Source organism: Hypanus sabinus, chromosome 29 (assembly GCF_030144855.1).
Source record: "Hypanus sabinus isolate sHypSab1 chromosome 29, sHypSab1.hap1, whole genome shotgun sequence".
NCBI lineage: Eukaryota > Metazoa > Chordata > Chondrichthyes > Myliobatiformes > Dasyatidae > Hypanus > Hypanus sabinus.
The window spans coordinates 17271089-17415267 of record NC_082734.1 but is presented as its reverse complement, the minus strand read 5'-3'; the positions used below and the strand labels follow the sequence as shown (position 1 = coordinate 17415267).

General features: G+C 44.5%; 2 protein-coding genes across 4 annotated transcripts in view; both read left to right on the top strand.

Moving 5' to 3' along the window:
* Window positions 1-37149: 37149 nt before the first annotated feature.
* On the top strand, window positions 37150-102926 carry tcf20 (transcription factor 20). 3 transcript variants are annotated; one of them, XM_059953821.1, is made up of 8 exons: window positions 37150-37340; window positions 55678-55799; window positions 64017-64178; window positions 73227-78262; window positions 97429-97522; window positions 99770-99819; window positions 101901-101987; window positions 102319-102926. In XM_059953821.1, the coding sequence occupies exons 3-7, from the start codon at window positions 64166-64168 to the stop codon at window positions 101946-101948; spliced, it is 5241 nt and encodes a 1746-aa protein (XP_059809804.1). In that variant the 5' UTR covers window positions 37150-37340; window positions 55678-55799; window positions 64017-64165; the 3' UTR covers window positions 101949-101987; window positions 102319-102926. The 3 variants fall into 3 exon arrangements, with proteins under 3 accessions (XP_059809804.1, XP_059809805.1, XP_059809806.1); XM_059953822.1 differs by lacking the exon at window positions 55678-55799; XM_059953823.1 differs by lacking the exons at window positions 37150-37340; window positions 55678-55799 and adding an exon at window positions 58112-58206.
* Window positions 102927-121563: 18637 nt separating this feature from the next.
* The window catches only part of LOC132382766 (uncharacterized), a 28081-nt gene continuing 5465 nt past the window's right edge, over window positions 121564-144179 (top strand). The window contains exons 1-5 of the mRNA XM_059953222.1: window positions 121564-121687; window positions 128666-128992; window positions 133215-133324; window positions 138453-138512; window positions 140783-140851. Coding sequence (XP_059809205.1) covers window positions 121636-121687; window positions 128666-128992; window positions 133215-133324; window positions 138453-138512; window positions 140783-140851 — 618 coding nt within the window. The 5' untranslated portion in view covers window positions 121564-121635. The remainder of the gene's footprint in view (window positions 121688-128665; window positions 128993-133214; window positions 133325-138452; window positions 138513-140782; window positions 140852-144179) is intronic.

Here is a 144179-nt window from a genome sequence, read left to right as displayed (position 1 = left end):
CCATTCGTATTGTAATTGGTCTATCGTTGCAACATGTACCAAGATACGATGAAAAGCAGGCTGTTCATACAGATCAAGTTAGAGTGCATCCAATCAGAATAATATAAAACAGTAACTATGCAGAATAAAGTGTAACAGCTACAGAGAGAGGGCATTGCTGGTAGATGGTAAAGTGTGAGATCGTGATGAGGTCAATTGTGAGGTCAAGAGTCCATTCAGGAGTCTGGTGACCAGAGGGATAGAAGCAGTCCTGGAGCCTGGCAGAAGGAGAACTTCCTGTCAGTGTGTGGAAGTTTGGAATTCTCTGCCCCAGAGAGTCATCAAATCTGTTTGAGGCTCGAGGAGATGTTTAGAGTGATGGGGAGTTGGTGGGATCGGAGATCACGGTTGTATTGTAATGAGACGGTGGTGAGAGAGTGACTGCCTCCTGCTCACAAGCCTCTTGGTCTTCCCTGGACCTCAGACAAAGATGATGGACTGGGCCCGGGCAGGTTGCGTTCAAGAGTGGTGTGAGGTGACCAGGGCACTGGCCCACTCCTGCGGAGAGGCAGGAGCTGTCAGCAGCTTCTTCTCTGCAGCGAAGGGGAGTTTGGTAGGGTTAAGAAGGTGGCTGTTCGAGCACAGAGGTTGAAGAGCAAGACACAAGAGAAGCAAGCCGATCACCTTCTCTCAGAATGCCAGTGTGGTTTGGGGATGAGCTGTTCACTCCTCATCCCAGGTTCCTGATGTTGGGGGGGGGGGGGGGGGTCCAGTCTTTTTATCTTCTCTGACCCCTCCCAGATAGACCACAGTGAAGGCCTCACCTGGGATGGCCCATGCAGCTTTCTCAAGCACAAGGCTGTCTCTCTGATCCAGTTGTGTGCCAGACCGTCAGCTGGGCTGGGAGGAAGGGAGAATGCACGACACAAAGCGTTTATTGAGCCGGCTGCAATCAGAGTATAAATAGCTGGGAGCAGAAACAGCGTGGTTCAGAGATAGACACGGCCCAGATTTACATCCCTGTGGAACTGGACTAGATCAGCGCAGCAATTATTCACTGTTACGTGCTCCAGTTCAAGGCAAAACAAAGAGACAGGGCATCAAGGGGGGGAGAACAGGCCTTGGAGCCAATTGGCTGGGTTCCGTGATGCTTCCCAGAGATATGTAGGGACAGACCGATCCTCACCACTACTGTACCCATGAATTCTGAATCCCAGACCCATTGCCACCACTACTGTACCCATGAATTCTGAATCCCAGACCCATCGCCACCAGTACTGTACCCATGATTTCTGAATCCCAGACCCATTGCCACCACTACTGTACCCATGATTTCTGAATCCCAGACCCATTGCCACCACTACTGTAGCCATGAATTCTGAATCTCAGACCCATTGCCACCACTACTGTACCCATGATTTCTGAATCCCAGACCCATTGCCACCACTACTGTACCCATGAATTCTGAATCCCAGACCGAGCCTCACCACTACTGTAGCCATGAATTCTGAATCCCAGACCGAGCCTCACCACTACTGTAGCCATGAATTCTGAATCCCAGACCGATCCTCACCACTACTGTAGCCATGAATTCTGAATCCCAGACCCATCGCCACCACTACTGTAGCCATGAATTCTGAATCCCAGACCAAGCCTCACCACTACTGTAGCCATGAATTCTGAATCCCAGACCGATCCTCACCACTACTGTAGCCATGAATTCTGAATCCCAGACCCATCACCACCAGTACTGTGGCCATGAATTCTGAATCCCAGACCCATTGCCTCCACTACTGTAGCCATGAATTCTGAATCCCAGACCCATCACCACCAGTACTGTGGCCATGAATTCTGAATCCCAGACCCATTGCCTCCACTACTGTAGCCATGAATTCTGAATCCCAGACCCATCGCCTCCACTACTGTAGCCATGAATTCTGAATCCCAGACCCATCACCACCAGTACTGTACCCTAGTCTTATACAGACATGGGCCCATCACTACCAGTCCTGTATCCCAGTGTTATACAGTGATAGACATGTCCCTACCAGAACTGTACCCCGGTGTTATACAGTTACAGTTCCATACATGCTAGTACTGTACCCGTTGTCCAACAGTTAGAGATCCTCCCACGCTGATACGGTTAAGCACAGAACACCTCCCAAACCCGTGACCTTGATCTCTAGAAACCTCGGGCACACAGGAACACCATCTCTTAGAGCAGCGGTCCCAACCAGGGGACTGCGGACCCCTCAGCTAATGGTTGGTGTCCAAGGCGTAAAAAAGGTCGGGGACCCCTGACTTAGAGTTTCCCGCCCATGTGGCCCACCATCCCGACTTAGAAACAACTGTGCAGAACTCGCCGACTTCATCAACTCCACTACCTACTTCCATCTCATCATCAAATTGACTTGGACACTACTCTCCCCTTTCCTGATCTCTCTGTCTCCATCTAAGGAGAGGGAGTACTCAGTGACACTTACTACAAACCCACGGCTCCAAGCACCCCCTGGACTCCTCCTCCTCCCACCCTGGCTCTTGTAAGGTTGCCATTCTCATAAAGCAGATGAAAGGTCTCAGCCCGAAACATCGGATGTCCATTTCCCCCACAGGTGCTTCTGACCCACTGAGTTCCTCCAGCAGTTTGCCTTTTATTTTAGTTTAGATCTGTGGAATTCTCTGCCCAATGAAGTAGTGGGGGTTACCTCAGTAAATACATTTAAGACAAGGTCGGATAGATCTTTGCATAGTAGGGGAATTGAGGGTTACGGGGAAAAGGCAGGTAGGTGGAGATGAGTCCATGGCCGGATCAGCCATGATCTTATCGAATGGTGGAGCAGACTCAACAGGCCAGATGGCCGACTCCTGCTCCTATATCTTATGTTCTTCAACCTGTCCTCATGGTCGAAGGGTTAAATTCCAGGAAGCCTCTCCCAGCAACGCTGTGGGAGCACCTTCACGAGAAGAGGTGTCCGAAGGTAGCTCGCCATCCCCTTCTGATTGTTAAGGATGGACAATAAACACTGGCCATCCCACTGATACCAGCTTCCAAAATATAGACAACCAAAGTAGGAAACGATCCAACAGAGTTATATATGTCCCAGCAGGTCAATATGAGTTTATTGTGATGTGCATATGTACAGGTACAATGGAAGATTTCCTTGTATCAGCTTCACAGGCTGATGGGTACAGATAACACACAGACTTCAATCAGACAAGACAGTGAAGAAAAAGATTGTGCATGACAAGGCAGTAATGCAAAATTACAACTAGAGACACGTCTGTAATAGTGCGAGAGGTGGTCCAAAGCGTTCTGTTGCTGAGGTAGGTTTTGGGCGGTCCAAGATCCTGATGGCTTTGTAGACAGCTGTCCCTGAACCTGGCGGACACACACAAAATGCTGGAGGAGCTCAGTGGGCCGGGCAACCTCTGTGGAAAAGAGTAAACTGTCAACGTTTTGGGCTGAGACCCTTCATCAGGACTGGAGAAAAAAAGATGAGGAGTAACATTAAAAGGTGGGGGAGGGGAGCGAGAAACACAAGGTGAAAGGTGAAACCAGGAGGGGGAGGGGTGAAGTAAAGAGATGGGAAGTTGATTGGTGAAAGAGATACACGGCTGGAGATGGGGGAATCTAACAGGAGAGGCCATGGAAGAAAGAAAAGGGGATGGATAGGCAAGGAGATAAGGTGAGAGAGGGAAAGGGGAGTGGGAATGGTGAAGTGGGGAGGGGGGATTTACCAGAAATTTGAGAAATCAATGTCCATGCCATCGGGTTGGTGGCTACCCAGACAGAACACAAGGTGTTGTTCCTCCAACCTGGGTGTGGCCTCATTGTGGCAGTAGAAGAGGCCATGGAAAGACACATCAAATGGAAATTGGAATTAAAATGAGTGGCCATTGGGAGATCCCGCTTCTTCTGGCAGACAGAACTTCTGTACCTCCTGCCTGATGGTACCAACGAGAAGAGTCCACGAGACGGATAGAGGGAATTCTTCAGCAGGAAGAGTCCATGAGCTGGATGATGGGAATTCTTCAGAAAGAAGAGTCCACAAGCTGGATAGAGGGAATTCTTCAGCCAAAAGAGTCCTTGACCTGGATAGAGGGAATTCTTCAGCAAGAAGAGTCCACGAGCTGGATAGAGGGAATTCTTCAGCGAGAAGAGTCCATGACCCGGATAGAGGGAACTCTTGATGATAGATGTCACCTTTTGGCCACCGTGCCCTCTGTAAGTTCTATTATGGGGGTGTTGCGTCCATGATTGGACGTCCATCACCAGGTGTTCTTGTACAACAGTCAATGAAAGCAAGCATGCAGGTACAGCAGGCAGTGAAGAAAGCTAATGGCATGCTGGCCTTTATAACAAGAGGAATTGAGTATTGGAGTAAAGAGGTCCTTCTGCAGCTGTGCAGGGCCCTGGTGAGACCCCACCTGGAGTATTGTGTGCAGTTTTGGTCTCCAAATTTGGGGAAGGACATTCTTGCTACTGAGGAGGTGTAGCGTAGGTTCACAAGGTTAATTCCCAGAATGGAGGAACTGTCATATGTTGAAAGATTGGAGTGACTGGGCTTGTATACACTGGAATTTAGAAGGATGAGAGGAGATCTGATTGAAACATATAAGATTATTAAGGGATTGGACACGCTGGAGGCAGGAAGCATGTTCCCGCTGATGGGTGAGTCCAGGATCAGAGGCCACAGTTTAAGAATAAGGGGTAGGCCATTTAGAACAGAGATGCGGAAAAACTTTTTCACCCAGAGAGTGGTGGATATGTGGAATGCTCTGCCCCAGAAGGCAGCAGAGGACAAGTCTCTGGATGCATTCAAGAGAGAGTTAGATAGAGCTCTTACAGATAGCAGGGTCAAGGGATATGGGGAGAGGGCAGGAACGGGGTACTGATTGTGTATGATCAGCCATGATCACAGTGAATAGTGGTGCTGGCTAGAAGGGCTGAATGGCCTACTCCTGCACCTACTGTCTATTGTCTGTTGTCTATTGATGGATCAGGCTGTGTCCACCACTCTCTGCATTCTTGTGCATTTGAATTGCCACACCAGGCTGTGATTCCATCAGTTAGGACACTTACTGCAGTAGATCTTGATGCACCATCAATAACTCTAGGAGACTGGAAGTGAACGATAGGCTTTTATTAACAGTGAAAGGGGAGCACGACCATGTCAAAGACTGTGGGAGGAGCAGTGCCCCAATCGCCTTTATACAGGGGTCTGTGGGAGGAGCCACAGGAGCAGTCAGCAGAGGGGCGTGTCCAGACAGGTATACGTAGTTTACCACAGATCTGTAGGGATTTGTTAGCATATTTGGTGATATGCCAAATCTCCTTCAGCTTCTAAGAAAGTGCCTAGAGGCACTGACCCGCCTTCTCTGTGAGGGTAAGGAAATTAAATTGAAGACAGCAGAAATCCACTGGGAGACATAAAACTGGACTGTAAAACCTTCCACAGATACTTACAAAGCAAAGTGTTGGTTAGCACAACGCTTTACAGTACCGGCAACCCAGGCTCAATTCTCGCTGCTGTCTGTGAGGAGTTTGTACGTTCTTCCCGTGACCGCGTAGGTTTCCTCCCACGGTCCAAAGACCTCCCGGTTGGTAGATTAATTGGTCATTGTAAATTGTCCCATGATTAGGCTGGGGTTTAATGGGGGATTGCTGGATGACCTAGTCTGTGCTGGATTTCAATCAATCAATCAATAGATAGACAGAGATATAGTTAGGTAAATAATAAATAAATAGATTGTGTGTGTGTGTGTATAAAAAACTAAATGGATAACTAGGTAGATAAATAAATAAATAAACATAGAGAGATAGATAAGCAGATAGATGCCTGTCCCCTAAAGCCCTCACTAATTTTTATAGATGCACCGTAGAAAGCATTCTTCCAGGGTGCATCACAACCTGGTATGGAAGTTGTCCTGTCCAAGACTGGGAGAAGCTTCAGAAGATCGTGAACCTAGCCCAGCACATCACCCAAACCAATCTTCCATCCTTGGACTCACTTTACACCACACGCTGTCGGAGCAGTGCTGCCAGGATAATCAAGGACACGACCCACCCAGCCAACACACTTTTTGTCCCTCTTCCCTCCAGGAGAAGGTTCAGGAGCATGAAGATTCGTACGGCCAGATTTGGGAACAGCTTCTTTCCTACTGTGATAAGACTGCTGAATGGATCCTGACCCGGATCTGGGCCGTACCTTCCAAATATCCGGACCTGACTTGCACTACCTTACTTTCCCTTTTCTATTTTCTAATTATGATTTATAATTTAAATTTTTATTATATTTACTTCGATTTGTACTCTAGGGAGCACAATGCGTAGAATCAAATATCACTGTGATTGTACTCTCTAGTATCAATTGTTTGGCGACAATAAAGTAAAGTAAAGATAAATAAACAGATAGATAAATAAATAAATTGATGAATGAACAAATGGAAAAAAATTAAAACAGGCCCCTTACTGGTGGAAGCAGGAATTAGTTTGGGACACAAGGAACTGGCAGAAACATAAACATACTGTATACTCAATGCAAAACACAGAAGTGCTGGAGGAACTCAGCAGGCCGGGCAGCGTCTGTGGAGGGAGATGGACAGTTAACATCCATTTGCCCTTTTTGTTGCTGCAGATTTCCAGCATCAACCACCTCGGTGTCAGTCGACATGGAAGAGGCAGGGCAAACTCTGGGGAAATAGTGGGGAACAAAGGGTATGACAGAAGAGAATAAATCAGAGACATGAATAACAGTGAGAAAAGCTACGATAGAAAGTAATGGGACAAAAAAAAAACAGTAACCCCCCCCCCCCCCACAGAATGTGATGGCCTACACTTAATAATGATAATAACTGTTATGATTAGTGGTTACAGGAATTTAGAAAATTATACATTAAAATATAGAAGATACAATTATTCGCAGAGGTGTGGGTAGTGAAGAAGGTTGCCAAAGGACCCAGCAGATTATATATTAACTGGAAACTTGGGCAGAAGTTAATCTGGTCAAATGGCAGGTCAGGTGCAAGAGGAAACTATACCATAAATGGCAGTATTCTTTGAAGAATTGACGTACAGAGGGATCTTGGGGTGTCGGTCTATAGCTCCCTGAAAGAGGCAAGTCAAAATAGACAGGGTGGTAAAGAAGGCCTACAGTACGCTTGCCTTCGATGGTCAGGGCACTGAGTATAAAACTTGGTAAGTTATGTGGCAACTGTGTAAAAGTTTAGTGAGGCCACGTTTGGAGTGTTGTGTGGACTCCTGGCTGACACACTATGGGGAGGATGTGGTGGCTTTGGGTGGGGTACAGAAGAGGCACACCAGGATGGTTTCTGGAATGGAGTGTAGAGAGGTTAGACAAGCCCAAGTTGTTTTCTGGAGGGTGTCAGAGGCTGAGGAGTGACCTGATAGAAGTATGCAAAATTATGAGAATCCTAGATAGGGTAGGTGCCCAGTCTTTCCTCCACAGGATGAGAATGGCAAATACTAAAGATAGATTTAGGGTTAACGGGGGAGTTTAAAGGAGATGTGAGGAGTAAGTCTCTTTCACACAGATTTGTGGATTCCTGGAACATGCTTCCAGGGGAATCGTTAATGAGAGTAACCTTACTCTACTTGGACGGACTCCCTTTCGTGGCCTTCTGTTCTGAATGCTACTTCTTGTTTTTATTATTTGCGCGATTCGTTTCTTTTCTCTCTGCGCATTTGGTGTTTGATGGTCTTTTTTTAATGAGTTATTTTGGGTTTCTTTGTCTCGGGTCTGGCTGTAAGGAGATTAAACTCAAGGTTGTATAATGAATACGTACTTGGATAGTTAATGTACTTTGAAATTTGAACTTTGTCTGGTCAAGACTTCTCCAGAAGAGGGAATACTTCTCTCTACCTGAATCAGGTGTGTTATCACAGTCTTAGACCATGTGAAATTTGTTGTTTCGTAGCAGCAGGCCAGAGCAAAGACATAAAATTTCCAAAAGTTACAAAATAAATAAATAACATCTCAATAATCCCCTTGAATGTATCAACTTTTTTTTTTGCCCTGTAAGGAGTAAGTGGGGTGTAACTCTGTGTGTGTGTGTGTGTGTGTGTGTGTGTGTGTGTGTGTGTGTGTGTGTGTGTGTGTGTGTGTGTGTGTGTGTGTGTGTGTGTGTGTGTGTGTGTGTGTGTGTGGAGTTACACTTCCCATTCCCACACAGATATGTCTGTCCATGCCTCCTCACCAGCCACATTCAGACCAGGCGCAAATCAGAGGAACAGCACCTCATACTCTCTTAGTGTCTCCAACCTGACTGCATCAACATCGATTTCTCAACTTTCGGTAACCACTCAACCATTACCCTCTGTTCAACCCTGCCCTCCCTCACCTACTTCTTTTTCCCTTTATCCCTTCTGTTTCCTCTCCTGCACCCTCCCAACTAGCCTATCACTCACATCTCCTCCTCCTGGAGCACCACCCCCTTCCTTTGACTGTTGTCCTCTTCCATCAAATTGCTTCACCTGCAGCCCTTTGCCCCTTCCGCCCACAACCTCCTAGCTTCTTACATTCCTCCAACTCCCTACCTTCCCCCTCGACTAGTCTCCTCCCTCTCCTGTGCCCCCATCCCTTTCCGGCTCCTGCCTCTTTCTTTGCAGTTCTGATGAAGAGTCCCAGTCTGAAACGTCAATGGTCCATTTCTCCAGCTGAGTTCCTCCAGCATTTTGCAAGGTGAATTTGAGTGCAGGGAAAATTCAACATTTATGGAAAGAAGTGCAGTCATGCGACTGGTTGGGAGCAGGCAACCAATGTTTTAAAAACAGCTTCTTCCTCTCCACTGTCAGCTTTCTGAACGGTTCCTCAAACCATGAGCACAACATGACTATTCCTCTTTAGAACAATTGCTTTTGTAATATATGGTAATTTTTACGTCTTACAGTGTACTTTTTTTCCATGGAAGCTGCCTGGCCTGCTGAGTTCTTTCAGCATTTGTGTGTGTGTGTGTGTTGCTTGGATTTCCAGCACCTGCAGATTCTCTTATTTCTGATTTTCTCGCTGAGGTTGAGTGAGGCTAGAACTAGAGGTCATGGGCTAAGGGTGAAAGGTGAAATATTTAAGGGGAACTTCTTCACTCAGAGGGTGGTGAGAGTGGGGAACGAGCTGCAGCAGAAATGGTGGATGTGGGTTCCGTTGCGCGTGTGGCCTCATTACACAACAATGCTATTAGACGGGAGCTAAGGTTCATATTTCCTCACTGGCGGAAACTGAACTCAGCCACACATACAGATCAATACGTGCCTAATAACGCATTCAACAACGTGTTACCACAACATAAAGTAGTCCTTTATTATACTGTAGGCTATACGGTGCAGGTTCGATTTTAACAGCTGAGAGAAATTTGTTAAGTACATGAATGGGAGGGGTATGAGGGGCTATGGTCCATAGAACATAGAACATAGAATAGTACAGCACAGCACATTAAAGGCCCTTCGGCCCACAATGTTGTGCCGACCCTCAAACCCTGCCTCCCATATAAACCCCCCACCTCAAATTCCTCCATATGCGGGTCAATGTAATGGGGTAGAATAACAGTTCAGTATGCACTAGATGGACCAAAGAGCCTGTTTCTGGGCTGTAGCATCCATGACTTTATGTGTGGCAATAATTCCTTTAACATACTCAATCGCCAGAAGCTTGAGACCTGTCAATTCTCTCGATATTTATCTGCGTCGTCTTTACTAAAATCGAAGCGACCTTTTATCTTGAACTACCAATAGATCTTTAATTAAACAAGGGAGATAGGTGGAAGCAAAATGCAGACTGTGTCACCACACCTGCCCTTGTTCTTCGCACAAGGGCTTCAGGACCCTGCCGCTGAGCGCCCCCTACAGGCCACTTGGCCTATTACACCACGGCCCAGGAGCTGTCAGAGACTGCAGATGTATTCAGAATCTCAATCAGCTTCATTGTCACTGACACATGTTGTGAAATGTGTTGTTTTTCCGTAGCAGCAGTACAGTGTAAGACATAAAAATTACCATACGTTACAAAAACAATTTGTTCTAAACGCTGGAGAAGGTGTGATAATATGTTGGCTGATCACTTTCATATTTTCTGGGAGCGTCCAAAGATTTTGTCTTATTGGTTAGATGTGGTAGCAGATCAGCCCAGGTCAATAATCAGCCCAGAGATTAATTTTGACTTTATAACGTTATTTATTTGGGTAATGTACCAAATAGGTTCAAAAAGCATGAAAGATATTTGATACAAATACTACTAGCAGCCAGTAAGAAAGCGATGACCTGGAAATTGTTAAGCAAAGAGTCTCCTACAGTCCTGGAATGGTTAGAAATAGTTCAAGAAATTTATGGTATGAAACAATTGACTTTCTCTCTGAGACAAGCCACTAAAGAATTTGAAAGATGCTGGGAAAATTGGACATTTTATTTGAGCCTGAAGTGACTTCTTCACTGTACATTTATTTGGTTTGAAGAACTTTGTTTTATTTCTTCCTATGAGGGAACCTGCAGAATGGACTTTAAAGTCATGGATCTTAAGGTCCCCTGAGACTTTGAAGGACAATTATGGACCTAAGAGTTTGATTAACCTTGATACAGTAACATAACCCATTTCTCTATTCATTTTTTCTATTATAAGATACGGATTTTATTTCACCTATGATGACCCTGCCTGTCTGTTTGTTTTTATCCTGTTTGTTCTGTTATTGGCAAAACAATAAAAATAAAGTTTTAAAAAACCCATTGTTCTAAAGAGGAATAGTCAAGTTGTGGCCATGGTTTGAGGAACCATTCAAAAATCTTTATCATTTCCTGTCAGAGTCACCTCATGTACGGACACTCTTGCAATGGATAATGGCTGGGGTTACCCGTCTTGTGAAGACACAGCCCAGGAGAAGGCAATGGCAAACTATTTCTGTAAAAATATTTGCCAAGAACAATCATGCTCATGGAAAGACCACGATCGCCCATGTCATGGTTACGGATAAAGAAAAGAGGAAGAAAAGCAGCAAGGTTGGTCTTTCCCACAGGCAGATTAAATATAGATGGAAGACCATGATCATCCAACATGACACATAACAAATGAACCAACACACAGTACATCACCATACACGGTACGTCACCACACACGGTACATCACCATACACGATACATCACCATACACAGTACATCACCATACACAGGACGTCACCATACACAGTACATCACCATACACAGTCCGTCACCATACACAGTCCGTCACCACACACAGTACGTCACCATACACAGTACATCACCATACACAGTACGTCACCATACACAGTACATCACCATACACAGTACATCACCATACACAGTACATCACCATACACGGTACATCACCATACACAGTCCGTCACCATACACAGTCCGTCACCATACACAGTACGTCACCATACACAGTACATCACCATACACAGTACATCACCATACACGATACGTCACCATACACAGTACATCACCATACACAGGACGTCACCATACACAGTACGTCACCATACACAGTACATCACCATACACAGTACGTCACCATACACAGGACGTCACCATACACAGTACGTCACCATACACAGTACATCACCATACACAGTACATCACCATACACAGTCCGTCACCATACACAGTACGTCACCACACACGGTACATCACCATACACAGTATGTCACTATACACAGTCCGTCACCATACACAGTACGTCACCACACACGGTACGTCACCATACACAGTCCGTCACCATACACAGTCCGTCACCATACACAGTACGTCACCATACACAGTATGTCACTATACACAGTCCGTCACCATACACAGTACGTCACCATACACAGTACGTCACCACACACGGTACGTCACCATACACAGTCCGTCACCATACACAGGACGTCACCATACACAGTACATCACCATACACAGGACGTCACCATACACAGTACGTCACCACACACGGTACATCACCATACACAGTACATCACCATACACAGTATGTCACTATACACAGTCCGTCACCATACACAGTACGTCACCATACACAGTACGTCACCACACACGGTACGTCACCATACACAGTCCGTCACCATACACAGTCCGTCACCATACACAGTACGTCACCACACACGGTACGTCACCATACACAGTACATCACCATACACAGTACATCACCATACACAGGACGTCACCATACACAGTACGTCACCACACACAGGACGTCACCATACACAGTACATCACCATACACAGGACGTCACCATACACAGTACGTCACCACACACGGTACATCACCATACACAGTATGTCACCATACACAGTACATCACCATACACAGTACGTCACTATACACAGTACATCACCATACACAGTACGTCACTATACACAGTACGTCACCATACACAGTATGTCACCATACACAGTACGTCACTATACACAGTACGTCACCACACACAGTACGTCACCATACACAGTACATCACCATACACAGTACGTCACCATACACAGTATGTCACTATACACAGTCCGTCACCATACACAGTACGTCACCATACACAGTACGTCACCACACACGGTACGTCACCATACACAGTCCGTCACCATACACAGTCCGTCACCATACACAGTACGTCACCACACACGGTACGTCACCATACACAGTACATCACCATACACAGTACATCACCATACACAGGACGTCACCATACACAGTCCGTCACCATACACAGTACATCACCATACACAGTACATCACCATACACAGTACATCACCATACACAGTACGTCACCATACACAGTACACCACCATACACAGTACGTCACCATACACAGGACGTCACCATACACAGTACGTCACCATACACAGTCCGTCACCATACACAGTACATCACCATACACAGTACGTCACCATACACAGTACACCACCATACACAGGACGTCACCATACACAGTACATCACCACACACAGTACATCACCACACACGGTACATCACCATACACAGTCCGTCACCATACACAGGACGTCACCATACACAGTACATCACCACACACAGGACGTCACCATACACAGGACGTCACCATACACAGTACATCACCATACACAGTACATCACCATACACGATACGTCACCATACACAGTCCGTCACCACACACAGTACGTCACCACACACGGTACGTCACCATACACAGTACGTCACCATACACAGTACATCACCATACACAGTACGTCACCATACACAGTACGTCACCATACACAGTACATCACCATACACAGTACATCACCATACACAGTACGTCACCATACACGATACGTCACCATACACAGTCCGTCACCATACACAGTCCGTCACCACACACAGTACGTCACCATACACAGTACATCACCATACACAGTACGTCACCATACACAGGACGTCACCATACACAGTACGTCACCACACACGGTACATCACCATACACAGTATGTCACCATACACAGTACATCACCATACACAGTACGTCACTATACACAGTACATCACCATACACAGTACGTCACTATACACAGTACGTCACCATACACAGTATGTCACCATACACAGTACGTCACTATACACAGTACATCACCACACACAGTACGTCACCATACACAGTACATCACCATACACAGTACGTCACCATACACAGTATGTCACTATACACAGTCCGTCACCATACACAGTACGTCACCATACACAGTACGTCACCACACACGGTACGTCACCATACACAGTCCGTCACCATACACAGTCCGTCACCATACACAGTACGTCACCACACACGGTACGTCACCATACACAGTACATCACCATACACAGGACGTCACCATACACAGGACGTCACCATACACAGTACGTCACCACACACGGTACATCACCATACACAGTATGTCACCATACACAGTACATCACTATACACAGTACGTCACCATACACAGTACGTCACCATACACAGTACGTCACCATACACAGTACGTCACCACACACAGTACGTCACCACACACAGTACGTCACCATACACAGTACGTCACCATACACAGTACGTCACTATACACAGTCCGTCACCATACACAGTACGTCACCATACACAGTACGTCACCACACACGGTATGTCACCATACACAGTCCGTCACCATACACAGTCCGTCACCATACACAGTACGTCACCACACACGGTACGTCACCATACACAGTACATCACCATACACAGTACATCACCATACACAGGACGTCACCATACACAGTACATCACCACACACAGTACATCACCATACACAGTACGTCACCACACACAGGACGTCACCATACACAGTACGTCACCACACACGGTACGTCACCATACACGGTACGTCACCACACACAGTACATCACCATACACAGTACGTCACCATACACAGGACGTCACCATACACAGTACGTCACCACACACAGTACGTCACCATACACAGTACGTCACCACACACGGTACGTCACCATACACAGTACATCACCACACACAGTACATCACCATACACAGTACGTCACCATACACAGGACGTCACCATACACAGTACGTCACCACACACGGTACATCACCATACACGATACGTCACCATACACAGTACATCACCATACACAGTACGTCACCATACACAGTACACCACCATACACAGTACGTCACCATACACAGGACGTCACCATACACAGTACGTCACCATACACAGTCCGTCACCATACACAGTACATCACCATACACAGTACATCACCATACACAGTACATCACCATACACAGTACGTCACCATACACAGTACACCACCATACACAGTACGTCACCATACACAGGACGTCACCATACACAGTACGTCACCATACACAGTCCGTCACCATACACAGTACCTCACCATACACAGTACGTCACCATACACAGTACACCACCATACACAGGACGTCACCATACACAGTACATCACCATACACAGTACATCACCACACACGGTACATCACCATACACAGTCCGTCACCATACACAGGACGTCACCATACACAGTACATCACCACACACAGGACGTCACCATACACAGGACGTCACCATACACAGTACATCACCATACACAGTACATCACCATACACGATACGTCACCATACACAGTCCGTCACCATACACAGTACGTCACCACACACGGTACGTCACCATACACAGTACGTCACCATACACAGTACATCACCATACACAGTACGTCACCATACACAGTACGTCACCATACACAGTACATCACCATACACAGTACGTCACCATACACGATACGTCACCATACACAGTCCGTCACCACACACAGTCCGTCACCACACACAGTACGTCACCATACACAGTACATCACCATACACAGTACGTCACCATACACAGTACGTCACCATACACAGTACATCACCATACACAGTACATCACCATACACAGTATGTCACCATACACAGTACATCACCATACACGATACGTCACCATACACGATACGTCACCACACACAGTACGTCACCATACACAGTACGTCACCATACACAGTACGTCACCATACACAGTACGTCACCATACACAGTACACCACCATACACAGTCCGTCACCATACACAGGACGTCACCATACACAGTACGTCACCATACACAGTACGTCACCATACACAGTACACCACCATACACAGTCCGTCACCATATACAGGACGTCACCATACACGGTACATCACCATACACAGTACGTCACCATACACAGTACACCACCATACACAGTCCGTCACCATACACAGTACGTCACCATACACAGTATGTCACCATACACAGGACGTCACCATACACAGTACGTCACCATACACAGTACGTCACCATACACAGTACATCACCATACACAGTATGTCACTATACACAGTACATCACCATACACAGTACGTCACTATACACAGTACATCACCATACACAGTACGTCACCATACACAGTACGTCACTATACACAGTACATCACCATACACGGTATGTCACTATACACAGTACATCACCATACACAGTATGTCACTATACACAGTACATCACCATACACAGTATGTCACTATACACAGTACATCACCATACACAGTACATCACCATACACAGTATGTCACTATACACAGTACGTCACCATACACAGTACATCACCATACACGGTACGTCACCATATGCTTCCTTGAGATTCACTTTCCTTGCAGCCATTCACAGAAAAACTGAGAAATCCAAGAGAATCTATGAAAATCTAAATATAAGCAAGACTGACAAACAAGCAATGTGCAAAGGACAACAAATGGTGCAAGTAAAAAATATAAAACAGAGGATCTGAGTTGTAGAGTCGTTGGAAGTGGTCCTGTAAGGTTGTAGAGGTCGTTCAGAGTTGAGGTGAGTGAAGTCGTTAACACTGGTTCAAAAGCCTGATGGTTGAAGGGTGATAACTCTCCCTCAACCTGGTGATGAAGGACCTCAGGCTCCTGAACCCTCGATGCTGGAACATTAGCATCCAGTCAATGGCCCCACTACCTTTCCTATCTCACTGGCTGCAGATCAAATGCCCTGACACACCTGTCGTGACCTAATTGCCCCATAAATATACCGTAAAACTGCCCTAACAAGTGCACTGGCCCACACAATTATGAAATAACTACAGGAGATGCTCCTCCAGGAGGACCACATCCTTGCCGTAGGGTTTGGTGGCTTGCGTGCCTCAGTGGCCCGGAGTGTATGTTGGCTGGAGTCAGGGCTTTTTGATTACAGAGCGGCCACTACATTAGCAGTGAAACCTTACAGCGCGTTACATATTTATATTTGCATTTGCACAGTTTGTAGTCCATAGTTTACAGTTACTCTTCTTCTATAGCAAGTCTTCTATAGATTTGCTAAGAATGCCTGCAGAGAAAGAATCTGCAGTGACGTGGTGACGTGCATGCACTCTGATAAAAAATTTTACTTTCAATTTTGACTGTGTGTGTGATGAGCAGATGGAGAGGATGGGAGAGGGGAAAGAGCGAGGAGAGCGGGAGCTGATGGATCCGGAAGAGGGAAATGACAGAAGGGGAGCAATTACCAGAGGCTGGATAATGTGACGCTCATGACGACGGGTTGGAGACTGAGCTGTTTTTATTTCTCTTTTTAACGAGATACCCTTCCAGCCCTTTGAGCTGCGCCACCCAGCGATTCCTGATCCAATCACGGGACAATTTACAATGACCGGTTAGCTACCAACCGGTGCGTCTGTGGGCATTGGGAGGAAACCCTCGCAGTCATGGGGAGAACGGACAAACTCCTTACAGGCAAGGGCGGGATCTGAAACAGGGTCGCTTGTACTGTAAAGCGTTGTGCTAACCACTATGCTACCCAGTTGTTCTGACAATTAATGTTTAGCCCGGACCTACAAGTGGAGGAGGCCATGGACTGACATGTTAGTGCAGGAATGGGAGGTGGAATTAAAATGGCTGGCGACTGGTAAGAGCCAGATTACTGAGTCCACATCCCTCAGGTGCAAGTGTTGTGGAGGAGGCTGACACGGCAGCACCTGTCTTCTGTGTAGTGACAGGAAAGGGAGGTGACCTCTGTGAATTCAAGTGACCTTGCAAGGGCTTGGGGATGTGGTCAGTACGGAGAGGGGTGGGAGGTGGTCAGTGCGGAGAGGGGAGATGGTCAGTACAGAGACGGCCCAGTATCACATATCTCAGTTGAGATGACTCTGCCCTTGAAGGTTGCTCCCCTGACAGGCACAGAGGAGAGGCACACTGAATGGAATGGGAAGATCTGGAGGACTGGTTTCACGCCAGGAGCGAGGCTCCACACACTGGAGGGCAGTTGGGGGAACAAGAGAGTGTTCAGGGAAGCAGAGTGCAGTGCTTGCTCCCCAGGATCAGGATCCATCCCTCGGTGCTCAGTGACTGGCAGGGTGGACTCCCTCAGCAAAAAAACGGCAGAGGACGGAGCTCTGAAACAAGGGTGAAAGTGCTGGAAACACTCGGTAGATCAGGCAGTGTCCATGGAGATTGTATCAATGTCTCAAGTCGAAGACCCTTCGTCAGATGCCCTAATTCTGTTTCTCCCTCCGGAGAGACACGGATGCCTTCCCCAGTGGGAAAATCCTTCCGGTGATGCTGTTCGGGGAGGGCCAGTACAGTCCAGCTTAATGAGGGACCATTGGCTGCCGGTACTGGTGGTAGGCAGTCACTCGTGCTGGTTACACCACACACATCAAACCAAGTCCTCCGTACAGAGCTGGCAACCCCTCATGAGGGGCAAATTGGAGTCAAGTCAGAGGTGTGTGGGAAGAGCCCAAGGTGAGGAGGCCAAGAGTCACTTGACCACCATAGAGAGCCCAATCCAGACACAAGTGTACAACTGGTTATTCTGCATTGTGTTCCGCCTTAGAACATAGAAATCTACAGCACATTACAGGGCCTTCGGCCCACAATTTTGTACTGACAATGTAACCTTCTCTAGAAACTGCCTAGAATTTCCTTACTGCATAGCCCTCTATTATTCTAAGCTCCATGGACCCATCTAAGAGTCCCTTAAAGACCCTATTGTATCTGCCTCCACCATTGTCGCTGGCAGTGCGTTCCACCTACTCACCACTCTCTGTGTGAAAAACTCACTTCTGACATCCCCCTTGTACTTACTTCCAAGCTTAAAACCTTAAAACTATGCCCCCTCGTGTTAGCCATTTCAGCCCTGGGAAAAAGCCTCTGGCTATCAATGTCGCTCACCATCTTATACAAGGGGCGATTGATAAGTTCGTAGAAGGAGTCAATTTTAGAAAACCTAGCACATTTATTTTTCCTACAGCTGCACATTTAGTCCAGCGGTCGTGGCGCGTGCGGATCCCTTCTTTGTAGAAGTCGGCATCTTGGACCTCTTGAAGTGATCCACAGCGGCGGTGATTGATAAGTTCGTGGCCTGAGTTAGGAGGAGATGAAGTTAATAACTAACCTCAAACTTTCTGCATTTTCACTCAAAGAGTTGAACTGCACGTGCATATAACAAGAGCTGTATAACTCGTCTCCTTCTACCTTAGGCCACGAACCTATCAATCACCCCTGCTGTGGACCACCTGGAGGTCCAAGATGCTCTCATTACTTGCACGTGCAATTCAACTCTTTGAGTGAGAAAGTTTGAAGTTAATGACTCATCTCCTTGTACCTTGGGCCATGAATTTATCAATCGTCCCTGCTGTGGACCCCTTCTACAAAGAAGGGATCCGTATGCTCCACGACCGCTGGACTAAGTGTGTAAATGTAGGGGACCATGTTAAAAATGGCCCCTTCTACCCTAGGTCAAGAACTTATCAATCACGCTTGTTCTAGTTCAGTGCACTGTGAATGATACAGTCTGTGTGAACAGTAAGACAAAACTTTTCACTGTGTCTTGGTACATGTGATACTAATATTGCAATTTAATAAACTAATCAATTCCCACAGAAACACCTTGAGCGAACAGTTTGTTCGTTGAGGAGGGTGAGAAGAGCCGTCATGTTGCTGAGGGCTGCCCCGATGCGAGTTCCTGTTCTTCCCTGAATGGCCAGCCAGCCACGTCCTGCGATGGGGCGCCGGCTCTACACCACGCAGAGTCAGCTGACTCCTCCTGGTGGTCCTGGAAGGAATAGCAGTATGGAGGAACACAGGGATCTTGGGGTTCAAGTCCATAGATCCTTCGAAGTTGCTGTGCAAGCCGACAGGGTGGTTAAAAAAGCGTGTGGTGCGGTGGCCTCCGTTAGTCAGTGGATTGAGTCCGAGAGTTACGAGGTAACGCTGCACCTCTGGTTAGACTACACTCAGCCCTCTGGTGGCATACAGGCAACTGCACCGGTCTTTGGGGTGAGTGGTCTCAAGTTCAAATCCCGCCGTCTCCGTGCACGTTTTCCACCCGTGCAAGGTTGGGAATCGAGCTAACAACTCGGCCTTGTAAAAATCAGGCAGAAGTGCTAAATAAACGGAATGGATGCTGTCAAGGCTGGGGCACTGTGCACTAAACAAAACATTGAAATTGTAGGGAAACCCCAGAAAGGATTGTGTGAGAAATGTCAGGAAGGGGAGTCAGTAGAGCATGTAATTCTGAGTTGCAGGAAGTATGGGATACGGAGAGAGTTGATGAGAATTAATCTAAGGGAATTGGGGGTGGAGGAATTCACATTAAAAGGGTTACTGGGCATGGGGTGAGAGGGCATAGGTCAGGGTTCTTTTAGCTTTCTTAAGGGGCGCAGGGGTTTTTTAATAGGATATGATGGATAAGCAGGAATAGGGTACTAGGATGGCCAAAGAAGGAAAGATAAAGTGTAGATTAGGGTATGTGTGTATGTGAGAGAGAATGGGTGAAGGGATTTAGAATGTAAGTCTACCGTCTGATCCACACTCTGGAGCAGAAGGTGGCGGTAATGCGCCACTAAGCTGGGTGCCAACCGCTGTAAAACAAGAAGAAGAAGAAGGCATGGATGCTGCCTGACGTGCCACAAGGCGCAGAGAGAAACATCAAGGCTACACTTGGAATATTGTGTTCCGTTGTGGTCACCTCATTACAGGAAGGACATGGAAGCGTCATGGTCTTATCAGGATGCTGCCCGGATTAGACAATGTCTTTTGAGAAAAGTTTGAGTGGTATTTTTTCCGCTTTGGAGAGAAGGAAGGCGAGAGGCAACTTGATGAAGTTGTATAAGGTTGCCAGAGGAATAGGTAGAGAAGACAGCCAGCACCTTTTTCCCAGGGCAGCAATGGCCAATTTCAGAGGGTTTCCATTGAAAGTGAGTGGAGGAAAGATGAGGGTGGGTGTTATTTTAAGCAGAGTGGTGGGTGCATGGAGCTCACCGCTGGGCTGGTGGTAGAGATAGAACATTAGGGGTGTTTCAGACTCTGAGTTTGACACATGGAGGTAAAATAAAATGAAGACGTATAGGCTGAGTAGGAGGGAAAGGTTAGATTGATTGTGGACTAGGTTTATATCAGACAGCACAACATTGTGGGCTGAAGGGCCGGCACTGCGCTCTACCATTCTGTGTCCTCTGTTCTCTGTCCGACTGAGGCAGCTCAAGGAGAGTCGCAGCACGGAGCCTCCACTCCGGATGAGGTCAGTAGGCGCAGAAATGTGCACAGCGTGACTTTAGCGGGCGGGAAGAGGTCAGGCACACAGTCGGAGATCCAATTCCACTTGGAACTAATCATCAGTGTCCTTTCTGGCAAGAACAGAACTTGGGTTCTGTCGAAGCTGAACAGAATCAGAATCAGGTTTATTACCACGGACATATGTTGGAAAATGTGTTTTGTTCTGAGGGAGCAGTACAGTGCAATACATTAAAAAATGAACTAGATTCAAGATTCGAGAGTGTTTAATGTCATTTCCAGTACGCAAGTGTAAAGGAGAACAAAATAATTGTTACTCCGGATATGATGCAGCATAGAAAAAAAAGACAAAGAACAATAATAAAAAAACACAATAAATATAAATACATAAGATAGTTTATATACATAGATTGATAGTATGTGACACTAGGCATGGGAGTGTCTGCACATAAGATGATTCTGACAGGAAATGGTAAAGTTGTGGAGGGGTGGGTTAGTGACTGGAGGCGTTGATCAGCTTTACTCCTTGGGGAAAGTAACTGTTTTTGAGTTTGGTGGTCCTACACTTGATGCTACGTAGCCTCCTCCCTGATGGATGTGGGATAAACAGTCCATGAGCAGGGTGGCTTTGATTGTTCATGGTATTACTGGCCTTTTTCTGGCATTTTTCTGCATATATGTCTTTGTTTCAGTAAGAAATAGATTTTTTAAAATAAGTAAGTAGTGTACAAAGAGAGCAAAATAGTACGGTAGGAGTCAGCCTAATTACAGAGGAGAGGAAGCTCTTCCTAAAACACGGAGTGTGCATGTCTACGGGTTCCCTTGATGGTAGCAATGAGGAGAGGGCATGTCCCGGATGGATTCTGCCTCCTTGGGGCATACTTTTTGAAGATGTGTGGCCAGCGCCCATGATGGAGTTGGCTGATCTCCGTAGCTCTCTTTTTTGATCCTGTGCATCGGAGCCTCCTCGCCAAGCGTTGATGTAAACCTGTCAGAGTGCCTCCACAGTGCATCTGCAGACTGTCCTTGGAGGTGGCATACCAAATCTCCTCAGCTGGTGCTGTGTGGATCCGTGATCCAGTTTCCATCTGAGACTGAGAGAAGGGAAGACTTTTGGACCACGGGGTTTGGGGGGGGGGGGGAAGGGGAGGTAAGGGCTACTGGGCCGGGAGATGAGGTCAAAGGGCAGTCACAGCATAACAGACCAGTAGGGAAAAATGTCATTCTCCTGCTCCTATTTCCTGCATTCCAATGTAGGGGACTTTCTGGAGTGAACCCTCAGATTCTTGGACTGAACCCCCATCACCGATTTGGTGCCCAATATTAGATTCCAATTGAATTTCCTAATCTTCTGAAGAGGAGCAACACAGCCCCTTAAACCTCACTACAATGTAACAGAACAAGAGCAGGACTTGGCCACATGGCCCTTCAAACATACTCAACCTTCAATGTGATCAGGCCTGGTCTACCTCAGGCCTCACTCAGTTCCTGCTCTATGCCAGGTCCCCATCACCCTCGATCCCACTACATTACAAAAACTGATCACTTCAAACACCGAACAAGCTAACCTCCACAAACCTCTGGCAGAGAATTCAAGAGAGTCATCACCCTCCGAAAGAAAAAATTCATATGCACCTCAGTTATATTCCTCTTATCTTGAAACTATGTCCCCATATTTGAGACTCTCTCACTAATGAATACATCTCAACATCTCCCCTACCATGCCCTCTGATGATCTTAAATGTTTCACTAAGATCTCTTTGTTCTTCTAAACTCTCTTGATAGGATGACTCTCTCATTCCAGGAATTAACCTGGTGAATCTCCTCTGGATTGTCTTCAGTAAGATTATGTCTCCTCTTGGGTAATGGGACCAAAACCGTGCATACCACTCCAGATGTTGCCTCACCAACGTCCTCTTCTGCCTTTCATTCAGGTCAGGCCTCATCTTGCTCTAAACGTGACAGCACGTTTAAAATTCTCACTGGGTTAAAAAACGACCTGCTTGTTGGAAAGCTGTTGATCCCAGTTTTCAGAGCTCTTTGGGATTGAGTTAGGGATTCTCACTGTGGGCTGTTCTCAGGATGAGTGCTCTGAGCTCCCTGTGATACAGGAGCCAAAACGGACTTGGACCTCCAGATGTGGACGAACCAGGTGTGATCATGGTATAGGTTCAGATTCAGATTTACCACATACAGCAGAACATGCAGTGAAATTCATCATTTGTGTTAACAACCAACACAGCCAAGGATGCGCTGGGGGCAGCCCGCAAGTGGCACCTCACATTCCGGCACCAACATATCATGCCCATGGTCCATCGTTGCCGTGGCTACCCCTCAAGGTCGAGGATGTTGGTCTTCGTTCCATTGATCTATATGTAGGCCACAGAGCGAAGACGCCTGTGCGTGTATTTGTTTAACGTGTACTTGATGTTGCACTCCAAGAAGCACACAATACTTCACAAATCAACCAACTGATTCCAGTGGCATGGAAACCACGACGATCGGAGCTGATGGATTTGTTGCAGCCTTCATCCGCCTTCACGGCCGTTGAGTTCAAAGTAACTTCATCCGCCTGTTCCACCGTTGAGGTCTTGGTTGGATTGTTCTTTGTCAGGGACCTCACCCTCGACCTTACCGCCATGGGTGACCCTACCAGGAACATAGATCCAGATGGCATCGCTCTCAGGACCTCAGGTCCACACGAGCTTCTCCACCACGACAAGGTGACAATCCATGGATTGTTCAACAGAACAATAAAGACAACAACAACAGCAGCAAAGCAGGCTCCATTGCCACCCCCATTTTCTCACACACATACTCGGACCTCCAACCCCAGGGTAGGCTGCCTCTGGGCCTCTAGGCCTTGGCCCCAAACCTTCAAATTCACATACATTGGGCCTTGAACCTCCTGCCCAACCTCGCAGACTCAACCCTCAGGCCTTTTACCTCCAGACTCACTGACTGTGGTCCTGGACCTTCAGACCTCTGCATCGGACCTGCTGAGCTTGGTCAGGGTTCCTCCCAGAGCAGCCGGTACTCACCTTCTGCATCGGCGGAGACTGCGAATGGTTCTGAGAGTTTCCGAATGCGTGCTTCTCCGGTTTGATCTCCATCACCCATCTCTCACTCTCTGCTTCAGCAGCCAAAGCATCATTATCTCCAGCCCTAACTATTCCCACACAGCCTGGATGGCCTCCCTGTCTCATTACCAGTGTCCCTTTCACCCAGGCCTGCTCTTCCCATAGACCCATCATTGATATTAGGACAGAATGTGGGCAGCACAGTAGGGTAAGGCTACTACAGTGCCAGCGACACAAGTTCAATTCCCACCGCGGTCTGTAAGGGGTTTGTACATTCTCCCCGAGACCGCATGGGCTTCCTGCAAATGCTCCAAAGATGCAGGTTAATTGGTGTAATTGGATATTGCAGGCTCGTTGAGCCAGAAGGCTTTGTTACAATGCTGTATCTCTAAATAAATCAAAAGAATTCCACCCTATTTTCCAATTTCTCCATTGTTTCGCCTTCCCACTCTTTGCCACCTCTTTCAAAGTAAATTTTACTATCACACATACAACCCTGAGATTCATTTTCCTGCGGGCTCACTCAGCAAATCTATAGGATAGTAGCTGTAACAAGATCAATGAAAGGTCAACCAGAGGGCAGAAGATAACAAACTGTGCAAGTGCAAATATAAAGAAGTAGCAATAAATAATGAGGACATGAGATAAAGAGTTTTTGATGGGAGATCATTGGTTGTGGGGACATCTGAGTGGATGGGCAAATGGAGTGAAGTTATCCCCTTTTGTTCAAGGACCTGATGGTTGAGGGGTAGTAACAGTTTCTTGAACCTTGTGGTGCGAACCCTGAGGCTCTTGTACCTTCTACCTGATGGCAGCAGCAAGAGAAGAGCCTGGCCTGGGTGGTGGGGACCTCTGATGATGGATGCTGCTTTCCTACAACAGCGTTTCATGTAGATGTGCTCAATGGTTGGGAGGGCCTCACCTCTGTGACATGTAACACCACAACCTCTGATTTTTCTTCAATCCCTCAACGCTGGCCTCCCTCTCCTCCTAATGTTACTCACCTCACCAGCGACAGCTCGGGAAACCAGTTACATCACCAAACACCCCCATTTCTCTAACTCCGGGCCCAACAAATCTATTAGAAGAGGCTGCAGGCCATCTGGCCCTTTGAACCTGCTGCAGTGTACATTCAATATCATTCAAAGTTCAAAGTAATTCTATTATTAAAGTCCATTTATGCCACCACATTCTACATTGAGACTCACTTTCTCGCAGGTGTTCACAGTAAAAATAAAGAAAAACAAAATAATGGAAAACTGAGAAACTGAGAAAAACCGAGAAAAAGACTGAGAAACAACCAATGTGCAAAAGGAGACTGACGAAAAATAAAAAGGTAAGTGATACTGAGAGCATGAGTTTCGGAGTGCTCAAAGGTTAATCTATAGGTTGTGGATTAGAGTTGAGGTGAGTGAAATGATCCACGCTGGTTTAGGAGCCTGAGGTTGAAGGGTAAAAACTGGTTTTGAGCCGAGTGTTGTGGGACTGAAGGCTCCTATATCTCATGGCCAATGGTAGTAATGAGAAGTGGACATGGCCTGGAGGTGGGGGACCTCGAGCATAGCTATTCTTCCAACTTTGGCATCGTTTTCCTGCCTTTACCCTCAAATCCATCGATTCTCTTAACATCCAGAAGTGTGTTTACCAAGGTGTTGTCTGGGTTAGCGGGCATTTGCTGTAAGGAGAAGTTGGACTAACTTAGGTTATTTTCTGTGGAGCTGCGGAGGCGATGGACATGTCCTAATAGAGGGAACAGATAGAATAGAGAGCCAGCATCTTTTCCCCTGGGTTGAAATGTCTATTACTAGGGAACATGAATTTGGGGTGGGGGGGGGGGAAGGAATAATTCAAAGGAGCTGTGTGGGGCAAGTTTTTTTTTTGCACAGACAGGGGTGGTAGTCAGGGAAGTGTGCTGCCAGGAGGGCAAATATAGCAGAGCTCCTTTAAGATTAGACATGTAATTATGCAAAGAACGGAGAGATTTGGACATAAGGGATTAGTTTAGTTAGGAGTTTAATTAATAGTTTAATTAGCTCGGCACAACCGTGCGGGCAGAAAGGCCTGTTTCTGGGTGTACTGTCCTACGTTCACTGATCTCCCTTCTGCGTGAACAGCGTCTGACCATCCAATGCCCCTGGGGGAGAAATTTCAAAGATTAACCGCTCTCTGAGTGAAAAGCCTCTTGACGTCCCAGCCCTGAATAGTCTACCCTTGATCCTGAGACCCTCCCTCGTTAACACTCCCCACCACACCTGCCGCACCTTTCAGAAAGCCAATCGCTGCCGGAGTTGAGAAATCTGAAATCGGAGACGCTCGGCAGGTCAGGCAGCATCTGCGGAGAGAGGCGTTTCAAGTTGGTGGCTGCTTGTTAAAATCTGAAGATCTCGTTGAGATCCGCCACCGATGGTTGGGCCTCATCAGCGACGATGATGAGACGGCGTACAAAGAGGAGGTAGAGTGGCACGAGTCTCAACGTGGACAAGACCAAGGAGATGATTGTGGGCTTTAGGAAGGTACTCTCCTCACCGCACGTAAACGGCTCCTCCTTGGAGAGAGTTAGGTGCACCTGGTTTCTGGGAGTGAACGTAATGAACAATCTCAGCTGGTCTATCAACACCATCTCTTTGGTCAAGAAAGAGTTGAGCGAGATTTCCCCTCTTCTCCCATTTAATGGAGCACCGTCAGGAGTGGCCTGACCAGCTCTATCATTGCCTGGTACGGGAGCTGCAGGGCGTTTGACTGCAAGTCCCCACAAGGGATTGCAAGGGCTGCTGAGAGGATCATTGGGGTCTCTCTTCCCCCCATCAGAGATAGTGGGCTAGAGAGCTGCATATGCAGCACTGTCAGTGATCTCTCCCATCTTTCCAATAATCTCTTCGGCCACCTAGCTTCAATCGGGAGGTACTGTAGCATTCAGTCAAGAACTGTTAGCAGGGGAAGCAGCTTCTTCCTCCAGACTACTGAACTCCCTGTTGCCACCCAGGTCTCGTCACCCATGAAGTGCTAGTAGCGTTTTACTGTTCACTTTTTAAGTTGAGTCATAAATGCAATGTATTATTTGTTAATTTATTTGTGGATTCCGGTCAATTGGGACCCAGTGCATTTTAGCACAATCAAGAGGCAGCCCATTTAGCTAATGTTTCATGGAAATAGTTTAAAAAAGACTTAACAAGTTGCATATTTAAATGAAACTCAGAACAAATTAGAATACTACCAATGTTAATACAGTACTACATAACTGTGTATTAGCTCTTAATAGTTACTGACAGAAGAATTCATTCAGTGTACACTGCAGTGTTTTTTCAATTGACTGTAAATGAACAAAATCAGTGCAGATAATGGACTGCCTACATTGACTTCCTACATGATGTAGTGTCAGAAATCACTGCTTTTCACTTCAGAGAAGGTCGGCCCAAATGAATAACATAAGCAAAAAGAAGCTATTTAAAACTGTTCGCTCTAAGCATGACATAGTATGTGTATGCGACTGATGTTACTTAGAAACTTCTGTATCCTCCAAATTTTCATTGTAATATTCAAGATGATTGTTGATAACTTCAAATCCTTTGTCGTTCCTAACTTGCTGATGTAGAGAGATTGCTTGATTTTCACCCCTGCCCATTTCTCACCTGAATGCTTGAAATCACATTGGGCAAAACGAGTCCAAATTGTCTTACTACTTATTTATTACCAGCTATCAGTGACAAAATCACTGCTTTTTGAACACAAACACACATAACCGATGCTATATAAAAACTTTGTTCTGAACACGGCGTAGTGTCAAACTGACTCACATGTGCATGTGACTGTTGCTAGTTAGAAACTGTTCAGCAATAGTAGCCTGCCCCAACTAAACAGCATAGTGTCCCAAATAAACAAATGGAATCTCAGCTATTTTCTCAATCTTTTTTTTTGTTCTTTAAGAATTGTCCCAAATTACCAATGGCCCAATTAACCAGAATCCGTTGGATTACTTCAGGTATCGTGTGTGACTTGTTTCAGTTGGCAGTATATCAGGATCAGAATCGGGTTTATTATCATCGGCATGTGACGTGAAATTTGTTAACGTAACAGCAGCAGTTCAAAGCAATACACAATATAGAAGAAGGGGAAAATAATAATAAATAAATTACAGTGTAAATTTAGATTAAAAATCATGCAAAAAACAGAAAATAATATACAGTATATATTTAAAAAGTGAAGTAGTGTTCAGGGGTTCAATGTCTATTTAGGAATTGGATGGCAGAGGGGAAGAAGCTGTTCCTGAATCGCTGAGTGTGTGCCTTCAGGCTTCTGTACCTCCTCCCTGATGGTAACAGTGAGAAAAGGGCATGCCCTGGATACTGGAGATCCTTAATAATGGATGCTGCCTTTCTGAGACACCACTCCCTAAAGATGTCCTGGGTACTTTGTAGGCTAGTACCCAAGAAGGAGCCGACTAAATTTACAATTCTCTGCAGCTTCCTTCGGTCCCTTGCAGTAGCCGTCCTCTCCCAGACAGTGATGCAGCCTGTCAAAGTGCTCTCCATGGTACATCTAGAGAAGTTTTTGAGTGTATTTGTTGACATACCAAATCTCTTTAAACTCTGAATGAAGTGTAGTTGCTGTCTTGCCTTCTTTATAACTACATCGATAAGTTGGGATCAGGTTAGATCTTCAGAGATCTTGAAACTGCTCACTCTCTCCACTTCTGATCTCTCTATGATTGAATGACAATCATGGTCTATGGCTGAATGACAATAAACTGATTTTAACTTAATAATGATCTCGTATTTTAAAGATACAGTAATTATTTGCGTCATGTTTAATTGCTTTAAAATGCCTCTAAATGTCAGAGACATTTGATATTCACTCTCAAATCACTGACAGCCAACAAAGCTGGAGACGGACCACACCTGTTGTTAAAAGTTTCAGTGCCACTTCTTGGGAAAAGCTGATACAGTGTCAGTGATCAGTTCAAAGTTCAAAGTAAATTTCTTATCGAAGTACGTATATGTCACCACATAGAACCCTGAGATTCATTTACTTGTAGGCATTCTCAGTAAATCCAGGAAGCATAATAGAGCCAATGAAAGACCAACAGGGCAGAAAAGATGAAACTTAATTGTCATTCAACCCATGAATGCAGTCAAACAAAGCAGTGTTACTCCGGGGGTAAGATGCAACACACAGTGCTGACAGTCACCCCCAGCACAAGGCAAACATAGCAGGTATAAGGCAGCAAGCAGATATAAGCTAGCAGTAAAATACAGTTAGTGTTGGCGCGTGGCCTAGTGGGCAAGGCATCAGACTAGTAACCTGAAGGTCACTGGTTCGAGCCTCAGTTGAGACAGTGGGTTTGTGTCCTTGAGCAAGGCACTTAACAACACATTGTTCTGCGACGTCACCAGTGCCAAGCTGCATGGGTCCTAGTGCCCTTCCCTTAGACAACATCGGTGGCGTGGAGAGGGGAAGGCCTGCAGCTTGGGCAACTGCCGGTCTCCCATACAACCCTGCCCAGGCCTGCGCCCTGGAAACTCCAGGCGCAGATCCATGGTCTCTCGAGACCAACGGATGCCACCACCATAATATATTTAGTCCAAGGCCCTGAATCCATGAATGTTGCAGCAGTCTGCAGTTGACCACAATATTGCTTATCTTCTTCTGAGCGAACAGTGGCGGGGGGTGGGGGGGCAACACTGACTCCAGCTTGGATGCTGCACCACACTGCTTCCAAGGCCTCTCTCCTGGGTGGCTGTAAACAGGCGACACTGCAGCCCGAGGCCTAATGTTGCTACGACCGAGGCCACGCGGCTCCCTCGCCGTCCACCAACAAATCAGTGAATCGAACTTGCTGCATTCCTCGTTGACAATTACTAACGGGGTCTTGCAATCACGAGAAATGGGACTAAGGTGATCACTCACTGTTAAACAAACAACCAGTGTGCAAAAGACAATAAAATGTGCAAATACAGAAGAGAATAACAGTAATAGTAATAATAAATAAGCAATAATCATTTATTGAATGGCTGTAGAAATTGTGGACGCATTGGTAATCATTTTCCAATGTTCTATAGATTCAGGAACAGTTCCTGCTGATTGGAGGGTGGCTAATGTTGTCCCACTTTTCAAGAAAGGAGGGAGAGAGAAAACAGGGAATTATAGACCGGTTAGCCTGACGTCAGTGGTGGGAAAGATGCTGGAGTCAATTATAAAAGAGGAAATTACAACACATTTGGATAGCAGAAGAAGGATCAGTCTGAGTCAGCATGGATTTATGAAGAGAAAATCAAGCTTGACTAATCTTCTGGAGCTTTTTGAGGATGTAACTATGAAAATGGACAAGGGAGAGCCAGTGGATGTAGTGTACCTGGACTTCCAGAAAGCTTTTGATAAAGACCCACATAGATTAGTGGGCAAAATTAGGGCACATGGTATTGGGGGCAGAGTACTGACATGGATTGAAAATCGGCTGGCTGACAGGAAACAAAGAGTAGTGATTAACGGGTCCCTTTTGGAATGGCAGGCTGTGACCAGTGGGGTACCACAAGGTTCGGTGCTGGGACCACAGCTGTTTACAATATACATTGATGATTTAGATGAAGGGATTAAAAGTAACATTAGCAAATTTGCCGATGACACAAAGCTGGGTGGCAGTGTGAAATGTCAGGAGGATGTTATGAGAATGCAGGGTGTCTTGGACAGGTTGGGTGAGTGGGCAGATGTATGGCAGATGCAGTTTAATGTGGATAAATGTGAGGTTATCCACTTTGGTGGCAAGAACAGGAAGGCAGATTACTATCTAAATGGAGTCAAGTTAGGAAAAGGGGAAGTACAACGAGATCGAGGTGTTCTTGTACATCAGTCAATGAAAGCAAGCATGCAGCTACAGCAGGCAGCGAAGAATGCTAATGGCATGCTGGCTTTTATGACAAGAGGCATTGAGTATAGGAGTAAAGAGGTCCTTCTGCAGCTGTACAGGGCCCTGGTGAGACCACACCTGGAGTATTGTGTGCAGTTTTGGTCTCCAAATTTGAGGAAGGACATTCTTGCTATTGAGGGAGTGCAGCGTAGGTTCACAAGGTTAATTCCCAGAATGGTGGGACTGTCGTCATATGTTGAAAGATTGGAGCGACTGGGCTTGTATACACTGGAATTTAGAAGGATGAGAGGGGATCTGACAGAAACATATAAAATTATTAAGGGATTGGACACACTGGAGGCAGGAAGCATGTTCCCGCTGATGGGTGAGTCCAGAACCAGAGGCCACAGTTTAAGAATAAGGGGTAGGCCATTTAGAACTGAGATGCGGAAAAACTTTTTCACTCAGAGAGTGGTGGATATGTGGAATGCTCTGCCCCAGAAGGCAGTGAAGGCCAAGTCTCTGGATGCATTCAAGACAGAGTTAGATAGAGCTCTTATAGATAGCGAGGTCAAGGGATACAGGGAGAGGGCAGGAACGGGGTATGATCAGCCATGATCACAGTGAATGGCGGTGCTGGCTAGAAGGGCCGAAGGGCCTACTCCTGCACCTACTGTCTATTGTTTATTATCATCGAGAACATGAGATGAAGAGTCCTTGAAAATGAGTGCATAGGTTGTAACTTGACTATCTGCACATCGAGCAGGTTACCATGGAGCCAGCCACTTCCTTCCCCATTGCCCTGGTTCCACCTCATTGGCTGAGATACTCTTGTAACTAGACACCTACCTGGGTGACCTGGATTTTGGTGCACTGAAGCCCTCCTAAGGCTTGCATGTGCGACGAAAGCTGGCGTGGTAAGCCCTGAGCAGGATGATGTTACAGTACTAGGCACATTATAACAAGGGGTGCCTAAGGCCTTTGCATAGTACTGTACTTATCAATGTGGAGCGGAGAGCGCGTTTGTAAATCTGGCAGGAGCAAAAGATGTTGGGAATGGTGAGGGTGGAGCGCCGCGGGAGGGATGTGGGGCAGATGGTAGAGAAGGAGCGCTGGGGTTGGGTGAGGAGAGTTGGTGCAGGTGCAGACGTACCCACCTCATACACCGGGCAAGGTCATTTGATTCCGAACTATTGGTTTATTGATCATTACAGAATGTCTCTCTGGTGCTTCCTGCTCCCTTCCCCATTTTCCGACCAAGATTCCCCTCTCCCTACCCCCTTCCCGCTCTCAGTCCCCAACAGAGACCCATATCAGAATCAGGTTTATCATCATTCACATATGTCCTGAAATTTGCTTGTTTTTGCAGCAGCAATACAGTGTTGGCACGTGGCCAAGTGGCCAAGGCGTTCGCCTAGTTATCTGAAGGTTGCTGGTTCGAGCCTTGGCTGAGGCTGTGTTTGTGTCCTTGAGCAAGGCACTTAACCACACATTGCTCTGCGACGTCACCGGTGCCAAGCTGTATGGGTCCTAATGCCCTTCCCTTGGACAACATCGGTGGCGTGGAGAGGGGAGACTTGCAGCTTGGGCAACTGCCAGTCTTCCATAAAAATAAACCCTGCCCAGGCTTGGAAACTTTGGTTAGTCTCTATCGAGATATATAGACAGTGCTATGGATATGGAAACTAATAATTGGTTTATTATTGTCATACAGTAAAATAAATTGTTTTGTATTCAGATCATTTCATCTCATCAGTGCTTTGAGGTAGCAAAACTGTGACAATTACTGAGAAAGTGCAGTGCAGGCAGAGAATAAGGTGCAAGGCCACGACAAGGTAGATTTTGAGGTTGAGAGTCCACCATATGGTGTGGTATAAAGTGACATTCAATCAAATTATAACTGCAGGACAGAATCTGCTCTCGAGCCCGGTGGTATGTGATTTTGGGAGGAGAGAGAAGAGAGGGCGTCTGGGGGGGTGCAGGGTTTTGACAGCACTGGCTGCTTTATCCAGGCAGCTTAAAGAGCAGGCAGAGTGAATTGAAGCATTTGTGAATGAAATGCTGTTTAGTAACATATTTCAGTAGGAAGAATAATGAGAATTGATTTAAACGGTATTGCTCTGAAGAGACTGTGCAGGAAGAACAAATCTAAAGTGTTTATGTATAGGAACCTTTGATGTTAATGATTCATGTTTCTAGAAAGTGTGGATTTTTTTTGCAGAAAAAGCATACGGACCCTTGGCCCTTCTAGAAATGCATAGTACAAAAGCAAGTAGGTTGTTGTGAGCCTCTGAATAGAAATCTGCTTATTACTTACACCAGTTGTAGACATTTAATTCTGCTTCTTGCGAGGCACAATGGGTTGAATCGTCTCGAGTCATAACCTTTCTATAATTGTTCACTTCTTTCCCCGTTTTGCACTCCTCCCCCCTGCTGTAGATATAACAGCACTCCCCTGCAGTTGTCGTCCCCTGGAATTGTCTTCCCCTCTGTTAAAATCGAGATGACAAGCCCATTTTAGAAAGGATCGTTGCTAGCAGTTCTAACACCAGGACGGATGGGTGGTGTTCAGCCCACCCTGGAGCAACAAACCAGTGGAATCCTTCCACAGTCTCTCTCTCTCTCTCACACACACACACACCTGATGGATCTCAATGAGTCAGGCAGCATCTATGGAGGGTATTGAACGTCAATGTTTTGGGCTGGAGAGGAAGGCAGCAAAAGCCAGAATGGGGGGGGGGGTAGGGGAAGGTTCAAGAGCTGGGAGGGAATAGGTGGGAACAAGCGAGAGAAAAGTGGGTGGGTGGGGAAAGGGGGATGAAGTGAGAAGCTGGGAGGGGATAGGTGGAACGGGCTAAAGAAGAGGGATCAAAGAGGAGAGGGCAGTGGGCCATGCCAGAAAGGAAAGTGATGCACAGGCCAGAAGAGGAATGAGAGGGTAACCAGAATGGGGAATAGAAAAAGAGAGAAGAAGGGTGGAAGGAGAAATTAGCAGAAGTTGGAAAAATCCACGTTCACACCATCGGGTTGGGGGCTATCCAGACACTGTATGTAGTGATTGTCGTTCAGCCTGAGTTCGGCTTCATAGACGAGGCCATGTCGGAATGGGAATGGGAAGTCGAATTGAAATGGGTGATCCTGTCTTTCGCAGTGCTTGACAAATCTGCGTCCGGTCTCACCGATATAGAGGAGGCCACCATGGGGGCAACGGACCCCGGCAGGAGAAACGTCGCCTCCCCTGGAGGAACTGCTTTGGGCCCTGAGTGGTGGCGAGGGAGGGAGGTGTAGGGGCAGGCGTGGCGCTTGCCCCGCTTGCAAGGGGTAAGTGTCAGGAGGTAGATTAGTGGGGAGGGTCGAGTGGACAAGGCAGTCACGGAGAGCGGAGAGGCGGGGGTTTGGGGGAGAGACGTTGGATCCCTTTGGAAGTTGCGGAGAACAATGCGCTGGTTGCGGACGCCCGTGGGGTGGAACTCGAGGGCAGGGAGCGCCTTATCGCTGTCATTGCGGCTGCGGGAAGCAGTGAAGGCAGCTGGACGGGAAATGGAGGAGACACGAGCGACAGCAGCTGCTGATTTCAATATTCTCTTCGGTCCCCAAGCTGATATGTTTTTGTTCTGAACCTGGACCCTGGTCGGGCAGCGGCCGTGTAGGGAAATCGGCCTTTCATTCAGACTGGAGACGCCGACTGCCCACGGATGCTGTCTCCATCGCCTTGTCTGTCGCTCTAGAATAAACAAACAAACCGAAATGTGATAAATAAATGAACCCGAATTAGACACCGGCACTTGCTGTGTCCTTATCTCTATCTTCTCGGCGGGCCTCCCCATCGGACCCTATCCAAATGGACTGGGAGATACATAAGGCATCAGGATCGGAATTCAAATCAGAATCATGTTTATTGGCACTAAAATAAGGCGGGAAATATGTTGTCTCACGACCAAGTACAGTACAAGTATAACACATTACCATCAGTGGCAATGTAAAGAAATCAGCTCAAAGACATGGGCTCGTGGAAATCTGATTGCAGAGGGCAAAGAAGCTTTTCTTAAAACGTATATTGTGGGTTTTGAGGGTCCCGTATCTCCTCCCTGGTGGTAGTAACGGGAAGAGAACATGTTCCGGAATGGGCGAGGGCCTTTCGTGACGGTTGCCGCCTAATTATGAGGGGGATAGATATAGTTGATGTGGATAGGCTTTTTCCATTGAGAGTAGGGGAGATTCAAACAAGAGGACATGAGTGAACAGTTAAGGGGCAAAAGTTTAGGGGTAACACGAGGGGAACTTGTTTACTCAGAGAGTGGTAGCTGTGTGGAACGAGAAGTGGTCGAGGCAGGTTCGATGTTGTCATTTATGTGGACAGGAAAGGAATGGAGGGTTATGGGTTGAGTGCGGGTCGGTGGGACTAGGTGGGAGTAAGCGTTCGGCACGGACTAGAAGGGCCGAGATGGCGTGTTTCTGTGCTGTAATTGTTATATGGTTACCGGAAGCACTTATGATGGGGAGGTTTGTGCCCGTGTTGGAGCAGGCTGAAGAGACAGGTGGAGGTAAGTTTGCAGGCAGGCTCAAGTTTTCCACAACATCAAAGAAAGCCGGTTAGTTCCTCGATCTTGTGCTGTCTCTTGCGCTGCGCCCAGTCGGAACCAATCTCTTCCCTGGCGACCCCAGAGAGCGCGGATGCGGGATGGGATCGGGAGCAGCAAACTCTCTGCCGGAGGGTCTCGGCGGGCGGAGATGCACTGCTGAGGGAAAAGAAATGAGCGACGTTTCGGGTCGAAACCCCGCATCGGAACTCGAAACGTCGACAAGTCCTTTTCTCTTCAGCAGTACTGCTCGACCCTCCCTCCCCGAGTTCCTCGTTCGTTGCGACCCCCCCCCCCCCACCTTCTCTTTCCACGGCAACGCGCACAAAATGCTGCAGGAAGCCAGCAGGTCAGGCAGCATCCGTGGAAGTGAATAAACAGTCGACGCTATCCTTATTAATCGATTATTTCTAACAGTAGCTAAGCGGGTTTCGTGAATGGGAGGAAACGGGTTCTGGAGCAGGGAGAAGACGAGCCGGCGTCCAAGACCTTGTTCCTCCCCCCCCCCCATTTCAAAATAAGTTTACCCTCTCGTCCTGGGCGATATTTATCCTTTTATCACTATCACTAACGGGTTAACCTGGTAATCGCCACCACACTGTGGCTTGTGACTGACTCCTTTGGCCGTAGATGAATGGCATCACGTTATAACCGCAGTCTGTCCGTACTTCAGCCCCCATGAGGTGCTACCGGGGGTTTATTGATTGGGAATTTTAGTGGTTGTATAAACCGTGTATAAATGTGGAGGGAGGGGGGGCGTGCCCGTCTCCACGCCGCACACCACCTCTCCCGTTCATTTATCCAGTTCCTTTTTTTAAAAAAAAGTTACAACCGAACCTGCTGCCACCAGCCTTTTACGGAACGGAGACTGCCGGAGGATTTTTTGAAAATTCGGAGATCTGGGGACTGCACAGAGCAGCGGGAAAAGAGAAGCTGAGAGATCTCCCCGTTCACACTGATCTCACTCCACATTAGTCTGACCATCCACTGAGGGCAAACTGTAAATCTGGGAACACGGGAATATACGGAAGCGGCTCCTCTCCCCTCCCACCCCCCGCTGCTTTGCCTCTCAATCAAATGCGGGCTCGTCTATGCTTCGACACCATTCCCCTGTGTATCGTTTATCGAACAAAAATCTCCACCTTGGTGGTGGCAAACGGCCCCCATCCCCCGCAGCTCCCACTGAGTTTTGGGGCCAAGTTTTTCCGCCTTCCACTACCCTTTGTGTGAGAGAAAGTAGCCCTGAAGGAGCAAGAGAATTGTGCCCCCGGAATCAAAGGAAATATTTTCTCTCTCTCGTCTCATTCCACCATCCTCGCACACCTCGATTACAACACCCGCAATCGTTTTAGAAACAAAGAACCTCGTTTATGCACCCTCTGCCCATGATTTAAATTGTGACTCCCGGCATAATTCTGGCGGATGTGCACCGCACCCACCATCACCACGCACTTCTCCGCAAGATAATTCTATGCTGCCAGTTCCCAATTGCAAATGTGGGCGATTAGAACTGCGACTAGGAGGCTATTGGGAAAATGGTCTGCAGCACTGATGCGAGAGTGGCCTCCGTCCCCCAGATGATAGACAGCTCGCCCCCACCTTCCAGACTCGCCGGAGCGCAGAGCAATGGATGGGATTGGGAGCGAGCGACGCTCAGCCAGCCGGGTCTGGCAGCGGCGTGAAGCAAACCCGGAGCGCGGGGCGTCACGTGACGCGGAGCAGCAGCGGCGCCGCGGGAGGGGGAGCGCGAGCGGGAATGGAGGCGGCGCGAGCGGCGGTGAGTACCGGGGACCCGGGGAGGGCGAGGGGATGAGAACCGGGCCGAGCGGCCGCCGTCCCCGCTCTTCCCACCACCACCACCCTCACGTCCCCGCTCCTCAGTCAGTCAGACCCAGGGACGGCTGCTCCCCCTCCCGGGACGCGCTGATTCCCGGGAAAGGTAAACCTCTCTCCCCCCCCCGCACAAAATGACGGGGGATGGGGCGTCCCGGTCAGCCGGCGCCCGGTTATATGTGTGTCTGTATCTCTGTGTATGGTGGGGGAGGGGGAGGGAGAGAGAAGAGGGAGGATCCAGGCCATCCATTCCCGCCGCTCCCCCCACATCCCCGGCGTTGGATCTGGCGAGGAATGGCGCGCAAGGCATCGGGCCCGGCTCATACCGCACACCGCCCCCCTCCCCACGGCCCCGCCGGCCCACCCCGATCCCGCCGCAGCCTTCATCCCGTGGAATCGACGAGCAGGGCTGCAGCCCCCCCACCCCCACCGCCCGGGCCGCCTCCGGTTCCTGAGCCTGACCTACCGCCTCCACTCCCCGGAGGGATGTTCGCACCGGACCCCGCGGTAACCTTATACCCCCACCGCCAAAACCCGTTCCAATTCCTTGTCTCCTATGCATGCTCTCTCACTTCTCCTCCCCCTCAAAGCTAGTTTCTTTTCCTTGCCTCCCCTCCCCATATACAAACTTGTAATCCGCTCTTCTCTTCCCCTCCTTACCTGACCTTGTAACTCGTTTCTTCCTCACAAGCCCAACCTTGTTGTTCCTTGCTCAAAATCGTCTCATAAACTCCTTTGCTCCCAAAACAATTCTGCTCCCCGTTTCTTCCCGCCCCCCACGACTCCAAAACGGCACTATAATCCAACCCTTGCACCTTCTCGTCCCTGACCTGGCCTTTATTATCTTCCTCCCGGGGCCCTGCCCCCCTCCCCTCCATTTCCAGTAGCCTCAACTTCTTCTCCATGCTCCACAAACTTATCCCCTGAAACCTCTCCAGCCCCACTAACTTCTGTTGTGGACTCACTGGTGGCTGAGTTTCAGAGGATTAAACACAGAAAATACATGTTAGAAAACTGAGCCCTGTGGGTCACTTTACAACTGGTAACCTGATCCTCCTTGGTGTTTGAGAGGCCACCATCCAAGAAGTACCTTTCAGAACTTCAAGATGCTTTCCTGTGATTGCAAATACACAGCTCATGCCAATACTGGACCTGATGATTATGTGGGTAATGAGGAGGGTGTGGAGGGGTAGCAGAAAAACATTGGTGGATGTGGTAAATGTTGAGGGGCAAAAGTCTTTGGTAGAAATTTTTTTTGAGGTGTGAGGGATTGAAAGGTGTTGAGAGCATCTTGGTGTTATACACAAATCACTGAACATATAGGTACAACGTGCAGTTAAAAACAAATGCTACACAGATCTTTATTACAAGAAAGGTTGAGTATGAGTTGATGTGCCTTACTGTAGTTTTACAGAGTATTGATAAAACCACATCCGAAATATCGTGAACAAGCCTGGTTTAGTCAAATCTTCCCACCCCCCCCCCATCCCTAAACCCAAGCAAAGATTTACTTGTAATAGAGAGAGAGTGTAAGTGAAGGTTCACCATATTGATTTCTGAGAGCATGCATTTGTCGCATGAGGAGTGATTAAGCAGATCTGGCCATGTTCTCTGGAAGAATGAGGGGTAATCTCTTCGAAAAGCCGTACTAGGATTGATATCTAGAATTGGATTGCAGTCTTGATGTATGAGATTGGCTATTTAGGGCAATGAAATTTTTCTTTACCCATTAAATCTTTGGAATTCTCTGCTGAGGAGACTCAGTTTTTAAGTACATTTAAGACAATTTTTAAGATATAAGGGAAAGTACTGATTTTTTTTTTGAAAACCAAAATATTGATTTCAGGGCGTATTGCTGTAGGATATTTTGCATCTATCTGAGAGGGCAAATGTGGTCGTTGAAGGTTGTTAGTTCCAAAACTATAATGCTCTCTTGATACTAAAGTCTCAAGTATATATGCAATGATAGTAAAAACTCTCGAGTCTGTTGTCCATACTAAAGAATTTCAGAAGAGCAGATTGTGATTTCTGAAGGTGTCCATAGTTGGGAGTTTTGCTGGTCGATTCAAAATGCACTGATGATGTCTCATTGTTTAAGAAAGGAGAGTGGAACTGCGCTGCCTGCCGGTCTGAAAGATCAATGCCAGTGAAGAGATGATGAATTTGCCATCTGAGCAATTGAATGAGAATGAGCTGATCAGGAAGAAATAGTGTTGATTGAGAAGGATTGAACATTGCTTGTTTCAGCTGCCTGATGCTTTTGAAGAGGCTATTGGCATGGTCAATAGCGCATAATCAATAGATGTTTTCTGTTTCCATTCCCTGATGAAGTTCCATGCAAGAGATTAGGGAAAGTGTGTGGAATTTGTATGAGGTACCACTCTGGGAGAAAAAAAAGCCTAGTCCATTTTTGTGATATTTATTTGCTTCGTACTAGAAATTAAGGATTGAACTTATCATAAAATTTCTATTACTTTCAGTCCATCACATCCACGTGTGGACCTGGTATATCAGTCCTGCCTTTACCATTAATCACCCAATCTTTCCCTGAATATTATTTTCTTTAAAGGAAATGTTTAGTTCCTTTTGATTCTGACTTTCTATTGTGTGCACAAACCTTGAATGGGCTGACCATAAAAGATTTTATCACTGCCTGATATCCAACCTTCCACACTCGAGTCCTTTGTCCATTTCTTTTGAATCTGTATCCCGTGAAGAATCAGAATCAAGTTTAATATCACCGGCATATGTCGTGAAATTTGTTAACTTTGCAGCAGCAGTGCAGTACAAATCATGATAATGTGGAGAAAAAAATGCTGTTAATTACAGTATGTATATATTTATACTAAATAGTTAAATTAAATAATTAGTGCAAAAAATAGAAATAAAAAGTAGTGAGGTAGTGTTCAAGCATTCACTAATTAGAACAGCCACTCTTCACTTGCCCTGTCCGAACCTAACATGATCTTGTACATCTATGGAACCTCTGCTCCATTTGGGGGGAAAAATGTTTCTCCTTGGAGCAGAGAACATTTAAGGAATGAATTAGTGGATGTGTTCAGAATTTAAAGCACAATAGAGGAAAAAAATGTTTCCATGGGCATGTCCATCAGTAATCAGAGTGTGTTGATTTAAGCTAATTTGTAAAGAAAACAAAGGTAAAAGTGAATTTTATTTTGTACAGTAAGTTAGGATCTGGAATGCACTGCCTTCAAGGATGGCAGAAACAGAGTCGGCAGGAATATTCGAAAGGGAATTGGTGGATTTACAGGACTAAGTGGGAAGAAGAGGGTAGTGGGACTGGATTATTTGTTCAGAGAGTTGGGATAAGTATGTGGTTTTCTGTACCACAGAGTTCTGTTCTAACCTTGTATTATTGGGATCAGAGTGCTTGAACGTTTGAGCAAATATTGATGAGTAGAGAGAAGCAACATCTAGCGATGAGTATATTGAAATCCACAGTCACAGTTCTTTTGCAGCATCTTACCTTTTCACTATTTATAAAAGATTTTACCTTTTCTTCCTTTAGTCGTAAAGGAAGTAACATGGTTTCTCACAGTGAACTCCATTCCTGATGAAGAGTCTTGGCCGGAAGTGTTAAGACTGCTTATTCCTCTCCTTAGATGCTGCCTGACCTGCTGAGTTCCACCAGCATTTTGTGTTTGTTACTCCATTTCCGCTGTTTTGTCCACTTTCTGATATAGCTCTTTAAGAAGGATTATTTATGTGTATAGACTGAAGGTGTTGGTTTTGCTCTCAGAGATGTGATAACGGTATTCAGAATCATGAAGGTTTTGGATGGTACAGTAAGAGAAACTTCATTGGTTGAAGGGTAGGAAACTTGAATGAATAGATTTAAGGAGACCAAGAGGAAATTGTTTGACTATTGTAGCTATATCTTACAAAGGGGGTCATCACCAGGACAAACAAACACAGGTCTATTGTCTATATGGAGTCAGAATTATTATCACTGACATATGTTGTAAAATTTGTTGTTTTGCAACAACAGTACATAATGCAGCAATACATGAAATATTACAATAAGAAATATACATTATAACAACTAAGTCATGAAAAAAAGGAAAGCAAAAAAGGTAATGTTCATGGGTTCGTCATCTGTTCAGAAATCTGATGGCGAACAGGAAGAAGCTGTTCCTCAAATGTTGAGTGTGTGCTTTCAGGCTCCTGTACCATCTCCCAAATGGTAGTAATGGGAAAAGGGCATATCCTGGGTGGTGATGATCCTTAATGGACACAACCTTTTGAAGATGGCTTTGATGGTGGGGAAGGCAAGTTGCCCACAATGGAGCTGGCTGAGTTTACAACCTTCTGCAACTTTTTCTGATCCTGTGCTGTGGCCTCTCTATACCAGACAGTGATGTAACCAGTTAGAATGCTCTTCATGTTCCACCTATAGAAATTTGCTAGAGTCTTTGGTGACATACCAAATCTCCTCAATCTCATGCTGAAATATAGGCCTTCTTTGTAATTACATCAATATGTTGGGCTCAGGATAGATCTTCAGAGATGTTGATACCCAGGAACTTGAAACTGCTCATCCTTTCCACTGGTTGGTTTTCTGATGGCGTTAGGTTCCTAGATTCCACTGCGAGAAAATCAACAAAAGTAAATAAAATTGGTGGTAACATACGGGATTAGTAGGAGTTGGCAACTCAGTCCCTCAGACTTTGTCTGCCCTATAATATAATCATGTCTAATCAGACCAGAATTTCAATTCTTCATTCCTGTTTACCTTGGTAACCCCCAGTGCTTTGTGAGAAAGAGGCCCAATGACTCAATCCTCAGAAAAAGAAAATAACCTTTTTCATTGAGTGGACCTTTTAATTTGTTAGTGACCTTGTTTTAGATTCTCTACAGGAAGAAGCATCCTTTCCAGGCCCAGCTCATACAGACTTTTCAGGATGTTACGATTCAATCAAATTTTCCCTCATTCATCTAAAATTCTGTGGATGTCCAATTTTTGTAAGGTATAATCTAGCTATCAAACTTGTAAACTTTATATAAGCTACATCTAAATAAGATGTTCAATACTGGACCTTGTATTCCAGATATGATCTCACCATTGTCCTTTATAACCAAAGCACAAAGTGGAGAGATTTTGTTTTGTGTTCAATTCCCCAAGAAATAAACATTATTAGTTTCCTAATTACTTAAATACTTGCTGTAGCTGCACACAAGTGACCCCCCCCCCCTTCCCCCAACGTTATGGCAATTTGGCTAATAATAAATTTGCCTTTACGGAACTCACAATCCACTACTTAAAAGTATAATTAAAAATACTCTATGTAGTGGGGTGAGAAGTAAATAAACACTTTTTTTCTTGTGTGTGCATAGATAATATGGTTCATGTTACAGAAGATCGTGATATGCACTCTTCTGTAGGAAAGTCCCCCACCCCTGTAACACGGTTTGACTGTACTAGCCTTTTGCAAATGATTCTTTAGGGCACCAAAGCTTCTCAGAGCTGCGATCTTCCACCATTTGGAAAAATGTCCTTGTTTCATTTTTCCTGCCTACTTGATTAATTTCATATTTTTTACATATTGTACTCCAGCTCTAGACCTATGCCCAAATAACTTGACCTTTGTAGCTGCCTTCCGTTCTCTTCACAACAAGTTTTCAGATCTATCTATACTAGTAAGTTAAGTGACTGTAGCTTTCTGTCATTCAAGTTAGTTATTAATGCATTGATTTTGTTTGGGTTGATTTGGGGATGACATGCAGAGAGCACAGAATGTTTGGAAGGAATGAATGGCTATGGTGTTGTTAAGGTGCCAGTCAGGTCAGCTGCTTTGCCCTGGCAGATGAGTTTTAGGCAAATAAGGAGGAATGGAGGTTGCTGGAAAGGCTTTGGGGTGTCAGGCAGAGTGAGTCAGTCTTTTGCTGAGGAATACCTAGCTTCTGAGCTACTCTGTCATCACAGTATTTTATGTGGCTGATCTGGTTGCCTTTCTGATCAGCGGTTCACCTGTAGCAGTTGATGGTGAGAGTTGGGCTGTGATATGTCAATGAGGGGTAATTAGTTGACAAGGGATGAAAAGTTCCATATCCAAAGTTTTTGCTGAAGAGTTCAGTTGCAAGTTGTGTAAATGGAATTGAGCTTTAAAAGGGTCATAAAATTAAAGAATGCTACAGCATTGGAAGATCCTGTTTGGTTCAAAAGGTCAACCTAATTCTTTCATAGGAAATCCAATTAATTTCTTGTTTCTCCCCCCATTATCTTACAGTTATTTTTATAATTATTGATCCAATTTCTTTTGAAGATATTTCTTTGTTAAGTTGGCAGAGGCAAATTCAGAGCATCTAAATGCCAATTGCTCATTGTATTCGTAAAATAGCTGGTCTCATTCTGTTTCTGCTCTTTACCTTAAATCAGTTCCCTTAAGTTTTCTACTCTTTAACCGTTGTAAATGTGTTTAAATCTAGAAATGGCACAATTTTGAAAAGAGTAATCAAATCTCTTAACCTTCTCCAAGGAGTATAATGTCAATCTCTTTAGTCTATCTCTATTACTAATCCTGGCTAAAATAGATTGCAGTATACAATGGAAAATTGAGTTCAATGTGAGAAGGCATCATGAGAGGTAATCAAAAAGTTTAAAATATCAAACCAGTGATCAAGTAGATACTATTTCCTCTGGTGGCAAATTCAAAAATTAGAGGAGTGAAATTCGGAGATTTTTTTATTCACCCGTGGATTGTTGAAAATCTGGAATACCATCCTCCATTTTGGAGGAGTCATTAGGAGTTTTTAAGATTAATATTCATTCAGCAAATTTCTAGAAATAATGAAGAGTAAAGAGTTACTAGTCAATTGGATATAATTGCATGGATGAACAAATTGTAGGTGCTGAATGACCATAGGGTGCAAATACAATTTGTCCAAGCTCCTTTGACATGCTTCATCTTTTAATAAAAATTCATCTTGGATCTAATATTTGGCCTCTATTGGTACCCTTAATCTTGCTCTTTCTCAGTGCTTTTTGCTTGTGGTATGGGTATCTGTGTTCCCTACAAGGTCAGCCTTTGCTCCAGTTGCTTTTTACAGATTTTCTTCAGATGCTCATTTTCTGTTGTATCTCCAGTCTTGAGCACTCTCATTTTAATCAGAGCCTAGTATCGTGTATGTGCCCTTCTCAGTGCCGTGCGGTACAGATTCTGTCCTAGCTTAGTGCAGTGGAGGCCCACATTCCTCCACCTCCTCCTCTGACCGTGGCCCCATGTGGCTGTTGACAAGCTGACAGTTTCTGACGGCTATGAATTGTAAATGTGCTCTCCGTTCATGCAGTTCACTGTACTAAGATGGGCTGCCTGAGGCTGTACGTACCAGTTTGTAAATGTATGGCAAAATATTGTCATTTTTCATACTGGGGTACAGTGCTGGTGGTTATGGGTCTGTCACTCTTTTAAATGCTGTTTTCCTATGCTGGACTTGACTAGGCGAGGTTTCTCATGTCCAATCAGAATTTCTCAAGCATCTAAAATATGGCTGATTTAGATGATCAGAAATTGGGTATCCTGTTATTTTTCTCTCCCTTTTGGGGATTAAAACAAATAAGTTTGAAATTGGGCTAATTTTTAAGCAATGTTTAAAAAGGTAGAAGGGGGAAAACCAGTTTAACAATGATAGTGCTGAAATCCATCACCAGCCTCAATGATTGCTAATAGGTGAACAAATATAAGGCAATAAAGTTGCACAAATTTGTGAAGGGCAGTTCATTTCAGTGTGTGTGTGTGTGTATGGCTTTCCACAGGACATTTAAAAAGGACTCATGCAGAAAAACTGCTGGTAAAAACATCTGGTATTGGAGGTTGGTAATTGGTTGACAGATAGTTGGAATAAAAAGAATGTACTCCAGTAGGTTGGCAAGTGCAGCTTTGAAGCTTCTGTTGTTGAGCATATGTGTAAGTGCTTTGAAGGAAAGAGAACAGCATATCCAAGGTTATAGATGACAATAAATTGTGAGCCACAATAAATATAAATGGATTTGGGGAGCTGCAAGGAGATACAATACAAGGGTATAGAGCTGCAGTGAACCATACAGTAGAAATGATAGGAAGTTAGTCTTTTTTAATTAGTGTAAGATTGAAAGATTTTTGTGTTCCAATAGACCTCGTACACAAATCATTCAGTCATTTGCAGGTATGTCGCAAGTAACTGGGAAGACAAATGGCCAGTTAGCCTTTACTGCAGGAGTAGAAATGTTTTGCTCCACTTGAATCTGAATATGGAATATTATGTACTGGTCTGGTTTTCCTACCTAAGGAAGGATATACACTCAGTGACCATTTATTAGGTACAGGAGTGAGTCTCTGTTGTAACTCCTCCACTTGTGCATTCAGAGTTACTCTTCTGCACACCACTGTTGTAACACATAGTTATTTGAGTTACTGTCGCCTTCCTGTCAGCTTGAACTTGTCTGGCCATTCTCCTCTGACCTCTCTCATTAACAGGGTATTTTTGTCCACAGAACTGATGCTTTTTGTTTATCACACCATTCTTTGTAAACTCGAGAGATTTGTGCTCATTGAAAATCCCAAGAGATCAGCATTTTTTGAGATACTCAAACTACCCCATCTGGCACCAACAATCATTCCACGGTCAAAGTCACTTAGATCATATTTCTTCCCCATTCTGATGTTTGGTCTGAACAACAACTGAACCTCTTGACCGTGCTTGCTTTTATGTATGAATTGCTGGCATTTGATTGGCTGATTAGATATTTGCGTTAACAAGCAGGTGGCCACTCTGTACGTTCAAAGCAGAAATTTATTTTTGTATCAAAGATCAAGGGGTATGGGCTTGTGCAGGAAAGTGGCACTGAGATAAAAGGTCAGCTGTGATCTTATTGAATGGTGGGAAAAGCACAAGGGAACAGGTGATATTCCTTTTGATGTATATTTTTATCTGATTCTGCAAATCTCCTTTGCCATTATCTTAGATTGTATCTGATTCTTAACATCACATCCTCTTTTCCACCCACTCATTCATGGGTAAAGGCATCACTGAGAAGGTTAAGGTTTATTACCAATTCCCATGTTTTTTTAGTGGTAAACTCCCGTCTTGAGCTTTTGCAGCTTAAACTATAAAGGTACTTTTGCAATAACTCTGAAACAGGAATTCAGAATTTAGCTCTGAATGTCTTGATTGTTTTGAATATGCTGGATCATTCCATATCCTCAGTCCAAAGCACTCACAGGCCTTTAAAGAAAGATTTCTCATCTTAGTTTTAACTGGTAGATTGTTATGCTGACACTGAATTTTGCACACTCCAGTCAGGGGAAAAAATATCTTAGCATGTAATCTACCAATTTTTCTCAGAATCTTCAGTGAGAGCACTTCAATATTCTAAAGCCTGACCTACAGAATCATTGAAAACTTACTACACACAAGGCCATAGTTCAGCCCATGTCTCTGCTATTGGACAAAGACTTAGCCAACCTAATTGCAGCACTGTGTCTCTAGCCCTGCAGGTCACGGCTCTTCAAGTACATATCCAAGTAGTTTTTAAGTGTTCTGAAGGCCTTTACCTCCACCATCCTTTCAAGCAGTGAGTTCTGAGACCCCCATTTTACCTCCCCTCAATCCACCTATCTGTTACTTTCTGCCCACCCCCTGGATTATGGTCACACAATTATGTGAAATGCATCCTTCCCGTATACTCTGAGATTCCTCATAATTTTACTTATCTCAGTGAAATCTTCCCTTAGCCTCCTCTGTTCCATGTAAAATAACCCAAGCTTATCCAATTTCATAGCTAAAATTACATCCTAATAAATCTCCTGTACACTCTGTATCATGCAAGTGCACCTGTCCTATAACGTGGTGACCAGAATAGAGTCAGAGTTGTACGGTGCGGAAACTCACTATATACATGCCTGCCATTCTGCTTGCTTGCTTATTTATTTATTTCGTGATACAGCATGGAGTAAGCCCTTCAAGCCATGCCACTCCAGCAACCTAACAATATCGATTAACCCTACCTAATTGTAGGACAATTTGATAATGAAGAGTTAACCTACCTGTACGTGTTTGGACTGTGGGAGGAAGCTGGAGCACCCAGGGAAAACCAAACCGAGGGAGGACGCACAGAGACTCCTTACAGAACGGGAACATGCCGAGCTGTAATAGCATGGCACTAACTGCTAAGCCATCATGGCTAATCTCTAATAATTGGCAATTCAGGTTATTGTCTAGATGCTTCTTAAATGTGAGAGTATTTGCTTCTTACATCAGATTCAGGTTTATTTATTTATCCCATGTGCATCCAAACGTACAGTAAAATACTTTGTGTTAACAGCCAGCACAACACAAGGATATGTGGAGGAGCAGCCCGCAAGTGTTACCACACTTTCTGACGCCAACATAGCATGCCCTCAGCATTCAGCAAAGCAACAAAACAAAGTACAACAAGTGCTTTTACTTTGTAAAATAAGTACTGTACTTGGCTAGACAAGTTGTTTTCACACTCTCCCATCCACCCCTAGGGCTCCAGCCACAAGACAGGCCATCTATGGGCCTCCAGTCCCTGGCCTGGACTCAGACATTGAACGTGCTGACCCAGGTACTTTGACCTTTGGACTTCCATCTCCAGAATCAACATCTTCAGTCTTCAACCTTTAGCTTCAGCCTCCGGTTTTGACCCCAGACCTCACTGATCATGGGACCTTGACCTCTGGACTTCCATGGACCTCTGATGCTGGGACTCATTGACTTGGCCCTCCTGGACCTGTGACCCCAGAATTCACTGACCTGGAGGGATCACCAGTGCTTGTTTTTGGGGCCTCCTAATCACGGTCCTTGGTACATAGTTCGCTATTCTTTGTCCTTGGCTCTTGCCAACCCAGCTCCCAGAGATCACTAGACTTCGACCACAGAATGCCCCCAACCTAGGTTCCAACCACCAGCTCCTACCCTCAACTGCCCCTGACCTCTAATGCCCCTTTGTCCCTATCTCTAAACCCTCACCTGGCCCCTAAATCTATGCATGATGAACATTGCAGCCTGGCACCACCTTGAAAATCACCTTGGGCACTGCAACAGGCTCCTGAAACCACTTTCTTCTATGATGGTTAAGTGCAAATTCAGTGCCCTGATCTGGTTTGGTGCTCTATTAGAATCAGAAGACTAGATCTGGAAACGTGTTAAATCTCAGTCCTTCGTACTTCAACCCTGTAATCCATTAATCAATATTGTAAGCAGTCCTTCCAATACCTCCAAGAAAAGTATAGATGTAGAGAGCGAGACTACTGCAGTGGTGCATGACTTTTTTTCTAGGAAAAGTTTTGTTGACAATCAAAACACTTAAATGCCATTGTAATGGCAACTCCTATTCTGACTTCAGTGTTGTGCAGTTAAATAGAGATAATACATCTTATTTGGGAAATCTGAAAGCTAAAAGGATGTCTGGTTAGTCATTGACTTTCAATGGATTGTAATGGATTTTCATGAGAGTGGCAAGTTTCAAGTCATTTTCATTGAATTGTTTGGGTTAACAGGTGTACCTTCAGTATTCTACTTTTTTACTGTTGTTAATTTTGACTAATTTTAATTTTTGATTTTGTTTTAATGTGACTGTAAGCACCTTTCAGAGATATTCAAAGAGTTCTGGCAGCTGGTTTTGCCTGGGGGTGTGTGTGTGTGTGCGCGATTTTACCAGCTGTCAAACTGGTAAAAGACCACACACTTTCCTACCACACTATATTCCATCTGCCACTTCTTTGCTCTGTCTTCTAATTTCAATAGGTAAACTTAATGTCAGAGAATTGTATACAATATACATCCTGAAATTCTTTTTACATAATAAACATCCACGAAAACAGAGGAGTGCCCCAAAGAATGAATGACAGTCAAATGTTAGAACCCCAAAGCTCCCAGCAAAAAGGCATTGGTGCCCTTCTCCAAGCACTCAAGCGTGCATCAAAGCATCAATAAAGACACAGTCTTGCAGTACCCCAAGACTACTCGTTCACCCAGTAATGTGACATACCACAGGCTCTCTCTCTGTCCCTAATAAGGGAAAAAGAGATATCCCCGTGTCATTGCAAGAGGGGAGACGTAACAAACAACTGGTGGATTTATGATGTTAAAAGTCTTGTTGTGTCACTTTTTCCAAGCTCTGCACCCGGAAAGGCTCAGGTCTATGGGCACACAGCTCATGGCAGCTAACTTGCTGTTCCTGATGTTCTGTGTTCTCACACACGCCTCACTCAGGGGCACTGAGTTAGAATCAGCCCGTCTCCAGAGCCATGAAAAAGCAGACCGAGTCCTTGGGATAATAAAAAGGGGCCAGTCATGAGGCCCTGAGTGCGGTTCCCATTCCCACAAAGACCTGAAGTCAGAGTGTAACTCCAGGTCAGGGTCTTCAAAAGAACCTTGGAAAGGGGAAAAAAGAGACATCAAAGATAGAAACAGAGCTGTTTCTGAAGATGCAAGCAAGGGAGTTGCCGTTTTAGCTCCTAAGTCCTCCTGCAAACTTCCTGATTCCTCACTCGCCTCTCCATTTATCTTTGTATTGTATGTAAACAAGACCATCAATTCTGTCATTCAAACCATTAACATATAATGTGGTCTCAACACTGACTCCTCTGGAGCACCACTTGTCACCAACAACCAACCAGAATAGGCTCCTTTTATTTCCACTCTTTGCCTCCTGCCAGTCAGCCAATCTGCTAGTATCTTTCCTGTAATTCCGTGGGCTCTTAACATATTAAACATCCTCATGTGTGGCACCTTGTAAAAGGCCTTCTGAAAACCAAGTAAACAACTTCCAGGGACTCTCCTTTGTTTACCCGATCTGTTATTTCCTCAAAGAATTCCAACAGATTTGTCAGGCAAGATTTCCCCTTAAGAAAACCATGCTCACTTTGGCCTCTTTGATAGTGTCCCCATCTAATCAACTTTGCCCAGCACGTCTCATGCCTCTGTAATTCCCTTTACTTCCACTGTAATGCTGATATATCTGATCTTATTTTCTCCCTCTCAAGTTGCTCTGTGAATACTATCATATTATGATCACTGCCTCCACTTCCTTTACCGTAAGCTCCCTAATGAAGTCTGGTTCATTACATAACATCTATACCAGAATTGGCTTTACCTTAGTGGGCTCAATCACAAGCTGTTTTAAAAAGCCAACTTGTAGGTATTCTACAGATTCTCTCTTTTGGGACCCTACATATTAAAATCTTCCATCACTATCATAGCATTGACCTTTTTACATGCATTTTCTATGTCTCACTAATTTGTATCCCATATCCTGGCTACTGTTTGGTCTGTATGTAGCTTCCATCAAGGGCTTTTTACCATTACAGTTTCTTAACTGTCCTCACAGGGATTCTACATCTTCCAATCCTATGTCACCTCTTTCTAAAGAATTGATTTCTTTTTTTTTTGCCAACAGAGCCACCCCACCCCATCTGCCTACCTACCTGTCTTTTCAATACAATGCGTGTTCCTGGATGTTCAGCTCCCAACTACGATCTTCCTTGAGCCATGACTCAATGATACCCACAGCTTCATATTTGCCAATATCTAACTCTGCTATAAGATCATCTACTTTATTCTGTATACTGCATGCATTCAAATATAATGACTTCAGCCCTGTATTCATCATCCTTTTCAATTTTACCCCAGTGTTACATTTCAACTCATCCTACTGACTGCAATTTTGCCCTATCATCTGTCTGTCGTACCTCACAGACTTACTATACGGTATAAAGGCTGTCCCATCCTCAGCCCTATCACTCAGGTTCCCCTCCCCCGTAAATTATTTTAGACCCTCGCCAACAGTTCTAACAAACTGTCCACAAGGATATTGGTCCTCCTTGGTTTCAGGGGTAACCCATCCTTTTTATACAGGTCATATGTTTCCCAGAAGAGATCCCAATGATCCCGAAATCTGAAAGCTTACCCCTGCACCACTTCCTCAGCCACTCATTCATCTGTACTATCTTCCTTTTCTTATTGCTGAGGGGAAAGGCCACAGGGGCACCCTGCACTGACTGCATTACCAGAAGTTTGAGAAATCGATGTTCATGCCATCAGGTTGGAGACTACCCAGACGGAACATAAGGTGTTCCTCCAACCTGATGGTGGCTTCATCACGACAGTAGAGAAGGCCATAGATTGACATTTTGGAATGCAAATAGGAAGTGGAATTAAAATGGGTAGCCACTGTGAGATCCCAGCAAAATGGTCTCCCAATCTGTGTTGGGTCTCATTGATATGCAGGAGGCCACTCTGAGAGCCCTGGACATAGTATATGACCCCAACAGACTCACAGGTGAAGTATCGCCTCACCTGGAAGGACTGTTTGGGGCCCTGAATGGTAGTGAGGGAGACTGTGGAGGGGCAGTTGTGGTACTTGTTCTGCTTGCAAGGGTAAGTGCCAGGAGAGAGATCATTTATGATTTTAGTTTTAAGAGTTGGACTTGAATGGCTATTCAATCTCCAGTTTAAAGATGCAAGCTGTCATTTTAAAATTCCTATTGTTAATTCTGCTGCTACTTTTAGGCTATGTATTTTGACATCCCTGTTCCTGTGGGTAGTGGTAATTCTCCTGTCAATCAAGCTTCCGGAACAAAGTGACTAGGAATTATTTTGCACATATTGTAAAATTATTCTTCACTATTGGAAAAAGTGAGATGGCGGGATGGAGGTGCATCTCTGCTAAAGGAAGTGAAAGGCGCTCCTTTCCCTTCGCTAGCCTGCAGGTCACCCTTGGGCAAGGTGTAGGACCTGCTTAGCCCCTGATCAGGGTCACGTTAAGCCATGGGAGCAGGTGGTGGACAGCTGTATAAGCAGCTGGTACGTATGACAAGTCCTGGTTATGCGACCACTCACACCAGGCAGATACACTCTGAAGAGTGTTGATAATGGTTGGGATCACACGTCTTGTAAAGACACTGCCCAGAGAAGGCAATGGCAAACCGCTTCTGTAGAACAGATTGCCAAGAACAGTCATAGTCACCTATGTCATATGACACAGCAGATAATGATGATTTTAAGAAGAGGTGTTTTTGTGGGGAGACGAAACACTTTTTATGGATGGTGTGGAATAGATCATTTGCCCCAATGTATTTGGGTAACAATAGTTGAATAGATTTTAATAAATAAATTAATGGATTAAAATCTGCTTTGAATTACACTGAGAGCCGTGCTGTAAGTTCCAGTCCACAATCAGTTGTGTGGCTGACAATGCTGTCATTACACACTTTGCACACGATGGAATCCGGCCATGTAACCATATCACAGTAATTACACCCTTCTGTCTTTGTAGTTGCTGTTTCACCACTAAGCAGTTTTTATCTACAGTATTAGAAACTCATGCAGGGAAACTCCTAATATGCATTTGAAAATTTTAGATAAATAATACACAGACATTCTCTTAATTTATTTATAGAAAATTAATTCATGGCCTTTTCCTTACTTTTGAGATGTTGGTATTGTCAGTAAATTAATGTCCATTTCACAAGGCCTCGAGAAGATGATGGTGAACTGCCACTATGAACTGTTGTATTCATTTGGTTCAGATGCAGAGGGAGCCATTGTATTTAGGCAGCTATGAGGTAACAAGGATATTATTCCAAGTTGGTACGTCTCTTTACGGGAAAGAGTTGGCAGGCAAGGAAAATTTCAGTTGCTCAGTTGGCAGGCAAGGAAAATTTCAGTTGGTTCTTTGGTAGTAAAGGTTTCTACTTTGGAAGGTGTCATCGATGTAAAATACCAACTGCAGTATAGGGTGTAAATGATACACTGCAGCAATAATATATGGATACTTTTCCTGGATTCCAATGAACTTGCGTTATTGGGGTTCTTCAATGAGACAAGTGGGAAGTATTCTTTCCATTTCCTGACTTGCACCTTGTGGATGGTGAAGGGGATTTGGGAAGTTGGGAGGTAAGAACCTGCTGTAGAGACTCAGGCCTCGGACCATTTCTCATACCAACAACATTTGTATTACTAATCTAATAAAATTTAGAGTCAGTAGTTGCATCATTAATTCGGAACCTTGATGTTATGATTAGCATATTTTCACTATAGTTTATGACCCTATCGAAACCAATGGAGTAGAATACTGGGTGTCTGTCAAATAGTTCGAATTTTCGTGGTACCATCCCAGAGGTTCTTCCACTATTTTGAGCAAGGGATTCCTAGGAATTGATGGGTTGTTACACTTTTACAAGGAGGCGTCAAAATCATTCATGTTTTTTCTCTCTCCATTTGTGATATCTAAAGTTTGCTAATGATCACTGCCTCCTGGTGGGCCATTATTCGGAGTCAGAGATCATTCTATCGAAACACCCATTTTCTCAGGTGACTAAAAGCTGTGTTGATGCACTGAAAAAGGTGGCGAATTTCATCACTGGTGTTGAGTCATTGGTAGCTCCTGAGGTATGAGAACTGGTCCATATGTTTAATCAGAGTAGGATGTTAAGTATAAGACCCATCCTTGTACACTTGACTGAACAAGTTAGCAATGACCTAACCCAGAAAATTGCCATGAGGAATTCCTACAGTAATGTTCTGAGATCAAATAGTTGATCTCCAGCAACATAACTATGAGGGATATATTACTCTAGACAATGAGTTTATTCTTCATGTCCCATTGGCCAGGTCTGTTAGGGCTCCTCAAAGTTACAATCTGTCAACTTAGCCTTGATTTCAAAGAGTCATTCTTATCTCACCATTGTAGTTCAGCTCTTTTGTGACACAAGTTCAGTTGATGTAGTTATTAGAGGATGACTTTTTGGCAAGATGCCAACATGTTAAATTTGGTAATTTAAGGTAGGTGCGGAAGACGCCTATCAACCATGTCCCACAGGATTATTATAAAGTATTTGAATTAACAAGTAAAATATATTGATCAGCACCTTACAGCCAATGTCATACTATTGAAGTTACTATCTTGGTAGTGCAATGCAGCTGATATTTTTGCAGGTCTTAGCACTGACTGTAAGTCCAACCATTGACGTACAAAATGTGCTGTACTGTGGAGATGGGAATTAATGATGGCGATGATTGATGCTGTAGTGTTTTTGTGTGGAGCCTGGGAATGATTTGGTGGATCTTACTCAGAAGTTGCATGCTGGTCTTGTCAAGGGCTGCCAGCTAATACTGTCGTTATTTATTTGTATGGTAGCCTTGGGATTGATGCTGAACTGTTGGAAATTCTCTTCAGATTATTTTTGGAGCCTTTGTACAGATAACCTTTCTTTTTCTACCCTGCCATCCTTTCAATTATGAGATCCAGTTGTTCAATCCACCCAAGTGTTCATTTTTAAACAGTGCATGCAACGTGTCCAAGATATTTAACAAGCTGTGAAAAGATTGCACTATACCATAAAAACATAAAATCATTGTAGAGCTCGATAAAAAGATGACACATGTTCAGTAGATTGAGGATTGTTCAGCTGTAGGAACTTGGAGTGGAGATGGTACTGATCCACATTTTTCAAATATTGGCAAGTCAGACATGGGGATATCATAATGAGATACAGGTTATAGCAAGAATTTTTGTTGAGATCAAAGACAAGGTAAAAGAGCTGAGATATTTTAGAAAACCTTCAAAAGTGACTTGAAGGATGTTGTGTCAGAGGACCATCAGGAGACCAGGGTCACTCCATAAGAAATCTTGCAGCATCCTGAACTTTGCGCATTCAAAGAGCCATTGAAGCAAGAACATATTTATTTTTCTTGATCAAAGGGTTTTAAGATTATATATGAAGAACAAATTAAAGAGCATTAGGGCATGATGTAACAGCTTTTCTCCATTTAAAATTTCAAACACATACAAATCATCTCCTCTGGAGAGCATTGAAAAATAACAAAAGAATTTCAGATGTTGGAAATCTGGATTATAAACAAAGTGATGAAAATACTCAATAAATCTGCCAGTGTCTGTGCAGAGCAAAATCGAGTTTATGTTTCAGGTTGATGACCCTTCGTCAGGACTGAACAAGTCAGTGCTCTGGAGAATATCTGCCAGACTTGAATGGAATTACTAATTTTCATATTTTTGGGATAACCCAGCTTATGTAGTGCAGGGGTTCCCAATGCTTTTATACCAAGGACCGTTAACCGAGGGGTCTGTGGACCCCAGGTTGGGAACCCCTGATGTAGAGGTGTGATGATGTAGATATCTGTTTGCATACTTGTGATAACATGGTAAATATCAAGTAATCAGATTGATGATTTGAATGGGACATAGGTAGAATTCCTTTGATCGTTAACTAACTGCATGGTTTTTTTGCATACTGAAGGAGGTCTCTGTTTAATATCTCTACCGAATGATGACACCCCTGACAGTACAGCAATCCGTCAGTACTGCTGTGGCATATCAATCAATGGACTGTGACTTAAGCCCACAGCATACTGATTTGAGGTAAGAGTAACCCGCTTAGCTACAGCCGATGTTTTTTTTTGCTACCATTGTGCCATTTGGTTAAGCTGGAATCTGATTTCCCGTGCGCAGAGCTGATTGTAAATTTGGTAAATGATAGAAGACGTTTACCTAGCCAGTGCCAATTACAACCAAGGGTTGAGTTATTGGGATTTATACTGGGGCTCTGGAAGGATGAATTGAAGCCAAGTTGCCTGTTGGTTTCTTTGGGTGGACTGTGGCAAACAGAGGCAGTGTTTTAGATTGGAATTATTCCTGGCACATCTGTGTTTATTAGCGGCCTCTTTATGTAATCGAAACCTAATCTTCAGTGATAACAAGCTTGGATCAGCATTCAGTTTACATGCAGATTCGTGGTGTAGCTTCTGCTCTTCACACCCAACGTGGATGGTCATGGTCTTGTTGGTAAGTTGAATAACATTGTAACTCCCAGCAGGGCAGAGAGTACTGCACTGTGAGGACATGTTGGAGATGAGATTGAGGGTGCTGGGCCACTGGGGGAATGGTTGGGCATGAAGATGTGCTCCACAGCCAAGGATCACTATTTTGAATAAAGTAGGAGAGAAACAGTAAACGTTTTCTGCTTTTCAGTGAATGCAAGGAATTCCATGGTGCTGTTCAAAGAACGGCAAAGCTCTCCCTGGTGTAAAAGCTATTATTCATTTCTTAACCACCATCACTCGAAATAAACCACATAATCATTTAGCTTATGGGGGAATTTTTTTTAATATAAGTTAGCTGCTGGTGTGCAGCAATGATTACATGACGAAAAAGCTTCAGTGATTGTAAAGTTTGGAGCAATCTTGGCATAAAAAAAATTGTATTAATGTAGTCATCATGACCTTCTTTGGACATTGTTTCTCAGTGTCTGGTTGTATCAGAATTTAGTTCTGTGGCACCGACCTTGACCCAGGTCACCATTTGCAGGCCGAAGCAGTGTGTGGTATAATTGATGGGAGGGAACAGGTGTTGGGGGAAAAAGCGATGGGGATTTTGCGTGTGTAATTACTCTCCCACCAAACCCACACTCTTGTGTTCACTTCCTCATGGGAAGGCGGATGGATAGTTAAAGATTTTTAAAAAAGTTGATGATTTAGCAAAGTGGTGAATCTTTTCTGGCATTATGCACAAATAGGTCCCACTTGTAGCCCATGGGGAAATCTTTTTGACAAAATTGCTAGTGCTCTTTGAGGATATAACAAGCAGAATGTTAAAAAAGGCAGTGTTTTTGGATTTCCAGAAGGCATTCTTGTGTGCTGCATTAAAAATTAATATACAAATTAAAAGCTACTGGCATTGACAGTAATATATTAGCATGAGAGAAGAATTGGCAAACGGCTAGTTGAGATAAATGGGTCATTTCATGTCAGCAAACGGGTGTCACAGGGAACTGTGCCGGGGCCTCAACTGTTTATATTAATGACTTTGATGAAGGGACCCAGTTCACTGTAGCCAAACTCACTGATGCTGCAAAGATGGGAAAGCAAGTAATGAAGACAGGGCTTATCTTAAGAAGAAAGGTTGAGCCAGTTTTCATATTTGCTATGACATAGACTTAATGAATGACTCCTTTGTCTGCTCACAGAGCAATCAAACACACTCACTCACTCACTCCCTGTAACTTTTCTTGCACATTCCCATCAACTCCCTTAGATTCTACTACTCACCCACCCAACAGGGTCAACTTTTGTTTGGTGTCCGATTAGCATACCAGTATTTGTGATGTACGAGGAACCAGGAGCCATGCAGTCACTGGCTCTGCAAACTCCACACAGACAACACTGGAAATTGAGTTTGAATCTGGGCTGCTGGAACTGAGGCAGCAGGTCTGCGCTGCCTGGACTATGCCATGCCATGGGATTTGGAAGAATGAGGGCAGTTAATTGAAATGAGAATTTCAGAGGGGGATTGACACAACAGGTGCTGAGTGGATGTTTCCACTTAAAGACCTCTCAGTTTTCATGAATAGTGGGCCATCCACTAAGATGGAGAAAAGGAATTTATTTTCCAAGGGTTGTGACTCTTTGGACTTCTACCCGGGAGAGATGTGAAGGCCATGTCATTTCTCATCTTCAAGGCTGAGACGGATATTTGGTGTATTGGGAAACTGGGACAGTGAAACAGAAACTAAGATAGGGTTGATTGTAAAAGAGAGATGTAGCATGGAAGCGGACGTTTCACCTCAAGTCTCTGGCAACCATCAGTACTAACCCTCCCTTGATCCCATTAATATTCTCTACATCCCCATCAGCTGGCCCAATAGTACCACTTGCTTGTACAGTAGGTGCAACTTTGTGATTAATTAACCTTCCAGATACCACCTTTGAGATGTGTGGGAGACAAGCATCAACCTACACAGTCGCAGGGAGAACATGAAGACTTCACGCAGGTAGCGTCCAAAGCCAGGATTGAACTTGGGTCTCAGGCATTGCGAACCAGTGACTTGTTTAACTGTGCTGCTACCAACTGACTATTCCTGTTACCAGCTGTGACTTGACTAGTCATAGAGCCTAGTCCAATTTACCTACAATTAATGCTGTATTGATGAAATTGCAGTGAAGATTTAAAGGGCCATATTGACATCTCATTTGTTATGTTGCTATATTAGAATGAGTTGTGGGAAGTGTAGTGGCCACATTACTGGACATGGACACCATGCTGGAGAGATGACCGGTTCTTTGAGCTCTGTGCTGGGAGAAACTGCTCAATGCTGAGTCACCAGGTGGAAGAAGGCCAAATGAACCACACCTTAAATTCCCTGGCACAGGAAGGGTGAGGAGGCTGCTTGCTCACAGACATGATTTAGGCCTGCAGTTGTCATGGCAACAGCTGCACTGACACCAAAGGTTTTGGAGGGAGTGCGTTCACTGCCGGTCCCAGGGGAAGGCAGTTTGTGGTATGTCTCATTGCATAGCTCTTGGCTTTTGCCATTGCTCTGGGCAAGACCTAAGCTGTGCAGCCAGCCTTATATACATAAACAGTTCTGCTCTCGTGCTGATGTGATGGTTGAGAGAAAGAAGGGAGGCTTTTGGACTCTGTTCTGGGTTTTGTTGCCATAGTGATATGGTGGTCAGATTCAGTTTTGCCCTTCTCTCCTCTTTGAAAATGTCATTTCGGAGCTGTGAGTGCAGTCTTCTGGGTTGTTTTTCCTGGCTATTTCTGGAGCGTAGACCCAGTGAGCTCCTTCATTGCAGGCAGCTGTTAGATCATGGAGGGGCCTGACTGGGGCAGATTCTGAGTTGCAGTTTGTTTTACTTCCTTTGTGTGAACAGACCAGGACTGCAGCAAGGTTTAACCCTGGTTGTATTTCCTACTCAGTGAACACTAGGTGCTGCAGCCTGCTGTATCTGGCAGTTTACATGGAAGCACTCTTTAATTGGACCCACAAACTCTGTTTTAAAACTTCCTTTTTTTTATTTAAAGGGCTCTCAAACACAACTGTAGGTTGAAAGCTGTGTCAGCTGCAGTGGTAACTTGATCATTCTGGTATGACACTGAATCATCATTCACTTGAGGATAATCTCGGATTAAATCCCTGGTTTGATTTGAATTTGCTGCTCTTGTACAAGGATTGCAGCCTGGATGTGAGAGCCTCCATGCTGGTGGTATAAAGAGGAAAAGTCACCCAGGTCTGCCTCCTGGTTGTTGTTTGCTGACCTTGTTGAGTAGGCAACTGACCAGGGCAGTTGCTTCCATTTGCCTGTCACTTTAATTTTCCATCCCATTTCCACTCTGACCTCTGTCTTCAGATTCGTACATTCCTCCAACAATGTCCAACCTATGCTTGAGAAACAGCAGCTCATCTTCTGTTTGGACACGTTGCGGTCCACTGCACTTAATACTGAATTCAGCAATTTCAAGTAATCACCTTCTTTTTCCCTCTACAAATGTGGCTATACCTCTTTGTTTCTATTTTTTTCCCTCGGTCTCTTAATTGCTGGCTGTTAAAGTAGTTGTTACCTTGACAACTTGGGTCTGCACCCTATCAGAGATTTTCCCTCTGTTCTCTCCACCCCTCCCCCCTGCAACTTGAAACAGGCTTGCTTTCTCACTTTTCCAGTTCTGCTGAAGGGTCCTTGACCTGAAACAGTGATTCTGCTTCTTTCCCCAGGACACTGCCTGACCTGCTGAGTGCTTGCAGCATTTTCTGCTTTTGTTTAAGCTATAACAGTCAGGGTAGCTCCTTTAACTCATCCTTTCATGACAACACGAGGATGGTTCAGGTCATTCAGCCCCTCTGCCATTTAATTAAATTGTGACTGATGTGTATCTGAAGTCCACTTACCTGTTTTTGTTACATTCCCTGTAATGCATGCCAACAACAAAACAATCACTTTGCTTTGGAAACAGCAGTTGTCCGTCCACCTCCATAATTGCCAAGGGTCCATCCCTCAGGTAATTTTCCCTTCCTACAGCCATATGGAAAGGGTGCATTTGATTAATCTTAATTCACTATCAGTTCTTACTATTGTTTTAGTGACTCCATAATTCTTAAGAATGGAATTAAAAAAATCAGTTTCACATCCTTGCAATTTCTTTTTACCTTTTGGAAAAAAAATCATTGATAAAATAACATTTTTTGCTGATTAAAATCATTGAAATGTTCCACACATCGTGTCTGTACTGGCCTGTTAGCTGTTAATGCTGCGATACCTGGAAGTCTGTGAAAGTTTTAAAGTCTTTATCCAATTCCCTCTTAAAGATTACTGAAGCCACCAGCCAATCAGGCAGTGATTTCCAAATCCTAATCCCTCACTGTACGAAGATTTTCCTCATGTTACTTTTGGTTCTTGAGCCAGTCACGTTAACTCAGTGTCCTCTTTTTTTTTCGACTGTTCAACTACTGGAATTGATTTAACTTTATTTCCTCTACCCTCTCTGCTTTAAGAACAAACCCTTGTTTTTCAGTTTGTTCATATAACTAATCCCTCATCTTGCCCTCGCCCTTGTGCTTTAGTGGGAGGACAGGTTTATGCAGGTTGGATAGCAGGAGTGCAGGAACTGTCAAACTGATGTGGAGTTCTTGGTATTTGTTAAAATAATTTATCCTTGAGATGTGGGCCTTATTGGTAAGGTCGATATTTTGTCCATTACAGCATCCTGCAAGTTTGATATTTCAGTGTCTTACAAAGCCCACTGTGGGCTTTCAATTTCAGTTGCACTGGGACACAGGAATTTATCACATGGGAAGGATTGCTTCCCTTAAAAATTATTGAGCTTGGTGGGTTTTTATAACAATCCAAAGGCATCTGCTCATTTTTACTGTTGCTAGGTTGTTATTTACAGATTTAAAATACAGTGGATTCGGGTTAATTGGGACATATGGGACCAGTACATTTCGGCCCAATTAAGCGACTGCCCCAATTAGCCAAAGTTTCATGGAAATAGTTATTAAGGTATAAAAAGGAAAAACTACTGTTTAATCAGTAACAAATTATGTATTTAAGCGAAATGCTGAATAAATTAGAATACTACCAGAACTACTACAGTACTATAAAACTGCATTAGTCCCCAGTAGTAATGTCAGAAGAATTCATCCAGTGTACGCTGATATTTTCTTTTGATTGACAGTAAATGAACAAAATCTGTGCAGCCTCCGAGTGCTGATAATGGACTGCCCATCGATTAGTGGTTTTGGCGGTTGCATCCCCAAATCTTCATTTTAATTGTAACATTCAAGATGATTGTCGATACCTTCAAATTCTTCATAGTTCCTAACTTGAAGCAGTAAAATTGTTTCATTTTCACTCCCGGCTGTTTCTGGCATCTCCAAGCCTGAATGCTTGAAATCGTACTGAGCAAAACAGTTGTGAATTGTCTTACTGTTTATACTTGCCAACTATCAGTGACAAAATTCACTGCTTTTGGGATATAAACATGCAATTTGTATTTAAAAACTGTGCATTCTAAGCACAATGTAGTGTCTTAACGGCCACACAATGTGCATATGACTGATGCTAGTTAGAAAATGTTCGGGAGTGGTCGCTTGCCCCAATTAAGTGGTATAGTGTCCCAATATAATCAAAGGGAATCCGGGTTATTTTCTTGCATTGTTTTTGTTCTTTAAGAATTACCCCTCAGAATGACTGCTTTGATTAACTGATGGCCAAATGAACCAGAATCCACTGTGTGATACAATTTCTTAAACTGTGTGTTTTAGTTTTGAGCTAAAATTCTTGAATTGCTGATACAAACCCCCTAAACACCGTAGCCCTGTGGGTAACATACCCCCGAGTCAGAAGGCAGTTAGTTATGGGGACCATTCCAGAGCTTTGATGTAAGTGTGCAAAACTGTGGAATGGAAATCTAAAATAGGTAATAAATTCAGTTGGAAATTGTAGAGAAAAAATACTTTTATCCAATAAGTTGTAAGAATGTGAAGCTTGCCACAATACTGAAAAGGTTGAGGCCCACAACAGAGATAGGAACCTGGATTCCTCGAAGAATGGAATAAAAAATGTTGGAAATGTTGAAGGCAGTATTTGTCAGGAAAGGTAACAATTGCAGGAAGGTTTACAGCATGGAAAGATCTGTGCAACGAATCGTGTTCATGCCAGCTTTATACATGAGCAGCCTAGGCAGTTGCAATCCACTGTTCACTCCCCATTATCTAATGCCTTTTACAGTGATTGAGGCTGCTTCTGCTACCACCCTGCTGGTTTAGTCAGGACCCTAAAATTTGTCTTCATTCAGCTTTTGTTCTTTTATTTTAAGACCTTAACCTTTTTCTTTAGTGTGGTACCCTGTCCTGGACACAGTAATACAGTGCTGGCAGAACAACTAGTCTACCATCAGAATTAGAGAATGTGAAACATGCAGAAAAAGAGTTAGACAGCTTCCAGTCTCCTGATTTGAGTTTATCAATTTCAGATTATCTACGTGCTGGTACCACTTACACCTCTTGCCCATCTATTTCTTCATTTAATTGACCCTTCCTTTCTCAGTGTCTCTCTTTCTAACCTCAACCTGGACCTTCCCTTTTATTCTTTTCTCTCTTCAACATCCATTTTTGCCCACTATCTTGATCAGTTAGAAAGATGGGCTGAGAAACGGCAAATGGATTTCAACTTGGATAAGTGTGAGATAAGTGTTTGGACTTTCAAGCCAAGGTAGGACCTATACAGTGAAGGCAAGGCACTGATGAACTGTGCGCTGATCCCACTGTTCGACAACACTCATCAGAAGTCCAATGCACTTTGCCAAGGATGTACTCCCACAGTTTCCAGGGTGGTAAAGAAAGCATTTAGCATGCTCACCTTCATCAGTCAGGGCATTGAATTTAGGAGTAGGCATATTAAGCTGCTGTTATACAAATCAATGGTGGGAACACTTTTGGAGTATTGCATACAGTTTAGGTCACACTGTATGGGAAAGACATTGTCAAGCAGGACAGAGTGCAGAAGAAATTTATAAGGATATTGACTAAAGTAGAAGGCCTGAGTGATAGGGAGAGGTTGTCCATACTGGATGTTAAGTCCCTGCTGCAGGAGAGTGAGAAGTGACTGTCTAAAAGTTTATAAATCATGAGGGGTATGGATAAAGTGGGTAGTCATAGTTTTTTCTCCCCAATGGTTGGGGAGTCCAAAATTAGGATAAGAGAGAAAAGATCCAAGAGACCTGAGCGGGGGCAACTGTACAGAGTTGGTAGTGAATATGTTAAGCAGATGGTACAACTGCAGCATTTAACAGGCATTTGGATAGAAATTGTGGAGGGCAGGAAGGATGTGGTGGTTGGCATGGACCAGTTGGGTTGAGGGGCTGTTTTCCATGCTGGATTACTCTTAACGACTCCCCAGGTTTCTTGGCATCCTGAAGACTTAGAAGATCTAACATTTTCCCATTCTGATTACCTGAAAAGTTGTTTTCATTCTCTCAGAAGTGATCTGCTCTGCTAACTATTTCCACCATTTTCCACTTTGTTTGGGATTTCTGTACTTGCTGTATTTTGTAACAAAGAATAAAATGATGTGCTGTAGGATGGAAGGGGGGAGGAATAACAGACAAAAACATATTTGGCTGAGTGGTTCACGAACACAGGTACCAGAGGCTGCTGAGAAGCCCCTTGACAATTTTCACTGCATTAAACCCACAATTCAAATACCAATTATTGTTACAAACATAGGCTCTGGTGCTGTGTTAATTATCTGTTCTGCTTCCAGCCTTTGTAGATTTTGAGCTATTCGTTGTTTGTCTCTGCAGCTCCAGAATATTTCCAGATGTGCAAGCAAGTGTTCCTAGGAAGAGACGCAAGAGCTTGTATTCTAGCTGGTAAAGTTCCAGACCGTCAAACAGACAGCCCTATTACAATGGGTACCTCGTGGCAAGTCTGAAGATACAAGAGTGAAGGAATGGAATTGAATGGTGAGTGCTGATTTCCCATGAGGCATACGTAAATGGCAAGAAGACAGGAAAGTGAGGTTGAGAGGGATAGTAAATCAGCCTTGATGGGATGGCAGAGCAGAGTCGTTGGGCCAAATGGCCTAATACTTCTCCTATGTTTTGTGGTCTAACCTATTTAGCTTGGTAGAAAGGTTCCTGTATAAACCAGGGTTTGACTCTCTGTGAACTTGGGTTTCTCGTTTCTGAGAGGGGTTAAACTAGATTTTCAAGTTGTCAATAAATTTGATAGGGTAAATTACAAACAAAAGGCATTTGGCAATGGAAAGGGAAAAAGCTTTCTGCTGCATCTAGAGAATTGACATTTTAGGTCAACGACTTTTGATGAAGGGAGATTGGAAATGTTAACTCTTTATTAGAGGGGCCCCCAACCTTGGGTCCATGGACCCCTTGCTTAATGGCACTGGTCCATGGAATAAAAAATGTTAGGAGCCCCTGCTCTAGTGAACGCCATCTTTCCTGCTGAGTATTCTCTGTTTTTTTTTCTCAGAATTTCAAAATCTGCAGTATTTTGCTCCTGGGCTCCCTTTTTAAGGAGCTTCCTGAGAAAAGAAGATAAAGTGTAACCCACAGTTAGAGCAGAATAGCGCAGAATAACACAGGAGTCTGGGTCGAGGTCAGTGCAGTCATGCTACATTCCCAAGGGGAAGATTAGTCGGTCCTCGCTAATTACAAAAAGCTGACACTGGATATCTGGAGGGAACGCTGGGAATAGCATTGTGCGAAGGGATGGTTTTATTTTCATTGTAGAAATGAATGTGGCGAGATTTGAGGTTAAAGGGTGTCGATAAAAGTATTTAAGGAAATACTGGTTCCATTACCTGGTGAGCCAGTTACCATGGGAACCAGATTTAAGATGTTTGATAACAGAACCTGAAAGTGAAAGGTTGAATGTTGAGAACTGAGTTGTGCTCAGGTGCATTCTACCTGAAAAGCAGATTCGATAGTGAGACCAATCATTTAGCACCATAACAGGGCTGGCACAGTCAAACAATGGACAAAGTGGCCTTCCATGTCACATGGTTTTGTTACTAAATTGTTCAGAATCAGGTTTAATATCACCAACATAGATCATGAATTTTGTTGTCTTTGTGGCAGCAGAGCAGTACAATGCATTATAGGAAAAAAACACCTCTGAATTACAGTAAGTATGTATATATAAAATATTTAAATTAAATAAGTAGTGCAAAAATAGAAATAAGAAAAGTAGTGAGGTAGTGTTCATGGGTTCAGTGTCCATTCAGAAATCAGACGGCAGAGGGGAAGAAGCTGTTCCTGAATTGTTGAATATATGCCTTCAGGCTTCTGTACCTACTTTCTGATGGTAGCAATGAGAATAAGGCATGACCTGGGCAATGAGTGTCCTTAACGATGGATGCTGCCTTTTTGAGGCACTGCACCTTAAAGATGTCTTGGATACTACAGAGGCTAGTACCCATGACAGGGGTGATTTAAGTTTACAACTCTCAGCAGCTTATTTTGATCCTGTGCAGTACCCACCCCTCGTATCAGATGGTGATGCAGCTGATTAGAACGCTCTCCACAGTACATCAGTAGAAATTTGCAAGTGTCTTAGGTAACATACTAAATCTCAAACTATTAATGAAATATAGCCACTGTCGTGCCTTCTTTGAGGTTGCATCGATATGTTGGGTCCAGGTTAGATCCTTAGAGATATTGATTCCCAGGTTAGATCTTAGAGATATTGATACCCAGGAACTTGAAATCTCTCTCTCTTTCCACTTCGGATCCCTCTGCGAGGATTGGTGCATGTTCCCTCATCTTACCCTTTCTGAACTCCTAAAGATCTGAAGTGTACCCAAAGTTATTGAAGGTTCTATGGGAAGCAGCCATTTTGGGATATGTTTTGACAACCGGTTTCATGGATGTAGAGTGAGAATCAGGTTTATTATTAATAAACAAGAAAATTTGCAGATGCTAGAAATCAAAGTAACACACACAAAATGCTGGAGGAACTCAGCAGGCCAGGCAGCATCTATGGAAAAAAGTCATCACTATTATTACTTGGGTATGATGTCAAGATGTGTCATACAGTGTGGGAATTATGGGTAGTAGGGGTTTTGCTAGAATAGAGTACAGTTCCAAGGCACAATGCAGTTCAGACGTGAACTCATTTTACAAAACTTCCTCAACAAACACGGCCATAGCAGAAGACAGCAAACCTCAAGAGTGTGAGATCACTGTGCTCTGGCCAAACCAAAAAAATCCAAACAATATAAAGACAACTGCCTTTGCCGGCGAATTGGTATTGAAGAGGTTGCTATTATTAAATAACAGAGTGTGATTCTGTCCTCCGTGACACTAGTAGTCAACTGAACAGTTGATACTAACGTGGGTAATATTTTTAGGTTGGGCATGAAGGAATATACAGCCAAGGCAGGCAAGGGGTGTTAAGTAGAAACCAGCTAATGGCATGACAGTACATCCTGGTGGTATAATGTGAAATCTGAAAGATTCCAGAATCAGTGGAGCATAAATATCTGGAGAAACCCAGCAAAATGAAAGTTGAGGAGATGAACATTTGTAAACTGTCAAAGCATTGGCAGATTGGGTGCTGAGATAGGGCACAAGCTTGGATGCTACAGGGAAGTCGGTAGGGAAATGGAACTGATGCGTTGGAAGGTCAAAAGCTATTTCATAAGAAAATAACACAAGACAGGTTCCAGGCTGGGAATTCAGATATGTCTGCAGAGAATTGCCTGAATGAGACAGAGCAGCAGATGAATAAATCGGCAGGAACGATGAAAAGTATGTAACAAATGTTAGGAGTGAGGAGGGGGGATCCTTAGTGTCAGGGTGAGTGCCTTCTCCTGTATGAATGGGCTTTGGATTGGGGAGGATTGGACAGGAGAGTAAAGCAGAAAGCATCTATTGAGGAATACAAATGCTGTTCCTCCAGTCAGCAAATGGTTCAAGCTTGATGTGTTCTGGCAAGTGTGAGTATGCTGTATGTTCTTCCTGTTCCAGAATATGTAATGCTCAGCCTTTGAGTGTAACTTCTGATATGGTTGAGTTTATCTTCTATCCGAGCAAAAATTGCAAGGCTCTGGAAAATCACTCTCAGCCTTGTGCTTCTCTTCTGTTCTTTACTGTCCCCATGAACCCCACCTCTCCATCTGGATACCTCTGTACTTGGGCAGGGACTTTGAGTGTTGGGAGACAACATTAGCTGGATCTGACTTGGCTTCTATCTAGACCCACTCAGATTGCGCTCAATTGCAGGAGTCCCTATAATGTTGAGCTCCTATTCCCTGATTGCTTTTCAGACATAAGCACCATTTCAGCCTTTTTTATTCCAAAATGTGCTTTGTCTGTAGTTTATGCAGTAAAAGCAATTGGGATGTGTTTTTCTCTATGGTATCATCAATTCAATACTCCCTCTAAAAAGAACATTTGAGCTGTAGTTTATTTCAGGGTGGTATGGGGCAGGGATAAGGATATTAGCAAAAAAAGCAGGAATACAGATACATCTGCTTCACCTTTCATTAGGATTATGGCTGGTCTTTTACTATTATATAATTTCCCCGCACTAATCCGTAAACCTTGATTATTTTAATATGTATAAATCTATTAATTTTCACAGCCCTCTAGGTTGACAGTTGCAAAAATCTTGTCCTGTATCATCCCGAATGCCCAGCCTCTTACTTTGAGGATCTTTCCTAGTTTTTGACACCAGCCTGCAGAAATTTCACTGCTCCTTACATCTCCCTTGGTCCCTTTAAGAATTTTAGATCATAGGAAAGAACAGCACAGGAACAGGCGAATGGCTCTGTGTTGTGCTGTACCGGCTAAAAAGCAAATCAAAAATATCCAACACTAATCCCTCCTATCCTCACAATGTCCATTTCCCTCCACCGTCCTTATGTCCATGTGCCTACCCAAACTTCTCTTTAAAAACCTCCTGATGTATTTATCTCTACCATGATACCAGGCGGCGCATTCCAGGCATCCACCACTCTCAAAGTAAAAAAACTTAACCTGCCACATCTCCCTTGAACCTACCCCTTCTTGCCTTCATTGCGTGCCCTCTACTATTAGGCTTTTCAGCTCTGAGAAACAGATAGTCCCCGTTTACTCTATGCCTCTCATAATCTTATAAACTTATCTCAGAGCTTCCCCTCAGCCTCCGACGCTCCAGAGAAACAACTGAAGTTTGTCCACCCTCTCATAATGGCACATGCCCTCTAAACCAGACAGCATGCTCTTCTGCACCCTCTCCAAAGCCTCGACACAAGTTGTGACAAAACCTCTTGACTTTTGAACTCATTGCCTTGATATTTGTATGTCTTAATGAACTCATTCTTATTCCATAAATCTTCCTAGGGTATAGATCCAGTTCTTTTTAATCTCTTGCTGTACAATAAACTGCCCATTTCAGGAATCAGTCTGGTGAAACTTTGTTCCACTCTTATCATAAGCAAATCCTTACCCTGAGTAAGGAGAGCAGACCGTGTGCTAGAGGATTTTGGTAGAAAGCACTGTTTGTCTTCTAATTACTTGTTGTGTCTGTATGTTAAACAAGGGCATACACACATGTCCCTCTGCACACCTATTTTTTTCTGTATCTCACCATTCAAATGCTCTGCTTTTCTACCATTTTTCTCCAAGGAAATGAAATGACAGAATGGAATAGAATATGGAAAAATGTGAGGTCACATGTTTTAATAGAAACAAAGCAAAGAATCTGGCATTTCAATGAGAGATTGAAACATGTTGGTGATGAGACCCAAGTGTGTTAGAGAACAAATCATTTTAAAATTATCATGCTTGTACAGTGAGCAATACCTTTTGCTAATCTTTTCCATTTTGCTTATCTATAGAAACTTTCATAGTCTGTTATTTTTCTGTTTCTCACTAGATCATTCATATTCTTTTCCCCTTATCAGTGTCTTGGTGTTCTTTGCTGATTTTGCTTCCGGACTCTGAGCGAATTGTTCAGGAGCCAAGAATTGGCCTTCACTTTGACCATGAATGCTCAGTTTGTTTCTAACCTTCAACACAATTTTATTTTGAAAACATAAGCTTTTTTGTAAAATTGGACCAATTATGAATGGACCTGAATCTAATGCTAGGATTTTTATTAATTTCTCAATCGGCATTCAATAAATGTTATTAATCGTAGCTTGAAATAACTACTCTAAGTCACCCTATGGAGTTAATGATTATCCCTTGCACTGAATAAACTGTGCAGGTGCGCCAACTGACCCTTGCTTTGAGTAAATAGCCAATCTTTACTGATGCATAGTGAGCAAGTCTGCTGAATAAAGTTACTGGGGCAAGCCCCCTGAATAAACAGTGCCTGTGTAAAATCAATTTATGTCAACCTTAAACGCAAGAGATTCTGCAGATGCTGGAAATCCTGAGCAACACACACAAAATGCTAGAGGAACTCAGCAGGTCAGGCAGCATCTATGGAAAATAATAGATGAATAACTTGGTTCCATAGATGCTGCCTGACCTGCTGAGTTCCTCCAGCAGTTTGCTTGGTAACATTGCCTACCCTCATCTTTTGCAAAGCTAACCTTATTTGGCAACGTGAATGAAAGGGCAGTGGAAAGGGTGTCTGAAAATCCTAAATCAAGCTTGTCATCTTCAGTCACTTGAGGGTCAAAGTTACAGAAAGCCCATGTAAGAGAGTTGTGCCTTTTTAATTTATTTATATGTTGTCTGTGTGTGTGACACTGGCTGGGCAGAATTCATTGCCCTTCCCTCTACAATGAGTTGTATTTCAGAGTGAAGTACATCTGGTGCCGCAAAAGGAAAAGTTTCCTACTTTGAATGACTTTGAATCAGAGGAGCCTTAATGTTAATCATGTTCACTGTTGCAGTGGGATGGACCTCATTTCTGATCAATTTTACAGGCCTCTGGATGCTATGCCATACAGCCATACTTGATATTTTGTTTTCCTGTGTGCTTTATCAATTTGACATTGGTCATTGCTCACTACCCAGCAAATTTTGAATCCTCGTCCCAATTATCCACTCCCCTTATCTCAGATTTCTACCCTCTCCCCATTTTCTATCACCCTCTATCCCTTGCCCTGGTTTAGGAGTTAGTGATCATGAATTTTAAGAGCATAAGTCACAGGAGCAGGGGAATACCATTCGCACCCTTGATACTGCTCTACCATTCAAGATAATGGTTGAATTCCTACTTTAAAACTATTTCCTGTCCTTGCAAGGAGTGTAGAGCACAAGAATAGGAAAGTTTTCAAGTAACTTGCTGCAGTTAAGACAAAACATAAACTTAGTCTCTGTATTTAAAGAAGGATACACTAGCAGTGGAGAGCAGGTTCACTGTTGCTTGGCATATGAAGTGTGACCAACTTGGATCTATAGTCATTTGTATTTGGAAGAATGAAGGGTGACCTTATTGAAGTACCAGATTTTGATTGGGGGGGGGGGGTGGATTAAGAGTAGATGAAGGGGCAGGTGGGGGATGCTTCCCCCCCCCCCCAGTGACATACCTAGAATGGAATAATTGTATTTTCAGAATAAGGAATCACCCATTTAACAGAGTTATGGAGAAATTTCTTCTGCGGGTTGTGGCTCAGAACTGTGGAAACAGAATCATTGAATATATTCAAAGTGGAGGGACTGGTGTATTTGATCTACAAGGGAGCTGGAGCATATGGGAAAAGCTGGAAGTAGTGTTAAGGCCAGACTACATTGGCCTTGATTTCATTGAATACTGGAGCAGGCTCTACAACTGATTTATCTACCCCAGTTTCTTATGCATTAAATCTGTGAACAAAATATTCAATGCTTAGGAAGGCTATAGAATGGAAAAGGGGGTTGATAAGGGATGGCATCGATAGATTAATTGAAAGGGAACTTGGCATGGTAGATTACAGCTAAAGTTAGAATCAATTTAGGTTGAGCTATGATTCGGCAAGGGACAGAAATCATCGGTTGAAATTGCTTGTGGGCCTGCAGTTAGTGGTTGCGTTGCAGGACACAGTATAAATATATCATTCTGCAGAGGGATCCCTCAAAGTATCTTCATAATATAATAGAGTTTGCATGTAGTGCAAAAGTGGTTTTCACTGTGAAGCCTGGGTTTTCTATCTCAGCAAAGTTTTAAGGGGCGGGTTGGCTGTCTTGGAATACAAAACCACATTAAAGTATATGTTATTGAACAGCCGTAGCAGATGTTTTTTTTAAAGTACAATTGAACGAATGTGCATTCCTTTAAGTCACAAAGACACAACATTGGTTCAACCATGGGTTATAGAGAAAAGTAAATCTAAGAAAAAAGTATTGCAGAGCTACCAGAATAAACAGTAAGCCTGAAAATTGGCAGGATTTTGGAATTCTGCAAAAGAAGCACAAGAAATTATAAAGAAAGGGAAAATAGAATGAGAGTAAATTGAAAAGCTTCAGTTCTTGGACTCGAGCAACACACATAAACTGCTGGTGGAATGCAGCAGGTCAGGCAGCATCTATAGGGAGAAGCACTGTCGACATTTCGGGCCGACCCTTCGTCAGGACTGACAACGTCAACAGTGCTTCTCCCTATAGATGCTGCCTGACCTGCTGTGTTCCACCAGCATTTTGTGTCTGTTGCTTGAATTTCCAGCATCTGCAGATTTCCTCATGTAGTTCTTGGACTCGCCTCTGAGAAACCAGCCCTGTGGCCCAACAAGTCACACCAAATGTCAACCACTCATTTTCACTAAATCCACGGTAGTATAGTGCTTAGCACAACTCTTTACAGTACCAGTGATCCGGGTTCATTTCCTGACGCTGGCTGAAAGGAGTTTATGTGTTCTCCCTGTGACCGCATAGGTTTCCTCTGGGGGTTCTGGTTTATTCCCACAGTCTAAAGACGCATCGGTTGTTAGATTAATTGTAAATTGGGCTAGGGTTAAATCGGGGGTTGCTGGGCAGCACGGCTTGAAGGGCTGGGAGGGTCTATTCCACGCTGTATCTCAATAAATAAATAAGCAAACAGGCTTTCACATCAACACCCTCAGACTCTACCACTCACTTCACTCTAAACCAAAATACAGTAGTCAGTTATCATGCCAAGCTGCAGTTCTTGGGAACGTGGGAAGAAATTAAAACGTGGGTCACAGAGAGAATCTACAAGCTGCACACAGGCAGCATCTGAGGTGTCAGTTGAGTTGTTTTTGTAACTGAGCTACTGTGCTACCTGCTGGCAACTTTATAAACCTTTTCCTTGGATTTGATAATATTTTACTTATGAATGCATATATCAGCTCTTTTTCTATTTATTTGTTGTACCCAAGTGAAAGTGTATTTGGTGCAAATATGCATTATTTCTCTAAATTTCCATTACCCATGCTGTCAAACCCATTAGTGTTGTTCTCTCAATTTACCTCAACCAACCTGGCCTTACCATTTGAAAAATTAAAAAAAAACAAGTACAGATGCTGGAAAGCCAAACTCAACAGAAGTTGCTGGGATACTCAATAAGTCAAGCAGTATTTGTGGAGACAGGGAATGGGTTGGCATTCCAAGACAGTGATGCTTATCACAACAGTCTGCTGTCTATTTCAAGCACTTTTTGTTCATTCATTTGTTTCTTAGTTTCACATTGAACTACAGTACAGACAAGGTTAAATTTTCTTTTCCTTTGGTTAATCTTTCCTAGCGGCTGCTTTATAAATGACTTTTAATTAACTGTACAGGGACAAGATCTAAAATGGCCAGTTTCCTAGTTGGTTCTTCAAACTAAAACCCATCTCTTGTTACAATCCAGGAGTTTATCTACTTTCTTGGTAATAGTTTGATTTTCTCTGTATGTAAGTCGAGTCTCCTATGATTACTGGGGCCCCAGTTAGCTCCCTGACTTCTATCTTGCATTACAATAACTATTTAGAGGGCTACAAACAGTCTACACTCTGCTGCTTAGCTGTGATTATCCCTGCCCTGGCGAAATGATTCTCGCTGCATGTCTCTAGGTACTCTGGATATTGCGGATACTTATTTTTGTTTAACAATCTCGACTCTGCTTGATTTCTGCAGAACCTGCTGGGGTACGAGCCGTGCAACACCGCAGCATGCAGTCCTACCGGGAGCAGAGCAGTTACCACGGGAGCCAAAGGCTGCTGCACCAGGAGGCCCAGGAGTCCACCCGCCTGAGCGACTATAACCAGCACCACCAGGGCCCAATTTACAGCGGCTACGGCAACCGACCAGTCAGCGAGGGCTGTGACCAACAGCTGTACCCGCCCTTCCGCAGGGAGCCCACCGATTACTATTACTCAAGGGGGAAGGAACTGACCAGCAGCCAGGTTCAGCGCAGGTTGGGTGGGGGACTACAGAGTGGCTACGGCGCGCAGCAGGCTGGCAGCTACTCGGTGCAGTACCTGAGCGAGGGCCAGTGGCGACCTCCACCCACCTCCATGCCAGGCTATGGACACTTTGAGCAGGACGTATACACCAGTCAGTTTTCTCCAGGTACCTCTCAGCAACAGCTGCGACACCAGTCCTTCCAAACAACCCCCAGCAGCCAAGGACTGGCCCAAGCCCCTTCCTCCACTGCTCACCTTTCCCAGCTTGTCCACCAGGCTGGTTCGAGCCTGCAGGCCAAGTTCCAGCACCGTGCAGCCCAGTACAACCCCCAGCAGTTCCAGCCCTCCTCCACCACCTCTACCACCACAACCACCACCTCCTCCTCCTCCTCCTCCTCCTCCTACCTGTCTCCTCAAGGCTACAGCCAGCCCCCTGGTCAGGCGTTTGATGGCTACCATGCCAGTGCCAGCAGCCAGTGTGATGGCTACACAGTCAATGCTGCAGTTGCCCCCGGTTACGGTACCCAGGCCGGCTACAGCTACCAGCCACCTGTAGCCAAGCCCTGCTTCGAACAGGCAAAACCACCGTCGGGCCAGCAGCACACCCACCGAAACCTGCAGTACCCCGCCACAGCCAAGATGGCCCTGCTCAACCAGCAGTTTGGTTCCTATTGCACAGCCGACATTCCTGCCAAATCGCCGATGCCATTCCACCAGAATTTTAGCCCCGGTTCCAACCCCTCTCCAGCCACCCCTGTGGCCCAGTCCCCCTCTTGCAGCTCCACCCCGTCCCCCCTGCTGGTCGGCGGTGACAGCCTTCAGTGCAGTGCCGGGTCCATAGGCATCGGGGCAAGGGGACGCCTCCTGCAACAGATGCCCCACCCCAGCCCCACCCCAGCGGGGTTGATGTCCAGCCCCAGCTCCCAGTCCGCTACCTACGAAGGCTTTGGCCTGGAGGGCGGAGGGGAGAAGAGGGCGCCGGACCTGGGCCTCAGCAGCCTGACTGCTCTGAGCTCGCAGGTGGCCAACATCCCCAACACGGTGCAGCACCTGCTCCTCTCTGACTCGCTGGCCCTGCAGCGCAGGCATGCCCGCCGTTCCGCCAAGAGAGCGGGAGCCCCAGGAGAGCTGCCGGGCCTGGAGGAGCAGCTGAAGTCGCCCCGGGCAGACTCCCTGGATGGAGGCTGCTCCAGCTCCTCAGAGGACCACGCGGAGCGGGTCCGCCAGCTTAGCGGGCAGAGTGGCTGCTCGGAGCGGGCCCTGAAGCCACGCCACCCCGAGGCTGCCAACGCCACCTGCTCGCCGGCTGGCTCCCATGGCGACGGGCGGCCGCTCTCCAAGGAGGAGCTGATGGCCCAGATGTGTCAGGAGGGCAAAGGCAGTGCTGTGGCGACGCTGGCGGAGCCAGGACCCCAGCGAGGCGAGAAGCCAGTGGGTGTCATCGTGTCACGGGAAACCGTGGCTGGGAGAGCAGAAGCAATGGGCATAGCTGAGCAAGAAGACGAGCACGCCTACACTGTCGGTAGCGAGAAGATGCCTGGCCGTGGCCAGCAGCCCAACAGTAGCCGCAACACCACGGCAAGATCAGCAGCCCAGAACGGCAACGGCCTGGGGCACCAAGGTCATCTGGGGCCTGGTGACCCCATGACTACAAGGTTGGACTCCTCCAAGTCCCCCAGCTGCTTAGCTTACGGTTTCCGGGACATGCCCAGAAATGAAGGGGGGTACCATCAAATGCAGTACCCCAGCACTCCTTACGGCCAGTTGGAGACTGAGCAGTTCACTTCTGGGGACAGGAAGGTCATCCCAAATAAGGCTGAGAAGAGCCACAGTTTGCTTCAGGAAGCCCTGCAAGCCAACTATCCAGCAAGGAAGTTCCATCCAAACTATGTCCCTGACCTGCAATATTCGGGATTCATGGATCCCTCGCTGCAGCCTGGCTACCCCATGCGGCAGATGGCTGAGGTGGCGAGGAAAGACGTCCCAGGTCATGCCACACCCTTGCCCTCTGGTTGGGTAGATGGGAGAGCACAGGTTCCTGGCTTTGGCACGGAGCAGGGCAGGGCTGACCTGGAGACCCAGCTTGAAGGCGGGATGTCAGAGAGGAAGTCTGTCATCTGCGACTTCTCCCCATCAAGGCCATTTGGCCGTAGCTCTACACCTTTAACCTGTGGCCAGTCTCACGATCAGGAGTTTCTCCGGAGCGTGAAAGGTGACAAATTTTGCAAAGCAGGACAGTCGGTTATTCAGACAGGTCTTCCTGTGATGTCAGAAACACGAATTAAAGGTGAGATGGGCCAAAGTCTAGGTCAGCAAAGGGCTATTGGACACCACGATGACAGAGACCCAAGGACACTGTCACCCCACTGGAAGTACGATACTTCACAGATGGTCAGGGGTTCCACAATGATTTCCACTCCAATGCCCATGGGACCTGCCAGTAACTTTCCCCATCAGCCCCTGAACAACCGATCCACCAGGGCAAGACGTCCCTATGGCAGGGGAGCAGGCAGAGGCGGGGTGAGGAGAAGAGGCTCAACAAGGGCAGATGGCAATGCTTTCCTGACAAGGGCACCACTTATCAAACAGGAAGGTATGCTGGAAGTTGGCAGAGCCGGGCACCTTGGCCAATCTCGTGAACACCTGCCAGTCTTATTGGACAAGATCGCCATGTATCCTGGTTCTACAAACTCAGATACACTTTCCTCCCTGTTAACCAAGCAAGTGAATGCTTGTTCCTCGGGTATGGAGTCAGAAGGCACAGTCAGATATCCAATTCATCCACCGAAGCAGATGTACAATCCTAAAGGTGTGGGTGATTGGACTAACGCAAATGACGTGAAAATGCCTGCTGCAGAGATGTGCAGGAGCAGGATTCAGAAAGAGCCGAGACTCCCTGATGCCACGCAGCAGGAAGCAGGTAGCCACCCTTCGCTCCAAATGTATTTGCCTCAGAGTCACGAGGCCCAAAGCCCACAGCTGGATGATCAGTCTGCGTCCATGGGCAAGCATTTGCCTAAAAAGCAAAACAATACGAGTCAGGAGGACTCATCGGTTCAGTCCTCTATTTTGTCAAGGAGAAGGATAAGATCTTTTATATCACCGATTCCAGCCAAGAGATTTTGCCAAGAGCCAAAAGCCAAGGACCCCCTACACCAGCGTGACCCTATCGACTCTCCGTGCAGCACCAGCCTGACCCCCGTACAAAAGCCTGAGGCTGCCGATGAATCCCTGCAGGTGAATGACGAGAAGGGCAGCCCGGGTGGGAGCCTTTCTCCAGCTGCTTCCCTTGCCAGTCCCGGTAAAACTAAGACACTGCCACCGCGGAAGGGCCGAGGCCTAAAGCTGGAAGCCATCGTGCAGAAGATCACCTCACCCAATGGGAGGAAGTTTCCACCAACTGGGATGCTTGACGGGGCCTCAGATGGCCTGACCCTAGAAGACATCCTGTCTGTCAAAGAGGCAGGTTGGGAGAGAGGCAACGAGGCAATGGTGCAGGCTGGGTACAAGATGGATGGAGATCCCAAGGAAGGGGCTGAAGAACAGGCTCGGGGCCCTGGGGCTACCTGCCAGGAGCGACACTCCAACTACTCCCAACTCTGTGGAGCCTCCTCACCATCTGCTCGGGCTTCACATCATCCTGACTCCAATCAGTGTGGTGCTGTGTGCCCTCTGCCCTGCCCCCTGACGCACCAGGCTGGGGAAGGGACCACTGGTGTAACCCCTAAGGCGGAAATTGTGGTTGCAAAGGGATATTTCCCATCTGGCAAAAAGCGAGGGAGACCTCTGGGGAGCATCAACAAGCAGAAACGCCTCCGGCAGGAGTGCTCAGGCCCCCGGGCTCAGGACGAGGCAGAGGAGGAGAAGGCCAAGGCTAAGGTGAGGCCGGAGAGGAAGAAACCAGTCTCCCATCCAAGGAGGCGCCGCAAGCGGCTCGACGGCCCAGTCGTGCTGCCCCAGGAGCCAGAAATCAAACTGAAACACACTGCTCGAGTGACACGCAGGAGGCGGGGGGAGTCCCAGGATAAAGGTTTCTCTCCCTACGTGTTGCTGGAGAGGAATCGTGAGGTGGCGCTCTGCACCATAATCAACACCCAGGATGATCAGAACAGTATCCAGAAAGGAGTTAAGGGTCACCAGGGGCCAACCTCCACCCCACCGCCCAGTTGTGCTGGCAAAGCCTTACCAACATCCTCACACATGGTGCAAGGCCCACTGGTGACTGACTCCCCCACCCTTGGCATCTTGGTCTGCTGCTTGTGTGGCAAATGTGCTAATCACAGGGACCTGGGTGACCTCTTTGGACCCTACTACCCTCACCAGTATGCTAGCACCCTGCCCAAGAACCCACCTCCGAAGAAGATAACACCGGTGCAGAGCCGAGTGGTGAGGCACAGGAGCATGCCCGACCTGCTAAAGACTGGCCAGTCAGGAGATGAGGGCAAGGAGTTTGGGACTGTCCTGGGGCACCCCAGGTTCAAAAGACGTCACTACAGTGAAGATTGCACCCCTTCCTGGGCCAGTCCCAGGAGCAGCAAAGGGCACCGTCGCTGCTACTGCTGCATAAAGACTTCTTCTGTCGACTTACGGACTCAGAGATTTATAAGTGAGCTCGGCCCGCAGATGGAGCTACAGCTCCCTCAACTACCTCTAGACCCCAATGAACTGTGGATCCACGAGTCCTGTGTGCTCTGGGCCAGTGGGGTCTACCTGATCTCTGGGAGACTCTATGGACTGCAAGAAGCTGTAGAAATGGCTAGGGAGACGGTAAGGATTGCTGCCATGTTTTGTGAGGTTATTGCCAGTGGTTGGGTGGGGATAGAGTGCAAGTAGGTGGCTATGCTTTGAGAGGGCCCAAACCTTACTATTCCTTATGAATTATCCTACCCTTTCTCCAGGAAGAACTATTCTATCTCTTCAATTTTATTTAAGGATTTTTTTTTGTCCGTAGGCCCCAAAATTGTGTCCATTAGACAGCACTTCCAGCAAGGGTTGAGTAGCCCTATCTTCAGATCCCATTCCCTCTGCCATCCCATTGGGTACATGTTCAGGATTTCTCCTCAACTCTCTTCACCTCTCTAATACCCTTTAAACTTAATTCTTCACCCAAGCTTTTGCTCACCTCTCCTAATATCTCCCTCTGTAGACCATGTTAATTATTTGTCAAGCAACACACACAATGCTGGAGGAACTCAGCAGGCCAGGCATCATCTATGGAAAAGAGTACAGTTGACGTTTTGGGCTGAGACCCTTTGGCAGGACTGGAGAGAACAGGCTGAGTAGATTTAAAAGATGAGGGAGGGGAGAGAAATACAAGGTGATAGGTGAAACCTGGAGGGGGAGGAATGAGGCAAAGAGCTGGGAAGTTGATTGGTGACAGACAGAAGGCCATGGAAGAAAGTAAAAGTGGGAGGGACAACAGAGGGAGGTGATGGCAAGGGAATAAAGTGAGAGAGGGAAAAGGGTATTGGAAATGGTGAAGGAGAGGGGGTGTTGGGCATTACCAGAAGAAATCAATGTTCATGCCATCAGGTTGGAGACTACCCAGATGGAATATAAGGTGTTGTTCCTTCAACCTAAGTGTGGCATCATCACAACAGTGGAGAAGGCCATGGATAGATGTATTTGAATAGGAATGGGAAGGGGAATTAAAATGGATGGCCTCTGAGCTATCTGGTTTTATTTTTTTTAATCTCCTGTGAAGCACTTTGGTTTGTTTTTCTTCACTGGTAATGTATTTCTGAATCCTGTTTTAAACTAAATGCCTGTTCACAACAACCCTCACAATATTTGTTACAGTCATACCTGGGATTCAGCATTGGATTCTACAGAGCTACCTTGTAGGACAGATGGGCCAGAGCTGAGAACTATTTTTGATTATTTCTCTCACTTTCAAAATTTCCATGTTCTGCCCGTTCCCTCATTCAGTACTGTGGTATTGTATGTGGAAAAACTTTTCCCTAAACTGTACCTAAGTGTTTTTCAGTATCATTTGTCATTGGTGCAGTTATACTGAGTGTTACTTTGTTAGACCTGCATCTCAACTGTTACTGTGTTATATGGTGTCAGATCTAATTTACCCTGCACCCAGTACTGGCCTCTGTTGTTACACACTGACAGATCGATGCCTTCTGTTTATTTAGCACGTCAATATTGCCAGTGACAGATATCAGTACTGTAGCTCTTGTATGGTGACACAGCCACGTCCACGTACCTCTCTTGCCTCAGTGGAAGACCTGTGCCACAGTATCATACCTTAGTGGTGGTTCTGAGCCCTCAGAGCCATATCGATGGTGTTGTAGCTGTGTTCCCAATGTCAACCTGAAATTATTAACCTGCTCAGTTGAGGAAAAACACCAGAGACACGAAATTACCTCTGAAACGGTTTTTGTTCAAAGAGGAGTTCGCAGCCCCGCGCACTTCAGGTGTAAGGTAGCCAACTCCCAATTTGTCGGTTTACAAAGGTCATACTTATACCCAAAAGCAGGGTACTACATTCACAAATGTGGTTACCGATTCAAATTCATCAATTGATTGGCTATTGCATAGCTAAGCATGCGAAATACTCGGAATAAGCATAGAAGCAAGCGTAATACTCGGAACGGGTATGGACGCAAGCAAAACACTCAAAGTGGGTATATAGCTCAAAGTACTTTGCCAGACACTCTGTCTTGTGGTTGTAGGTTCCCTTTTCTTCGTGGTTGCCACCTGCTATCTGGAATCTTATCTTAGCTACTTCCCCAATAACGTATCCTCTCACTGGTCCTGTCTACATATTTTGCTACACTTACCCCTTACCCACCCCTTCTACACGTACCCCTTTCCCTCTTCACATTCTCACCAAAGCTGTGCCTCTTGGATAGTGACATACCTCTGTGGTATCTCCATGGTCTGCAGTGACAAACCTGTGTTCCCAATATTGTACCTTATTCAACATCCATGGATATTTACCCATGTTCTACCATGACAAATGTATTCCTGGTGGTGTGTAGCTGTATGTTTGTGTATAGTGGCCGATCTGTATCTCATTGCGCAGTGAGGAATCTGAGTTCTCCTTGTTGAGCGGTGATTATCTGTGATAAATCTGATCCCTGTATTGTACCTCAGGGTTAAATAAAACCATGAGACCTTAAGATATAGGAGCACAATTAAGCCATTTGGCCCATTGACTCTTCTCCACCATTTCATCACAGGAGATCCATTTCCCTCTCAATCCCAATCCCCGTATTCCTTCATGCCCTGATTAATCAAGAATCTATCAACATCTGCTTTAAATATACCCAATGACTTGGCCTCCATAGCCAAGTCCCTCTATTCACTGGATGTCCCTCTTTTCTGAGACTGTGTCATCTGGTCTTAGACTCTCCCACCATAGGAAACATTCCCCCCCCCCCCCCATGTCCATTCTATTGAGTCCTTTCAACATTCGGTAGATTTTAATGAGACTCCCCTTCCCTGCTGTCATACTTCTAAATTCCTATAAATACAGGCCCAGAGCCATCCAATACTTCTCATATGATAAGCCTTTCATTCCTGGAATCATTTTCATTAACCTCCTTTGCACCTTGTCCAATGCCAGCACATCCTTTCTTAGAGAAGTAGCCCAAAAGTGCCCTCAATACTCCAAGTGAAGCTTATAAAGCCTCAACATTATATCTTTTATATCTAATCTTCTCGGCAAATCTATTGTACAATACTATTTTGTTGTATTGTGCAAAATCTGTGACCATGCTGTTTGTTATACCACTGTTATGTAGTGACAAAGCTATCCCCAGTGCTGTATCTATAATGTAAATGAAGTACCTATTGCCCTTTTGTTGTCAGGGTTCTAATGGATTTGACTCTACCTTTGCCCTCCTGAAAGATTTGATTCCTAAAACTGTAGCTCAAAACTGTATAGTACTGGGTCTGCATCCTCCATGTTGTGCTTAATTAGATCTGTGCCCATAAATGGACCTCAAAAAGGCATGAAGTACTCTGTAGGTCAGGTGACACCCATAGAGAGAGTCACTCATTCTGTATCTTAGTATTGTGCAGTGACTGATCTGTGTCCATTAGTGTTATACCTCTGCTGCACAGTGACATGGCTGTGCCATTGTTGTTGGGTATCAGTTTGTGTCATGGCATAATCTGTGCCCCAGTACTCTATCCCTCTGTATAGTGATAATCAGGTCTTCAGTATTGTACCTCAAAGCTGTATGAGAACTTATATGGTTGTGCCCCCATAACTCTCCATTTATCAAGGCATTACTGTAGCCTCAGTACAACTGTTTCTGAATGTGAAGGTCCAGTAATACACTTCACTATTGTCTAGTGTCTGATCTTTATCTCCAATGCTGTGTCTCAATCGTATTGTTACTTTCTTCTGTGGAAGCCCCTGAAGATCAGTGACACGTTTTCACTCTAGTTCTAATGACACCAATGAGGGTATCACAGAGTCTGCCACAAATAAAACAAAGTCCTTGACAGGACGAGGAGATGTTTCCCAACAAAGGGTCTCAAGGTTCTCAATGCCCTCCCAAATTCTGCTGCTCTACTTTCAGTGACCATTGCTAAGGAAATCCAACAAGACAGAAATATTATTTTTTAAGAAGATGTTGCAAGTATCCTTAAATCACTTCCTCTGACCCTACAGAAAAGTGTTCTCTTACCATGATAGAGTTCCTTGGTCATTTCTGGTGTTGGTTATTGTGTGTGGCTTGCCCAGTGGAGTGAGTGTTGTGAGATCAGCGCTGGGTGAGGTTGATGTAGGTTCACCTGCCAGTAGATCTGGAGGATTTTGCTGGTACCTCTATAAACGTCTGACGAGTCTAGAACAATAATGTCATGTATAATAGTTGGTACTGCATTTCTCTTGGAGATCATGTCTAGTGTGACTCTCTGGGCAGAATCTGCATTGCAGTTTGGGATGCAACTCTCGCTGCTGGGAGGAAGCAGTTGAAGAAGACCCTGACTATCTCTCTCTAATCACAATCACAAACAGATTTATTTATTTTCTTGAAGATCTTCAAGATTGCAGCATCTCTGAGGTCCCTTGAGTTATTCTTCTCTTCCCAATCGCTTGTGGAGTGCAGGTGAAGCTGCTAGGTAGTTTGACCTGGAATGGAGTCAAGACTTACTGTCTCAAGGTCAGATTCACAGTCCAGGAGTTATTCCTGTTCCATTGGGCTATGCACCTCTGTCCTTGATGTGTTCTCCCCCGTACTCGCCTCTCAGTGTGGCGGACCCAAGGTGTCTGGACTCTTAAGTCATCTTATGAAATCATGGGAAGGTGAGAGTGTTCTGGTGAGGGGAAATTTTGGAAGTTAGAACATGGGCAAAAGTAATAGTGCAGCTATGTAAAAAGGGTAATGATAACCAGTGTGAGTCAGGATATCTCTGGTTGGAATCAGCAAGGGAACATAGAACATAATACAGCACAGGAGCAGTCTCTTTGTCTCACAATATTGTATTACACCAATTGAATTAGTAATCAAAGGGCCAACTAAATTCATCTCAAAAATATCAAAAAGGCAAAATAAAGACTTGTCTAAATGCATATTTGTACAAGGATGAGAGAATTAATGGTAAATAAATGGTCAGATCCAATAGCTAATACAGATCCACACTTCTGAAGTGGCCAAGGTTAGGAAATGAATATTTCAAGGTCTTTTTCTTTTATAAGAGAGGTAGAATGGAAAAAGAAGATAGTCGTGATATCAAAGAACAAGATAAAGGCAGTAGAGTGAAATTACTTTTGATCAGAAAATTGAAGGGTTCACTCATACAATGTAGGACAATTTCAGCTAGTAAGTCAAGGGTCTGGGATCCAGAGTGACATTGCAAAGTGGAGAGTCTGAATCATTCATTTTTTAAACAAAAACAAGCAAGTCCAATTGGCAGACTGGACAATACTTATGAGTGTATTATGAATGTTATGAGTGTGACCTAAACAAAATTTTATACAGCTGCAACGTGACTTCCCATATTGTACTGGGTGCCTTGACCTATAAAGACAAACCTGCCATATGCAGCTTTTACCACCCTGTTCACCTGTGTTACTGCTTTTAGGGAGCTTGAGACTTGTGCCCCAAGATCCCTCTATATATCAATGCTCCTAAGAGCCCTGCCATTCACTTTATATAGACAAAGGGGTGGGGAAGCAAGCAAGAGTAGGTAGATTTAACTGCATTTACTTTAATGAAAGGAACATCCTAGCTAAGGTGGATCAGCATGCAGAATTATGATAATGCGCTACTCATGGAAAGATGGTTGAGTGAAGAGCAGGAGTGGCAACTCAGTGTTCCAGAGCATAAAGGTTTTATCTACAGCAGAGGGGTTGCAAAAGGGGAGGGGTGTAGGACTACTGATCAGGGCAAGCATTATAGCAGTGCTTAGGGAGGATACATTGGAGACATTAGCCAATGAGGCTGTAAGCATAGAACTTTGAAATAAGAAAAGGGCCATTGTTTTCAACTATACATTTCCCAATGGTCAGCAGGACCCACAAGACCATATATGTAAGTAGTCACAGTAAGGTGTAAAAACAATAAGGTCATGATAGTGGAGTTTTATCTATCCCAATATTGACTAGGATTGCCTTAGTATAAGAGGTTTAGATAGGGTAGAATTCTTGAAAGTTCATTCAAGAGGGGTTTTAAAAATAGTATGTTGAGAGTCCTAATAGGGAAGAAGCTATTCTTGACCTTCATGGTGGACATGGCTGTATGTCAAAGTAGTCAGTGAAAAAGATAAGGTTGGTAGTGGAATTCAGGTCTTAAATTGAAGGAGGGCAGTTTTCAGTAGTATCAGGCAAAATCTGGTGTGAGTCTGAAATGATCATGATGCCAATCTAAACTAATTGCATCTGCATACACGTGGTCCACCTCCCTTTGTTCCTTATCTGTTCGTGTCTGAATCAGAATCAGGTTTATTATCACTGACATATACTGTGTCATGAAATTTGTTTTCTAATAGCTGTACAGTGCAAGACAAAAAAATACTATGAATTACAATAAATATATTTTTTAAAATTAAGTAGTGCAAAAATAGTGAGGTGGTATTCATGAGTTCATTGTTCAGAAGTCTAATGATGGAGGGAAAGAAACCGTTTATAAAACATTGAATGTCTGTGTGTTCAGGCTCTTGTACCTCCTCTCTGGTAGTAATGAGAAGGCAGGTCCTGGGTGTTGTGAGTCCTTAGTGATGAATGTTGCCTTTTTGAAGATGTCCTCGATGGTGTAAAGGCTAATGCCCATGGTGGAGCTGGCTGAGTTTAAACGCTTCTGCAGCATTTCCAATCCTGTACAGTGGCCCCTCCATACCAGACAGTGATGCAACCAGTTAGAATGCTCTCCATGGTACGTCTGTAGATATAGTCTTTGGTGACATACCAAATCTCCTCAAACTCCTGATGAAATATAGCCTCTTACATGTCTTCTTCGTAATTGCATAATATGCTGGGCCCAGGGTTGATCTTCAGAGATGTTGACACCCAAGAACACAGTCTGCTCACCTTTCCACTGATGATCCCTTGACGAGAATTGCTGTGTGTTTCCTCAACTTCCTCTTCCTCAAGCCCACAATCAATTCCATGGTCTTATTAACATTGAGTGCAATATTGTTGTTGCAACACCACTCAACCATCTGATTTAGCTCACTCCTGTACACATGCTCTTCACCTTCTGAGATTATGCCAACATTGATGAATTTATTGATGGCATTTACAATGTGCCAAGTCACACATTCGTGTATAGAGAGGGGCTAAGCATGCATCCTTGAAGTGCTCTGGTGTTGATTGTCAGTGAGGAGATGTTATTTCCGATTCACACTGACTGTAGTCTCCTGACAAGGAAGTCAAGGATTCATTTGCAGTGGGAGGTATAGAGGTCCAGATTTTGAAGCTTATTGATTAGTACTGAGAGGGTGATGGTGTTGAGCACTAAGCTGAACTAAATAAATATACAGTGATCTGATGTTGGTATTACTCTTGTCCAGGCGATATAAGGCTGAGTAGAGAACTAGTAAGATTGCAGCTGCTGTAGATCTATTGTGGCAACAGGCAAATTGCAGCTTGCTTGGGCAGGAATTAATTTAACCAACCTCTTAAAGTACTTTATCACAGTAGATGTGAGTGCTACTGGGCAATATTCGCTGAGGCAGCTCAGTCCTGGGCACCAGTACAATTGATGACCTTTTGAAGTTGGTGAGAACTTCCAACTGCAACATCTCCTTTATACTTTTCTTCTCACTGTAAACTTATGCCTTTTTGTATTTGACGTTTACATCTTGGAAAAAAGACTGAGAGGAACTATCCTCTTGTTTTTGATGCCCTTAATATGGAGACAAGATTTTGACAGTGTACCCTATCTAGGCTTCTCTCAATCTTAATATACCTCATTCAAGTCAACCCTTAGTCTCCAACATTCCAAACAAAGCAATCCAAGTTTGTCCAGCCTACTACACTCCAGTCCAGGCAACATCCTGGTAAACCACTTCTGCACTGTTTCCATTCTTCCTTTAGTGTGGTGACTGGAGCTGCAAACATGACCTAACAAAGTTTCATGCAGTTGCAACGTAACTTCTAGTATTATACTGAGGTCCCTGACTGATTAAGGCAGGCATACCGAATGCTGTCTTTACCACCCTGTCCACCTATGTTAAACAAGAGAAAATCTGCAGATGCTGGAAATCCATACAACACACACAAAATGCTGGTGGAACTCAGCAGGCCAGGCAGCATCTATGGAAAAGAGTAAATGTTTCGAGCTGAGACCCTTAATCAGGACTGGTGAAGGGTCTCAGCCTGAAACTGTTTACTCTTTTCCATAGATGCTGCCTGGCCTGCTGAGTTCTTGCGGCATTTTGTGTGTGCTACTATCCACCTGTGTTGCCACTTTCAGGATGCAATGGACTTGCACCCCAAGATCCCTTTGTGCATCAATAGTGCTGCGATTCACTACATACAGGTGATCCCTGCATTATGGGAGTGTGATTGAGTTAATAGTAAATGGAGTGTTTTGATTTTTCCATAACACAAAGCAATGCTGTTCGCGCATCCATATTGAATTACGAGTTGATTTTTAAAAATTGTTTCACTTGATTTATTTACTTTTCACAAATTCCAGAAATAAATTTTATTCTGGATCTCACAGATGTGGGTGATTTGTGAATTATTTAAGGGTAGATTTCTATGATCTGAATGGTTTTAATACAGCTATTACCTGTACGTCCCTTCTGCATTTGACCTTTCAGAATGCATCGCCTCACATTTCTCTGGATTAAACCCTTACCTGCCCTTCCTCCTCTCAAGTTTCCATTGGTCTTTGACAGCCTTCCTCATAATTTCACAAATCTTTCACTAATTCCACTAATTTTAATGTTTTCAGACTACCTATTTTTGCCTAAGTCATCAATAGATGTTAGATGTTACAAACAACTGAGATCCCAGCACTGATTATTGCAGGGTACCACTGATCAAAGGCCTCCAATCAGAAAAAACAGCCCTCTCCTCCCATGCTTCCCTCTGTATACAGTGGTCTATCTCATCTGGGAACTTATCCACATTAACTGATTTTCAAGACATCCAACACAAACACCAGAATATTTGCATACCACTCCCAAATCTATCATCCACGTCCTTGGTGACTACTGATATGAAATGCTTATTGAGGTCCTGGCCCGCTTCTCTGGCTCGAGTCATAAATTCTTTCCTATGTCCTTCAGTAGATCTACCCTTTCCATAGCTATCTTCATGATTCTATTATATGTATAAAATGCTTTCAGATTCTCCTTAATCTTACTTGTCAAGGATATTTCATGGCTCCTTTTAGCTCCCAAAATTCTTTGTCTTTCTCTGCTTCCTTTATACAGTATCCCTCAAGGTCCTTGTCCAATATCAGCTTCCTAAACTTTACATATGCTTCCATGTTCTTTTTGACTAAACTTATCATCATTGGCTTTCATCCTGACAGGAGCAGGTTGGTCTTAAATTCTTATCATCTCGCCTTCTAAAGACTGGTACACGTTAGATGTGGGTTTTCCCCAATAATGCCACTTCCAATCTTTTTTCAGTTCCTGTCTAATAATGTGATAATTAGCCTTTCCCCAATTTAGCACTTTCACCTGAGGAGAAATCTTAGCCTTGTTCATAAAGATCTTAAAACTTGTACAATTATGGGCACTGTTCCCAACATGCTCTGCAGCTGAAACTTTGATCACTTGGGTAGGCCTATTGCTCAATAAATGCTGTAGTACTGCACCATCCCTAATAGAACTATCTATACATTAGAGCATAGAACAGCATGAACCGTAGAATGTATATAAAACATTGCGTAGCACGAGCCATTTTGGCCTATGACATTGTGCAGACCTCATAAAAACCTTCTCCATGATTAATATTCCCTTCTACACAGCCCATAAACAGTTTTTCTTACATCCATGTGCCTACCTAAAGAGTCTCTTAAATGTTTCTATTCTACCAGCCTCTACATTTCAGGCACCTGTCACGGTCTGTGTTTAAAAAATATTATCCCCAACATCCACTTAAACTTTCCTCCACCTACCGTAAATAGATGTCCTCTGGTATTGGCCGTTGCCACTCTGGGAAAAAGGTGCTGACTGTCCACTGTGTCTATGCCTCTCATGATCTATACACCTCTATCAAGTTGTTTTTTTATCCTCCTTTCTCACTCTACCTCTAATCCAGGCAGCATCTTTATAAATCCTTCCACCCGCTAAAGTTTCCACATCATTCCTATAATGCTGCAACCAGAACTGGACACAATATTCCAAATGTGGTCTAACCTCATAGCTTATGAACTTAATTCCCCGACTATCGAAGGCCATCACACCTTCTGCTGCTTTAATCACAATATCATTTTGCATGGCAACTTTGATGGATTCATGGACATGGACTCCAAGAGCCCTGTGTTCCTCCACACTCCATCCTGCCGTTAACCTTGTACTCTGCCTTCCAGTTTGACCTTCCAGAGTATATGGCTTCATGCTTTTCAAGATTGAATTCCACCTGCCAATTCTTTGCCCAGCTCCACATCCTGTATATGTGTTGTAGCCCACGACAACCTACACTATCCACAATATTAGTAACCTTCATGTCATCTGCTAACTTACAAACCCACCCTTCCACTTCCTCATCCAGGTCATTTATTAAATCACATAGAACAGAAGTCCCAGAACAGATCCCTGTAGCACACACCTTCATCACAGACCTTCAGGCAGAATATATCCACTACCACCCTTTGTCTTCTGTGGGCACGCTGTTTTAAATCCACAGAGCCAAGTTTCCATTGATCCCATGCCTGGTGACTTTCTGGATGAGCCTAACGGGGGGGGGCAGTCTAGTCAAATGCCTCACTGAAATCCATGTACACCACATTCACCAATCCACCTTCCTCAATTTGTTTTACCACTTCCTCGAAACACTCAGCTGGCTACCCCTAATGAGACTTTGCTTCTGCAAATGCTCATAACTCCTGTCCCTAATAATTCAACCCATTAGTTTGCAAATTGTTTTTCAAAACTCTCCTGGATGCACTGATGAATTCTGCTTCATCTAAGCAGAGTAAGGGAGTCCTAGTCAATATTAGGGAAGTTAGTATTTGTTATAACCAAAACTTGTTTTTAACATCTGCCTGCATATCTCTTCCTCTTGTTACCTCTGACTATCAGGAGGCCCATAGTGTAAGTCCATCATACAGATTGCAGCTGAGTTCTACCTGTGTTATCTTGCTGAAAGAGCCCTCCAAGTGATAACATTAATGCAACCCTCTCTGTCACATGTGAAACATACAGGCCCTAGAATGCTGAGCTGACCAGACCTGCCTTTCTCTCAATCATTTTTTTAATGGCTACAGTTTCATAGCTTGAGGTATGATTAAGCTCAAAGCTAATCTGCTTTACCCATTGTACTGCATGTATTAAAATAAATAGAAGGGACAGGTAGCTTAGATGCAGTATTGTGCCATGAGAAGGGAATTATTGGTGATCTCGTAGCTAAAGGATCAAAATATTAAAGTTTTATTCAAATATAGTTTGTTAGAAACATTAGAAAGCATGAGGCGTGAGTTCATGCTCATCAATTGGAAAGCTACATTAAATATGTCTGTTAACTAGCAATGGCTAATGTTTTCTTAAAAAATATTTACAGTTTACGAGTGTGATGGAATACTTTCCACTTGTCTGGGTGAGTGCGGCTTCAGCAATACTCAAGAAGTTTGACACCCTAAGTTTGAGCATAGCAGCCTGCTTGATAGGCACCTCATCCACAAGGCATTCACCACCAGTGCATGGTAGCAGCTGTTTGTACCATCTACAGGGTGTACCGCAAGAACTCACCAAAACTCCTTAAACTACATCTTCAAAACCTCTGCCAATTAGGACAGAGCAGGCAGAAACAACACCACATGGAAGTTGCCATCCAAACTGCACACCATCCTGACTTGGAAATGTATTGTCATATCTTCACCACTGGGTCAAAATCTTCGAGCTCCATCCCCAACAGCATTATGGGTACATCCATACCTGGAGGATAGCATGGTTCAGGTAGGCAGCTCAGCACCAATTTCTCAAGGACAATTATGATTGGTAATTAATTTGCTTACAAAGCCCACATCCATAAGGCCATAATACATAGGAGCAGAATTAGGCTATTCTGCCATGCCATCATGGCTGATACTGCATCCAGACTTGAATGGATATATATGTATTTTTCTTTTTAAAGAAGATAGAAGAACAGGTGCCACAAGTGTGCCAGTCAGGAGAAGTTGAAGGTAGATTTGGCTCAAAGTAGTGACACCAAAGCCTGAGGTTTGAGAAAATTTCAGAGTTTATCAAGGCAAACAGACTTAAGTTTGTATAGATAGAGGAAGAGATTAATGTGCACCCACTAGACTGAAATAAGGTACTAAATTGGTTGAGTAGGGGTTTACTTTGAGAGGAACTAGCAGAGAAATTTTGTTGCATCTTTGTGGACAAATACATGGCAACCGACCTGGAGATAATGAAGATCAACAGCTCTAAAGTAAATGAAGCATGCAAAGAAATCGGTGTTCGTTTGGAGAAATTGATGGGAATGAAAGATGATAAATCCCTGGGATCTGGTGACCTTCAGACAAGTGGATGCACTAATTGTCATCTTCTTAAATTCCGTCAATTCTTGTGTAGTTCCTGCAAATTGGAAGATAGCAAAGATAACCTTTAAAGAGAAAGTTAACAATTTTTAGACCAGTTAGTGTGTGGCATCATCATGGTCGGGAACACGTTAGAATCTGCCATGTAAAGTGGTAGTGATAACAATACCCTCAAATAATGAGAACAAGTGGGGAATTGACAGGAACTTGTGAATTGGAAATCATGTTTGACAAAGTCGTGTAGCTTCTTGAGAAGATAACTAGATAACCAGTAAATCTTGTGTTTTTAAATGGTGTGAAAATGGATGGGTTCGTCTCAGAGGGACCCTTGTGTCCTTGTTCAAAAATCACACAGTTAATTAGCAAGTAGTTAGGAGGGACAATAAAGCGAGAAATTACTGGAAATCACAGGTCAGGCAGCATCATTTGGAGAGAAACAGTTAATGTTTCAGGTTGATGATGAAGGGTAATTAACATGAAATATATAACTCTGCTTTTCTCTCTGTAGATGCTTCCTGGCACAAATATTTCCAGCATTCCCTATTTCATTTCTCATTTCCATTTCCTGATTTCCATTTATCATTGACCTTTATTGCAAGACAATTTGAATTAAAAGTAAGCATGTTTTGTTCCAATTATATAGAGCAATAGTGAGATTACAACTATAACATTATGTTAAGGTCTGACTTAACTAAATGAAGGATACATTTATAATGGGGGGATTCCACGGAAGTTTACCAAATTAATTCCTGTAAGTGGCAGATTTGTGAAATGAGAAATTAATCACGTTGATCCTGTACTGTAATATTTAGAAGATCAAAGTGTAACCTTGTTGAAATCTGGAAAATTCTTAAGAGAATACCTTAAAACCCTGCAGGTGCTGAATCTGAAATGAAAACAAAAATTGCAGGTCAGGCAGCTTCTGTAGTTTAAAGTTTCAGTTTAAAAATCCTTCAACAACACCCACATGGAGGGTCTGCAACATGAAGCGTTAACTCTTTGTTTCTCCATAGATGCTCACATGAGTGTTGCTAGCATTTTGTTCTTGAATTCTTGAGGGGCTTGGCAGCGTGGAATTGGAGTTGATGTTTCCCCTTGCTGAGGTGTCTAGAACCAGGCGACACAGGCTGGGGGAAAATGGGGTTGGCATTTAGAAAAGGAGAGTGTAATAAATCTTTAGGATTCTCTGACCAAGATGGACATGGAGGCTGAATATATTCACAACAGGTCAATAAATCTTTAAAATTAAAGATCATAGGGTTAATGATTATCCATGATGTTAATAAATGGAAGAGCAGACACGTGCTTCTCCATGCTATGGTCGTAGATTTTGGTGTTGATGGCATGGAAGAATCTGTGCCTGTTCTGGGTAATTTGTGAGTTGCTGACCCTTCTGTGGTATTTCTACCCACCACCTGTTCCTTAGGTCACAGGTTTTCTGTCGTCCTTGGCCTGAAGGAGCTTGTGGGGCTGTTTTCTTCTTGAGAAAGTGCTGGAATTTCCAATCCAAGCACACCTCACACCTCTGGATAATTACCCTGCATTTCAGCAGCCAAAAATCTCTTCGTAGGTGTTGGTCATCAGAACTAGAATCAGGTTTAATGCACTGGCAAATGTTGTGAAATGTGTTGTTTGCAGCAGCAGTACAGTGTAATACATTAAAAACTGTAAATTACAATAATATACACATACAATTAAATAAGTAGTGCAAAAAGAGAGCAGAAACAGTGACGTGATTAGTGTTCATAGGTCGGTTCATTGTTCAGAAATCTAGTGGTGGAGGGGGAAAAGAAATGTAAGACATAGGAGCAGAATTAGGCCGCTCCATCATGGCTGATTTCTTAATCCCTCTCAACCCAGTTCTCCTTGTAATCAATCAAGAACATATCAATCTCCACTTTAAATATGCTCAATGACTTGGCCTTCACAGCCGTGCCACAGATTCAGCAGCCTCTGGCTAAAGAAATTCCTCCTCATCTCTGATCTAAATAGATGTCTTTCTATTTTGAGACTGAGCCCTCAGGTCCTAGACTCATCCACTATAGGAGATATCCACTGCACATTCATTCTATCTAGGCCTTTTAATATTGAATAGGTTTCAGTAAGATTCCAGGCCCCCCCCCCCCCCCGCCCCTTCTTCTCAACCCTAACAAGTACAGGTCCAGAGCCATCAACACTCCTTATACGTTAACCTTTTCATTCCAGGAATCATTCTTGTGAACCTCCCCTGGATCCTCTCCAATGCCAGCACATCTTTTCTTAGATAAGGGGCCCAAAACTGCTCACAGTACTCCAAGTGCAGTCTGACCAATGTCCTATAAATTCTTACCATCATATTCTTGCTCTTATACTCTACTCTTGAAATGAATGCGAATACTGCAATTGCCTTCCTTGTCTCTGACTGAACTTGTAGGGAATCCTGCACAAGGACTCCCAATACACGATATTCCATCGGCCACTTCTTTACCCATTCTCCCAATTTGTTCAAGTCATTCTGCAGACTCCCTACTTTCTCAACACTAGCTGCTGTTCCACCCATCTTTGTATCATTTGCAAATTTTCAATGGTTCCATTTAATATCAGGGAATGTATACAATGTACAACCTGAAACTCTCACTCTCCACAGACATCCTCAAAGCAAAAGAAATGCCCCAAAGAATGATAGACAGAAAAAAATGCAAGAACCCCAAAGCCCCTACCCTCTCCCACATACAAGCAGCATTAACCCTTCCCCCTTCCCACACTTATTCCAGTTTAAGCAACAGCATTCCCACCACCCAGCGTACAAGCAACAGCAAAGCCCCCAAAGGGAGACCATGGACTACAGTGAATCAAAAAATCTGTTCATTCCAACATTTCAACATCTCTTAGGCTCTCTCTCTCACTGACAAAGGAGAGACAGATATCGCACCTTCCACAGTGAGAGAGGAGACAAACAGTTACTGTTTTGATGTTCCAGTCAGTCTGAAGTGTTTTTTGTTATTTCGCGTTTCCTGACTCTAGAATCAACAACAAATTCTCATTCACCATTGAGAGAGAGAAAGCGATCGATCACTGAGTGCAGTACAGAGGCCCCCAACAGCTGCTCTCACTATCCTCGATGTTCTGGCTCTCACTGCACTTCGATTCACGACACTGCTGAGAATTCATGTCCGCAAGGCTGCACAAAGCCGCACCTGAAAATGTTGGAAATGTGGCCGATCAGGGAGCTCCAAGAACGCCAACATGCTGCCATGCCAAACCGCAGTTTGAGAGCTGCTGTAGATCAAAGCCCCTAACAAAAAGAAAAAGAAAAAGACCCAGAAAAAGAAAGTAGAGACATTAGAAGAGGAAGAAACCAATTATGTCATCCAAATTGTTCACATATAAAGAAGTGGTCCCAATACAGACCCTTACAGAACACCACCAGTCACTGGCAGCCAGCCAGAATAGGCCTCCTTTATTCCCAATCTTTGTCTCCAGCCAGTCAGCCAATGCTCTATAGATGTTAGAATCTTTCCTGTATGTATTATGGGACCTTATCTTGTTGAGCAGCTAACCATTTTGTCAGGCAAGAATTCTCCTTTAGGAAACTATGCTGACTTTGGCCTTCTTTATCCTGCGCTTCCAAGTACCCCAAAACGTCCTTAGTAATAGACTGATATCTTCCCAACCACTGAAATCAGACTAGCTGGCCTATAATTTCATTTCTTCTTCCTTCCTCCCTCCCTTTTTAAAGAGTGGAGTGACATTTTCAATTTTGCAGTCCTCCAGGGCCATTCCAGAATCAAATGATTCTTAAAATATCATCACTAATGCCTTCACAATCTCTTCAACTGCTGCTTTCACAACACTGTAGAGTCGACCATGAAGAAGCTCTAGAAGCTGTTTATAAGATGTTGAGTGTGTGTCTTCCAGGCTCTTGTACCCCATCTCTGATGGTAGTAATATGAAGAAATCATGTCCTGAGTGATGGGGATCCTTAATGATGAATGATCGATACTGAACACTTCAAAAGGTGATGCCTACAATGGAGCTCATTGAATTTGCAACCTGTGCAGCCTTTTCAGATCCCGTGTAGCGGCCCCTCCATGCTGGACAGACATGGTGACTTATGGGGCAGTACAGATGCTGTGGGCACTGCGGTCCTGTTGGTGAGGTTACTTGTGAGATGCTTTCTGAAAAGACATACCTGTTCTGGGTCTTTGAGATTTTTCTGTAGCTGCCTGTTTTAGCACCGGGCTGATGGTGATAAGTGGATTAGATGGTGGTCATTAATATCTGTCATGGCAAGGGAAAAGCGTACATCACTTGAATGATATAATTGAAGCGTTATCATAGCTGGCAGACAGCAACATCATGTGCAAGGAACCCTCACACTCGTTAGGAGCACTCTACCATTTAACAAACTGGAAAGAGTGCCAGGACTCCTCCACTCCTGTGTTGGTTTGTTCAGCATCTGTTCACTTGTCACTGGGCCTGCACAGATGGAATTGACTGACCATTGCAGAGCATTAAGCGTGATCCCCTGTATAAATAACAATCCTCCATTGGAGTTCAAAGTAAATTTGATGTCAAAGTACATATATGTCACCATATGCTACCCTGAGATTAATTTTCTTGCTTACATTTACAATAGAACAAAGAAATACAATAGAATCAATGAAAAACTACACACACACACACACACCAACAACCAACATGCAAAAGAAGACAGTGTGCAAGTATATTAAAAAAAGACAAATAATAACAAGCATAAATAAATAAATACTGAGAAAATGAGTTGTAGAGTCCTTGAAATTGATTCCATATGTTGTGGAATCAGTTCGGAATCCGAATCAGGTTTAATATCACCGGCATGTGTCATGCAATTTATTAACTTAGCAGCTGCAATGCAATACATGATAAATATGGGAAAAAAATAAAGCAATTACAATAATTATCTATGCTCAGACCCAACTTAACGCTGAGGGTGCGTTCCTCAGGTGGAGTGCTAAGTAAATCAGTGTTGTGCAGGGTCATTATAAAATTACGTAAATGAACAAACATGCCTGTTTTTTTTTAAAAAAAACCAAACCTGAAATGTATGATATTTTATTTATACCCAGTAATTCTTGGAGTAGCAAGCACGCAAATAGACCTAATCTGGACATAGGTGGAGCAGCAACACATCGCAGCAGCGGTGGAGGGAATTGGGTGGTGGTTACATCTTAGAGGAGGGTACTCTGTGGGTACTCCTCCAACTTTGGTTTCTTCTTCAAGTAGCTGTCAAGATTTGACTGCCTTTTAAGTTTCCTCTCATGAAGCGATTCTCAGTAGCAGGAAGTCATGTTGAGAACACCTCTCTTTGCCTTAATGCTTCAGTCCCAGTCAGGGTTATTATCAATGATCACTGCAAATTTCAAAGAGGTGCCAGCATTAACCAGACACTCACCAGCTTCCAAACGCTGCATTGCTTGCAGTTTCACATCCATGCTAATGCTTTTCCTAGACATCTTAGATGTACTGCCTTCACTGGAAGTTGCTGGCCATTTTCCAGACATTATGGGTGAAAAAAATGGAATAAATTGGCAAGGGAGCAAAAATGTTTATGTATGCCAGGGAGGCAGAGCGTGAACTAATACATGATTGGTTGTGAGTGCCTTAAAGTGTATGTAAAGTGCTTTCATTGGCTGATTGAATGTTATGGTGCTTCCTCTTGAGAATTTTTAAGTGTTTAGTATGAAATTTTATCATTTTTAAAAAATTCAATAAAGAATTGAATAACCGTGTTGCAACATCAGCGCTATGCAGGGTGTGTGTGTGTGCATTTAAGTGAGTGAAGTTATCCACACTGGTCCAGGAGCCTGATGGTTGAAGGGTAAGGACTGTTCCTGAATCGGCTGCTGTAGGACCTAAGGCCACCTTCCCAATGGCAGCAGTGAGAAAAAAGCACGGCCTGGACAGCAGGAGTCCTTGATGATGGAAGTTGCTTTCTTTTGACATCGTTCCTTGTAGTGGTGAGGAATAAGAGTGAATTCATCTATCAGTAGTGGTTATTAAACGTGATGGCGATCAGAAACCTCTGCAAATCATAGGGGAAATTAGTACTTAGATTCTTTTGATCTCTTAAGTTTATGTTAGTACTGTTGCATTGTCCTGTAAAACTAGCATTCATCTGGAAGTTCCCCTCCTGACTTGGAAATGTATTGCCATTTGTTCACTGTCAAATTCTTGCAGTTCTCCTGAACAGCATTGCAGGTACATCCACACCTCAAGGACTACAGCTGTTCAAGGCAGCTCACACCACCTTTTCCAGCAATTAAATTTTGGCTCAGCCTGCAAAATCCAATTCTTTTGCATGAATAAAGAAAAATTGTCCCAGTTTTCACACTCTACATACCGTTCCTTTCTCTCTGCATTAGTTTGTTTTTTTGTAAGATTCTGCTCACTTGCGTCTCCTGTCAGTTGGTCCACCTGGTCTCCCAATCTGCCTGCCTCTTTCCTCCTCATTCCCTTTTCCCTAATCTAGCCTCTTTGACCTTTGTGCTGTCTTGTTTCCCTCCAGCTTACCCACTGCTGGGAATGAAGCATTAAACTTGTACCTAAGAGGGTACCACTTCTTCTCTTTGTATATTGAAAGTACCCTTGTGGTACTTTCAGTGGTGCCACTGAAATTTACCAAGTGTCGTGATATAAACATATAAAGTGCCAGTGGTGCAAGTGCTGGTGGAAGAAAGGTTTCTAAAGGGCCACTGCTTGCTAGCGTGCTGCAATCACACTTTTAATCCACTGCTCTGATACTTGAGCTCTCCCTCACTTCTGTGTCCTCTTATCTTCCCCCAGAAATGCTCACACTGCCAGGAGCCTGGCGCTACCCTGGGCTGCTACTGCAAGGGATGCCCACTCAACTATCACTACATCTGTGCTCTGGAAGCAGGTAATTATGGTGAGGACCGGGTGGGTGATGGTCTTGATCACAGGTTGAGAAGTTGGTCTGCCTGCTAGGAAAGGTATGCTCACAGTGCAGCTAGAACAGCCCGAGATGCTACTAAAAGGCTGTGAGACTATGGAACCGATCTAAATTAAGTGAGTCCCACACTGCTCCTATACAGCTCAGTACAGGTCTTGTCATATGGTACATCTATTCATGACTATCAGCTCCTGTTACATTGCCAATGCACAGATTGCCATAATAAAGTACCATTCAGCCCATTTTTATCAAATTAGCTTAGAGCTATTGTACTTAATCTGATATCCATAACTTGCATGTTCCTCATCCTCCTGTACTACAGCTGGGCCAGTGGGGTCAGAAATCTAGTGGCAAAGGTAAATTGAGTGTCTCTTTGTTAAACTGGTGAGAAGAGTTTCAGGTGATAATGTTATGAATCTGAAGGCAGTGCTATTATAAAATTAGAATATAAAATTAGGAAAACATAGTTTAAAGAAAAAAGGAAATTGTAAAAGAATTATAGCATAAAAAAACTATTGTAGGTGTATGCAAGTACCTGGATAATGATGCTAAAAATGGATAGAATAATATTTGGAAACATTTAAAACAATGATGAAGAGAATCCGGGAAAAGAGTAATAAGATTCTCCTACCTATAACAGCGTTAATGAATAAAGGATTAAAGTAGGAAGAAAAATCAAACTAGGTAGACAAAGTATAGAATTAAATTATTGGAGGATACAAAGTTCTCTATAAATGCTACAGGTCAAATAAAAAATAACGACAGCTTACAAGAATGACCTTGAATTGGTAGTAATATTAATAAGTTACTGGTAATAGGCAGGATAGACAAATGTGTTGTTGGTACCACATATGAAAGAGTAAGTAGTTTTATCCAGGGTAGACAACACAATGGATGTGGTGTTGGAACAACACCCAAAGGATATTTAAGTATTTAAATTAGGAAGTAGAGAAATAATTGATAGAAGTTAACCAGACTTGTTCAGGTCTACTATGTTTGTGCATATTGAAAGAAGGTAGGACATAGTTGCTGCCCATATCCTATAAATGTTAAAGCAGTCATGTCTGAGGAATGATGAACAACTGATGTGATTGCCATAGTTAAAATGGGAAATAGAACCAACAAACACTTAAAACCTGTTAGATTAAAACTGATGACAGGAAAAATAATTAAAATAGGTTTTTTAAAATACTAATAACCAACAAAGATGCAAACCAAATTCAGGAATGAACAGAAAAGGGAAATAAAATTGAATGAGATGCAGATCACTATAGCTGGCAAAATGGGGCATTGTTTTTTAAGAAATGTGAATGAAAGTCTAGTTCCTGGAGAGAGGACTGAAGAGTAGAGAAGTACTGTTAAACATAAAAATTCTTTAATGATCATTTACTGTCCTCTGAATAGTTCTGGTTTTTGTATTTAAACCTATGTGGAGACAAAAGTGAAGATGCTTTAAATAAAAGATTCACATAAGCAAGCAGAATGAGACCTTTCTGGAGTAAGGGCACAATAAGGAATGAACTAACAGAGGTCTTTAAGATTATGGCAAACGGTAGCATAGGTACAGAAAGGGAGTTTTGTTTTTGGAAATATCATACATTGGGAGAGAACTTAGAACAAGATTCTTCACCAAATTGCTGAGGGATCTGGAAGTTGCTCCTGTAGGAGTGTCCAAATAAAAAGAAAAATAGATGAACACACGATTGAAAGGTATGTTGTCTTATATGGAACATAAAAGCCTGCTGTAGAACATTTGGCCAAAAACACTCCCAATTCTAAATATTTAGTGTGACACTCCTTCAGTTTCTATCCTCCTGGGCTGTACCCTCCCAGCTTCTAACTTTAGTTTGTTTAAATTTAGGAAACCACAGCAGTTTAGTGGTTAGTACAACATACTTCGGGCTCAGGGCATCAGAATTCATTGTTCAGTTCCTGTGCCATTTCTGTGTCCTTCCCATGAGCCCAAGGGTTTCTTCTTGGTGCTCCAGTTTCCTCCCACATTCCAAAGACATACTGGTTAATAAGTTAATTGGACCTTGTAAGTTGTCCTGTGATTAGGCTAGGGTTAAGTAGGTGGGTTGCTCAGCAGGGCAGCTTATTGGGCCGAAGGGCCTATTTCATTCTGTATCATTAAGTAAAGCTTAAAAGAATGAACTCTTCCCTGGAATTCAGAATTAGCTTACACCATCTCATCACAATATTTTTCTCTTTCAGATTGCTTTCTGAATGAAGAGAATTTCTCCATGAAATGCCCCAAACACAAGGTAAGTAATTTCAACCTGGTAATCTTTATTCCACAATGGGAGACAGCTGGAGGATAAAGCTCTGTGATACTTCCCCACCTTTCCCACCACTTCACCCCAGGGCAGATCCATCATGGCTTGGATACGGAGGTGAAAGACAAGTGTCACAACACTGACCATCTTCCTGTCCTGTGTGAACAAGTTATCTGTGCCACCCCATCAGTATGCTTCCTAGTTTGTGCGATGCTCTGAGTCTTGGGATTGATTCCTCCATGTTTCGGATGTCGGGGGAGGGTGTTTTGTCAAGAGCCCCTACCCAGGAGATGTACCTGCTTCTGGGAACATCTTTTGGCTTGCTCTAACAAAGAGCTGTAAGTAGTTCTTTCCAATGTGTTTATCCAAAGTTTTCCCTCGGTTCTCAGTGGTTCTCACCTGATTGTAATTATTCATTAGATATTCCCCTGCACCTCTATTGCTCTCAAGTCACTCTTTGGCATATTAAACACAAAGGCACAGGAGGATCTCAAAAGGAGGGATAGAAGGGTCAGGCAGCATCTATGGAGGGAAATAGACAGTCAACCTGAAACATAATTTATCCATTTTCCTTCATTGATTCTGTCTGATCTACTACATCCCTCCAGTGTCTGTGTGTTGCTTCAGATTTCGAGCACTTTCAGCCTCTCATATCTCCTCTTGCCTTATGAAATTTGTTTCATTCAGCCTTTTGAAATTATCCCTCGTTGTTTCAACTTCTCAAATAAAGACCTCCATCAAATCTCCTCAAAACTACTTGTAGCCTTTGTGGTAAATCTGTGTTGTGCCTTGTACCAGGCCTGTGTATCCATAAAACTGAGATACTACGAATTGGCCACAACACTGTAGCTCGAGCCATGCTGCTGGATTATTTTCCTTTCATTATACTCCCTGGCTTTTGTCTCCACATTCAGCCCAACGAGTGCTCCATCATTCGATCATGGCTAATTTATTCTCAACTTCTCCCTGTAAAATATTGATCATTGCAGGGTACCACTGGTCAAAGGCCTCTAATCAGAAAACCAGCCCTCTACCTCTACCCTCTGTCATCTATAATCAAGCTAGTTTTGGATCCAGTTTGCCAGCTCACCATGTGACTTAATCTTCTGGACCAGCACAGACTTCTGCATTTCACCTGTGGATAGAAAGGATACAAAGATCCCAGCCATCTCCTCCCTTGGTTTCCTCAGTATACTGGGGTAGAGCTCATCTGGGAACTTAGCCACATTACTGTTTTTCAAGACATCCAACGCAAACACTACCTTAATATTAATACAGCCTAGAATATTTGCATACTACTCCCAAGTCTGACCATCAGCCACGTCCTTGGTGAATACTGATGAGGATCAGACCACATTTTATGAGTAATTAATGCAGAAAACCAGGTAATTGCAAAGGGTTCACAAACTTTTTTCTTGCACAATTCATAATGTCACCATATACAATTCTGAGATTCGTTTTCTTGTGGGCATACACAATTAATCCAAATCTAATAACCACAATAGAATCAATGAAAGACTGCACCAAACAGAGCAGGCAACCAATGGGTAAAGACAGCAAACTGTGCAAATACAAAAGAAATGATATTCATAAATAAAAATGCAATAAATATGGAGGACATGAGATGAAGAGTCCTTGAAAATGAGTGCATCACTTTCAAGTGTGTGTCTTAGCCTCTTGTACCACGTCTCTGATGATAGCAATGAGAAAAGGGTATGTCCCGGGCGAGGGGGTTCCTTAATGATGGATGCTGCCTTTTTGAGGCATTGCTGCTTAAAGATGCCCTGGATGCTGGGGAGGCTGGAACTGGCTGAGTGTACAGCTTTTTCCAATCCTTTTAACAATTGCGTTTTTAAAAATTGACACCATATTCTGCATTCCATTATTGCTTTCCCCTTGTACTATCTCAATGTACTGTGTTATGAAATGATCTGTACGGATGACTTTGAAAACCATTTTCACTGTAACTCAGTACATTTGACAATGCCGAACTAATTGCCTCCCACCTGCCTGCGTCATGTGTTACAAAGGAAGGAATGATTTAAATTGCAGGGCTTTTTTCTCTCCAGCACAGGGCTACAAAAGGTAGCAGTACAGAGCAGTCGGAGCGAGGCTGAGCAGAGGCCTCCAATTCTCCATGGACACAGCACAAGCAGGTGAGCAGGCCATGAATAACTTGTGAAGAAGGGGAAAGCACCAAGTAAATTTGGGAGAGGAATGAGGAAGCAGGTAAATTTTGGCAGATGACTTTAGGAGGCAGTTTGTGGGTGTGCAGTTTGCTGGGTGCAGAGTGAGAGGCGTCAGATTACAGAAGCTGTGTGTGTGAGTTTGGAGGTTGAGTGGGTGTGCTGTTATAAGAGGCAGGCAGTGATGTTAGGGTAAGATGAAGAGCAGGGGTTGATCAGTGGGAAGGGGCACCCATGCGGGGTTATGAGGTCACAGCAGAATCATCTGATTCCTTTTTTTTTCCTGGCTTATTCCCTGCAGGTCCTCCTGTTGAAAGACGGTGAATCCGACATGATTCTGGTATCGGACAGGGTGACTCCATGGGTGTGTCTTCAGCCCCGGATGCCCACTGTTTACTGCAACCACAAAGAACTGCCGGTTAAAGGACTTGGAGCAAAAATAACCCTGGACCTGTGCGCTTGCAGCCCCGATATCTTGAAACCACAGGGCAGTGAACAAAACAACAAGAAGACATCCTGACTGGAAAGGGTGGGGTATCCAGGGTGGGGATAGGGGGGATTCTACTGAAACCACCCCCTTCCCCCTAACTTTGCAGAGACCCAGAGCTGAGACCTCGCACCCTGAATCGTTCTTGGCTCAATCTTCTAATGTAAATGGCTTCAGTCTGAGAGGATGGACTGCCTAGATTCTATATTTTATTTTTTATTTTAAATATATCAGTGACTCTTGGTTTTCAAATACCTTTTTTTCCTGTTTCTCTGTCCCTTCCTCCTCCATTGGCTGACCATGGCAGGACAGTATAGTGGTGAGAGCTCGCCCATGTATGTTCAGTGTTATTTTGGGTGTTTTATTCAATATATATATATTATATTATATTATATATAGTTATTAAATTGTTTACAACAGTAATAGAATTTGCTGATGATTGTGCATTGGTCCCTGTTGGATGCGGCCAATAAGACCCAGGGTCCAGATTTTGCTTCCTATGCCTGACTCCCCATGTCTTGGCCTTAGATGTGTATTTCTGATGTGACAAAGCAAACTTGTACTTCCTGTCATCATTTCCAGACGTTGATGGGGCTGAGTCTGCAAAAGTATGTCCAGTTTTGGTCAATCTGCACTAGAAAAGGTAGAGGAGATTTGCAAGGATGTTGCTGGAACTCGAAGGACCAGGTTATGGAGGAGGTTGAGCTGTTGGATCTTAAGAGAATAAGGGGTCTTCTTTTAGAACCGTAGAAAACCTACAGCACAACGTAGGTCCTTCGGCCCACAAAACTGTGCCGAACATGTCCTTACCTTAGAAATTACCTAGGGTTACCCATAGCCCTCTTATTTTTCTGACCTCCATGTACCTGTCCAGGAGTGTCTTAAAAGACCCCATCATATCCGCATCCACCACTGTCACCAATAGCCCATTCCACACACTCACCACTCTCTGCGTGAAAAACTTACCCCTGACATCTCCTCTGTACCTACTGCCAAGCACCTTAAAACTGTGTCCTCCTGTGTTAGCCATTTCAGCTCTGGGGAAAAGCCTTTGACTATGTACACGATCAATGCCTCTCATCATCTTGTACACCTCTATCAGGTCACGTCTCATCCTCTGTTGCTCCAAAGAAAAAAGGCTGAGTTCACTCAACCCATTCTCATAAGGCATGCTCCCCAATCCAGGCAACATCCTCTTAAATCTCCTCTACACCCTTTCTATGGTTTCTGCATCCTTCCTATAGTGAGGCCAACAGAACTGAGCACAGTACTCCAAGTGGGGTTTGACCAGGGTCCTATAGAGCTGCAACATTACCTCTCGGCTCCTAAACTCAATCCCACGATTGATGAAGCCCAGTGCACTGTATGCTTTCTTAACCACAGAGCCAACCTGCACAGCAGCTTTGAGTGTCCTATGGATTTGGACCCCAAGATCTCTCTAATCTTCCACACTGCCAAGAGTCTCACCTTTTAGAGGTGAATAAAATTATGAGGGTCATAGTGTGAATGCACACAATCTTTTTCTTAGGGTTGGCTAATCAAGCACTAGAGGTGATAGGTTTAAGGTGAGAGGGGAAAGATATAATAAGAACCAGAGAGGCAACTTTTTTCACCCAGGGGTGTTCAGTCCATGGAATGAGCTGCAGAAGTAATTAAGGCAGTTACATCAACAACATCAAGCAGGTGCATGGAAAGAAAAGGTTTAGAGGGATATGGGTTTGGTCAGCATGGACTAGTAGGGCTGAAGAGACCATTTCCTCACTCTATAATATTTTTATAGTACAAGACCAACAGTGATTTAACAATGAGACAGATTGCTCAAACAGTTACTGTAGGGCCAGGTGTTTTATAACTGGTTAAATATAGCAGGGCAGAAATAATTAGTATGAGATCCTTTTGAGGGAGTCTGATCAGAATATGATTAAAGTTTTACATTCAGTCTGAGAGTGAAGGCCATATCCTGAAGACAGTGACATGGGTGTGAATGGGGTTAGGTGATAGTGGGTGGAAATTAGATATTAAAAATCAAAGTGGGAGATAAGCAGTGCTCGTAATGAATGAAATACTACATTATTCTCATCAAAATATGTAAAAGGGAAAAGCTAGGCTAAATTAAAAGTTAGTAATGATAAGAATAGGGGTTGTGAGAACTTTAGAAAACAACAGTGACTAACTAAGAGAACAAACAGTCTGCTGGAGGAACTCAGTGGGTTGAGCAGTTTCTGTGGGAGGAAAGGAATTGTCGACATTTCAGGTCAAAACCCTGCATCAGGGCTGCAGATTTCAGCATCTGCTGTCTCCAGTATTCTCTAAAACTTTGGTAACTGAGGATGAGAGTAAGCCACCAAGAAATGTAACAGTTAGTAAAGGAAGGGACTGGCAAAAGTAAGCGCTGGTCCTCTAGTAGTAGAAGTGGGCGAATAAGGAAATGTTAAATAATTTGTATTTGTCTTCACACAACCTCTAGCTTATCATGGATATTTGCTTCTGCTGAAAGGTCATCAGCCTGAATTATTAACTCTTTCTCACTACGCGATGCTGCCCATCCTGAGGATTTCCAGATATTTCTGTTTTTATTCTTAATTTGAGGTACCTGCTGCTTTTTTTGAACCTAACATTGGTCCTGGGGTCCATCATAAAGAAATAGTAGCAACGTGCCTAGAAAATGATGTTGCAGTTAGAGTGAACATGGACTTATGAAAAAGAAATAGTATTTTTATAATGTTGATTTTGTTCAAGTGGTAACCACAAAGTCAGTGTGACCATCTAGATTCCCTAAAACAATCTTTCCACAGAAAGATTTGTCCATGAGATCACTTTAAGGGAATATCAAAGACTAGCATACTTAAAAAACCATAGGGATGAACAAGTCGCTTCTAGATTGTTCATGATCGATTGAAGTAAGTTGCAAGGAGGGTACAGAGTGCTGAACACAGCACTGATCTTCTTTAGCTTCACTTGATGAATTCCTGTTTTAAGTATAGCAGTGGAGTTAAAAATGTCAGTTGATGTTCCTAAAGCAAATGTTCTGGGGGTGGGGGAGGGATTGTTCAGTGGATGGATGTTGTGAGGTTGTTTCCCTCAGCAAAGAATCTAAAATCAGAGTATATAGTCTCAGGATAGGAGGACCTCCATACAAGATGGACGAGAAGGATCTTCTCAGGTTTCTGAATCATTGTAATTTTTCATCTTACCACTGTGGATGTGGATTCCCAAGGACAGATTGGAGAATATCATAAAATGTACGATGGACACATTCCCCAAAATGGGCATCGGAGGAAATCTGGAATTGCTCTGCACAGATATCTGTAAGTGCAGTCTAGATCAATGAATGGGAAATGGCCAGAGAAAATCAAGAACAACGTCACTCTCAAAAGTCAGGAATTGATTGTGAACTTCAGGAAGGAGAAGTCAGAACACACTTTAGTTCCCATTGAGGGGTCAGTGGTAGAAAGAGTGAGCAGCATGAAGATCTTGAAAGATATATCCTGGGCCCAACATGTTGATGCAACCACAAAGAAGACATACTTGCAACTCTACTTAGGAGTAAGGAGGTTCTGTTTGTCACTGAAGACGCCAACAAATTTTTATGCATGTTCAGCGGTGAGGAATTTGATGGTTTGCATTACAACCAGCTCCATCAGAAGTACAACCCTCCTCACCATAGAGGACATTTTCAACAGATGGTACTTCAAGAAGAAAGCATCCATCACTAAGAACTCTTACCATCCAGGAGATGCCACCATTGCTACCATCAGGAAGGAGGTACAGGAGCCTGAAGACCTGTACTGAAAAATTCAGGAACAGCTTCTTCACCCCTGCCATCAGATTTCTGAACCATTCATGAACACTAACTACGTTTTTTTTCGTAACTTACAGACTTTTTGTATCTTTGCTACAAAACAAATTTCACACCATATAAGTCAGTGATGATTGAGCAGCTGTGATCTGTGCCTGCTGCTCCTGTTCCTATTTCTAATTTCCATTTTCCTGCCAATCATCTCAGTCAGACTTTGCCTCCCTGTTCCTCAGCCTGTAAGGTTGGACTATGACGAGCTGGTTGATTTTTCCTTTAGGATGACAACTTTGAAGATGGCTGGAGCTTTCAACGAGTAAAAGCCAGAGTAGGACAGGCCAACTCCAGGAAAGAATGCAGAGTCCTCCCTTTCTGCAGTTGATGGGTTAAATGTGGAGAAGAACCCAAGAGGGAAAAGTCGGCAAAACTCACTTCTGAGTCCTCTGAGGTCAGCTGTGATCAGCAGCCATAGGGTAGGGCACTATCACATTTGCTGATCAAATCTACAAGCTGAAGGGGGTAAGTGGTGATCAGCAATTGGTGACCCATCACACCGTTGGATGTGCCTGTACTGTACCCTGCAGGAAATCCACTGGTCTTGCACTGCTAATGGGTATCATCACTTCGTGTGGGATGGGAGTGGATGCTCAAGTTCACGAATAAGAAAGGTTCAGAGGGATCTAGGCAAATGGAACTAACTCGGGTCTTATTCTTCAGCACTGATGAGTTGGTGCCTGATCATCTTGAACCAGAAGAGGGTCTTTGACTGAATACCACATACATATATGGTGGACATACTCTGGGTTTTGAGGAGGGAATCAGAATTGTGTTTACCTGTTCTATGCAGATATCCAAGTACAATTCAATTTAATGGGTGGGAAATAAAGCTTCCCCATCAATTCTGGTCAGACAGGGTTATTCACTCTCCCAGGTTTATGTTGAGCATAAAACCCTTTGGCAAATTCAGTGGAAAGTACAAGTGCAGAAGAGAGGTGACTTTGCAGTCAGAGTAGGCACCCAAATTAAAATCTCCCTGTAAATGGATGTCGTCATCATATTCTGTTTGAGACCATGTTCTGCCGATTAATAGCATCTGCATCCGGTTGGAAGCAGCCTAACCTAATATCTTTTGATATTTAAAAATGTATTCATCTCCAGCTTGAATATATTGTGACTGAGCCTCCAATTTTGTCTTGGTCAGAGAATTCCAAATTTCACCTAGAGAGTAGATTCACTACCCTCTAGGTGAAAATGTTTTTCTCATCTCTGCCCTGAATGGATGCCTTCTTTGAGTCTGTGAACCCTGGTTCCAGATATCTCAGTCAAAAGGGAACACTGTAAGACCATAGGTCATAGGAGTAAAATTTAGCCCATTGAGCTGCACGCCATTCCATCATGGCGGATTTATTATCCCTCTCAACCCCATTCTCCTGCCTTCTTCCAGTAACCTTTGATGCCTTGTTTAACCAAGAACATAACAACTATACTCAACATATAAATATACTCAATGACTTAGCCTCTACAGCTGCCTGTGGCAATGAATTCCACAGATTCGCCACCCTGTGGCTAAAGAAATTCCTTCTTATGCCTGTTCTAAATAAATGATCCTCTAATGAGGCTGTGCCCTCTGATTCACCCCCTGTAGGAAACATCCACTCTGTCTAGACCTTCTAATATTCAATAGGGTTCAATGAGATACCTCTTCATTCTTCTAAACGCTAACGAATACAGGCTCAGAGCCATCAAATACTCCTCATACATTAACCTTTTCATAAACCTCCTTTTGGCTCTCTCCAGCACCAGTACACCTTTTCTTAGAAAAGGGGCTCTAAACCGTTCACAGTACTCCCAAGTGCGGTCTAACCAATGCCTTATAAAGCCTCAGCATCACATTCTTGCTCATATTTTAGTGCTCTCAAAAATAAAGTCCCTTTGCAGCTCTGATTTTTGTATTTTCTTCCAGTTTAGAAAATCGTCTATGCCTTCTACCAAGGTGCATGACCGTGCACTTCCCGACTCTATTTCATCTGCCACTTCTTTGCCCATTCTCCCAATCTGTCCAAGTACTTCTGCAGACTCCCTGCTTCCTCAACACTACCTACCCCTCACCTATCTTTGTATCATCTGCAAACTAGGCCACAAAGCTATCAATTCTGTCATCCAAATCATTAACATATAGCATGAAAAGAAGTTATAATACAGACCCCTGCAGAGCACCACTTGTTACAGGCAGCCAACCAGAGTAGACCACCTTTATTGGCCAATTAGTCAATCTATCCATGCTAGTATGTTTCCTGTGCTCTTGTCAAGCCACCTCATGTGGGACCTAGTCAAAAGCCAGAAAATCCAAGTACACAACATCCACTGACTCCTGTCTATTCTGCCTGTTATTTCCTCAAAGAATTCCAACAGATTTGCCAGACAAGATTTCCCTTTAAAAAAAATCATGCTGACGTGGGTCTATTATGTCATGCACCACCAAGTGCCCTGAAACCTCATCCTTAATAATGGATTCCAATACCTTCCCAATCACTGTAATCAGGCTAATTGACGTATAATTTCCTTTCTTCTGCCTCCCTTAAAGAGTGGAGTGACATTTGCAATTTTCCAATCCTGTACCATTCCAGAATCTAGTGATTCTTGAAAGAACAATGCTAATGCATTCACAATCTCATTGGCTACCCATTTCAGAACTCTGGGGTGTCAAGCATCTGGTCCAGGTGACTTGCCTACCTTCAGATATTTCAGCTTCCCAAACACCTCATTAGTAATAGCAACTACAGTCATGTCTGCCCCTTGACACTCTAATTTCTGACATACTGCTTGTGTCCTCCACAGTGAAGGCTGAGGCAAAATACCTATTTGTCCACTATTTCTTTGTCCCCATTGCTATCTCTTCAGTGTTTTTTTATGCAGTCCAATATCCACTCTCACCCCTCTTTTACTCTTCATTCCGTGCAGAAGTCTTGTGCTCAGATATATAGCTAGGGTGCCTAAGACTTTAGCACAATAATGCATTTGTCCTTGTAGAGTGGAGAGCAAGTTTGTAGATCTGGCAGGACAAAGGATTTTGGGAATAGTGAGGGTGGAGCACTATGAGAGGGTTATGGGACAAATGGTAAAGAAGGAATGCCGGGGTGCAGGCATACCCATCCCTAAGACATCAGGCAAGATCATATGATTCTAAACAATTGGTTATTGATCATTACAGAATGTCTCTGGTGCTTCCCCTTTTCCCAACCACAATTCCCCTCTCCCTGCCCCCTTCCCACTCTCAGTTCACAATAGAGACTCATATAATCAGGTTTATCATCACTCACATATGTCATGATTTTATTGTGCCAGCAGTGCAGAGCAATACATTAAATTACAGTACTATGCAAAGGTCTTAGGCATCCTATATATATGTGCTTAAGACATTTACACAGTACTGTCTATCTGGAAAAAAATCTTGCTATCCTCTGATATTTTAGGCTAGCTTGCCTTCATTTTCTTCTTTTCTCTCCTTATGGGTTTTTTGTTTCCTTCTGGTGGTTTTTAAAAGCTTCCCAATTCTCTAACTTCCCACTAATTTTTGTGATATTATGCGCCTTCTCATTTGCTTTCATGCTGTCTTTGACTTTCCTTGCCAGCCACGGTTGGTTTGTACTCCTTTAGAATACTTCAGCTTTGAGATGTATCTTTCGAATTGCCCCCAGAAACTCCTGCCATTGCTGTTCTGCCATCATCACTGCTAGTGACTCCTTCCAATCAAATTTGGCCAGCTCTGCAATCCCCTCTACTCCACAGTAATACTAATACATCTGACTTTACCTTCTCCCTTTCAATGAATACTATCATACAGAATATGATCACTGCCTCCCAAGGGTTCTTTTACCTTCAGCTCCCTAATCAAATCTGGTTCATTACACAAACCCAATACAGAATTTCTTTTTCTCTTAATGAGCTCAACCACAGGCTGCTCTGTATAGCCATCTCATAGGCATTCTACAAATTCCCTCTCTTAGGATCTAGCACCAACCTGATTATCCCAATCTCTCTGCATATTGAAATTTGCAGATTATTGTAACATTGCCCTTTTCACATGCCTTTCCAGTTCCTGCTGAAATTTATATCCCATATCCTGGCAACTGCTCAGGGCCTGTATATAACTGCCTTCTTTTTGCCCTTGTAGTTTCTTAACTCTGCCCTCAAGGATTCTACATCTGATTCTATGTGACTTCTTTCCAAGGATTTGATTTGATTTTTTTACCAACAGAGCCACCCCGCCCCCACTGCCCACCTGCCTGACCTATTGATACAAGGAGGACCCTTGGGTGTAAAGCTCCCAACTATGAAATTCTTTCATCCATATTTCAGTGATGCCCACAAAATCATACCTGCCAATCTCTCAACTGCGCTACAAGAATTGTCTACCTTATTCCATATACTGCGTGCATTCACTATAATACCTTGGTCCTGTATTCATCACCCTTTAAGAGTTTGCCTCAATGTTACATTTCACCTCATTCAACTGTCTGCAATTTTGCTCTGTCATCCACCTGTCCATTCTCACAGTCCCACTACACACTGCATCAACTTGTATACCAACTGCCCCATCCTCAGCCCTATCACTCCGGTTCCCAACCCCCTGCCAAATTAGTTTAAACCCTCCCAACCACTCTAGCAAACCTACTCACAAGGATATTGGTGCCCTTCAGGTTCCGCCGTAACCCATACTTTTTGTACAGGTCATACCTTCCCCAAAAGAGATCTCAATGTCCCAGAAATCTGGAACTCGGCCCCCTGCACCACTTCCACCCACTATGACTGCAACAGCCCTTCCTGTATGCTTCAAGGCCTTGCAGGAGGAGGAGACAGATTCTGTGCGATTGCTCCCTGAGCAGCTTGGCAGATTGCCTCACTGACTGGTGACGAAAGGAGCCCTCCCCATCGTCTCCTTTCTGTACAGTCAAGGCCTGGGGCTCAGTGCAGGCTTCCCTCGAGGTGGTTATCCCTCTGCTTGGGGACTGTGAGTTTGCCAGGAATGACTGGCAAGGAATGCAGTGTAGCTTGGTTCAGATTCATCCTGAGCAGCAGAAGTAACTTGTGGAGTTAACCAGCAGACATTACACTCCACCCAAGTACATCACAGGCATTGAAACAAACACCAGTTGCTGTCTGGCGTGGCGGACCTTGCTGGTCCTCCAGTAGAAGGAGCTGTCTGTCCACAGACACTGGGCCCGGGAGCATGAGCTGAGGGATGCGCTGAAGCTGGGTTCAGCCACTCCAAAGATTCTGCGGGGAATGGGTTGGTGCCCTCTCTCCCTCGGCGTAATGAGGGGCTGGAATCTGTGTGGGGAAAATTCTTGGTCTTCAGTAAAGTGGAACAGTGTTGCCATCCAATGTATATGAATGAAGTGTACTTTTGGAAAACAAACTGGTCTCAGTGAAGATAAGCGGGAGGGGGAGGTCAACCTGATTTAATTTTGATCAGGAAGTTAAATGTGATTGTGAGTTCCTTGTACTTTAATTCCCTGTTACATTTCAACCACTCTGTTGGGGTCAAGGAGAAGCGGGGGAGGTATGCTGGAAATGGTCATTGGGTCAGGCACCATCAATGGATGAAAAAGCAGGCGTTTCAGGCAAGAGTCCTTCATCTAACCTTACTTTCCTCTGTCCTTAGTCTTATCTTCCAACAATGTACCAACTCTGCACCAGGAACAGCACCTCTTTTTCCGATTAAGTACATTCTAATCTTCCAGACTAAGTATTGAAGTCAGCAGTTTCATAAGACCATAAGATATAAGGAGCAGAATTAGGCTATTTGGCCCATAAAGTCTGCTCCGCCATTTCATCATGGCTGATGCAATTTTCCTCTCAGCCCCAATCTCCTGCCTTCTCCCCTTATCCCTTCATGCCCTGACCAATCACAAATCTATCAACTTCTGCCTGAAATATACATAAAGGATTGGCCTCCACGGCTGCCTGTTGCAAAGAATTCCACAGATTCACCACTCTTTGGCTAAAGAAATTCCTCCTCATCTCCATTCCAAAAGGATGTCCCACTATTCTGAGGCTGTGTCCTCTGGTCTTAGATTTTCTACATCTTCTCCACATCTACTCTATCAAAGCCTTTCACTATTTGATAGGTTTTGATGAGGTCATCCCTCGTTTTTCTCAATTCCTGTGAATACAGACCCAGAGTCATCAAATGCTCTTCATAAGCGATTTGATAATCGATCTCGCAGTAAAGGAGCTATTAGGAGGTAGTGATCACAATATGATAAGCTTTTATCTGCAATTTGAGAAGGATAAGGGCAGCTCGGAGGTGTCAGTGTTGCAGATGAACTGGGGAAACTATGGAGCCATGAGGGAGGAGCTGGCCAAAGTTGACTGGACGGATAGCCTAGCAGAAAAGACAGTGGAACAGCAATGGCAGGTATTCTTGGGAATAATGCACAAGGTGCAAAATCAGTTCATCCCCCAGAGAAGGAAGGATTCAAAGGGAGGAAAGGGGCCACAGTGGTTGACAAAGAAAGTCAGAGATTGCATAGCATTAAAAAAAAAGGAAATATGATAGAGCTAAGGTGAGTGGGAGGACAGATGATTGGGAAGTTTTTAAAGAACAACAGAACTGAACTAAAAAGACAATACGGGGAATAAAATAAGGTACAAACGCAAGCTAGCCAGGAATATAAAGGAAGATAACAAAAGCTTTTTTTTAGGTATGTGAAGAGAAAGAAGATAGTTAAGAACAATGTTGGGCCCTTGAAGAATGAATTGGGTGAAATTATTATGGGAAACAGAGAAATGGCAGAAGAATTTAATGAGTACTTTAGATCTGTTTTCATTAAGGAAGACACAAGCAATCTCCCAGATGTATGGATGAGCCAAGGACATAGAGTACAGAGGAAATGAAACAGATTGACATTCAGAAGGAAACGGTGATAAGAAGACTGATGGGACTGAAGGCTGACAAATCCCCAGGTCCAGATGGTCTGCACCCTAGGGTACTAAAGGAGGAGGCCCTGGAAATTGCGGATGCATTGGTAATCATTTTCTAATGTTCCTTAGATTCAGAATCAGTTGCTGAGGAATGGAGAATGGCTAATGTTATCCCACTTTTTAAAAAAGGAGGGAGGGAGAAAACAGAGAACTATCGACCTGTCAGCCTGACATCGGTGGTGGGAAAAATGCTAGAGTCTATTATTAAGAATGAAATAATGGCATATTTAGATAGCAGTGATAGGATTGGGCCGAGCCAGCATGGATTTACCAAGGCTAAATCATGCTTGACTAATCTGTTGGAGTTTTTCGAGGATGTAACCAGGAAGTTAGACGGGGGAGATCCAGTTGATGTAGTGTACCTTGATTTTCAGAAGGCATTTGATAAGGTCCCACATAGAAGATTGGTGGGTAAAATCAAAGCTCAGGGCATCGGGGGGAAGGCATTAACATGGATAGAAAACTGGTTGGCAGATAGAAAGCAAAGGGTAGTGGTGAATGGGTGTTTCTCGGAATGGCGGGTGGTGACTAGTGGGGTGCCACAGGGCTTGGTATTGGGACCACAGCTGTTTACTGTTTACCTTAACGATTTGGATGAAGGCATAAAAAATAAAATCAGCAAATTTGCTGATGATACTAAGCTGGGTGGCAGTGTGACATGTGATGAGGATGTTAGGAGAATTCAGGGTGACTTGGATAGGCTGGGAGAGTGGGCAGATACTTGGCAGATGACATTTAATGTGAATAAGTGTGAGGTTATCCACTTTGGGAGTAAGAACAGGAAGGCAGATTATTATCTGAACAGTGTAGAGTTGGGTAAGGGAGAAATACAAAGGGATCTCGGAAGGTGAATGAGCAAGTGCAGCAGGCAGTGAAGAAGGCTAATGGAATGTTGGCCTTTATTACAAAGGGAATTGAGTACAAGAGCAAGGAAATCCTCTTGCATTTGTACAGAGCCCTGGTGAGACCACACCTGGAGTGTTGTGTACAGTTTTGGTCTCCAGGGTTAAAGAAAGACATCCTGGCTGTAGAGAAAGTGCAGCGTAGATTCATGAGGTTAATTCCTGGGATGTCTGAACTGTCTTACGCAGAAAGGTTAGAGAGACTGGGCTTGTACACTCTGGAATTAAGGCGATTGAGAGGGGATCTGATTGCAACATATAGGATTATTAAGGGATTGGACAAGATAGAGGCAGGAAATATGTTCCAGATGCTGGGAGAGTCCAGTACCAGAGGGCATGGTTTGAGAATAAGGGGTAGGTCATTTAGGACAGAGTTAAGGAAAAACTACTTCTCCCAGAGAGTTGTGGGGGTGTGGCATGCACTGCCTCGGAAGGTAGTGGAGGCCAATTCTCTGGATGCTTTCAAGAAGGAGCTAGATAGGTATCTCATGGATAGGGGAATCAAGGGATATGGGGACAAGGCAGGAACCGGGTATTGATAGTAGATGATCAGCCATGATCTCAAAATGGCGGTGCAGGCTCGAAGGGCCGAATGGTCTACTTCTGCACCTATTGACTATTGTCATATGACAATCCTTTTGTGAACCTCTTTTGAACCCTTTCTAGTTTCAACACATCCTTTCTAAAATAAGGAGCCCAAAGCCACAAGATACTCCAAGTGCAGCCTCACCAGTGCTTTATAAAGTCTCAACATTACATCTTTGCTTTTCTATTCTAGTCCTCTTGAAATAAATGTTAACATCGCATTTGCCTTCCTTACCACAGACTCAATCTGCAAATTAACCTTTCAGGAATCATGCACAAAGACTCCCAAGTCCCTTTGTGCCTCAGTTTTTTTTTGTATTTTCTGTCCATTTAGAAAATAGTCTACCTTTTCATTTATTTTACCAAAGTGCATAACCGTAACTTCCCGACACTGTATTTCATCTGCCACCACTTCGCGCATTCTCCTAATCTGTCTAAGTCCTTCTGAAGCCTCCTCTCTACTTAAAACTATCTTCATATTGTCTGCAAACTTTGCAACAAAGCCATCAATTACATCATCCAAATCATTGACATATAACATAAAAAGAATCAGTCCCAACACAGACTCCTGTGAAACATCACTAGTACTGGACCCTGCCTCTACCCTTCCCTCTTCTATTCTGCCACGTAAGGACCTGTAGCAGATGCATTCAGTACGTTAAGCCCTTTACTTCCACAGGACATACTGTAGCGCATGGTCAGCAGTGGCCCACACTAACCCAATTCATTCAACGCCTATGCAGTTGCCTGCAGGCTGCTGGAAGCCATGCCTATTGTTGGTCTTTAAGCTTAGCTGTTTAGAACTCTGCTGATTCAACAGAAATGGACAATAGAAGAGGAAAAAGTTTAGTTTAGACAAATGCAAGTCCCTTACAGATAGAAATGTATTATTTATAAGGTGCAACAAGTTCAAAGGAAATTGCGTATGTTCCCATACACTATTGAGATTAATTTTGTTTACTTTATGTATTTAGAGATGCAGCAATGGATAACTCTTCCAGCTCAATGAGCTGTGACACCCAGCAACCCAGCTATTTTAACACTAGCCTAATCACAGGACTATCTACTGTTTAATAACCAATGAGCCTACTAACCAGTATGTGTTTGGACTCTGGAAGGAAAGCCATACAGTCACGGGGAGAATGTATAAACATCCCAAGCAGTAAAAGTGTCACACTCACCGCTAGGCCCCTGTGGCACCTTGCAGGCATTTACAGGGGGAAATAAAAGGAATACATTAGAGTTTTTGCAAATACAGTATAAGGGAACAAAAACCAATGTGCAAAATAAGACAAATTGTACGAGTTGTAAGGAGACCTTGAAAGTGAGTCTGTGGGTTGTAGAATCAGTTCATAGCTGCAGTGATTGAAGTTATTCACAGCAGTTCAGGAGCCTGATGATTGTGATGTAATAACTGTTCCTAAATCTGGTGGGATTGAGAACTAAGGTTTCTGTACCTCCGGCCCAATGATAATAGTGAAAAGGGGGCATTGTCTGGATGGTAGGGGGCTTTCATGGGTGCTGTTTTCTTGTAGGATCACTCCATGTGGATGTGCTCAGTGGAAGGGAGGGCTTTTCCTGTGAAGGGCTGGGCTGTATCCACCACTTTTTTAATTCCTGGGCACTGGTGTTTCCTTACCAGGCTGTGATGCCACCGGTCAGAGCACTCTCCACTGTGCATCTTCAGAACTTTGTCAAAGAAATGCAGAACATACAGGCCCTTTGGCCCACAATGTCTGTACTAACCATGAAGCCAAATTAAACTGATCCCATTGGTCCTCAGTTGATCCGTATCCCTCCATTCCCTGCCTGTCATTTACCTGTCTAAATACCTCTTATCTGCTACACTACCTCCCTGCAGCTCCTTCCTAGCACTCTCTGTATAGGATGTGGGGGGAAAAAAACTTGCCAGGCACATTTCCTTTAAACTGTCCCCACCCACTCACCTTAAGCCAAGCCTTCTAGTAATTAACATTTCCATTCTTGGGGGGGGGGGGAGACTCTATCAACGCTATGTATGCCTCTCATAAGTTTATAAACTATCAAGTCTCTCCTCAGCCTCTGATGAAGAAAGACAACCCGCTTATGGTTCAGGCCCTCTAATCCAGGCAGCATCCTGGTGAACCTCTTCGGTACCCTCTCCAGAGCCTCCATATCCTTCCTGTAAGGTGGGACCAGAATTACTCTCATTTGCATAGAACGTAGTACAGGCCCTTCGGCCCACAATGTTGTGCTGGCCCTTAAACCCTGCCTCCCATATAACCCCCCCCCCCACCTTAAATTCCTCAATATACCTGTCTAGTAGTCTCTTAAATTTCATTAGTGTATCTGCCTTCACCACAGACTCGGGCAGTGCAACCCACGCACCAACCACTCTGAGTAAAAAACCTTCCTCTAATATCCCCCTTGAACTTCCCACCCCTTACCTTAAAGCCATGTCCTCTTGTATTGAGCAGTGGTGCCCTGGGGAAGAGGTGCTGGCTGTCCACTCTATCTATTCCTCTTAATATCTTATATACCTCTATCATGTCTCCTCTCATCCTCCTCCTCTCCAAAGACTAAAGCCCTAGCTCCCTTAATCTCTGATCATAATGCATACTCTCTAAACCAGGCAGCATCCTGGTAAATCTCCTCTGTACCCTTTCCAATGCTTCCACATCCTTCCTATAGTGAGGTGACTACAACTGGACACAGTTCTCCAAGTGTGGCCTAACCAGAGTTTTATAGAGCTGCATCATTACCTTGCAACTCTTAAACTCTTATCCCTCAACTTATGAAAGCTAACACCCCATAAGCTTTCTTAACTACCCTATCTTCATGGAAATGCTCGGGAATTAAGAATCTGGAAAGGAAGACCTAAAGGGAAGCAGTATCAGGAGATGAAAAGTGATATATTGCCAGGACCTGATAATCTGCATCCTAGGATACTAAAATTGTCAGCTGGACAATGCACTGGTTGCACAACCAGTCAGTTTAAAAACTTTGACAATTTATTTGCTTTTATGTCTACTAACAAAGTCAGGCTTCCATGCATTCTTAAATGATTTTATTATTGCATGCAGGGTTTGCAGGTAAAGTCACTGCAGGTTTTCCCCACTTGCCAGCTTAAGAGATGGATATTAATTTCTATGGCCTCTCTTCATCCTATCAAAATCAGCCACTGTGTTTACAGAGAATTACATCTTTCTGGTGCCCATCCACTTTATCAACCTGCCAAAATCCACTCACCCTGTTCTCGGTGTTTCCAGAGAGTGAGTCTTGTGTTTTCTGCAAATTTTAAAATTGTCCTAGCTCTGTCAGGAAAGCTGTGTTCCTAATTTTACTCCATGGGGAGTATCCTTAAAATTCAGTAAAGTACCAGTCCACACCACTCTGCTTCCTGAGCCCCTTGCTCACTCACAATCACTCATTGCTGGCATGCTTTGTCTTTCCAAGTTTTAATAAAAGTCCCAATTTAATTAATCAAGGCACTCCCACCACCAAGGCTGATGGGCTGCCATTGTAAGTTCCTCTGCTGTTTTCTGCATGCTATCTGCACTCTAAAAGTTCTCTGAAACTTCTTCCCTATCCAGGCCTCTGGCTCCTGCTTCTCTATGCTGGCAAATCCCTCTTTCTATTTCTATGTCCAGTTTCTCCATTTCTTCTCCATGTGTAAAATCAACTGACCCCTCTGAAGAGCATTGCTTCCTGAAAATCTAATGGCTTCTTCCTGTTTACCATCTCTTCAGATATTTACCCTTTGATGGCCCATGGTTTCTTGGTCTAGATTTGGAAACAGGAACTCTGTACAATAGCTTCCAGCCTGAGGTAAATTATAACTGGCTCAAATCAAATGCTGAAAGTAGAGTCAAGGGCTCACTGAGGATTTGTGCATCTCTTTAATCACACCCTTGTGCAGAACCAGAGTTTAAGTTCAGGTAATAAACTCCAATTGTATGAACGGCACTCAGTGCAGAGTGCATCTTAGCTGGAATGTGAAGAATATCTACAGGGCCATTGACTGATCACTCAATAGCTCCACTGCATCCTGGAAATGGATCTCTGTACTGTCACCGTAACCGTAACCACCGTAACTGCCTTCTCCAGAGCCTCCCATGGAATTATCCCGCTGCAGGAAGAGTTCAGGCCAGCTCTGGCTGGAGCCTCAGCCATGTTCTCCTATTCTTTCTCCATCTTCAACACCCGTCCACAGACTGAACCAGCTCCCTTTCAGGCGGTGAGTTCCAGGTTGCAGCATTTAAGAGGTGCATAGAGGAGGGACTTGGAGTGTTGTGGTCAGAATACAGGCAACTGGCTCAAGCAGGGAGGATGCTGTGACCTGATAGACCAGTTGGTCTGAAGGGCCTGTATTAGAATCTGGAAAAACATGGCGAGGAAACAAGTCCTTAAGCCCCACTTGTTAGGGTACCCATCTAAGCTAATCCCACATGCCCACATTTGGCCTATATTCCTGTAAACCTTTCCTATACACGTACGTATCCAAAAATCCCTTGAATGTTGTTAATGTACCTGCCCCCACCACTCCCTTTGGCAGCTCGTTCCATATAAAGGACCACCTTCTATGTACAGAAGTTGACCTTCAGGGCCCTTTTAAATCTTTCCTCTCTTACCCTAAAGCTATGGCCTCTAGTTTTTAATTCCATTTTCCTGGGGAAAATAAATATATATATTCTCTGTATAAAATGTTTCTCTTCACAACCCTCAGATTTATAGCCAAATGTTAAACCTTGTCCTTGAACCAACTGCCAATGGGGCCATCAAAATACATCTATTAACAAAGAACATATACGTCACCATATACTACCTTGAGATTCATTTTTCTAGCAGGTGTTTACAGTAAAATAAATATAATTTATGAAAACTGTACATAAAGAACAACAAGAAACGTGCAAAAAAATTGAGTTGTCAAGTCCTTGAGACTTTCTCCAAACTTTGTGCCCCTCTCCAAACTTTGGTAGTTTTTCAGCATACCTCTGCAACTGGTTAAAATTCTTCACCTTGAAACCATTCAAGGAAACCTTCCCTGTAATCCCTCCCAGACTCCAGCCTCTTGACCGTCATTTGGCTGTTCAGCATCTCTCTCCTTTGTGTGCAGTTCTGTGGCCTGTTGGCTTGTGGAGCAGAACTCTCCAGTGTGGGCAGACTCTTCTTCAGTCAGTGTGTCTGGAGCAACAAATGACCTACTGAGAAAATCAATGAGCCATGCAGCATCTGTGGAGGGGAAAGGCAACAGCATGTAGAGACTTTGAGATAAGCTAGTCAAGACCTTCCATAAGGTCTGAGAATGCAGAGGTGAGAAGGGGTAGAGAGGTCAAAAGAGAAGTTGTTTCAGGGCAAGGACAAGTTCTGCTTGGGCAGGGGTGTGAGGGTCTGGAGAGAACTGAGTGTTCTTTTATGGTAGGAAGAAGCAAAGAACTTTTAAGACCTCCCCGATGGATCATGTCTATGTAAAGATCACATATCCATGGTGAGGATAAGGTGGTTGGTGCAAGGGAATCAGAAGCTGTCAAAATGGTGGTGGCCATAGGAGGTGTCCCAGATGTAGATGGTAGGGGACTAAACAAGGGAAGACAGGATGGAGTTGAGGTAATGAAGAGCTAAGTTCAGTGGGACATGAGCAGGCAGAAACAATGGCCCTACCAGGACAGGTTGATACTCTGACTGCTGTCTGCACTTGGAGCATGTGTCCTGGAGTGAAGGGGTTTCCTTGTCCTCCGTTCCTTCTAGAGGTAGAGTTGCCCAATGTTTACCAGTAGGACAGCCACCTTTGTACAATTTACAAGGGATTCCAATTACCAAAGTGCATGTTGGGATTAAATTTCTTCCACTCAACGTTCCATTTGATTTACATCTGTCTTTTTCCTCATCCACAACACCGCTGAAGATCATGTCACCTTAATCGTATCTCCATTTCTTTCTTTTTACACTGTCGACTACCTCGCTGTGAGTACTGTGCACCTTTCATGACCTTTAGTTTTAACCTCGTGATCCCTGTCGTACTCTGGCTCTGCTGATGCGCTCCTTGTGTCAATTCCATCATCTGCACCATTGTGGTCAGAGAAACCATGGTGCAGAAAGAAATTCCCAGCATTGGACACCCTACCATTAACCGAGGGGTCCATGGGTCGCAGATTGGGACCACTGCTCTAAAGTGAAAGAGGTAGGGTTTAGAGACTGAGAATGTAGCAGCACCACCAGGAAGAGGGGATAAGTTCAGAAGTCTGTATCAGTGTGAAAGAGGCTGTTCCTGAGTCTCCAGGTTTTCAAGCTCTCAGAGGGTAGAAAAGAAAAGGGGGATGGCCAGGCAGGCAACCCTGACCGTACTTCAGTCTTTCTGAACCAACAGATTGTTGTATTTATTATCACAAAAGGCATAAAGAACAGGCAATGAGAGTGGTAATAAGCCATGGTGATGTGACCTCATTGACTGACAGAGCAGACACAAGGGGCTGAATGGCCACCTCCTGTTTCCGGTATCCAGAGCCACAGCTCTCCAGGTCACGATGAAGGCTCAGCCACCACAGCTGTTCAAGGAAGTCAAGCAGTTCCACCAAAGCTTCATCTGCCCTTCCCAGTCCTAACCGGCACACAGATAATGCAAGGGGCCTGGTAGAGAAGGCACTATCTGTGACCCCAGCACTGGCTCCTGGGCTACAGGAGGAACTGAAGACCTGGCTGGTGGACGCTGAGGTGGACAGGGCAGAATGGAACCAAGTTCTCTGCACCATCACATGATAAGAAGGGGATGTTGCTCAATTTCAGCTTGAATTATGACTAACTCCAAACCGCAAGAGGAACTCAGCCAAGCAACAGGCTTCCTGCTTTGTACTCCCAGCAAAGTGAGCAGAGAAAGGCGGCAGAATGGCTCTATCTGGGAGAATCCTCATCGGTCTCCTCCTCTACTTGCGGCAAGGTAGGAATCGGCATTTGAGCCAGAGTGTCTTTTGGTGGGAGACATTCTTAGGAATCAGGTTTACGGTGCCCTTGGGAGAGGAAAAGTTAAACTGTCTGCTGAGCTCTTCCATGGGTGGGTGAACAAATTATGTGTGGGGGCACGGAAACACAGGCGGCTGAGCAAAGACTTAGCTTTCAAGGTGGCCAGAGAGAGAGGGATGAAGATGTAAGGGAAAGGAGGTCCAGACTTTGGGAAGAAATGGGGGGGGGGGAGGGTCTCTCAGCAGCTAAGGGCAGGCAAACTGCCAGAGGTGAAGGAATGGGACAATCCCACTATCTCAGAGCTACAGAGAAAGGAGGAGAATGGGAACATTATCGTAGAGGGGTTACCTAACTGACAGCTGGGGCAGGGTGATGGTGAGAGGGGGGTCCTCACTGGAGGTTGGGTTCATGTTTACACAGAAAAGCTGGAAAGCCTTGGGGCAGTCTGACCTAGAGCTGATAAAGGCATGCACCATCCCACACACTCGGAAGGAGGTGGGAATGAGTTTCAGCAGACACGAGCAAAATTAGGCTATTCGGCCCATTGAGTCTGCCCCGCCATTCAATTATAGCTGGTTTTATTAATAATTAATTCTCTTCCCTTCTCCCTATAGCCCTAATCCCTCTTACCAATCAAGAACCCATCAACTCCCGCCTCAAATACACCAAATGATTTGGCCTCCACAGCACTCTGTGGCAATTAATTCCACAGGTTCGCCACCCTCTGGCCGAAGAAATTCCTCCTTCATCTTGGTTTTAAAAGGACATCCCTTTATTCTGAGGCTGTACCCTCAGATCCTTGATTCTCCTACTGACAGTAACATCCTCTCCACGTCCAATCTATCCAGATCTTTCAGTATCCAGTAGATATCCCTCCTTCATCCTTCTGAACGCCAACAAGTACAGACCCAGAGGCATCAGAATCAGGTTTATTATCACTGACAAACGTAGTGAAATTTGTTGGTGTTTTGCACCAGCAGTACATTGCAATACATAATAATATTAAAATATCAATTACAATAGAAATATGTTATTTTATTTAAATAAGTAGTGCTAAAAGAGAGCTTAAAAAGTACTCAGGCAGTGCACAGGTGTTCATTGTCCATTCAGAAATCTGATGGGGGCAGAAAAGAAAAATTCAAAGTACATCGTATACAACCCTGAGATTCATTTTTATTGCATACACAGTAAATCCAAGAAACACAATCAAATCACTTAAAGACTGCACCCAATAGGATGGCAAACAGACAACAAACTATGCAAATACAAGAAAGAAAATAATAATAAATAAGCAGCAAGAGGACAGTGAGGGATAAAATTGGTCCCTTAGAGAATCAGGGTGGTCAGCTATCTGTGGAGCCGAGGGAGATGGGAGAGATTTTGAACAATTTCTTCTCTTCTTCACTAAGGAGAAGGATATTGAATTGTGTAAGGTGTGGGAAACAAGTAAGGAAGTTATGGAACCTATGACAATTAAAGAGGTGGAAGTACTGGCGCTTTTAAGAAATTTAAAAGTGGATAAATCTCCAGGTCCTGACAGGATATTCCCCAGGACCTTGAGGGAAGTTTGTGTAGAGATAGCAGGAGCTCTGACGGAGATCTTTCAGATGTCGTTAGAAACGGGGATTGTGCCGGAGGATTGGCATATTGCTCATGTGGTTCCATAGTTTTAAAAGGGTTCTAGAAGCAAGCCTAGCAATTATAGACCTGTCAGTTTGACATCAGTGGTGGGTAAATTAATGGAAAGTATTCTTAGAGATAGTATTTATAATTATCTGGATAGACAGGATCTGATTAGGAGTAGCCAGCATGGATTTGTGCGTGGAAGGTCATGTTTGACAAACCTTATTGAATTTTTTGAAGAAGTTACGAGGAGTGTTGACGAGGGTAAGGCAGTGGATGTAGTCTACATGGACTTCAGCAAGGCCTTTGACAAAGTTCTACAGGGAAGGTTAGTTAAGAAGGTTCAGTCGTTAGGTATTAATGCTGGAGTAATAAAATGGATTCAACAGTGGCTAGATGGGAGATGCCAGAGAGTAGTGGTAGATAATTGTTTATCGGGATGGAGGCCGGTGACTAGCGGGGTGCCTCAGGGATCTGTTTTGGGCCCAATGTTGTTTGTAATATACATAAATGATCTGGATGATGGGGTGGTAAATTGGATTAGTAAGTATGCCGATGATACTAAGGTAGGAGGTGTTGTGGATAATGAGGTGGGTTTTCAAAGCTTGCAGGGAGATTTATGCTGGTTAGAAGAATGGGCTTAACGTTGGCAGATGGAGCTTAATGCTGAGAAGTGTGAGGTTCTACATTTTGGCAGGAATAATCCAAATAGAACATACAGGGTAAATGGTAGGGCATTGAGGAATGCAATGGAACAGAGAGATCTAGGAATAACAGTGCATAGTTCCCTGAAAGTGGAGTCTCATGTAGATAGGGTGGTAAAGAAGGCTTTTGGAATGCTGGCCTTTATAAATCGGAGCATTGAGTACAGAAATTGGGATGTAATGTTAAAATTGTACAAGGCATTGGTAAGGCCAAATTTGGAATATTGTGTACAGTTCTGGTCACCGAATTATAGGAAAGATATCAATAAATTAGAGAGAGTGCAGAGACGATTTACTAGGATGTTACCTGGGTTTCAGCACTTAAGTTACAGAGAAAGGTTGAACAAGTTAGGTCTCTATTCATTGGAGCGTAGAAGGTTGAGGGGGTATTTGATGGAGGTATTTAAAATTTTGAGAGGGATAGATAGAGTTGACATGAATAGGCTGTTTCCATTGAGAGTAGGGGAGTTTCAAATGAGAGGACATGATTTGAGAGTTAGGGGGCAAAAGTTTAAGGGAAACACGAGGGGGTATTTCTTTACTCAGAGAGTGATAGCTGTGTGGAATGAGCTTCCTGTAGAAGTAGGAGAGGCCAGTTCAGTTGTGTCATTTAAGGTAAAATTGGATAGGTATATGGACAGGAAAGGAGTGGAGGGTTATGGGCTGAGTGCAGGTAGGTGGGACTAGGTGAGATTAAGAGTTTGGCACGGACTAGGAAGGCCGAGCTGCCCTGTTTCCGTGCTGTGATTGTTATATGGTTATATGGTTATCGAGAATATATTGAGGAGCTGTTCCTAAAACATTGAGTATGTGTCTTCAGGCTCCAATACCTTCCTCCTTGATGACAATGACAAAAGGGCATGTCTTGGGGGATGGGGGTCCTTAATGACGGATGCTGCCTTTCTGAGGCATCACTTTTTGAAGATGTCCTCGATGCTGGGGAGGCAAGTGCCTGTGGTGGAGCTGACTTGCATCTGCAACCTCCTGCAGCTTTTTCTGATTCTGCACAGTTAGAATGCTCTGCCTGTTGCAGCTGTGGAAATATGCAAGTCTTTGGCGTCATAATAAGTCTCAAACTCTTGATGAAGTTGAGCCGCTGTCGTGCTTTCTTTGTAATTGCATCAATATTTTGGGCCCAGGATGGAACTTGGGAGATGTTGACACCCAGGAACTTGAAACTGCTCACCCTTTCCATAACTGATCCTTCGAACAGGTGTAGTGTGGTCTTGATCTTGGTTTTATTGACGCTGAGTGCAAGGTTGTTGCTGTGGATCCAATCAACCAGCTGATCTACTTCACCCCTGTATGCTTTCTCATCACCATCTAAAATTCTGTTCACAATAGTGTTGTCCTTAGAAAATCTATAAATGGTGTTTGAGCTGCGCCAAACCACACAGTTGTGGGTGTAAAGAGATTAGAGAAGTGGGTTGACTATGCATCCTTGAGGTGCGCTGGTGCCGACTGCCAGTGAGAAGGAGATGTTTCCAATCTGCCCAGACTGTGGTCTCCCGATGAAGAAATCAAGGATCCAATTGCAGAGGGAGGTACGGAGAACCAGGTTTTGGAGCTTTTTGATTAGAACTGAGGGTATGATGGTGGTGAACGTTGAGCTGTACTCAATAACAGCAGCCCAACATAAGTATTGCTGTTGTCCAGGTGATCCAAGGCTGAGTGAAGAGCTGGTGAGACTGAATCCACTGTAGACCCATAATGGTGGTAGGCCACTGCAGTGGGTCCAGGTTCTTGTTTAGGCAGGAGTTGAATCTGACCATGACCCACCTCTCAACACTCTTCATCAGTGTGCAATCGGGTGATGGTTGTTGAGGTGTCTCACCCTGCTCTTCTTGGGCGCTGGTATGATTGTTGCACTTTTGAAGCTCTGGCTACAGCAGTGAGAGATTGAAGATACCTTTGAGCACTCCCGCAAGTTGATTGGCACAGGTTTTCAGTCCCCTACCAGATACACCACCAGGACCAGACACCTTGCGCGGGTTCACCCTCTCAAAAGATGTTCTTACGTTGGCCTCTGAGACCAAAATCGCAGGGTCAACATAAAGCTCTCATTAACTGTTAAGCCTCTCGTTCCAGGAATCATTTGTCCTCTAGATCCTCTCCAGAGCCAGCATGTCTTTCTTGAGATATGAGGGCTCAGGTACCACACTTCTAGAAGCAGTCTAATCTGGTGCAGAGGTGCACTGCAGTACTGAGCAAAAATCTCCAAAACAAAGAGGCTTTCAAAAATAATGCAAACGTTTCTAAATATTAAAAAATTACCATAAAGAGTAGTAAACAGTAAAAAAAAGCTATATCAAATCAATATTTGGTGTGACCACCCTTTCCCTTTAAAACTGCATCAATTCTCTGTCGTTCAGTTTTATAAGAAAATTGGCTGGTAGGTTGTTCCAAGCATTTGGAGAACTTGCCACAGTTCTTCGGCCATACTATCTGAAACTATACACAAAATCTATGGCACTGTACGTCACAAACAGTTCACAGGCACAGAAGTCACCCTTGTCCTTCCATGGGCCCCAGGATAAGTGGTGACAGGTACCCTGGGATGAGAGGGTGTTGGATTTGGTGTCTCTCCTGCCCCATTGTACCTAAAGGATTTGGTGGAAGTCATTCTCCACCCCTAAGCTGGTGCTGGGGAAGGAAACCTGATCCCAGGGTTAGGGAGCAAACATGCTGCTACAACCTTTGACCTGCTGGAAAATGAAATGGTTTAGGGCAGATGGAAAATTGATGGTCAGCATTGATTTGGTGGGCCGAAGGGCCTGTTTACATTCTACATCCCTCTCTGACTCTATGAGATGGTCTTGGTTGGGATATTCCCTCGAGTTAGCCACGTTGGGATAATATTTTCCAGATTTATGAAACACTGGTAAAGCACACATATACTGTAATGTATAAAGGGCTTGGTTGCTGGGGTGAAGGTACGTCTCCACCAAAGGAGGTGTAAGGCGCTCCTTCCCTCTGCTAGCTTCAGGTCACCCTTGGGCAAGGTGTAGCACCTGCTTAGCCCCTGATCAGGATCATGTGACGCCATGGGAGCAGGTAATGGATGGTTGTTATGAAACCACTGACACCAGGCAGACAATCTCTGAAGAGTATTGATAATGGCTGGGATCACCCGTCTTGTAAAGACACTGGCCAGACGAAGACAATGGCAAACCACTTCTGTGGAAAAAAAAACTGCCAAGGTCAATCATGGTCAAGACCATGCTTGCCCACGTCACACAACACAGCACAGAATGATAATGATGACTGTAAAGGGTAGGACCCTGAGTGGCATTGATGAACAGAGGGATCTTGAGGTAGAAGTGGGTAAGGTGGTAGAGATGCAACTCGCACAAAATGCTGGAGGAACTCAGCAAGTCAGGCAGAATCCATGGAAATGAATAAACAGTCAACATTACAGGCTGAGACCCTTCTTCAGGCTGCATAACACTGTCTCGGCCATAAGATATCAGTGTAGAATTAGGCCATTTGGCCCGTTGAGTCTGCTCTGTCATTTCATCTTGGCTGATCCATTTTCCTCAGCCCCGATCGCCTGCCTTCTCCCCATATCCCTTCATGCCCTGACCATCAAGAACCTATCAACCGCTGCCTTAAATATACATAAAGACTTGGCCTCCACAACCACCCATAGCAAAGAATTCCACAGATTCACCACTCTCTGGCTAAAGATTTTATTCCTCGTCTCCATTCTAAAAGGACATCCCTCTACTCTGAGGCTGTGTCCTCTGGCCTTAGACTCTCCCACCATAGGAATCATCCTCTCCACATCCACTTTATCGAGGCCTTTCAACGTTCGATAGGTTTCAATGAGGTCACCCCTCATTCTTCTAAATCAATTGCTCTTCATATGACAAACCATTCAATCCTGGAGTCATTTTCGTGAACCAATGTGTGCCACATTTGGAGCAGCATGTGCAGCACATTACGGGAGGGATGTGGAGTATTTGGAGAGGGCGCAACAGGGGTTCCCTTGGACATTGCCCGAATTGAGAACATTAGCAGAAAGGAGAGGTCAGTCAAACTGGGCTTGCTTTTCTCCAGAGTGCTGGAGGTTGAGGGGTCGACCTGACAGAAGTTTGCACAAGTCCAAGAGGCATATATATGGTAGATGAGGGGCACCCAACCATTTTATGAATTGGACCAATGTCATTAAGGGATCCATATACCCCAGGTGGGAACCCCTGGGGTAGACAATCAGTTTTTTTTTATCCCAAGGTGCTGATATCAAATAATAGAGGGCTTAGCTTGAAGATGGAAGTGGGGGAGGTGCTAAAGGAAATGTGTGAGGCAAGTTCTGCTTTACACAGAGAGTGGGAGCTGCATGGAACACACACATGGGTGGTCATGGAACCCATGTAATGGTGATGTTTACGACACAGTTAGACAGGCACACGGACAGTCTGGGAGTAGATGGACATGGACTGTTGTCCCAACTCTAAATTTTCCTGACTCTCCCAAACTCTCCCTTTCTCTCCCCATCTCTCCCTGACTTTCCCTGGTTCTCTATGACTGTCCCTAATTCCCCCTGACTCTCCCCAACTCTTTCTGACTCTCCCTGACTCCCCCCAACTCTCCCCGACTCTTTCTGACTCTATGTTTGGATGTTACAGGTCAGACACGACTGACTTGTGAAATCCACCAGGAGCCGCTGATGACTGTTGCGGTGGTGAATGAAGAGGTGAGCTTCCAGTGTGAGTATAAATGTGAAAGCACCAACAGATCAGCACCCCTGACTAAGGCCATCTCTGTCACCATGCTGCTCTGCAAGGATACGCTCACCCGCCCTCTGCAACAATCTAAGGACTCTATTCTTTCTAAAGTGGTTAAGGAATGGAATCTGACTGTGAAGAGCACAGACAGCAGTGGGATGTATTACTGTGCCATGAAAGACCAGTCCAACACCTTCAGAGGGAGAGGGACATTATTGCATGTGAAGGGTAAGTACTGGCCCTCGGAGAGAGGGAAGCATTGAAGCAATGGATCACGTGTTCAATGAATTTCTGAGGAATGGCTGAGGTAGAAATGAACTGAAAAGTGTAGAAATTACAGAGTTTGCAAAAGCTGTTGATGGGTTATTGTAATTATCACCATGTTAACTCGGTTAGTAGAAGTATTATATACAGAGAGGGTGAAGAACTTCTAAAATGTGTCTAGGATGGTTTCCTGGAACAGTATGTTTCCAATCCAACAAAGAAGGAGGCATTGACAAAATCTGGAGCAACGCAAAAGATGCTAGAGGAGTTCAGTGGACCGGGCAGCATCTGTGGAGGGAAATGGACTGTTGCCGTTTCGGCTCCAGGACATCCTGGTTCTAGGGAGGAAGATTGTTCAAGGGGAGCACTTAGGCAAGACTGATCATAAAAAAAGTAAAAAAAATAATTAAAGGCCACTTTCAGTTGGAGTAGTTCTAGAACCCAGTTTACCTGGGACCAGAAGTTGACAGGACAAACTGTAACAGAACAAGGATGTTGTTTAAGGAAGAGGTGTTTCAGGTACAGTCAAAACACACTCCCTTGAGTGGCAAAGGACAAACAAGCCCAGGGCTCCCTGGATGATGAAAGAGACGATGAGGAAAATAAAGCAACTAATGAGTGCTTACAGCATGTGTAGAGTTGCAAGTACTCATGAGAACCAGGCTGACTGTAAAACAACCCAAGGGACATGAAGACTAAAACAAGAGAGATTCGAGGAGGAATTGAGAAAGATCATCTGCCAAAAGAGATAAGAATCTAGAAGTGTTCCATCTGCATTTAATTAGAGAAGGAACATGGAGGAGTGGGCCCCGTTAAATAGAGATTTGTAGGTGGATGTTAAGGACAGAGTTAAATGAGTACTTCACCAGGGGGGAGATTGCTACCTATTAGTGGTGATAAAGGAGATGGGTGAGACACTGGTTATGCTGAATATTGATGGCATAAAGGAATTAGAAAGATTAGCTAAACTTACTGGGCAAGTCAGTGGGACTGTGGGGGAGGAATCCTGCACTTCTAAGGGAAGTGGTCTTTCCTTAGAACAGGAAACATGGTCCCTTCTAAGGGACCATGGTCTTTCAGTGCACATCAGTAATGGAAATGGTGTCAGAGAATTGAAATAGCTGGAATGTTGCTCGTTATTCAAAAAGAAGAGTAAAGATTTGTTCAGTAGTCAGTAAACTGCAGATGCTGGAATGTGGACCAACACAACAAGCGCTAGGGGAAGACCATAAGATATAGGAGCAGAATTAGGCTATTCGGCCAATTGGGTCTGGTCCACCGTTCCATCATGGCTGATTTATTAGCCCTCTTAGCCCATTCGCGTGTTTTCTCCCCGTAACTTTTTACTAACCAAGAACCTATCAAGCTCCTCTTTAAATATAACCAATAACTTGGCCTCCACAGCCATCTATGGCAATGAATTCCACAGATTGCTAAAGAAATTCCTCCTTATCTCTGTTCTAAAGGGATATCCTATTTTGAGACTGTGCGCTCTGGTCCTAAACACCCCCACTATAGGAAACATCCTCTCCATGCCCATGCTATCTAGGGTCTTCAATATTCAATTGATTTCAATGAGATCCTCCTTATTCTTCTAAACTCCAAAAAGAACATGCCCAGAGCTGTCAATTGCTCCTCGTACATTAACCCTCTCATTCCCTGGATAATTCTTGTGAGCCTCCTCTGAGCCCTCACCAAAGGTGACACACTCATCTCTGGTGGAACTCAGTGGGTCAAGCAGCATCTGTCAACAGACGGTCAACGTTTTGAGTTGGAACTCTTCATCCGGACGGGTAGGATTGATAGTCACATGGTTGAAAACGGATACTGAAAGTAAGACAGCATAGATTTGTTGAGGAGGATTTGCCTGACCAGCTTGGTAGGAGTTTTTTGATGAGGTGATGGACTGAGCTGATGAGTGAGGGTAATGCAATGGACATACTTGGACTTGCAGAGGGCCCTTGAAGGATGCCACATTAAAGGCTTCTGAGCCATGTTGAAACACATGGCAAGAAGAGGCACTGGAGGCATAGAAAGGAAGGTGTGCCACAGACATTGGTGTTGAGGCCTCCACTTTGAACCACGTATTGTGATAACCTAGGTGAAGGCACTCAAGGTAGAATTTGCTGATCTTATAAAGGCAGGAGTGAAGGGAATATACATAGGGGGATATAGATGGGTCAAGTAAGTGGGCAAATATAATATCATACGGGATAATTTGCATTATTGTTTTTGGCAGAAATAATAAAACAAATACGTATTATCCAAATGGTGAGAGATTGCAGGGCTCAGAGAGAGAGTGTGTTCTAAAAGTACTGGTGCACAAGTCTCAGAAGGCAGGTATGCAGGTACAGCAAATATCAGGAAAGCTGCTGAACATTGTCCTTTACTGTTTGGGGAACTGAATACTTAAGTAAGGAAGGATGCAGATGCTGGCAACTGCAGCAACAAACAAACTGCTTGAGGAACTGCTCAGCGGGTCGAGCAGCATCTGTGTGGGAGTTGGGGGGGAGCAGGAATTGTCAACGTTCCACAAGGAAACCCTGCAAAGGGATTAAGAGTGGAGGCATGAGATGGCCAGTGTGCAGTGGAGAAGGGGGGGGGGAGGGATGATTGGTGGACTGAGAAGGGGTAAAAGGTGACGGGCAGGTTGTGCCAGGTGAGGAGGGGAGCGGGTGGAGCTGAACGATAGTAACAGGTGGATTATTGTGTAAATAGCAAAGGTGATGGATGAGGTTATGTTTCAGTTACACCAGCAAGGGCACGTCTGGAGTACTTTGTGCTCGTTGAAGAATGAAGTTAATGTTTTGGAAACAGTCAAATGTTTACTGGACTATGATGTGGAAGGGATGGATCATCTTATGAGAAAACACTAATCAGGCTCTCATTGTACTTTTTATTGTTTCATAGTAGAGGGGACCTGATTGAATTATTTCAGAGCGCGAGAGATCTTGTTGGGGAGATGTGCAGCAGGTATTTCTTAATATGGTAGAATCTTGAGTCAATGTCACTGCTTAACACTAAAGGGTCACCCGCTTAAAGCAGGGATGGTGTGATTTTGTTTTCTTGGTGTCTTTCAATGTTGGCACACTTCTTTTAACACTGGTTGAAGCCACGTTTGAATATTTTTACAATGCAGGTAGAATTATTGTTCAGCAAAGGGGTGATGGTTTACTATGGAACCAAAATAGCAGAGCTTGAGGGGCTGAGGGGCCTACTTTGAGCATTGATCTGTTTGTGATTGGCTGGAGCTCACCTTGAGTTCGGAGAGGCCTGGGTCACGCAGAGCCCGTTACCATGGAGAGGAAGAGTCGCTGGTTAGCCACGAGGGAAGGTATGATTCAGTTGGGATTAACCCTGACGGAGGAATCATTCATCCTGTGGAGAGACACAGGCTGATGCATTGGACAGGGACAGCCAGCCTGCTTTTTTAGGGAGAGATTGTGTTTAACTACTGAGCTTCTGAAGTTGATGGTTGGATGAGATCTACATGGGCCTTGACAAAGCTTCATACAAAGCTTGGACTTCAATGCACTCCCACCAGGGAACGTGTGGCACAGTCCATATAAAACACAACAATACAGCACAGTGTAGGACTTCCAGCCCACAATTTTGCACTAAGCCATATAATCCTGTTCCACAATCAAACTACACACCCCATAACCCTCCCTTTGTCTTGGTCCAAGTGTCTGTCTAAGAGACTCCTTGTATCAGCCTCTACCACAATCCCTGGCAGCATGTTCCTGCTGGCACCTACTGCTCTCTGTGTTTTAAAAAAAATGTCCTACCTCTGATATTCCCCCCTAAACTTTCCTCTACTCACACTACCCTCTGATATTGGCCATTGCTACCCTGGGATAAAAGGTGCTGGCTGGCCACTCTATCCACGCCTCTCATAATCTTACACCCTTCTAACAAGTCACCATTAATCTACGAATTTGATCTTCCATAGTGCATCGCTTCATGTTATTTGTCCATTCGGTACAGCAGGTAAGAATTAAAGCAGGAATGCTGGAAAAACCCATCAGGTCTGGCAGCGGCTGTGGAGAGAGGAACGGTTAACGGCCAACCTGGAACATTAACGCTGCCTCTCTTCACAGATGCTGCCTGACCTGCCGAGTGTTTCCACCGCTTTGTTTTCATTTCAGATTGTCAGTGTCTGCAGTGTTTTGCTTTATAATTGCAGTGAGCCAGCAGCCTCAGCATCAGGTGTTGACGAATACATTAACAGGGATCTCCACAGCCCTGGCGATCTACAGTGTGTCCGTCACAGTGATCGTGCTTGTCAAAAGGAAGGTCAGTAAGATTGTGGGGTGGCAATGCCACTCACAGCTGATACCTGCACTCTGATATAGACCTCAGTCAACTTTTTCTCATAAGATCTGGTCTCTAATCCATGCAGCATCCTAGTAAATTTCCTCTGGGCCTTCTTCAAAGCTTTCACATCCTGTCTATAATGCAGCAAGCAGCAATAGACACAATACTCCTGTGGTCTAACCAGAGGTACAGTATTACCTCGTGGTTCTCGAACTCAATTCCCCGACTAATGAAAACCAACACCCAATATGCCTTCTTAAACAACCTATCAACTTGAAGGATCTATGCACTTGGACCCCTGTGATGGAGGAGGGCAAGGGAAGCCCAGTGATGGGGGGAGGTAGAGGTGACCCGGAGATGGAGAGACCAGTGATGGGGAAGTAAGGAGCACAGAGATAAAGGAGGTAGGGGGGGAAACCAGTGATAGAGGAGGTAGAGGTGGTGATGGAGGCATCAGTGATGGGGGAGGTAGGGGGACCAGTGATGGAGGGGATGGAGGGAGCAGTGATGGAGGGGATGTTGAGACCAGAGATGGAGGAGGTAGACAAGCCTAGTGAGAGAGGATAGGACGGCCCATTGATGACCGACGAGACAGAGGTGGCCCAGTGATGGAGGGACCAGGATAGATAGAGGGCCCAGAGATGGAGGAGGTAGAGAAGCCCGGTGAGAGAGGATGGAGGAGCTGGAGTGTGCCAGTGAGTTAGAAGCGATAGAGTACTGGAGGGGCCCAGTGACGGGTGGATGAGGTGTCTCAGTGGCAGACACAGAGGGTGGAGTTAGTCCACTGATGGACGCCTGGCCCACAACCACAACCGTCCCCTGGACAGAATCCAACCATTGACATGTTTTCCCATTGGTACCCATTGCTCAGATTTTCCAGGGCTCTGTGGAGCCACAATAGCTGTCTCGACATCAAGGACCTCAGCCCTGGAGCTCTCTCTTTGCGACACACGTTGACCCAGGAGGTCCTCGTGAAATCCAGTCTGGGTAGCGGTGATCAATTAAAGACTCAGTGGGTGCCTTGTGTTAGCATGTCAACGGTGCAGTGCAGAGTGTAACTGTGCTCATTGTGCGGAGCAGAATTCCAGTACTCCACTGGGAAGTTGTACGTTCCCCATCCAGTCTCTCAGCTGCCTAGTGATGTCTCACAGAGTAAATGGAATTGGCTGAAGCTGGGCTCCAGCTGTGCTGGACCTAACCTGCTCCCAATAAATCAAAGCAGCTGCAAAGAAGGCAAAACATTAGGAGTTTGAAGAGATTTGGTATGTCAACAAAAACACTCAAAAACTTCTATTGATGTACCATAGAGAGGCTGCATCACTGTCTGGTGGGGGGTGCTACCGCACAGGACTGAAAGAAGCTGCAGAGGGTTATAAATCTAGTCAGCTCCATCTTAGGTACTAGCCTACAAAGTACCCAGGACATCTTCAAGGAGCGGTGTCTCAGAAAGGCAGCGTCCGTTATTAAGGACCCCCAGCACCCAGGACATGCCCTTTTCTCACTGTTACCATCAGGTAGGAGGTACAGAAGACTGAAGGCACACACTCAGCGATTCAGGAACAGCTTCTTCCCCTCTGTCATCCGATTCCTAAATGGACATTGAACCCTTGGACACTACCTCACTTTTTAAATATATATTATTTCTGTTTTTGCGCAATTTTTAATCTACTCAATATACAAATACTCTATTTTCACTTTTTTTCTCTTCTATATTATTCATTGCATTGAACTGCTGCTGCTGTTAACAAGCTTCACCACACATGCCGGTGATAATAAACCTCATTCTGTTTCCGCTGGGGTCTTCGTGTTGTTTCCTCACCCATAGCCCTCCCCACTGAATGCAGATACGAGGCCTGGGGCAGTTCCCGGACCACCACCTCAGTAACTGTAGCGGCGATAGCGCGGAGTGGTGGACAGTGCCCAGCCCTGTCTGCTCCATGGTGAGTGTTTACTGTCTCCAGGCTCGCCTGGGTGCATTCCTCACTGAACCTGGAGGGAGGGGCAGAAGGGGCTAGAGCGGGCAGCCGGTCAGGGTACAGTTACACTGGCTAATGGTTCGGCTGCGGCTGTTGTGTCCCGGGGCATGCAGAGCTGAGTCTCTCCCGTTCAACACAGATGTGGTGTTGGATTCTGTGAATAACACACGCGAGAGTCGTTTAACGTGTTTAACAAAAGCCGCAGCCCTTTACTTCCGAACAAACCAAAAGCAGTCGCCGCTTGCACTGACATCATTATGTCAGGCACCAGCTCTTAAAGTTCAGCAACTCGACGCTGGTGTTGGTGAATTATGTAGAACAGTTTCTATTGTGAACAATATGTCTCATCTGTCACCCATTACATTACCTACAGCACAGAGCGCTGTCAGGGGGCCCTTGGCAACACTAGAGAAAATCTATGGGTGCTGGAAATCCAAGCAACGCACAGAAAATGCTGCAGGAACTCAGCAGGCCAGGCAGCATCTATGGGGGATAAAAAAGTACTGTTGACGTTTCGGGGTTCTGCCCAAAATGTTTAACTGTACTTTTTCCCTGTAGATACTGCCTGGCCTGCTGTTCCACCAGCATTTTGTGTGCGTGTGTTGCTTGGAACCGCATGACTCTTCTCCGCAATGTCACTGGGCAGGTGCTTCCGGTACAGGCGGGTGGTTGAGGGCTTTATTGCTTGTGTCTCCTTACTGCCGCAGACCCAGTCTGGTAGCTGTCTAGCTTGGTCAAAGGTGGGGCTACCGAGCCACACTTGATGATGGTCACCCACAATGCTTTCAATATCCCCGCTACATCCAGTGTCCCATCCTTCTGTGTTTCAACACTGAGAATTGATTCACCAGCTGAGGGAGTTGGTAGGTGGCCACCAAGAGGAGATTTCCTTGCCTTCCTTCAACCTGACGCCATGGGATCCAGAGAGGATGTTTGCAGTCTGTGACTGATGGTGTAGGAACAGCTCACACCAACCCAAAACACCCCTTTACAATAACCCGTTTGATTTCTCCCAACATTTCCCTCAATACCATCCACATCTATTACTGCAGCCATTTAAGCTTCCAACCTTCACATTTTTGAGATGTGGGAGAATCCTTGGAATTCATTTCCACAGACCTGTGAAGGTTGATTAATAAAGATGTCAAAGGTTAGGGGGAGAAGGCAGGAGGATGGAGTTGAGAGGGATAATGAATCAGCCAGCATCGAATGGTGGACCAGACTGGATGGACCGAATGGCTTAGGTCTGCTCCAAAGTCTTATGTCCTAATGGAAACTGAAGCATCCCGAGGAAACCCATGTAGTCACAGGGAGAACATGCAAACTCCACCCAGACAACACCCAAGGTCAAGTGTCTCTGGTGTTGTGAGGTGTACTAGCTGCATTGCTGTGCCCGTTGAGGAGTCGAAGGGCCTCTCCCTCTCCCCTGTAGACCTCAGTGATGCCACCTTAGCTGTCGCTGTGACAGGACACACCCCGGGGTTGTGAAGACATCCAGCGCGGTGTTCGGAGGGCTGATTCTGCAGAATCAGACATCGTCAGGTTGTTGCTTTACTGATCAGTACGTCTGCTCGAAGCAGGACCCCAGTCCTGGTTTGTGTATCAGTTTCCCATCCCAGGACACCAGTCCCCAGAAGCTGGTGAGCAAGAGTCAGCAGAGAGTGAACTTTTGAGTCTGAACTTAATCACAGGTGTGGTGCTGTGTGGTCTGAAGGTCCTTATCCACGTACATTCTCCCTTCGTGTAACAGTACTGGTACAGCCGAGTGTTTCAGAGAGCAATTGATGCGTAATTACATTTGAGAGACTGGCAGAACAAGTTTTTCTGTGTGATGGAAGGAATGGAACACTGGCAGCAGTCCAGTTACCAGAGGACAGTGAGATTAAGAACATGCTGGTGATAGAGGGAGAGGGAATGGGGAATGACCCTGTCGTACAGGGTCTGGAAGACAGCTTTTTATCTCTTGTGATAAAGGGACTGGAATGCTGGGAACTGTTCAGTTTCTTCTCTCAGAAAGCTGCAAATCTTTCGAAGACTGTACCAGGTCGCCGTGGAAGTTAAACGCAAGGAAATCTGCAGATGCTGAAAATTCAAGCAACACACACAAAATGCTGGTGGAACGCAGCAGGCCAGGCAGCATCTATAGGAAGAAGTACAGTCGACGTTTCGGGCCGAAGAATCCTAATGAAGTTAGATGTGCTCAACATTGATGGGGAATCAAGGGTGTGGGGAGCAAGGGGAAATTGATACCGAGGCCAAAGATGTGATATTATTGACAGAGGAATAGACTCAATGGACCCTGTGGCCTTGTGCTGCTCCGTTCAGTTCTCACCAAGTCCTCGTTCAAAAGCTCACCCAATGGCTTTGAACTTACCTCTGGGTAGTCAAGCTGCAGGACCTGAATTTACAGAATTCTCTGCAAAAGGTCACAGAGTCCTTAGGGTTTTAACAACATTACTGTGAGACTTTGAGTGTGTTCAGAAATAGTGTGAAGATGTCATCACTCATAATGGGGCATTCAGGCCCAGTGGCCAAAGCTTGCACCACCAAGAGATTCTGCAGCTGCTGGAAATCTTGAACAACACACAGAAAATGCAGGAGGAACTTGGCCAGTCAGGCAGCATCTACGGAGATAAATGGTCATCAATCTCAATGAAGGACCTTGGCCCGAAATATTGACTGTTCATCTCTCCCCGTGGATGCTGCCTGCCTTGCTGACTTCCTCCAGAACCTTGTGTGTGTTGCTCAAACCTTGAACCCCTATTGTTTCTTCCCCTTCCCATCGGACAGAAGATACAAAACCCAGAGATCATGTGCCACCACGCCCTAGGGCAGTTTCCATTCCACTGAATGGACTGCTTGTACACTAAAGATGAACTCTTGCTCTCTCAATCTATCTTGCCGTGGCCCCTGCATTTTATTTGACTTCCTGCGCTGCACTTTACCTGTAACTGTAATACAACACTGATTTCTCTTTCTTTTGCCTTTTGTCCTGCCTTCTTGAGGTACTTACAATATCTATGGAATGTCTTCTGGGTGGCATGTGGACCAAAGATTTTCACTGAACATGTGACAATAATAAGCCGCTACCAATTATATATATATATATATGTATGTTCTTTATGTTGTAGACCTGGTCGTGCTGTAAATCCTGCTGGATGAAAACTCGCAGTGGGAACGTCACTAAGAAGGTGAGATCCAGGCTGCTGTTAGAAGACCTCCCTTTCACCCGCTCCTGGATTGAGTGGTATAGTGAATTAAAACATTGTTGAGTACAAGGTTTATACTGATGTAAGTGAAGATGTTTGAAAATGCCCTGCAGCCAACGAGGTGCTATTGAAATGTGGGGATTGTCGCAAAGGGTGAACTGTAGCACCCAATCTGAACACAGGCACCTCCCTTACATCACCAGATTATCTCTTCAAATGGTGTTTGTTGTGATTCTGCCATTCTCACTGCACTCTTGGGAAAACACCAACTCATCTCTGGATGTTGTGCTGAGGCATAAACACAAGAACCAAACAGCAACACCTCAGCTCGGCATCACATCCAAACAAATATAAGAAATTGGGACTGAACCAGGCCATTTGGCCCCTTGATCCTGCTAGCCCATTCAGCCAGATTGTGGCTGGTCTTTAATCTCAGTGCCGCCCTCATCCTGTGCTCTCCTAAACATTTAAAACCCTTTCAAACGCTGTTAGTGCCTCTTTCCCCACCTTCCTCTCAAAGGGTCCAAGGATTCATTTTATTATCAAAGTATGTATGCAGAATACAACTCTGAGGTTTGTCTTCTCCAGATAGCCATGAAGCAAAGAAACACCGTGGAAATATTTGAAAGAAAAAGCGTAAGCCCCCCTCCCCCGCAAAAATGAAAATGAAACAAAAACTCCCAGACCTGAAAACCCCAACCCCTCCCTCGCACAAAAACTAACAGATTGCCCACATGGAAAATGGCAGCTAGAACATCAAACCCCAAACTCCCAGCCCCTTCCCTCATTAGGCAGGGAAATCCAAAGATTCACTGCCCTATGGGTGATAAACTTTCTTCTCAGCTCCATCCTGAATGCCTGGCCCCTTCCTTTTGAGAATCTGACTCTTGGTTCTACACACAAAGGTGGAAAATCATAGTTTCACATCTTCTCTATAAAACTCCTTGTGTTTAAATCAGGTTCCTTCTCATTGCTGTAAACCCTAGAGCAAAGATTCCTTCTGATTAATCTCTCCTCATCGAGCGCAATGTTGCTCATGGGGGTGATAATGAGGAAGAGATGTAGACTACTGTTTAAGTGGTGTGGAATTTGCAGTATTGCTAAATCTGGATTCTCCCTTATAAAAATCAAAGGAAGTTCCAGCAGCTGATGAGGGAGGGAAGTGGTCTTTGTTCCAAGAGACTGGAGAATACCAGTAGGGAAGTTTTGCTGCAACAATACAGGCCTTTGAATTAACCATATCTGAAGTATTGTGTGTGCAATTGTGGTCTCCTTATTTAAGGCAGCATCCAGTTACCTTGGAGGTAGTTCACTGGATTGATTCCTGGGATGAAGTGGTCATCTCCTGAGGCAGGGTTGAGCAGATTAGGCCCAGGCTCCCTGATGTTGACTTGAAAAGAAAAGGTGACCTTAATGAAGCAAAAAAACACTGAGGGGCTTTTGAAAGTGTGGATCTTTCCTCTGGTGGGAAAATCTAGAACTGGAGATGAACTCTTAAGGAGTCATTACTGAGATGAGGTCGAATTCCTTCTCCCGGACTGAGCGTCATCTACCGGATGGAGGAGGGAGTCATTAAGCCTAGGCCAACCCAAGGAAGAGATTTAGCCATTACAGGAAGTGAGGGGTTCTGGGGATCAGTGGGATGTAAGGTGAAGATCTGATCTGATCAGATGTCATGCTCGAAAAGGGTGCTACAGTTTGTAATTGATATGCCAGAGGGATGTATCTCCGTTTGTAACTGATATACTGGAGCGATGTATCACAGACTGTAATGGATATACCAGGGGGATGTGTCAAAGCTTACCTGCGGGCTGCAGTATGGTTTATGATTGATATTTCCGAGATTGTTGTTGCTGTGGTTTGTAATTGATATTCCTACGGGGAACATCTAAACAGTCATATTACAGTTTGAAATTAATATTTGAGGAAGGGTGCTACAGTTGGGAATCAGTTTGCCCATCAATGGTGAGCAGTGGGTGTTAATTTTCCCCAGGGTGCTGGTCCAATCTGTGATCCACACACACAATTAGGTGGTACTGCATCTCCCGGTTGAGGGATTTGCAACAACTTATGGGGGTGGGGATTGGCCATTTACCAGAGTCTTCAGTCAGTTTTTAATGAAACGTGGAATGTTGAGAATGTCCACGTTTCCTCCCGTTTGCTCAACTCACCCATGATGGTGTGATACGAGGGTGGGCATGCCAACGTCCAGGTCTGGGATATCACTAACTCCACAGCTCTTTGTTTTCTAGAAACGGTCAACCACTGAGAGTTTAGGAGGGCAAGTGGCTTGCCCACCAGAAGATGACAATGCATACATGGTGAGTGGAATTTTCTGTGAGTACCAGGTACACTGGAGCAAGCCTCACACAGTAAGGACACCACACACATCTGTGTGCAGAATGTATCAGAGAGATTTAGAGGCCAAGGGCATATTATACGTATAGAGAGAAAGAGAGACTAGGAATTTGTAACAGAGGGTAATGGTTCTTGGGAACTTGTTACAGGAAGAGGAATAGGGGATGGGAATATTACTTACTGCCTGTTACACCGGCAGCATTTAGGGCAGCAATGAAGGTCCTCCATCTCTGGTGGTGTTCAGGGCTTCCTTCATCATGTCAGTAGCTTCCTCTCAGTTTTTAACTACTGTTAGTCATGCAAGTTCCGGGTGGGGACTCAGGAATACAGTCACACTCAGATGTAGAAGGACTCTTCATTGCTGTTTCCGTAATGTTTTGCTTTACCAGTCAGGGTTGTTAGCTCTTAGCTGAACCTCCGAACCTTTGAAGGTGGACCACCCTTAGTCTGACCTCTACCCTTTGACCTGTTTGGCATGGATGACCAGACAAGAGCTGAGGCACAAAGCCCGAACTCCAGAACCTGGACCGGAAGGAAAGGGGAGGAAGTCAGAAAGCAGAATGTTCTCCCTCACTCCCTCCTTCCTTTGCTGTCCTGATGAAGGGTCTCGGCCTGAAACGTCAACTGTTTATTCCCCTCTGTGGATGCTGCCCGACCTGCTGAGTTCCTCCAGCACTTTGTGTGTGTGTGTGTGTGTTGCCCCACATTTCCAGCATCTGCAGTACCTCTTGTGTCTCTGAAACTTGGTAATACAGGGACTAACAGAAAATGGGTGTGTGGCAAATGAAGAGGAGCTGAGACCATGTGAGTGGGTTGTTCAAAGAGTCCAAGCAGCAGTGATGTTATGCAGATGAAAGTAGAAACTGGGAGTTTTATACATAGAGTAAAAGATTGCAAGTGTGTTACATAGAGACTGAGTGAGGGTTACACGGAGGGCAACAGTGATTAACACTGACTAAAAGCTTCTATAAATCTATAAAAAGTGAGAGTCCCCGACTGTCAGAAAAAGAATTCATAATAGGGAAGAGAGTGAAGTAGAATAATTAAACAAGAAGTTCAGTTCCATCTTCACAAGGACAAAAGGAAAAGGTGGGGGACAAGAATCCAGGGAGAGTGAGAAACTAAAGGAAATAAGTGAGAAAACAGAACGGAGAAATTAATGGGTAGTAATCCCAGCGCCTGAGAATTGTGTCCTGCTTTGTCGAAATGGAGAGAGAGAGAACACAAAAGAGGCTGAGCTACAACCTGGAGTACTGCAGTCAAGTGTGGTCACCCCATTCTAGCACAGATGTGGAGGCTTTGGAGAGGGTGTGGTAGAGATTCAATTGGATGCTGCCTGGATCAGAGGGAATGTGCTATAAGGAGAGATTGGACCCAATCTGGGTTGTTTTCTCTGGAGCGGCAGATGCTGAGGGGAGATCCGATAGAAGTTTATAAGATCATGAGAAGCACGGATAGAGTAGTTAGACAGTATCTTTCTCACAGGTTGGAGTGTCTAATACTAGAGGGTGTCCATCTATCCCTGATTTAACCCTAGACTAGTCACAGGACAATTTACAATGACCAATTAACCTGCCAACTGGTACATCTTTGGACTGTGGGAGGAAACCTACGCAGTCACAGGGAGAACGTACAAACTCCTTACAGGCAGTGGTAGAAATTGAACCCAGGTCATCGGTACTGTGATATCAAAGGAGAGGTACAGGGCAAGTTTTGTTTACAAAGAACTCTTGGCACCTGGAATGCACTGGCAGGAGTCCTGCTGGAAGATGATAATTAAGATGATCTGAGATAAGCACATGAATGTGCAGAGGATGCAGGGATATGGAACATGTGCGGGCAGAAGGGATTTGGTGCCATTCACTCGATCAGTTCAGCACAATGTCCATAAGACCATACGACATCGGAGCAGGCATCAGCCATAGGGATGGTTCCTACGGTGGGCGTGCTACGTTGGTGCCAGAAAGTGTGGCCACACTTGCGGGCTGCCGCAGCACATCCTCAGCTTGAGTTGGCTGTGAACACCAATGACACACTTCACTGTATGCTTCAATAAATCCGACACCAGTCTTGGGGATGATGCTGGGGGCTGTGAGTTGAGATAACGGGGCACCGAGTGGTGCAGCTGCTCTCAGCCCCGGCCGAGCAAGGTCCGATTCGGACCCACCATTCAGGCTAGGTGGAGCTTGCAGGATCCCGCCCTGACCACTTGATGACCGATTTCCTCCAGGACTCCAGTTTCCTCCCACATCCCCCACACTCTGCTGACCAGCAGGTTAATTGGATGCTGGAAATTACCCCGGTCTGTAGTCTGGGGCTGATCCTCAGGAGGTATTAATGGGCATGAGGCAGGGAATGGGTTACAGGGAGATAAGGGAGGGGGTGGAACTGAAGGAACTGTACTGAGAGTTGGCATAGATTCAGTGGACTAAATCACCTCCTCCTCCTCGGTCATAAGGATTTGCCAAGGTATATGGAAAATTATCAGCAGGATAGATAATATCAACATGAGTTTATAGAAAAGTATCATGTTTTACAAACTGAGCAGTGTTTCTGAGGATGGGCCTGGTAGAAAAGATGGGAAAAGCGAGTAGATGCGGCAATCTGGAATTTTCAGGCGGTCTTATTAAACATTAGGGTTTAGGATTAGAATGCGTGATGGTCTGTCCTGCGTGGATTAATGGACAGGAATAAGAGGGTCTCTTTTGAGATGGCAGTCAGTTTACGGAATTCCATAGGGAGCTGCTTATCCCTCAGCTCTTCATAATAGCCATCAACGATTTGGATAAGGGTGTAAAGGCAACATTTGGAAGTTTGCCAATGGCATTAAACTGGGTGGTCCTGTGAATTGTTAGAAGCTTCAAAGTGACAGGTTGAGTGAGTGGGCAAACTAATGGCAGATGCAGTTTAATGTGGCTAACTGTGAAGTGACCCACTCTGGTAAAACAAACAGGAAGGCCACCTAATGATTAAATGGTGTAAGACCATGAGCCATTGGAATAGAATTAGGTCATTCAAAGCATTAAATTTGCACTGCCATTCGATCGTGGCTGTAACCTCTGATGTCCTTACTAATCCAGAACCTATCAACCTCCTCTTTAGATACACCCAATGACATTACCTCCACAGTTATCTGTGGGAATGAATTCCACAGATTCACCACTCTCTGGCTAAAGAAATTCCTCCTCATTTCCATTCTGCAAGGGATCTTTGCATTCTGAAGCTTTGCCATCTAGTCCTGGACTGTTCCACTAATGGGAGCATCCTCTTCGCATTCGCTCAATGCAGGTC

Bases quoted from the DNA above. Each gene is read 5' to 3' on its own strand.
- tcf20 (XM_059953822.1), top strand. The intron at 78,263-97,428 runs GTAAGGATTGCT...ATCTTCCCCCAG, and splicing joins TAGAAATGGCTAGGGAGACG to AAATGCTCACACTGCCAGGA. The intron at 97,523-99,769 runs GTAATTATGGTG...TTTCTCTTTCAG, and splicing joins CATCTGTGCTCTGGAAGCAG to ATTGCTTTCTGAATGAAGAG.